This window comes from Canis lupus, chromosome 10 (genome assembly GCF_011100685.1).
Source record: "Canis lupus familiaris isolate Mischka breed German Shepherd chromosome 10, alternate assembly UU_Cfam_GSD_1.0, whole genome shotgun sequence".
NCBI lineage: Eukaryota > Metazoa > Chordata > Mammalia > Carnivora > Canidae > Canis > Canis lupus.
The window spans coordinates 50,650,752-50,771,417 of record NC_049231.1 but is presented as its reverse complement, the minus strand read 5'-3'; the positions used below and the strand labels follow the sequence as shown (position 1 = coordinate 50,771,417).

At 48.4% G+C, this 120,666-nt stretch overlaps 2 protein-coding genes, 1 long non-coding RNA gene, 1 other non-coding gene and 1 pseudogene across 4 annotated transcripts; 3 read left to right on the top strand and 2 right to left on the bottom strand.

Moving 5' to 3' along the window:
• Positions 1-29,303: 29,303 nt before the first annotated feature.
• LOC106559417 lies at positions 29,304-42,580 on the bottom strand. Its single transcript, XR_005365226.1, has 3 exons — positions 41,323-42,580; positions 29,467-29,534; positions 29,304-29,348 (listed from the first exon to the last, which is right to left on the bottom strand). It is a non-coding gene; the product is annotated as an uncharacterized LOC106559417 (long non-coding RNA).
• LOC119873805 lies at positions 33,035-33,218 on the top strand (annotated as a pseudogene).
• LOC100682542 (60S ribosomal protein L39) lies at positions 35,065-35,476 on the top strand. Its single transcript, XM_038549540.1, has one exon. The coding sequence runs from the start codon at positions 35,115-35,117 to the stop codon at positions 35,268-35,270; it is 156 nt and encodes a 51-aa protein (XP_038405468.1). The 5' UTR covers positions 35,065-35,114; the 3' UTR covers positions 35,271-35,476.
• Positions 42,581-44,871: 2,291 nt separating the features above from the next.
• On the top strand, positions 44,872-97,619 carry KCNK12 (potassium two pore domain channel subfamily K member 12). The gene is made up of 2 exons (XM_038551234.1): positions 44,872-45,262; positions 92,299-97,619. The coding sequence occupies exons 1-2, from the start codon at positions 44,872-44,874 to the stop codon at positions 93,204-93,206; spliced, it is 1,299 nt and encodes a 432-aa protein (XP_038407162.1). The 3' UTR covers positions 93,207-97,619.
• On the bottom strand, positions 75,837-75,955 carry LOC119873808. Its single transcript, XR_005366308.1, has one exon. It is a non-coding gene; the product is annotated as a U5 spliceosomal RNA (small nuclear RNA).
• Positions 97,620-120,666: the final 23,047 nt, after the last annotated feature.

The window sequence follows — 120,666 nt, the reverse complement described above, 5'->3', positions numbered from 1 at the left end:
AGGGAGAATAAGCAGAGCTTGGTAATGGATTGGGTGTGGGGTATGAATGAGAAGGAAGTGCCAAAAATGAATCCCAGGTTTCTGAGTTAACAACTGGGTGGAGGCTGGTGCCATTGACTGCGATGGGGAAAGTCGTGGGAAGACAAGACTTAGGTTGGGGGGGTGGGAATCAAGAGCTGACTTGTGCACATATTATGTTGGCGATGTCAGGGAGACATCAAGTAGAGATGTGAGTCGGCAGTGGAACATACAAGTTTACATTTTAGAAAACTGAGCTGGGCTAGGGATGTACATTTGGGAGGCGCCGGCTCAAAGACAATATTTAAAGCCATGACAAGCAATGATTTTGCCTACGGAGGAAGGAGGGAGAGAAAAAGCTCCAAGGGACACTAACGTTAGGTGCCTGGAGAGGAGGATACTAACCTGACTTAGGAATCAGGACGTCGCTTGGGAGTGCAGGAAGCAAGTTTGAGATGTTTCCACATAATAGCTCATCTGGATATTTGAAGACAGGGCAGTGTCCCCGAGTATGCACCTCTAGGCGACACCTTCCACGCCCCCTTGTGTCTTTCCTCATAGGGCATCATTCAGAGTCCTTCACCACCAAGGAACTTGTCCTCTCAAGTTCCTGTAAGGAAGTGTAACTGTCCAGGTGAGACTGACCAGCCCAGGTGAGACTAGCTAAGCAGCGTGATAGATACCAAACAAGCAGTGGCCTGGGGACAGCCGAGGACAGATGGACCACTCACGGTTGTTGCAGAGAGATTTTTCATTGCTTTTCCCATCTGTGGAAAAGGGCTGACAATTTCAGAGAAAGCCCCATAAACAACTGCATGAGCTCAGGCACTCTGTTACCGCCTGACAGCCTCGCTGGCAGAGAACTAGATTGTTTCCCAGGGCAAAAAAAATAAAAATAAAAATAAATAGTGTAAAACTTCTAACAAGATGCGCGCGTCGGAGGCTGCTTGCCTGCTTTATGGGGATAGCTCAAGATGGATTGTTTGGGAAAAGCCAAAACCTATAAATACAGAGCAGAAAAGTTCTCCATCTTTTGCTCATTTACTCCACAAACTTTTTCATTGCTGAGACACCAAGGCCCAGATAAATATGCAAGCTATGCAGTTGTTTCCTTCCAAGCTCTGGCTGGGATGGAAGGCCTGCATTTTCCATCAGTGCTGTTCAGATTCACCGTACAAATTTTCAGCGTTGGTTACTACACGTTGTGCCCAGAAATCTAAAGAGCAGTAAACATGCATGTGAGCACATGTAGGCATGCACATATGCACACATGCCCACATACGCATGCGTAAGTGCACACACACCCGCAGCATGCATCATATCACAACCCCCCGCCCCCCCAAACTCCAAGGTGTGGAGTTTGAAACCTATGTTCAGTATGATTTTGGCAAGAAAGGGTTCTTCATTCTTCACCTTTCCTTTCTCCTTTCACGGCTAGCTAACGGGTATGGATAACATCTTTTGCAGGGACAGACTTGGTCAGAATAACAATGGGGAAGTTCACTCAGCAAGGCCATCAGGGTTATTGAGAACAGGGTTGGCTTGCTTTATAGATGCTCCAGTCTGAAGACAGAGGGAGATCAGAGAGAGAAGGGACCCTCATGTGCTTATCTAAGTGTTTTATTTTATTATTGCTTCTTAAAGTTGTATTCATTTAAGTAATCTCTCCACTTAATGTGGGGCTCAAACTGAGGACCCCAAGATCAGGAGTCGCATGCTCTTCAGGCTAAGCCAGCCAGGAGCTCCATCTGGGTGTTTTAAAGAAAGGCTTGGCCCTTCCTGGGCTCTAGGTAGGGTGTATGTGAGGATAGTCATTCTAGAGCAGTGATTCTCCAAGTGTGATCCCTCCACCCAGCTGCAACAGCACCACCTGGAAACTTGTGAGAAATGCAAATTCTCAGGCCCTACCCCAGACCTCCTGAATCAGCCTCTGGGGGTGGAGCCTGGCCATCTGTGGTTAACACACCCTGCAGGGGATTCTGATTCACTGCTCAGGCTGGAGAAACTCTGCTCTGGAGGAGGACTTTCTTTCCAGAAAGGAACTATACCTTCATACTCTGTTAAGTATTATGTGCATATAATTTTACATTTGGAAAATGTAACACAAACTATAGAATATTTGGGAGGAGAGGCAAGAAGAGAGACAATGGCACATTAGAATCCCAGAGGTAGTTTTATGTTCACCAAAGTGAGACAAGGGCTAATAAAAGTTGTGAAATCCCGATTTAGACAAAAGGAAGACAGTGTCTCTGAGGCAGGCCGTGGGGGCTGGGGCTGGGAGGCCACACAGTCTGAGAGTGAGAGAAGGCCAGGCACTCATCCCTGTCCCCCAAGGCCAGGCCTGGAGCAAGCTTTTCTTAGGTGAAGTTCTGTTTTTACCCAGCAGACCTTGCGGGCAAGTAGTTTGTGCATGTGTACTCATCCATGTGTGTACATAGGGGGCAGGGAAACAGCTGTCACACCCATCCCACCCCTTATCAGCCACCAGCATCTGGCTCTCAGCCCTAGGCGGAGTCTGGTTTGCAATTCACCAGAGACCCCAGAATGCAAAAGGGGTTGATTTCTAGTTTCTAGGGACTCTTGGGGTGACTTTTCTAGTTTCCAGGGACTCTTAGGGTGATGACTGAGCTACTTCCCCACCAGCACTGGCTCCCAATGTCAGTGGCTCCACCCTAGAGATACTGATTCCATTGGCTTCAGGTGAGGCTGAGAAATCTGTATTTTAAACAAGCCCCCTTGGGCGGGTGTTGTTTAAGCATCAACTCTGATTTCCACTCAGGTCCTGATCTGTCTGAGATGGAGTCCGCCCCACATCGGAGTCTGCTTGTCCCTCTCCCTCCCCCTACTTGCACTCTCTCTGTCTCTTTCTCTCTCAAATAAATAAGTAAAAGTCTTAAAAATAAATAAATAAACAAGCCCCTCCCCACCCAGTAATTCTGAAGCAGGAGCTTCGTGGACCGCTCCTAGGGTATTAACAGATGTCTTTATTTGGGGTAATGGTGTTTGGGGGAAGATACGTGTGGCACGAGGAGCCAAGAAGGAAATATATTTGGACATCAGTGTGTCTGACTGGTCTCATTGTCCAGTGTGAACCAGTTATTAGCTGGCAGTGGGGCAGAAGCACGGCCGCATAAGAGGCTGCTGTCACCGCTGGACACAGAGGTATTCATTTGGACAGTAAATGTCAGGCTATTAGTACATCTTTGGGGTGCCTGAGGGTTGCCTAGTCAGCCTGGTTATCTGAGGCATGCTCCCTGTTCCTTCTAGAAAGGAGAGGTCACAAGGCCATAGCCGCCAGTTCTCTGGGTTGAGAAAGAAGCTTGGGACAGTCTGTAGAACACAGGTAGCCTCTGAACGTCCACCTGCGGTGGGACGGGCATGTGTGCGGTGTCGGTTCTATAGTCAGGCCACGTAAAGGTGACTGGATGGGACCTGTCAGCCTCTCCCAAACACCTGCAGGCCTCTCCAAGACGGAAACGTTCTGTATCTGCATGGACTGAGGAGGTCACTACCAGCCACGTGTGGCCATGGGGAACCTGAGATGCGGCTAGTGCAACCAAGGAACTGTGCTTAAACCTTACTTCGTTGTGATTTATTTAAATTTAGCTTTAATGACCTCCCAGAGCCATGACCGCTGCATCGATGGCCAACCCCAGTGGGAACCTCACATTAACAACCACATCACAGTGCTGGGACGGAGGCAGCTCACCCAGGGGCCCTCCTTGGGTGAAATGGCTCCTCTTTCTCGTCCCAGGGGCCGTCTATCTAGAGGCTGTGGAGGTGACATCTCCTGTCTCCTTCCAGCTCCTTCTCTGTTCTGAGGAGGAGGGCAGTCTCTGCTCTAAGATGACGTCTCCCAGTTATTCCCAGCAGCCACTCCTGTTCCAGGGCTATCAGCCTTGCCTGTTCAAGGTCAAGAGGCCTGTCCATCTGAGGCTGGAATACAAGCTCTGCTCCTTAGTTCTAGAAAGCACGTGTGGGGGAAATGCCATCTCATGTCCCTTGCTTGGAACACAGATGATCCTCGTCACTGCTGGTCTCCCCATTTCCCACTTAAAGATAAAAAGGGAGATTGAACATAAAATGAAACAGAGCTATTCTAGACGATGACATTTTTAAAAGGCAAGTGCATCATAGACACTGTAAACATCCAGCTGTGGGGAAAAATATGAACCCTCAGCTAGCCACACAGGGCTGCCCCACATGGTCAAGCAGACTCTGGGAATAAAAATCCCTCACACAGGCAGAAAATGTCCTCAATTACTTTAGGCAGATTCGGCACGTCTCCGCCACAGTTGGCAAAAGACTTTCATGTCCAGCTTCCACCCAGGCTGCCCCCAGCGAGGTGAAAGCCTGCATAGCACCAGGGCTTGGAGCTCCAGAGCTCCTGAGGCTGGGGTATAGAGCAGGGTGTAGACACTGATCTAGGTGTTGATGGGTGAGGGAGACGTTGTGACCTGGGAGGTCACAGAACAAAGAGTGGAGAGAAAGAGGGGTGCTAACTTCAGCACTCAGTACCAGGAAGATCTGGGAGGGTAGGAGCTGACCAAATAGTGATGCCGACCTCTGGCTCCCATGAAAGTGGGTCTCAGCAGGAAGAAAAGGCTGTGGCTCTTGTCAGATGGAGTGGTCCTGGCCCCTGGGGCAGGACATGGTGTCTGGCAATGCCATCTACAACAGCTAACTTTTCAGTTGCTCTGAGACCTGCCCACTCTTTCCAGGGATGGGGTCTGGATATTCTCCGTAGAACATTAGAAAAAACCTCCATTCTCTGGGCAGAAGACCTCCTGGGTGGACGAGGGGTCACAAATGAGAGGGCCTCAGGGAGGAGCATGATGCTGAGAACACAGCGACAAATCATTCCTCCCTCCCAATGTCACCAATCAGCCCCAGTGTCTAGAACAAACAGCAGTCCCATGGGCAGCTCCAGAGGTTGAGTATCTGGTCACTACAGCCTGGGATAGTGACCAAGTGGCTATGGCCTTTGAGGTCCATAGTAGAGCTGCTGCTGCTGCTGCTGCTTCTTTTCTTTTTAAAATATTTTATGTATTTATTTGACAGAGAGAGAGAGAGAGAGAGAAAGAACACACAAGCAGGGGGAGAGGGAGGGGGAGAAGCAGGCTTCCTGCTGAGCAGGGAGCCCTATGTAGGGCTCGAGCCTAATACCCTGGGATCCTGACCTAAGCCAAAGGCAAACACTTAACCTACTGAGCCACCTGGGCACCCCAGGAGTAGAGCTTCTGATGGTTTAAGGATAAAGAGCAGCAGAAGACCTATGAAGAGAGGTCAGTTCATCATGTAGCCTCGCGAAGGTTGATGATGAAGGATGACAAAAATCTCAAGCCCGAGGCTATAGCAAGAGGCAAAGCCTGACATTTGGAATCTCCAGAGCCTGCCTCCTCCTCCCTCCTTCTAGAGAGGCTGGGTGCTGGCAGGTCAGCGTCTCAGGGTGTGACTCATGTCTCCCTGCCTGGGATGCTGGCAGCCACCCCCCGCCCTCGCAGGCCTGCTTGAGACATGACTGCTCATTCCTTTTATTTATTCCCTGTTCCTCAACCACCTCTCCTCACCCCAACCCATGATTAATGTGCTCCCACTACCCCCAGGGCATGCTGGGAGGGCATTACCACCACTGCAATTATCTGGATCATTGAGTCCCCAAAATGTGTCTTTACCCCCCAGCATCAACTTTGTTCTGAAATTATCCATATAACCCCAGCAATTCAGATGCATGGACTACACGGTGAATCCTCAGCCACTGGTTTCCACAGGTTGTGAAGGTCAGCTCTGGGCTGGCCAAGAATTCCTTCGTGTTAGCCATTTCACCATGGGACTCTATTCAGACCCTCAGTGTTGGCATAAAGATTATTTTTAAGCTAAAGACCTCCGAGATTCAACAGATGCAGATAAAAGCCTTCTCCAAGCTTCTGACTAAAAGCAGAAACTTCTGAGAAATGAGGACTGCCATAAATTCCCTCTTTGGTGTCGGTCTATTCCCAGGAGACAGACCAAGAGCAAACATACCATCATTCCCCTCCCCAGGGAATGGCAGAAAGGCCATTTGCATCTGCATAAACAAACATCATCACAGACTTTCTTATCTCCCATCTGTTCTCCTTAAAACCCATTTGTCTTTCCTGAAGAAACTTATTTGCTCTTCCCATGGGAGATTTCCCCTTCTTCCCATTTTCTCTACTAAATGAGGCATAAGCCCCAAATCCCAACCACCCTTTTGAGTTACTCATGACTGAGCATTCCCTCACCTATGCCTGACCTATGTGTAAATGAACATCTATCTTCCTGTTACTATCTATTGTTGGTTTAATTTGCAGTATCTAGTCCCTGAACCTAAGAGAGTAGAGGAAAAGTTTTTGCTTTGACTACATTACCGCCCTCTCATACCTCAGAAACATGTTCATTTCAGAGCTGGTGGGATCTTAGAAATGAATTCATCCAGTGATACACATAAGAAGCACCAGTATCTTTTAAAAATAAAGACATGTCCAGGCCATACCCCAGAGATGTCCACCAGTACAACTAGCACTAGATGTGGATATTTGTTAAAGAGCACCACTGTCCTCCTGGTTGGGAACTTCTGCCTCTGTCTACCCCTGTCACCTGGTGCAGAAGGAGAAAGAATTTGCCCAAGGCTCAAGCTGATTAGTGGCACAGCCAGGACTGGATGTACCTACAGGCCTGTGCCACCTCTCCTATATAAGAAGAGCCTCACTCCCTTGGTCAGGCATTCAAGGCTCCCAGAGTCTATCCTCCACCCTCCAGTCCTTCCACCCTTGTCCCCAAGCTCTTCTTTTAGCCTTTTGTTCATATTACTACTATAGCCTGACATGCTCTCCTCACTCCTCATGTCTCCCTCTTGCAAGTGAGTGTCTCAGTCCAGTGTCCACCCTGGTTCCCAGCCCAATTCACAGCGAGCTAGTCCTCCACCAAACCCTCCCTGCCTGCCTGGCCGCACACCAATGTGGACTTCGGGATTTAATAGCCTGTGAATTTGTCTTTTTGTTTTGGAAGCTCCAGGAGGGCAGAATGTCTTCCCGGTCTCAGGAGGTCTTACCCACAGAGTGTGCTGAGTAAGTGTGAGGATGTCAGCTGACAGGACACCAGCTTTCCTCCTGGGCCCGCACTCAGAGGAAGGACACTGCACCTTCAAACATTTGCTTTTGGAACTTCCCAGCTGGGGCTCCTTTACAGATTAAATGCCAACATTTTCCATTTGTGTAAATGTGTACAATAAGACTGAAAGACCCACCTGCTCTCTTAGCAGGCTGGTAAGACTAAGTAAGTGTTGGGGGCCGGGGGAGAGGGACAGTCCCCACACTCCAGGCTGACCCAAGGGCATGTAAGAGGTAGTAAAAAAAAAAAAAAAAAGGACTGAAAGTCCAACCAGACAGAACAGGAAACATCCAAGTTGTGACTTAAAAACATTCAGGAATCCAATTTGGAGCCCAGCTCCTTCCTTCTGCCAGTTTCATCTGCAAGGACACAGTTGGCTGGAGACAGGTGGGGCTGCCAAATGTGGACACCTGGGAGGGCGGATATTGGCCTGCGGGCCCCTGCTGTCTCCTACACACTCCAAAGGGCACTGTCAGCCCAGCGCGGCTGCCTTGGTGGAAGGCAGGCCTCACCATCTGCCCACCCCGAGAGTGTGCGCATCTTCCTGCTGGTGGCAAAGGGCCTCTTGGACCAGAAGCCAGCCTTGCCAAAGTCTCTGTCCCCAGAAGTGCTCCTCCAGGAGAATAGGTGGGAGATGATTGGGATCTGTGGCTGCTGCCAGCAACTCAGGGGTGGGAAGCAGGCAGCTCCGGGCAGGGACCGATAATCCAAAGCAAAGCAGCCATAACCAGTTCAAGGCAGCCCCCGGTAAGCATGGATGGAGAGTAGCTGCTTGTTCACAATCTCCTCTCTTCCATTCTCCTAAGCTGCCAGAGCTGCCACAGCTTCCCTTCCTTAAAAACTGTCCGTGCCTCCAACGTCAGGCTCCTTTTCTTCTCTCCTGCTTGATCTCCCTGGCATTTGCCTGCCTCTCCCTACATCCTTACATTGTCCCTTCACCCCTTGCACTGAACTTCTTCTAGTCTCTTTCACAATCATTTCTGAGGTTCGGTGCCTTTGCTTACTGTTCCCTCTACAGCAGCACCCTTTCTCTGGGGCCTGGCAAACTCCTCTGCATGCCTCTAGACCCAGCCTAAATGTAACTTCCTTGGTGATGCCTTTCTGACTCCCTTGTGCACTCTATCTTGTCACTGTTACAGTGGCATTGGCTGGGAACTCTTTACTTACATGTCTGTCTTGTCTCCTCTCACCTCTAATAATGAGATCCCTGATGGCAGTGTTTCTGTAAATCCGTTATGCAACATAGTGTCTGCTATGTCCAAGTTGTCAATAAATATCTGTTGAATGAATGAATGTAAATCCTGTTTTCATCCTGCCTCACAACCCTCAGTGGGGGCCTCTTATCTGGAGACTAAATCCTTAGCAATTCACTCCACACACTTGCTGTACATGTTGTGGACTAATGATCCCCATGTTTGGCTTTATGGAGAATCACAGAAATACAAAAGAAAGTTATCTCCACCCAGAGTTCCAAAGAGAAAAACAAGAGCCCATATGAAACAATGAGGAAGACAGTGGGTACCCCTGGGATATTCCAGATGAAGTGTGTGTTATGTCCAGCAGGGAGGCATCCAGGATAGTCTCCTGGAGCACAGGTCACATCTGAGTTAGCCCCAGAGGTGATTTCAGGGTGCCCAGGTGACTTAGTCAGTTAAATGTATGACTCTTGATTTTGGCTCAGCTCATGAGACTGAGTCCCACATTAGGCTCCATGCCCAATGGCAGGAGCCCAGGCTGGGATTCTTTCTCTCCCTCTCCCTTTGCCCCTCCCCTGTTCTCCACCCTCTCCATGAGCATGCGCTCTCAAAAAAAAAAAAAAAAAAAAAAAAGTGAATTTCAATAGTTAGACATGAGAGTGAGAGGCATGAGGGCATGAGGAAAAGGCATTCCTGGTTCCAGAGGCAAAAGTGTTCAGGATATGTTTGAGGGTTGTTCGGCAAAGTGAAGCCCATGTGGAGGGAACAGCAGAAAGTGGGGGTGGACAGGGTTTGTCCAAACATATGGCCAGGTCATGGCTCTCCTTAGCAGGGTAGGCCCCAGAAGGACTCATTCAGAGCTGGGTAGCCACAGAACCTCCGTGGAGGTATGGTGGGGAATAGGTCTTACCAACACTCCAGCTGTCACAGCCCCAGCAGAAGGTGAGAGAAGGGAGCAGGGTGGGCCAGTGGGGAGAACAGAGAATGTTTGAGTTTCCTCACCTCTCTGACATTTCCTAAATCTCACATCTAATCGTAGCTTGGTGTCAGGTGAGTAGGTCAGTCCACCAGCCTCCAGCAAGATAACCTACAGAACCTCTCCATCTCCTCTCTCTTCAGTAGATGGGCACCTGTGGATCTTTCAACCACAGTACAGGCAAATGTTTCTTAGGCACCATCTACCTGAAAGACACCAAGTGAAGGACAGTGGGATATATCCAAGGACAGAGGACACAGATCTCCAGTAATTAACTGCATATAGTATGCAACACCCAAAGAGCCAGGCAGAGTATTAGACAGGATGCAATTGACTTCAGTTTTTTAGGGTGGCCCTATACATTATTGTCTAAACCGGGCAAATGAAAGGAGAAACTGTTAATATGCTAGAATACAGGCATGAACAGGGGCTGCCTAGGCCAGCCAGCATGACGGTCAACCACCCACATCACGCGTACGTTTCCAAAATGTCCACGTCCAGACCTGTCCTTGGTCCTGAGCGCCAGAGCCCTAGTCAATTGCCCACTGGGCATTTCTGTTTGGATATCGGGAGGCTACTAAACCACAATGTGTCAAAACTGAAGGTAACATCTCCCCCTCCCCCCTCCCCCTGGGCACTGGCCTGTCCTCCTTCTGGATGCCCCACTCACCTGTTCTAACCAGACCCTGGGCATCATCCTGGATTTCTCCATATCCAGAGCCATTGCCTCTATCTCTTTCTGTCCCCTCACCTACTCAGGTCTCCCTGCCCTTGAAGGACTGGCCTTCCTGCCATTACAGTGGTTCATTCACTCACCAAAAACAGTGTCAGATGCTGGGGGGTTAGAAATACATAAACAATGTACAGAGATTAAGCAAAGATGGCAAAACCATCCACCTAGGTGAGAGGACTTTGAGTGTTTATTGGGTGTTGACTCCAACTTTTCTCTGGGTCTTAAGTTTTTCAAAATAGAAAACCAAATATATATATATATATATATATATATATATATATATATATATATATGGACACCTGGGTGGCTCAGCTGGATAAGCATCTGACTTCAGCCTGGGTCATGATCTCAGGGTCCTGGAATTGAGCCCCACATTGGACTCCCCACTCAGCAGGTATCCTCCGTGTCCCTCTGTCCCTCCCTCCAATACTACTTTCTCCCCCTCTCTCTTAAATACATAAAATCTTAAAAAAAAAAAAAAAAAAAGAATAGAGGGGCACCTTGGTGGCTCAGTTGGATGACCAACTGACTCTTGATTTCAGCCCAAGTCATGATCTCAGAATAATGAGATCAAGCCTCCTGATGGTTCACTGCTTGCAGAGCCTGCATGAGATTCTCTCTCCCTCTCCCTCCACCTGTGCAAGCTCTCTCTCTTAAAAAAAAAAAAAAAAAAAAAAAGTAGACCATGGGCCTGAATAGACATTAATTTAAACATAAGTTCATTGTGACCTGATTTGAGAGAAACCAGTAACCACTGGAAGTCAAAACCAGGGTTTGCTGTTACAATTCCACATTTATTAGTAAATTTACTTGAATTTAAGCATTTTTGTGTTGAATTTGGGTGAAACATTAGACAGGAAAAAAAAAAAACCCTCAGATAAGTGGATAAAAGAAAACTAAATCACCCCAAATCTCACCACCCAGGGATAACAATTGTAATTATTTCAGAATATGTCTTCCTGGTAATTTTTGTGTTGATATGTTTTAAAATACACAATGGGTTATGCACATTTTTCTTTAAGTACACAATATATTATAAATACCTTTTCATATTGATAATCACATCGGCATTCTAATAGCTGCACTGCTTTCCATGGAATAGGTGCCCCATAATTTATGGCACCCCATGATCCTTCTTCTCCACACACAAACACAAGCCCTAACTCCCCAATCCTGGCACCTTTCATGACTCTAACCCAAAAAAGGGGAATGAAAGTTAATGCAGGCCCTTTGTTTAGAGAGGTGACACGTTGTTATTTGGGCTTCAATGGAAAAAAAATGAATACTGACAGGTTAGAATTAACTGGGAAAAGCACCTCATCTCAAACACCATGACCATTTCTATAGGTAGGGTTCAATCTGCTTGGCAGCTCTGCCCAAGGAGGCCAGCCAAGCTTCAGGCCATGCCTGGGCCACAAGCAAGATTGAGAGGAGCTAAAAATAGGTCCAGAACTAAGCATGGAGACTTTTCTGAATTCATAGGCATAAAGGCTGCCCCAGAAGGACTTGTCACTCCAACATTTTCCATCCGCTGCCCATCACGGTACCTAAAATTCCTAAGGGTTACATTTTTTCTAAAAGGCTCCTGTCAGAAAGTAGGCAGCTGCCCTGGGGGGAGGGCAGAGTGAGTCTCCCTATGGGAGAAAGCCGACAGAATTGGGGCTTTGGAGTCAAACAGACTGGGGCTCTTGTTCTGGCTCTGCCCCTCACTAGCGATGTGACATTGAGTCAAATCCTCAACCTCTCTGAGCAGCTATGTCTTCATCTGTAACAAGGAGATAAAAAGGCCACATCATAGAGCTAATGTGGGGGTGAAATGGCCTGGTGCCAGGAACAGCGTTTAAGAGGTGAACAAAATGAGGTTTATTATTATCACCAAGGACTTGAATTTGTTTCTCAGACCGTTCAGGTGCGGTTTTAGGAGAGCTGAGTTTTCTCTGGGTTGGTGGTGTGAGAGAAGTACAGCAGAGCTCCCAAGCATGATACACAGCAAAGGTGTGAACGTCCAGGATCAAGCAGGGCATTAGGGCAGGCTAGAGATGTGCTGGAATAGTCATTGCCATGCCCTCAGCATTCACACATTTAACATTCAGAGTGTCAAGTATTCTTCAGTTGACTCTGAAGATTCATGACCGGTAATAATTTCTGTTTTGTTGAGACATTCATTTGAATCACATAACTCAGTGAGAACATGTGTTTTGCAGATTTCCCAGGAGTGGGCCCTGACAAGGATTTGCAATAGACGTAGTGAAAGCCTGGCCTAGAATCCAGGTCTACTGACTACCCCCTGACCCCAGGCCTCATCTCTGCCCAACATCCCAATGGGGCTCATCAGTCAGGGCTGCCCTGCTTTGAGTGTGACCGGACTCCATCTAGGGCCTTCTGAGAGTGAAGTGGTGAGTAGGAAGGTAACTGATGAGCCTCCAGGTCATACTGGCACCATCGGCTGGGCATGGGCAGTGTTAATGTGGCTTAAATGGGTACGCCGGAGTGAAGTGGTTCACCTCGGTCTTAGTTTAGGATCCTAGGGCTGCCATAACAAAGTACCACAGCCTGAGTGGCTGCAAACAAGAAAAGTGTATTGTCTCACAGTTGTGGAAGCCAGAAGTCTCAAATTAAGGTGTTAACACAGTCATGCTTTCCCTGAAACTTGTAGGGAAGAATCCTTCCTTGTGTCTTCCAGCTTCTGCTGTTTGCCAGCAATCCTTGGGGTTCCTTGGCTTATAGATGCAATCCAATCTCCGCTTCTATTGTCACACGCTGTCTTCTGACTGTCCTCTTCTTGTAGAGACACTTAGTCATATGAGACAAGGGGCGCGCACTTTAACTAATTACTCCTGCCACAACTCCATTTCCAGGTAAGATCACATTCGGAAGTACTGGGGGTTAGGCCTTCAACATATCATTTTGAGGGGAATACAAGGGGATCCATAAGAACTTCTAAACCCATTTTGAGATGAGCATTCTCTCCTCAGTGCCTGAGCTCAGATCAGAGTGACATCAAACACCCTCTCCAGGGGAAGAACTTCCAGAAGAGCTCCCAGGGACCTACTGTGCCTGAGCATGTACCTGAGCAGGGAAGACAGACTCTGAGAGCTGGATGGAGACAGGCATCTACCCCTTCCTCTCAGTCCACTATCATGACTGAGTCTTTACTGTGCCTTGCAGTGACACTCAGGGTGCTGGGGCCCCGAAGTCCTGGGCTCTGCCTCCTGGGCACATACAGTCTGTATAACACGGGGTGTGAGGTGGCAGAGAACAGAGTGAAGCCCCTCTTCCCCACCATCCCCTCATACTCCTTGCTCAGGTCATTATAGTCCAGGATATGGAGCCAGAGAGATTTCTTGAAGGGGACCAAACCCCAGCTGGATGCCTCATCCCGGGACATCCAGCCATCCCTGCTGGTCTGCCAAGGAAGAGGCAGGCAGGGACTTTCTGATTCAATTGCTCAGGTACAGTCAAAAGGGAAGAGTGATGACAAAGCCCTTTCCACATTTTTAATACATTTTAAAGTCCTTAACAAAACAAACCTCATCAGGGCTGAGATAAATTGGCTCCCAGATGCTAGTACAAACTAGTTGGAAAGTGGGTGGAGTTGGAGAGAGGATGGGTCAGTGACCAGGGTGACCGAGCAACCTGCCCTTCCTCCCCCACTACCAAGTAGCTTCTTAGCATGGTGCTTCCACTGACAGTGTTGGAGTCTGGAGCTCCCAGAGCCCCTGGGCATGCAGGGAGATGGGTTGGGGGGTAGTCCTCCTTTGCCCCAGCACTCGGTCACCCAGTCCAGAAGCAGCACCAGGACAAAGGCCATCAACAATTCCTCCCTGGGACCTCATGAGATGGAGCAGGATAAGCATCGAAGTCTGGCCCCAATTCCTTGCCTGCCCAGGAAGAGGCACCCCCAGAGAGGAATGTCATCTTGGAGGTCAGAGGGCAACCAGCAGCAGGGCCTGTTGGGAATAGCAGTGAAGGGGGCCTTTTCCAAGCCCTCCCATTCATGGTCTGTTCCATAACACTAGACATCTCAAGTGTCTGGTAGGAACGGGCCTCTCCCTCCTGGCAAAGATGCCCTGCCACGGCTTTTCCCCTCAGTCTTCTCCCTAGTTGGGCTAGGTCTTCTCCAACAGCCTGGAGGTGAGTTTTGCTCCTCCATGGGCACTGACCCAGCAGTGGTCAGCCTGGCTGGCTTTGTGTCTCTCTCCTCAGCCCCTGTGGGCCCAAGTGGAGGTGCCTGAGATTGAGTCTCCAGCTCAGAGAGAAGGCATGGCTGCGGATGTGAACAACAGAGTTTAGGGAGAGGATTTACAGACCAACAGGAGGGTTTGGCCTCAGACAGAAACAGGGACGTTTCCTCTATTGGGACAGGAGTGAGGGGCAGGTGGGCACTGGTGCCATTGGTGATGGGTCAGTGAAGAGTTCCCACCAAAGGGTTGTGTTCTTTTTTTTTTTTTTTTTTAAAGATCTTATTTATTTATTCATGTCAGATACAGAGAGAGGCAGAGACAGAGGCAGAGGGAGAAGCAGGCTCCCTGTGGGGTATCTGATGTGGGACTCGATCCCAGGACCCCGGGATCACGACCTGAGCCAAAGCAGAGACTCGACCACTGAGCCACTGAGGCATCCCCGAAGGGTTGTGTTCTCTGCAAAGGTTGTGGCATTTACAAAGGGGCATGTGGCTGTGAGGGAGGAGAGAAGGCGGAGCACTGTGAGGGCAGGCAGGAAAGGGATTCCCTAGGATAGGAAGGGATACATGGATTGCCTGATGGTACTGAGTGCACATTTGATATGTGGGGACCTAAAGAGGTCGCACAGCCCGTATGCATGATGGACCTCTGCAGCACGGGGATGGGGCATGTGTGTGTGGATGGAGCCAGGGCTCAAGGGAGGTGACAGGGAAGTTCAGGGAATTTGCAACAAAGCCATGACGACATGGACCACAGATTCTAAGCCAGGTAAGGGGAGGGTGGAGGATGACGGGGTCAGTATGATGTGATCCTGTGCCCTGGGCCTATTGGCAGATTCCTAGGACAAGGATGGAGGACAGTCTGCCCCATCCCGGCGCAATAAGCAGTTCATCCATCAGAGAGAGAGCTGTCAAGCCCACTGCCGTCAAGCCCACTCTCCTGGGGTGACCAGGGAACTGGTAAAAGCAGGCAACGGTGTGTCATGACTAAATGGAAGGTCCTTACAAGTAATTTGTAGCTAATAATAACAAACTGAAGCTTGGGAATTATTTTCTTCTTATTGAACCTACTGAGGGTTATCTCTTAGAGTCACTTTCTCTCACTTACATCTGGCTAAGCTTTTGAGGATTGCCAGAGACATGAGAGTTATAGTGCTCTAGATAGTGGGCAAAACCCACAGTGTAGCCTTTTATGCAGAGCCCACAGTGAGCGACATCCCAAGGAGCTCTGGGGGCTTTTGCGCATGAGGATGGCAATGTTTTAGGGGTCTTTGTGCACTGTAAACAGGCTCGAGTTTCTACTCTGGCTCTGTGGCTCATGGAGTTGAGGCCATACAAATTCATATTCCGAGGCTGTCATGGGGGCCTCTGGCTGTCTACCTATTCTCTTTTCCTCTTTTGTTTTTTTTTGTTTTTGTTTTTGTTTTTTTTTCTTCTTTTCCTCTTTTGAAGCAGGAGTTACAGCCTGGTACTACTTCCCAGCATCCCTGTGGTTGGGTGTAGCCATGTGACTAGGTTTAGGTAATTAGTGGAGTGGTGGAAGTAATGTGTGCCACTTCCAGGCTGGTGTCCTAAGGCCCACTGGGCCACGTCTATGTTCTTTTTCCTATCTCCACAAATGGGGTCACAGAGGGACCTGCAACCTGTCTTTAATGAAGGGGAAAGCCAAAGGGATGGTATAGAGAGAAAATGGAAGGAACCTGTCCCCTCAGGGACTGAAGGCAGCAAAGCCACCCACCAAACGGGGGTGCTTACTTTGGACTGTGTGGTAGGTGGGCATACTTGGAACAGACTCTGTCCCAGGGGGGTTTGGGGTGTACTCTGGGGAACAGTACCCATAGGTTTCAGGGCAGAAGCCAAATTGTAGTGAAGTCAGACAAGAGATTTCAGCTGATCCAGTGGGGAGCACTGGAGTTAGGACGGTCCTTCAAAGTTGTCCTAGACTGAGATGAGGGGGTGGGACTGTTGTACTCTGTATCTAGCTGTCCTTCTTGGATGCAGGCTGTCCCCACAAAAGGGTGTAACTTGGGTAAGGCAAGATCCCTTGGGCCAAGGGCAATTCCCAGAGAGGGACTCAGCTATGAGCCCTCAACAACCAATTCGCCACCAGCATCGGGGCAAGCCCCTGCCTCATTCCGGAAGGGGGACTCTGGATGGGGCCCCACAACATCTACTGCAGCCTGTCACTTCTGTGTTCTCGAAGTCATTGATTGCTGGGTCTCTTTCCCAGCAATGGTTAAGCTCCGACTTGTGATTTTCGCTCAGGTCACGATCTCATGGGTCTTGAGATTCAGCCCTGCATGGGGCTCCACACTCATCAGGGAGTCTGCTTGAGATTCTCTTTTTTCCTCTTCCTCTGTGTTTCCCCCAACTCAAGTGCGGAGCACGCGCACACATACCCTGTCTCTCAAATGAATCTTTAAAAACAAAACAAACATGCTCACAGCCTGGTATTTCACCTGCTGTCTGGGCCCCTACTCTTCCCCTCTGACACCATCCACTGCCTCCTCTCCTCTGCCCTGAAGAAGGAGAGTGGGGCAGAGCTTTGGGGCCAGGCTGATCTGGCTTGCAATGCCAGCCGTGTTGGCTGCTGGTGGCTACTGGCTGATTGACCTCAGACAATTGCTTGCTGGGCCTCAATGTCCTCGTTCTACATAGTTACTGTGAGACCAACATGAGAAAACTTACCTTGGTATGTAACACTGCCTGGCACTCCACATTCCACAACTGTTAGCTCCTATTTTTCACTATCCTCCAGGGCCCACCTGCTTTGTTCCAATACAAATACAAATACAAATACAAATACAATCTTTCTTTTTTTTTTTTTTAAGATTTTATTTATTTATTCATGAGAGACAGAGAGAGAGAGTGAGAGGCAGAGACATAGGCAGAGGGAGAAGCAGGCTCCATGCAGGGAGCTCGACATGGGCCTCGATCCTAGGACTCCAGGATCACACCCTGGGCCAAAGGCAGCACTAAACCGCTGAGCCAGCCAGGGATCCCCTACCAATTCAAATTTCTGAGCCTAGTTCTAGAACTCATTCATCCAGAAGGGTAAATTACAAGAAACTAAAGTATCCTGACCTTCCCAGGGAAATCTGCATTTTAGCTGCAGCCTAAGGATCAGATAACAGCTAATTTTTTTTTTTTTTTTAAGTTGGGTGATGTGGAGGAGAGATGAGGCTTCCTTCCCAGATCCAGGAAGCACCCTGCACAGGGTGCTGTCTTCTGTATCTGGAGTCCTGGTGACCCTTCACCAGTGACCTTTGACCTTGAGGAACCTCCATTCTTATAAGTGTCCCCCTTTAAAAAAAAAGTTTTTCTTCATTTATTTAAGTAATCTTTACATCCAATGTAGGGCTTGAAGTCATGACCCCAAGACCAAGAGTCACGTACCCCTCCGACTGAGCCAGCCAGGCACCTCAACAAGTACCCTTTTATACAGACTGCTGGATAAACCAGCCAGGCTTCAGGGGGTGACACTCACAGCTGTCAGATGAGCCCTGAGTGCCCCATCTGGATCAGAGCAGAAATCCTCTGTAGACCTGCTGCTTTCATCTGATGTTGAAAACCATCTCCCAAATTCCCAAGACACCTTCTGGCCCAGATCTCAGGGTTCTCCAAGGTCAGCCCGACTCCAAGATGGAAAGCAAGGAATTTCAGGGACACCAAAGAGCCCCCTTACCCATAAGAATCATCCTTGACCTGCTAGCTGAGGGCTGATAATTCTTAATTCTCAGGCCAATGCTTTCCATTCTGCACTGGAAGAGCAGAAATCCGAAAGGGAAGGGCTGAGCAGCTTCCATTTCATCAAAGATTAAGTGATTGACAGCAGGCCTTTCCTGAGTGCCCATGCTGGTAGATGGGAGCCCCAGGCAGCTGAAGAGGGAGGGTGTCCAGGTCAAACCAGCCACAAATTCAAGCTCACTGATTATACTTCATCACTCAGCATGATACTGGCATTTCATCTCAGCTCTTACTTTTTTCTGAGATCTTCATTAGTTCTGTAAGCTAGCGTTCTGCAGTCTGTGTCAAAGCCAGTGACAGAAGGAATTCATTCCTCTCACCATTTCCACAGCCAGTCCACCCTCAACAGCACTGCTCTGAGATGCTGCATGCCTGAGAGGTTCAGGGATACATCGAGAGAGCCAGGCCTTACAATGTCTTTCTCCAGGGCAACCCAGTGAAAGTAGGCATCACTCAATTCTGTTCTGGAATGTCCTGTAGAGATTCTGTGTGGTGTCCCAGACAGGGAACCCTGGGAGCTTGTGCTGAGTCAGTGCCAGTTATGACTTCTATATTTGAACAGAGGGCAGCCCGGGTGGCTCAGCGGTTTAGCACCTGCCTTCAGCCTAGGGTGTGATCCTGGAGACCTGGGATCGAGTCCCATGTCGGGCTCCCTGCATGGAGCCTGCTTCTCCCTCTGCCTGTGTCTCTGCCTCTCTCGCTCTCTCTCTCTCGAATAAATAAAATCTTAAAAAAAAATATATATATATATATATTTGAACAGAGATTCTGGGGACTTGCAGAGCTCTTTCCCATGCATCTCACCTGTCTACCACCTCCCTCCTGTGAGGAGGGGAGGGCAGGCTTAGATGGGGAAGCAAGCTCAGAGAGGCTAAGAGATTTGCCCCAGTTACACAGCTGGCGAGGGGTGAGGTGGGACTTATTTCCAGGGCTTCCATCTCCAAATCTGGTGCATTCCCCATTGCCCATTCTAGCAGCAAAGCTCAGAACAGATCTGCTCACTTTCATGACATCCACCAACGAAGAAGAGAAAGGAGGGAGGTGTGGGCTGAATACGACCCTGGAATCCAGTGGATGAATCTGCTCTATTTCCCCATTGCTGGTCATCCTTCTTTGGTGCTGCCCCCACACATTTGTTGGGATTTTACAATTGCTTTCCCTTATGGTTTGGGATTGTTCATTACTTTTCCAAGGAGACAGAGGCCTGGGATTAGGTAAGTGATCTCTTTCTAGAGAAGGCATTTTGCATTTTAAGACTTTTCTCCATCGAAGGCTCCAAGACAAATCAGGAAAAGAGAGTTTTGATTTAGAAGAAAACCAGAATCTAGCCATGGAGGTCCCAGTCCCAGGCTTGGTACAATAGAGCGGCCGAAGCTCATGGTTCCCAGAGACTCCACTGAATATTTATGTACGGTACTGTGAGCACCACTGCCCTGCTACAGCCCCTCTGAAGGGGGTGTGGGGTGTGGCTTGCCTGTTGGACCAAGATGTCTACCATCATCTGAGGCCAGGGACAGGTATATAATTCACCTCGCCTTCTGATCTGTCAGTACCTTGTTTTATCATCTTGGAACAGACCCTGTAGGTACATCTCTCACAGCTCCGAGACCTACCATTCGTTGTTTCTATGCACCTTTTACCCAAATCCCACATCCCTTTATTTTGAACATACCACACTAGTGACTGTTTTAGAAAGATAGTCCTTAGGTCACTCCTTTCCCCAGCTGCAAGCACCTTCCCCTTGGGTAGCCTATAGCCAATGACATATTGGTGCAGAAGCGTGGCCAAGATGATCATTCCCCGGATGGGCCACAGCAATATCTTTTGTTCCACATGTTCTTTCAGAACTCCCCATTAAGAGGGGAGTTACTGCCCCATTAAGAGGTAGAGTGTAGGGGCGACTGGCTGGCTCAGTCAGTAGAATATGTGACTCTTGGTCTGGGGGTCATGAGTTCAAGCCCCACGTTGGGTGTGGAGTTTACTTAAAAAAAAAAAAAAAGAGGTGGAGTCTATTTCCCATTCTTTATGACTACCTTAAAACAGAATGTGGTAAAAAGGAGGCTCTAGGATTTATGAAGCTAGGCCATGAAGGAATATTGCTTCCAGAAGCTTCTCTCTCTGTCTCCAGACACATGGCCTTGGAACTCAGCCACCATTTGTGAGGAGGCCTGGGCCACATTGAGAAAGGCTGGGTGAGTTTGCCGGTCTCAGTCTTAGCTGCAGTCAAGATGAATGGCCAGACATATGAGTGAGAAAGCATCCAGAGGATTCCCCACCCTGGCTTTCCAGCAGCTCCAGTTGATACTGAATGGAGAAGAGATGAGCTATCCCCTCCAACTCCTGCCCGAATTGAAGAGTCATGAGAAAAAAGGAGTGTCATTGTTTTAAGCCATTATGCTTGGGGATGGTAAAATGTGCAGCAACAGATACCTGATAGAGATTGGGGTGCTACCACAGTCAAGCCTAAATGTGGGGCTTTGAGAGTGGGTGGCAGATGAGGCCAGATGGGCCTTCAGGAACGGGTAATGCAAAGCTAGTGGGCTTCAGAGAGGCTGGATGGCCCTGGGAACTCACAGCAGTGGTCCCCTTCCACATGCTTTTCCAGAAGCAAGCCTGTGCTCATGAAAACATTTATTTCCCCTGCCCTCTGAAACTAGGCAGGCCCCCATTCTGTCTGGTTGAGGAAAGCAAAATTAATACTGTCCTTGTGCTAAGCCATTGTGGGGGAGGGTGGGGCAAATCTACCAGTCACTCCGCACAAATGCTTGTGGAGGCACCTGAGTGACTCAGTCAGTTAAGCACCCCCTTCTTGAATTTGGCTCTGGTCATGATCTCAGGGTCTTTTTTTTTTTTTTTTTTTTTTTTTAATTTTATTTATTTATTTATGATAGTCACACAGAGAGAGAGAGAGAGAGGCAGAGACACAGGCAGAGGGAGAAGCAGGCTCCATGCACCGAGAGCCCGATGTGGGATTCGATCCCGGGTCTCCAGGATCGCGCCCTGGGCCAAAGGCAGGCGCCAAACCGCTGCGCCACCCAGGGATCCCTGATCTCAGGGTCTTGAGGTCAAGTCTTGTGTTGTGCTCCACACTCAGCGGGGAGTCTGCTTGAGATCCTCTCCCTCTGTCCCTCCCCCCATTCATGCTCTACCTTCCTCTCTCACTCTCTCCATTTCTCTCTACAATAAATAAATCTTGGGCAACCCGGGTGACGCAGCGGTTTAGCACCGCCCAGGGTGTGATCAACCCAGGGTGTGATCTTGGAGACCCAGGATCAAGTCCCACGTTGGGCTCCCTGCATGGAGTCTGCTTCTCCCTTTGCCTGTGTCTCTGCCTCTCTCTCTCTCTCTGTGTCTCTTGTGAATAAATAAATAAAATCTTTAAAAAAAATTTTTTTTAAATAAATCTTTTTAAAAAACCATTTAAAACACTGAAGCATTACCATTCTCTTGCGGGGCTGAGGTTACTCATAGACCATAGTTTTAGGTAGGACATGAGATCTGCAGCTACAGACACCTAAGGAGATTTTTCTCATGATAATAGGGATAATTTGAACACAATTACATAGTAGCTCTGCTTAAACTTTGTGATCACCAGTCCACACCCTCCAAACTGAGTGGCTGAGTGGCTGCACAGCCTGTGTCCTGGATTGCACCTCCCCTGCTCATCATGTTTGGTCTGAGTTTGCAAACCATGCCCCCGCCCCCCTCATTCCTTCTTCACTATATTAGAGCTCCTCTATTGACTGCTTAATGTCACTCTGAATTCTTTGCATGTTCTACCAATCTGGTAGGACCACACCTCTTGCATATATTTAAATCCAATTGGATTCTGAGCCTCCCTCCTGTCTTTGTCTGGCTCCCATTGAGGCCATTTCAATGACAGACAGAAGGCACAAAGATGATCCTTGGAGCATCATTTATAACAGCCTAACAATTGGAAACAAATGAAATGCCCAGTAAAAAAACTTGCATCTCAGTTAGGTCACAGATAGGGGAAGGCAGTGAGGGGATGGGAAGCACACGAGGAGCTTATCCAGGCCTGGGGAAGCCTAAAGGATGGCTGGGTCATGGGACACCTCAAGACAAATGCAGCACTTGGGTCTGAGTGGTGGATGGAGCTCCTTAAATCAGTGCTGACCCCACACAGCAAAGTCTGATAGCTGCCGGGAGAGGCAAACAACAGTGGGCGGGGCAAACCTGGGTCTTGCACATCTGCTTGCAGGTGCCCAGAGGCCCACAGGACATAGGCAGAGTACTGATCTCATATCCATGCCCAGAGCTTGAGATGCAGAGACCCAGCAACTAGAGCAGGTCTGCAATCTGGGTCTCCCTCAAATGTGAAGGCTGGATAAACTGGTTCATACTGAGGGTCAGAGGTGGCTCTAGAACGTCTGCATAGGAAGGGCTTGGCGAGAGCAATTTGATTGGAAGGAGGACGCTGGTGGATGTGAGTGGAAGCTGTGTCCTCCTACTGAGTGTAGCATTTTTATTTGTGAATGGAGGTTGTAACTTACTACCCTCTCTGCCATACTTGGCACTACCTCTATTAAGAGACCACCTCACATTGTCCACTAATAAAGACCCTCAAATGGTGGGGTTTAAGTACCACAGGTAGGGACAGAAAATCGGACTTGATGGAGGAGGTCCCCTGAGAGCAGAAAATCACACCCAAATCCCTCTCAACAGAATATGTTCTCTGGCTAACTGAGTAGACAGGTTAGCAAGCATGGTCAGGCATTGCTTTCCAGGTGGAGAAAGCTGAGTGAGAAGACCTCACTGGACAGGCAGTGCTCTCTAGAAGTCCCAAGAGCTGGAATGCCTGGGTGGCTCAGAGGCTGGGTGGCTGCCTTCGGCTTGGGTCATGATCCTGGGATCCGGGATCGAGTCCCACATCGGGCTCCTGTGAGGAGCCTGCTTCTCCCTCTGCCTGTGTCTCTGCCTCTCTCTCTCTCTCTCTCTCTGTGTGTGTGTGTGTGTGTGTGTGTATGTGTGTCTCATGAATAAATAAATAAATCTTAAAAAAAAAAAAAAAGAAGTCCCAAGGGTTGGTCACCTGCTCCTCGAGTTGCTGAGCTGGCAGGAGACAGTGGTCACTGAATTCTACATCTAGCTGCCATATCTATATCACAACCTGCCCCAGACCTGGAATAACCAGTCTTTGCATGTATGGGTGATACTTTTCCCTTGGAAGTTGAGGAATCAAAAGAGCATAGGAGAAGTCAAGCTGCTAGGGAGTACTCCTTCCAGGTGCTTGCACAGGGAAAACCCCTATCCAGGGCTGTATGGCCTCCAGGAGGGTGTGTGCAAATATGAGCCACACAGAGCAGGGATGCGAGAAGGTACTCATGCTCAATGCTGATAGACTGACCTTGAGAATGCTGAGTAGGGACTGTGGCCAGAGCAGTGGAGGCAGCCTTGAGCCCTGCCTGCTGAGCCCTTTGTGCCAGTGGGGGCCAGACATCTTGCCAGCTGTGGGCAATGCAACCAGCACTGGTGTACACTTGTGCTGCCCAACTCCATGTCAGGTGCTGTGTGTTTTTGGGTGGGAGTAGGGTCTGGAAGAAAAGCCATATAGGCCTCTCTGAAATAGAGGAACTACAAGGCTGTTAGCCAGACTCAAAGCACCAGGGCAGGTAGCAGAATATATTTTCTTGGCCATTAGGTATCATAAAATCTAGGTTCCAGGCTCAGTGCTACCATTTAGGGCTTATCCATTTTGATACAGCCATCTGACACATGAGCTCAAACTACAACACAGATGATATCTAACATAGCAGCAATGAAGTGAAAGTGCCCAGTGAAAAGGAGCTAGACAGAGAAGGCCACACGTCATACAATTCTACTTTTATGTAATGTTCAAAAGTGGCAAAATCACAGAGGCAGGAAGAAGGAACTAGGAGGAGGAGGTAATGGGGAGTCACTACTTAATGGACACAGGATTTCCTTTTGGGTAATGAAAATGAATTGGAATTAGTGATGTTGGTTATACAATACTGGGATCACATGTAATGCCATTAAATTGTCCACAATAGCCGAACTATGGAAAGATGCCCATTAACAGATGAATGGATAAAGAATGTGTGGTCTATATATACAATGGAATATTACTCTTTATTACTAATATTATTAATATTATTAATATTACTTTTATTACATAAAAAATGAAATCTTGCCATTTGCAATGATGTGGATGGAACTAGAGGATATTATGCTAAGCGAAATAAGTCAATCAGAGAAAGACAATTATCATAGGATCTCACTCATATGTGGAATTTAAGAGACAAAACAGGATCATAGGGGAAGAGAGGAAAACATAAAATAAGACAAAATCAGAGGAAGACAAACCATAAGAGACTCTTAATCATAGGAAACAATCTGAGGGTCTCTGGAGGGGAGGGGCATGGGGGGAATGAGGTAACTGGGTGATGGACGTTAAAGAGGGTACATGATGTAAAGGGCACTGGGTATTATATAAAACTTAAAATTAAAAAAATTGCTCATGGGCAGCCTGAGTGGCTCAGCAGTTTGGCACCGCCTTCGGCTCAGGGCATGATCCCAGAGTCCCGGGATGGAGTCCCACATCAGGTTCCCTGCACGGAGCCTGCTTCTCCCTCTGCCTGTGTCTCTGCCTCTCTCTCTCTCTCTCTCTCTCTCTCTCTCTCTCTCAATCTCTGTCTGTCTCTCATGAATAAATAAATAAAATCTTAGAAAAAATAAAATAAAAATTAAAAAATTGCTCACTTTGAAATGGTTAAAACCGTAAATATTATGTTGTATATATTTTACCACATGTTTTAAATTTTTTTTACCACAATTTTTTTTCACAATTTTTTTTAAATGGAAGGTCCCTGGGGTGCCTGGGGTACAGTCACTTATGTGTCCAACTCTTTGGCTCAGGTCATGATCTCAGGATGGTAAGATCAAGCCTCACATTGGGCTCCTTGCTCAGTATGGAGTCTGCCTGAGATTCTCTTTCCCTCTCCTTCTGCCCTTCCCATTCCATGCTCTCTCTTTCAAAATGAATAAATAAATCTTTAAATAAAAATGGAAGTGCACATTTGTTTTTCTTGTGTGACCTCAAAGGGAACAATCTCTTGAGCTTCAATCCCCTGTTTATCCTCCAGGAGTGGGAGTGGGAAGGACACATGTATGGGTTCAAATCCTACCCACAACACTCACTTCCTATGGGACTTGGAAAGTTACTTAGGCTCTCTGAGTCTCTGTCAACATCTACAATTAGGGCTATTGGGACTCCAGACTTTTTGATGTTTGAGTTAGAAACAATTTTTACAAGGAAATAAATGTTTATAAGCCAAGCAAAAAAAAAATGTGTATAAGTGTGCATATGAATGCATGTATATGTGGTCTCGGGCATAGATATCAGAGCTCTCACTAAGTGGGAACTTTTATTATTAGTAGTTAATAATAAATTATTTAATTAATTTAATTTTTAAAGATTTATTTGAGAAAGACATCAAGAGGCAGGTGGGTGGGGGGTGCAGAGGGAAAGAATCTCAAACAGACTTTTCACTGAGCATCGAGCCTGAGGCAGAGCCTGAAGTGGACTTTCATGTCATAACCCTGAGATCATGACCTGAGCTGAAATCAAGAGTCAGACACTTAACCAACTGAGCCACCCAGATCCCCTTATATAATAAATTATTTTTAAGTAGAACTAATGAAGGTGAAATCAAGTTGTAAATAAAACCCCTGGTTAAATCTAAGAAATAGAAGGTGGCTGGGTGGGCTATAATTGTTAGTAACATTTTATAGAAAAAATAGGATTTGATCTGATCTTTAAGGGTTGCTGAGATCTGAGCAAGTGAGTGTGGGGAAGGGCAGGATAGGGCACGCGTGAGCAAAGGCTTTGGCGTTGGGAGCATGCTGGGGCCAGTGAGATTTGCCTGGCTGGAATAGAGTGTTGAAGGTACATGGGGAAGGAACAGATGTTGGGTTTCCTTGAATACCAAGCCAAGGAGTTGGAACCTTATCCTGAGAGTACTGAGGAATCACAGATGGTTCTTGAACAGGAGAGGAATTTGATTAATATAGTGATAAATATAAATCTAGCCCACCTCATGCACAAATTATTTGGAATTGAGATCTAGAGGCATCCAGCCTGGCATCTATGTCTTTAAACCAGCATAAGGGGATGCAGCATGGGTGAAGGAAACTGACCAATCCTAGAAACACCCTGTGGAAGGATCCACGCATGTCCTTCTGGGCTCCAGACTTACCCTACCTTACAATATACTTCTTGGCTTTCGGCATCAACAGCACCGATCTGGCTATTTCTCATCTGTGGGTGTTTTCCTGGAAAAACTTAGAGTAGTGTCCAAGAAAATGATTCAGGGACATATGCAGATCTGAGATGATGAGTCCATGTCAGGTAGGATGTGCACAAGCTGAGTATGAGGAAAGAGCTGGCTTTCTGCAAGACAGGTTCAGCCCTACTTCTGTAAATTTCAGTGCCAGGCTTGGGTTGGGCATGAAGCTCCAGGGCACTCAGCCTGATCTTGCAGGTCTGCAGGATGGCAGCCAGAAAAGCTCATTAATCCCCAAGCAGCAGTCACACTATGCTTTCTGGTAGGGAAAATAGGCAGTTGCTGTACTATATGTTCATCACCACCTCCATAGCCCCAGCAAGTAGTCCCAGGTGGGGGTCCTTGCTCAACCGGTTAACCAGAATAGCTATTGTTACAGGTGTGGAGCTCATTTAGTAGGTGACCATTCCATGCTAAGATACGTGACACACATACCCTGTAGAGACCTGGATCCTGAAAGCTACACAACTGCTGAGAGCAATCAAAGATCTAAACAGATAGAGAGATATACTTGCTCATGGCTCATAGGACTCAATGTTGTTAAGATGTCAATTACCCTCAAATTGTTCCATAGAGTCGATGAAATCCCAATCAAAATCCTAGGAGTCTCTTTTGTAGAAATTGACAAGCTGATTCTAAAATTTACATGAACTAATCAAAACAACTTTGAAAAAGAACAAAGCTGGAGGAACATTCCCTGACTTCAAGTTTATTATAAAGTTAGTCAAGACGAGGTGGTATTGGAATAAAGATAGACACATAGATCAATGGCACAGAATAGAGAGTCCAGAAATAGACTCACACATCTATGCACAAATGATTTTCAACAAAGGTACAGAGGCATCATGGAGGAGAAAGAATCATCTTTTCATCAAATGGTGCTGGAATAAATGGAGATCCAAATGCAAAAGAATGAACTTTAATTCATGCCTCTCACTATATGAAAAAATGGCCTCAAAATGAATCATAGACTTAAATGTAAAGCTGACAACTATAAAACTTGTAGAAGAAAATAGAAGGAAAGTTTTGTGGCCTTGGCTTGGCAAGGTTTCCTTGGCTATGACACCAGAAGCATGACACAAAAAAGAAGGAAACTGATGAATTGGACTTCATCAAAATGAAGAATTTCTGCTGTTTTTGGGGCACCTGGCTCACTCGGTAGAGCACACAGATCTTGATCTTGGTGTTGCAAGTTTGAGCCTCATGTTAGGTATAGAGATTACTTAAAAATAAAATCTTAAAAAACAACAACCAAGGAATTCCTGCTGTTGGAAATACACTGTTAAGAGAATGAAAAGATAAGCCACAGATTGGGCGAAAATATTTGCAAATCACATATTGGATAAAAGACTTGTATTCAGTATATAACATGGAACTCTTAAAACTCAAGAAAACTAGCAACGCAATTTTTTAAAAATGGCAAAAGAAAACTATAGAAGAGACCAGATGCCCATCAACAGATGAATGGATAAAGAAGATGTACTTCTTTATGTGTATATACACAATGTGTGTATCAAACTGTGTATATGCACAATGGAACACTACTCAGCTATCAAAAAAAGAAATTTTGCCATCTGCAATGATGTGGATAGAACTAGAAGATATGCTAAGCGAAATAAGTCATTCAGAGAAAGACAATTATCATACGATCTCACTCATATGTGGAATTTAAGAAACAAAACAGGATCATAGGGGAAGAGAGGAAAAAATAAAACAAGACAAAATCAGAGAGGGAGGCAAATCATAAGAGACTCTTAATCATAGGAAACAAACTGAGGGTCGCTGGAGAGGGGTTGGGGGACAGGGTAACTGGGTGATGGACATTATGGAGGACATCTGATGTAATGAGCACTGGGTATTATATAGGACTGATGAATGACCTCTATCTCTGAAACCAATAATATATGTTAATTAATTGAATTTAAATAAAAATTTTAAAAATTGGCAAAAGATTTGAACAGACACTTCATCAAAGAAGATACAGAGGGCAAATAAACACATAAAAAGATGCTCAGTATCACTGATCATTGAGAAATGTAGATTTTTTATTTGAGAAATGTAGATTAAAATCATGATGGGCTATATACACCTATAATGGCTAAAATTAAGAAGGGAGGACCAAACCAATGGTTGGAAAGGATGTGAAACAACTGGAACTCTCATACACTGCTGGTAGAAGTATAAATGGTATAATCACATTAGAAAACTGTTTCTTATAAATTAAACAAACATCTACCATATGATCCAACCATTTCCCTCTTAGATATTTCTCTCAAGAAACCAAAGCATATGTCCATTCAAATACTTGTACACAAATATTCATAAGAGCTTTATTTGTAATAATTCCAAACTAGAAACACTCCAAATATCCATCAACTAGGGAATGGGTAAGCAAATTGTCATATATACACATATAATGGACCACTATCCAGTGATAGAAAGGAATGAACTGTCAATCCAACCAATAATATAGACAAGCCGAAAATAATTATGCCAAGAAGTCACACCAAAAAGAGCACATACTGTTTCATTCTAGAAAATGCAACTAGGGGTACCTGGCTGGCTCAAGTCAGTAGAGAATGTGACTCTTAATCTCAAGGTCATGAGTTTAAGCCCCATGTTGGGTAATGAGTTTACTTAAAATAAAACAAGATAAAATAAAATAAAGTAAAATAAAATAAAAATGCACTAATCTGTAGTTTGATCAGTGGTTGCCTGGGGGTAGATACAGAAAGAGGGGCAGGAGAGGGAATTACAAAGGACCACACAAGGAAAGTTACAGGGATGATGTTCATGGTCTTGTGGTGATATTTTCACAGGTATATGCACATGTAAGAACTCATGAAACTGCACACTCTAGATGTGTGCAATTTGTTGTTTATAAATTATACTTCGGGGATCCCTGGGTGGCGCAGCGGTTTAGCGCCTGCCTTTGGCCCAGGGCGCCATCCTGGAGACCCGGGATCGAATCCCACGTCGGGCTCCCGATGCATGGAGCCTGCTTCTCCCTCTGCCTATGTCTCTGCCTCTCTCTCTGTGACTATCATAAATAAATAAAAATTAAAAAAAAATAAATTATACTTCGATAAATCTTTTTGGGGAAATACAAACCTCCAAATTCTCTGCATTGCATTCAGTGTAAACGACCCAGTCCTTACCCTGGCAAAGTTTCACAGCTGACTGCCCTCCATTCACATTGCTGTTTCCTTAGCCCCCAGAACAGTGCCTGGAACACAGAAAGAAATATAGATAAATATATGTATTTGTCAAATGACTGCCTTTAAGGCCCACAATTAATCTGAGTTGTATGATAATTTTTAAAAATATCTTTATTTATTTATTCATGAGAGAGAGAGAGGGGCAGAGACACAGGCAGAGGGAGGAAGCAGACTTCCCGCAGGGAGCCCTATGGGGGTGGGAGCTTGATCCTGGGATTCCGGGATAGCGCCCTGAGCTGAAGGCAGACGCTCAACCGCTGAGCCATCCAGGAAGGAGTCCCTGATTTGTATGATAATTGTTGTTAAGAATAAGTTGGGAGTCCTTAAACAATCAAACATTGAGTTACCATACGACTCAGCAATTTCACACCTAGATATGTTCCCAAGAGAAATGAAAATATGCATCCATACAAAAAATTGTTCATAACCCAAATGTCCAACAGCTGCTGACTCAATAAATATCCATACCATGGACTATTCTTTGGCCATAAAAAGGAACCATGTATCACAAGATGGGTGAACCTTGAAGACATTACTCTAAGTCACAAAAGAGCACATATTATATGATTCCACTTATATGAAAAGTCCAGATTAGGCAAATCTATAGAGATAGAAAGTAGAGCTGCTTCTTGGGTGTTGATAGGGAGATGGCGGGTGATAGCTAGAGGGTATAGGGTTTCTTTTGAGGGTGATTAAAAATGTTCTGAGATTGAGGTAATGGTTGTATACATCTGTGAATATACTAAAAACCACCGAATCATACATTTAAGTGGGTAAGTTGTATGGTATATAGATTATAGCTCAATAAGGCTGTTTAAAAATAAAGAACACAGGATCAGGGGCAGAAGGCACAGCTCCTGCTCAGAGTTTGAGTGGAGAGTGCTAAGCCTTTCCTTGTGTTACCATCAGCTCACCAGCACACTTAGGACCCTCTGAAGAGGTCCACTGTGCCCAACAGTGAAGAGGCTAAGGGCCCAGAGAGGGTACTGGGTTTGCTCAGGTCACATTGACAGCAGAACTCTTCCTCTTAGGACAAGCAAATGAAAACATGTCACTTGCAGGTCTACAGCCCACGGCTGGGCTCTTTCTGCTGCCTTGAGCTGTACTGAGCTATGTGACATCCCCCAATTGCCTCACAATGATAATACCTTCTATTTATACCAAACACCTCTTCTCCCAGGAGAGCACTGTGTTTTCCCAACACTGAATCATTAAGCCAGCCAGACTGAATTGAATCAAACTCCACAGGAGCCACTCACAACAAGCCTACCCCTTTCTCATTCCTGTCCAGTCCTTCACGCACTGTTCTGATGTTCATAGCCAAACAGGCAAGTCAAGAACATTGGTCTTCTACACACCTGCCCCACTTGAGGGACCTCTCCCTGTATCCTGCTCCAGACCAGTGGTGGGGGTGGGGGTTGTGTCACTCCAGAGCCCTCTATCATGGGAAAAATGTAATGTGGGAGAGACAGGTCTTTAAGTATAACATTGCCCTTTCTATAAACATTTAAATCATCAAAACTCAAACGCGAGAACTGCTAATGAATGATATTTCGGCACTAAATATCACTAAAGAGAAATATATTGAGAGTGGCACTGGAACTTTTTCTAATTCTTAAGCTATACCACATAGGCTGCTGTCTATTTTGCTTAAGTGAAAGCTCAACATAGGCTCCTGGTCACCGTGGTCAGAGGGTTCTCCCCTGGGGAAAGCCTCCTGGCTCACTGGAGAAATGACAAGGAAGGGGCTCATGGCCTCTGTTAGCCCTTTCTCCTTAGTAAAGATCCAACTGGTCCTGGGCAGTCTATAGCCCTGGCCTAAGGAACAGAAAGTAGGGAGAGATCCCGGAAGGAGCCTGCATGAGTCTGACTGGATTGATGGATGGGTGTCCCATATGCATCACCACCACACACAGCCTTACCTTCTCTGTACCTCTATCCTACTCTGCTACCTGGCACAGTCCCTCAGGGCCAGAAGGATCAAGATAATGCTAGGGGTAGAGGTATCCTACATGCATGCCCACTCCTGACACTGCCACCCACAGTCAATTGTTCTTTCAAGAGCAAGTCCTTCCTATAAGCACAGTGTGCCTGCCCTGGGCCACCTTCTATGGGCAAAAGCACATCCTCTACCCCACCTGGGCAGATGCAGAGTGTTGGTTAGGTGAGAGCCCAAGAGTGCCTCTCTGAGTACGGTGGGGACATCTGGCACAAAATCCTCAGGGGCTGCAGTCCTAATTAATAGCTTTTCCCACAGAGCCTGGGGTCTCAGGGTCAGGAACTGCTTAGGGGTCATTTAGTCATCCCCCTATGCCCACCCCCCTCATCTATCTCCTGCATCCTTTGTCAACATCAATAGCACTAAAAGAGCAAGAGTTCTAGTGCCCATCTTCTCTACCATGGCCTTGCCCATCCCCCTCTGCCTTTCATTACCAAGGCCTTTTGGTGTTGCCTGTGGTCAAGGGCCCTTACCCCATCGGTAGCCTTGGTAACATCTGCTTCCTGAGAGGACATCAAGGGGATGGGGCAATGGAGCCCCAGGGATCACATAAAACCCATCTTTAAATAAAGCAATTTACTGGCCCTTTGAAAATCTGTGACATAGAACATTCCCCAAACCACACATGCCTCCCCTCCTACAGAGAGAGAGGGTGTCCAAGCATTGGCTTCTATCATGTCATAATCAGAAGACCAGTTCAAGAGCATTAGATTTTCTATATGGAAACTTACAAATATTTGAGAATCATTATGAACCTGCAATCAGAGGGGTGCCTGCGTAGCTCAGTCACTTAGGCACCTGCCTTTCGCTCAGGTCATGGTCACAGGGTCCTGGAATGGAGCCCCAACTTGGGCTCCCTGCTCAATATAGAGCCTCTTTCTCCCTTTCCTCCCTGCTTGTGCTCCATCTCTCTCTCTCAAATAAATAAATAAAATCTTAAAAAAAAACAAACTGAAATTAGAAAATCATCACTTACATCTGTTGGATTTGTAAGATTTGGGTAATCAAAATACCAATAGCAATAGAAACAATATATCTTACTCTATTATAGCACTTTGAGTGTGTCAAATACACTATATAAGTTGTAAAAATAGAGTGAACATTTGATTAGAATAATAGAGTATTAGAGAAAGGCATTCTCAGATGGATACTTTGTTTGTGAAGGCCAGGTTTCATGACAGATGTTTGCATGTGTATGAAAGACAAACAAGCACCTCAAATGCTACTCAGCTTTCCAAGACTCCTGGGAATGGGCACGTGGGGGCACCCAGCAGTGCTACTATTTTTTTTTTTTTTTTAGTGCTGCTATTGATGCAGATGAACTTGACAGCTGTGAGCTGAGCGCTGAAATAGGGAGTCACTTCCCTATGTAGCCCCTGCAAGTTGCAACATCACTGAGGCCAGTGGTGGGGAGCACATCTCATCATGCATCTGCTGGGCAACTGCTGTTTGTAGAGTAGCTGCAGGAAGATCCTGGTGCTAATAATGAATGCCCTCAGTAGGCACTCAAGCTTTGCACAGTGGCAGTATCATTGCCAATGAGGTTTATCCGAGGTGCAATTATTGCTAATTGAAAACCTCAGTAGGCACTCAGCTCCCACTCACAATGGCCAGTCAAAACCAGCATGCACATACCAAGAGTGGGAACAAGGGCCAGAGTGGGTGATTTGGATTATTGCTGTGCCTCTAGCCAGTTGCAAAATCCTAGACTTTAATGAAGATTCAGAGAAGGAAAGTTTGGGAGCAAGGTGGGCTGGAAGGCACCCAGCCCCAACATGGTCAGTGTGATCATCACCCCCTCTCATTTGACACTTGAGAAACTTGAGGCCCAGAGATAGAAAGGGACTTACTTAAGGTCACATGGTGGGTAGGCAGCAGATAAAGCCCAAATATCCTGGCCCTGGTTTGACTCTCTCTACAGTCCCCTGGGTTGGCATTCCCACATTTTATGATGGATGGACCCAAAGGCCCGGGTTTGGAGAGACAGACCATTCCACAGCCTCGACCCTCCTTGAAATTCAGCCCAAATTAGCCTGCCGTCTCTCAGCAATGCTCTGGAGGAGGCCACCCAGAAAGAAAGTATGAATAGAGAGACTGAGGGATATTGCCCAGAAGTGCCTCTCCCAGCAGCTGAAGAGAGAGGCTATTCTAGGACACGGCTCCTCATAGGTCTGAGGGGAAATAGCTTCCTCATCTGTGATCATTCCTGGGTGTCACTTTGTGTCATCGGAGTACCAGCCCAGGAACAATTCCAGACCAGTGAAGACTACTCTCCTGGGGGTCCTGGGAACAGTAAAGGGCACAACTGTGGCATCTCAGCTCTCCTTGAATCACACAGGACAATAAAAAGGGGATTTGTATTCAGCTCCTGTGGAAAAAGAATCTGGCAACTTCTCAGAAAGGTAGACAAAGAATTAATATATGACTCAACAATTCTGCTCCTAGGAACATACCCAGAAGAATTGAAAAGGTGTTCAAACAAACCCTTGAACAAGCGCATGAATGTTCATAGTGGCACTACTCACAATAGTCAAAAGGTGGAAATGACCCATGTGTGCATCAACAGGTGAAGAGGTAAACAAAATGTGGCATATCCATACAACAGTATACTATTCAGCCTTACAAAGAAATGACACACTAACATATGCTAGTATTAATGAACCCCAAAAGCATTACGCTAAGTAAAAGAAGCCAGTCACGAAAAGTCAGGCATAGTATGAGTCCATTTATATGGAATATCCAAAATAGGTAAATCCATAGAAACAGAAAGTAGATTGGTATTTGCCCCCTTGGCAGGTTTGGCCTCCATTATAGACTTGGTGATGACTGACCAAGGAATATATCCACCAGAAGGCATTCATTTCAGGAGGCTTCCGTCTTCCAGAGCAGGTAATGACCTACCCCTCAGACTCCACCCTTGTCCCCACTCAGGTCCTCTGCCTGGATGAAGGAATACTGCAGGTACTGAGCTCCTCCAGGAGTAAGGAGGTGGGAGTAGGGCAGAGGCAGGGAGAGTGTGGGAACTAGGCCCTTTGCCCCGGCCCAAGTCAGGCAAGCATCCAACTTATATTCAGAATCTGCTGAGTCTCTACAAAGCTCTTTTTAAAGAACGAGTACTGACCCCCATGTCAGGGAAGTAAGGAAGCTACTGCCTACTGACTTGAAAATTTAATTAACCATCTCTGTCTAGCTCCTTGCTTAAGAAACAGGACACTTCTCTCTAGAGGGAAAAGGAGATGATTTGCAATCTTGTTGAAATGTGGAAGGAATCCAGTGTGCTGGAGGAAAGTACAGGAGGCGAATGTAGAATATAGTTTTGGAGAGTGCTTGGTAGGATGGAGAGGCTGGGAGCTAGAAAACAGGGCTGACCTCTCTGGCTGTGTCACTCTGCTCAGCCCACTTAGCTTCACTATGCTCCCCACCGGCTCCTAACCCTTTAACCAACCCACCATGTCCCAAACATATAAAAACAGTCCTTACAGAAAAAAGCAAACTGTACAACAGAAAGCCTTTTACAATCACAAATTAACCAGCCCCGCTCTCTCCTTTCCGCCACCATCCTGGTTGCGTGTGGTTGACTGTGATCGCCATGTCTTCTCACAAGACTTTCAGAATCAAGCGATTCCTGGCCAAGAAACAAAAGCAGAATCGTCCTATTCCCCAGTGGATTCGGATGAAAACTGGTAATAAAATCAGGTACAATTCCAAGAGGAGACACTGGAGAAGAACCAAACTGGGTCTGTGAGGAAGCATCGCACATCATGAAATAGCAAACATAATTGGCACACATATTTAAGCCACATGGAGATCACATGTTCCTATCTTATCAATATGGAAACATCCTTCCTACCTGGCCAATAGACATGTCTTATCAAGAGAATGATTTTCTCTGTTACTATGCCTCTATACCAGTAGGTTGGTTCAGTAATAAATGTGAGACCTTTCAGCTGAGCTGCTGTTGTGTCCTGATTTGTGAAGTACTGAATTGCCCCTCCTGTCAGATCTCACATAGCAGCGTCTGATAGAACTTTCTGCAGTGATAGAAATGGCCCTTGACAACAAAGTATTTAAAGTGTGGCTAGGGGACGCCTGTGTGGCTCTGTCTGCTAAGCGTCTGCCTTTGGCTCAGGTCTTGACGGGGAGTCAGCATGTCTCTCTCTCTGCTCCTCCCCCTGCTCATGTGCTTTCTCTCAAATAAAATCTTTTTTTAAAAAAAACAAACAAACAAACAAACAAAAACAAATTAACCAGCCCCTTGTGGCAACCTGTTAATGCAAATTTGCCTCTGTGAGCTGTGTCATCCATCATGAATGTTTCAGTCAAAACTGCATGTTTGTACTGATTGCCTGCTTCCACTAACCAGACAGCCCCATGGACTCAATTGGTTGGATGGACTCTGGAGTCAGGCTGTCTGGGTTTAAATTCCAGCTCTGCCATTCGCTAGCTGTGTAAAGTTGGGCAAATCAGCTAACCTCTGTGCCTCAATTTTATCATCTATAAAATGGGGCAATAGAAATATTTACCTTATAGGGTTGTTGTGAAGACTAAAAGTATAACCATATCTAAAGCATTTAGAATAATGCTTGCAACAGTATGTGCCAAGAAAATGTTAATTTATAACAAATTACTACTGAAAAAGAGGTGGAGAATGGATTTGAATTGTAACTGGCAGTCTGGTTGAGAAGCCAAACCCAAATATTTACTAATATTTTAATGAAGAAGGAAAGAGTATGAAAAAAGACAAGGGAGAGAGAAGAAGGGGACCTAAAAATTTCAAGAAGACCTGCCAATGTGAAATCCAGCTTACACTTCATTTGGGAGGGCATAATGTCAACATTATCAATATCAATATCAATATCAATATCAACAAATGATATTCTCTCAGATAGATAGATAGATAATAGATAGATGATAGATAGATAGATAGATAGATAATAGATAGATAGATAGATAGATAGATAGATAGATAGATAGATAGATGATAGAGCGAGCCAGTAAACCAAATAGGGAGTCATTAAAATAATAACAGGGGTGCCTGGCTGGCTCAGTTGCTATAACATGTGACTCTGGATCTCAGGGTCATGCATTCAACCCCCATGTTAGGTTTAGAGATTAATTTTTAAAAAGAACAAAAAGGAAAAAGTAATTAACAACAATTATCCTCTTAGGATAATGGGATAGAGTTTGGGTGATTTTTGTTTTCTTTTTTCGCTTTATTAAAATTTTCAAGTATTCTATGTTAGCTACACATTATTTATTCATACAGTCTTTAAAAAGTTATGTCAAGGGGTACCTGGGTGGCTCAGTTGGTTGAGCATCTCCCTTTGGCTCAGATCATGATCCCAGGGTCCTGGGATCGAGTCCCACATTGGGCTCCCTGCTCAATGGGAAGTCCGTTTGTCCCTCTCCCTCTGCTGCTTCCCCTGCTCATGTTCTCTCAATATATATCAAATGGGTGGGTAAAATCTTAAAAAAAAAAAAAAAGTTATGTCAAAACCCATTTGGGACAAATCAATATATGTATGGTCTTACCTACAGAACAAAAAAAATCTGGGTCATATTTTAAAATAAAAGCTGAAATAGACATTTAAAAATTAAGAAGTTATTTGACATTGGAAGAGAGAGCTCACAGAGATGTTTAGACAAGGAACCCACAGATTTCTGGATGGGTATGAGAATTAGGAGGCAAGGCATGGTCCCCAGTAGCCTCTAGACAACTCCTCACTCTAGGATTCTGGGCTTCATTTTCAAGCTCCTTATAACCAGACAGGCATCAGTGGCTTCATTAATCCTTGGGCATCCTGCTGACATAAAGATGACAGTACAGGGGCTCAGTCGGTTAAGCATCCAACTCTTAATTTCAGCTCCGGTCATAATCTTAGGGTCGTTAGATAGAGCACTTCATTGGATTCTGTTCTGAGTGTGAAGCCTGTTTGGGATTCTCTCTCTCCCTCTCCCTCTGCACCTCCCTGCTGGTACTATATCTCTCTAAAATAAATTTTTTAAAAAGATGACTGTACATTCTTCACAATGACAGATATGGAAACTGGAACCCAGGGAGGTCTTAACACTAGAGTCTGTGGCTCTACACTCATCTCTCTTTTCTTCTGCAGACACAGCTTGATCCACACTTCCCTCAGTATGCTGGTGTACATGGGGAAATGGAGAGTTTGTCCATTGGCTTCATTAATCCACCTATATTAGATATCTGACACTCCTCCTGGAAGGAAAACTCTCACCTTTGGGTTTCCCACAGTCAGGTATTGCATGCACTCAAGATATGTTATAAGAATGACAGGCCAGCTGATGAAGTCATGGATTATAAAAGACAGAGGAACTTTCTTCTCTGCTGGCCATATTAAATACAATATGCTCTTTCCTGCTTCCACATGAACACTCAGGCCAACTTTCCTTGCTGGGATGTTGCCTTTCTTCTAGTCCATCTGAACTCTATCCATTCTTCAGGACCAGCCTACGGTCTGCCTGCTACCCAAAGCTTCTTCTGACTGCTGCAATCCTCACCACAGGCTCCCTTCTCTGATCTGTGATCATTACCACACAGTCAGATCCTAACTGTATCTGCTGTGTCATGGTCCTTACTGCTTCACATATGTGTAACTTCACTCCTGAGCCAGGCTTTCAGCTCTTGCAGGGACAGTAGAGCTCAGCGCTTGCCCATGCCTACACACACACACACACACACACACACACATCACATTGTCTTGTACCTGATGAATTCTCAGTAAATAACTATTCACTGATTATTTGGAAATATACCAGGAAGCAGCTGAATAAGCATAGGCAGTCTTAACAAGTTAAGTTAGGAATCTTCATCTACCAACTATATATTGTCTACAAGAGACTCACTTAAGATCCAAAGACACAAACAGATTGAAAATAAATGGGTGGTGGGGCACCTAGGTGGCTCAGTAGATTAAGCATCTGACTCTTGGTTTCAGCTCAAGTCCTGATCTCAGAGTCCTGGGATCAAGCCCCTGGGGCAGACTCTGCTCTCAGGATGGAGTCTGCTTGATGATTTCTTTCTCTCTCCCTCTGGCCCTCCCCCACCACTTGTGCATGCTCTCTGTCTCAAAAAAAAAAATTTTTTTTTAAATGAAAGTAAACAGGTGGAACCGACATTCCATGTAAATAACCAAAAAAGAGAGGGGGAGTGACTACACTCTGACAAAATAAATTTTATCATTTTTTAAAAATATATTTTACTTATTCATTTGACAAAGAAAGAGAGAGAGAGAGATTGAGAGAGAGAGGGAGGGGGGAGTGTACAAGTAGGTGGAACAGCAGGCAGAGGGAAAGGGAGAAGCTGACTCCCCACTGAGCAAAAGGCCCTGGTGGGGCTTGATCCCAGGACCCTGGGATTATGACCTGAGCCAAAGGCAGACATCCAACTGACTGACCTACCCAGGCATCCCTAAAATAGACTTTAAGTTAAAAATTGTTACAATAGACCAAAAGAGGACACTACATATTGATAAAAAAGTGAATCCATCAAGAAGCTATAATAATTATAAACATATATGCACCAAACAACAGAGTCCCAAAAATGAAGGAAACACTGACAGATTTGAAGGGAGAAATGAGTCTTATGATAGTAGTTGAAGACTTAAATACTCATTTATTTATCTATCTATTTATTTATTTGAGAGAGAGAGTATACACAAGTGGGGTGGGGGTGGGGGTGGGGTTAGGGCAAAGGGAGAAAGAGAAGCAGACTCCCTGCTGAGCAGGGAGCCCTGAGATCATGACTGGAGCTGAAGGCAGACTGTTAACTGACTGAGCTACCCAGGCACCCCTAAATACCCACTTATAATAATAGATAGGAAATCTAGACAGAGGATCAGTAAGAAAATAGAGGCTTAGGCAGTCCAGAAGGAACCCCCTCCTCCAAATGCCAATCGGAAAGAAAAGAAGCATGATTGCCCCTGTTATTGCAAGCCCCTCTATACCATTTGCAGCACTGCTTATCTATCACTTTACCATGAGGAGCCACCTTGAGCACCAAAACTACTTTCCTCTCAGGTCACAAGCTGAGGCTCAACCAACTCTGGTCTTCAGATCCCACAGAGTGCCAAGAAGATGTGCCTATGGGACATCTGGTATCAGTTACATCCTCTGCTACCAAAGCATTTAGACACTTGTCTGAGCCTAGCTTCCAGTCCAACTCCTCATCCTCAAAGTAATTTCATTTCCAAGGGCCTTTCTCCCAGCTCCTAGGCTGTGGTTAGACACTACCCCCTACCCTTCCTCAACAAGGCTTTATGACCTCAAGTTCAGGGAATACATCTTTCCTTTCATTCCAGAAGGTCCTGGGTGAAATTGGTTTGGTCCTCCTCTGCCACCAGCTGTGTAAAACAATGTGAGGAAATATTTGCCATATCACATAAAACATAAAAGATTTTCCTTTTTCCTAATTCTGGAAGGATAAGAGGAGGAGGCTTTCTGCAACTGTACAACTCAAGTGACCCTTCACATGATAGAGATGATCACCTTCTCCAGATCCAGAATTTATATAAATACACACACACACACACACACACATCTATCTTGTTATACAACTAATTGCCAATGAGTAATAAATAATAGAGAAGTTCTGAGATCACGAAGATCAAAGAGATTTGGAGGCACCCAGCACATTCTGAATTTGCTACTTGGAATACAGAATTTTTCATGAGAATTTTAGCAACACAGATTAATTTTTAAGAGAAAGTATTTTCTGGAGCAAACTTATTTTATTCAAGTTAATTTCATAATCAATTTTCTCTGTAGCATAGCTAAACTTTTCCCAATTTTTCCTATTTATTTTATGTTTTAAAGATTTTATTTATTTATTTGTGAGAGAGAGAGCAAGAGAGAGCACAAGCAGCGGGGAAGGAAGAGGGAGAGGGAGAAGCAGACTCCCTGCTGAGCAGGGAGCCCCATGTGGGGCTTGATTCCAGGACCCTGAGATTGTAGTCTGAGCTGAAGGCAGATGCTTAACTGATTGAGCCACATTGGCGCCCCTATCTTTTTTATTTTAAAGAAATTATTTTCCTTGGGATAAATTATTTTCTATTCCTTTTTTTTTCAATAAAAAAATTGACCAACTAGTTGTATTTGTATTTTTAGTAGCTTTATTGAGATGTAGTTCACATATCATACAATTCACTCATTTAAAATATACAATTTGAAGCTTTTTAGTATATTCACAGAACTGTCTAATCATTGCCACAATTTTAGAATATTTTTATCACCCTCAAAGAAACTTCCATAACCATTAGCAGTCACTCGTTTCTCCTCAATTCCTCAGCCTCAAGCCACCACTAAGTTATTTCCATCTTTGTGGATTTTCCTATTCTGGACATTTCTTACAAATGAAATCATACACTAGGTAATCTTTTGTGACTGGCTTCTTTCACTTCATGTAATATTTCAAGATTCATTCATGTTGCAACCCATGTCAGTACCTCATTCTTATTTATTGTTGAATATATCATTGTATGGATATATTTCATTGCATTTATCCATTCATAAGTTGATGGACACTTATGAACTTGATGGGATGTTTCCACTTTTTGGCTGTTATTGATAATGCTACTATGAACATTCATGGACAAGCTTTTGTGCGGATATATCTTCCATTAATCTTGGGTATATATGTAGGGGTAGAATTGCCAATTGGGTGCATTTTGCCTTCCCTAATTTTCCTGGTTAATGCTCCTGCCACCATGTTTTCTTTTATAAAAGACAGAGAGGAACAGAAAAAGTGAAGACGACCTGTACCTGGTTAGGTATCTTACCTGAAGTTCTCAAGGACACGGCAAAATCAAATGATCTTAGGATCGAAATGATGTCATCAAAGTGATCGGGTCAGAGCATCCTACAAAGGAAAAGTTTTCTGGAAAGAAGTTCTAACCTGAGTTGAGCTATATATTTGAAGAGCTGGAGAGGAGAAGGACAATGGCACTCCAGCAGGGGCCATAGCACAGGCAAAGGCCTGATGATTAGGGACGATAAGCAGGACATGGGAGAATTTGAGGCTAGAATAATTTTCGGGAATCACATCAGCAAGGGTTTTGAATGGCAGTCCCAAGGGTTTGAAGACTAAATTTTTATAGCCTTGGGGGAGCCACGGAAGACTGCGATCCAGGGACATTAGTCACATGATCAGATCAAATGGCATGATCACAGCAATGAGTGGCAGATGCTGGCAATGGAGCTATAAAGGGAGACATCTGAGATAGCAAGCCTTCATCCCTAGGAGGCTCTTGCAGCAATTCAGGGCCAAGGTAAAGGCTTTGAAGATAGCCAGCTGGAAATCAGTGACTTAAATATTGATTCAGTGAGCAAAAGTGGCATTCGTCATGGGGCTGGGCCCCCAAAGGACTCCGTGCCTCTGTGCAGGGAACTCATCATTTTCCTATTATATAAATTGATTAGATCATTCAGAGTTGAGATTGATGCCAGGGGTTTGCTGCTAATCAAGCTAGAATAACAAGCTGGAGGACAAGGTAGGCCCTCTGCCAACTGGGCAAGGAACTGGTCCAGAGGCACAGAACACTGCAGCAAAGCGCTCTGTCCCTGCCTTGGGAGTCTGGGCAAAGAAAGCCACCGAGAGGCCTGGCAATGCCCTTCAGCTGCATCTGGAGGCTTCCCACGCCAACTCCTGGGGTGACACCTCTCAGGGTTTCTGTCAGGGCTGACCAGTCAAGTAGAATCCAGCTCCAAAGGTCCATGGCTGGGTTGTCCCCCTGGCTGCAGGAACTCAAAGAGATGGGGGTATTGTAGGGAAGAGAGAAGTCGGGGAAACACCGCTGGAGAGCTGAAGAGAGGCAAAGACTTGGAGACAGTGTAACTGAAGTGCATTTTGCAAATAATAGCGATAGTCTACAATGGGAATAATTTGTGTTGTTTAAGGCTCCCATGATGAATGAGATATCCTCTTCCTCGGGCAAAGGTTCCCCTGCCCCTTTCTAAGAAGATCATTACAAAACTTGATATATGCCACCCATAGCCAGAAATCCTAGTTCTGACTATGGTGGTGGAGTCTCTTCTCGTTTGTCCCTTCCTTACACACAGGGGAGTGCAGTTGGCTCTATCTGCAAACTGGAACAGCATTTCTAGAAAGATCCAAGTCTCCAGTGTACCTCATTTAAGAAAATCAATGCCCCAAATCAGATGCCTTTTAACTTTCTCCTGTTTCCCACCCACCCCCAGGCTCCATGTGGGGGCATGGGGTCAAAGGTACCTAGTTTCTAAGCTGGGAAATGCTCAGTGAGTAGTGGAGGCTCTTTTCGGAACGACTTTGAGCACCCTGACCCTTAGGGGACAGATGATGCTGCCACTACTTTAGGTCGACCTTAGCTTGAGTGTTTTCTATTGTGGTTGCCGGACAGGCTGCGAAATGGGGCGGGGAGATAGTTCTGCGTTTTGCCACAGTTCGCCCACCTAGCGTGTCTAAACACAGTCACCATCACTGTTTTTATTTTCTGTTACCTGCGTAGTCTCATCATCATCATCATCATGGGAAGGTGGGAAACAGAAGGGCTGGCTGCCCGAAGAGGATGGTTTTCCGTCCATACCGAGGGCGAGGGCGTTCCTTACAATAGAACTTTGTGACCCAGGCCAACAAGACCGGACTGTGTTTCGAGGAGAAGCTCCCACAGTCGCGCAGAGCACCCGCGGCTTCCCGGCCGGTCGCAGGACCAAGGGGCGACGATTCCCCGCCCCCGCCGCTCTCAAGAGCACACCCTTTCCTCCGCCCCCCACGCCCGCCTCGGGGGAGCCCGCTAGCGAGCTGCCCCTGCACCTCGCTGACCCGCCCTGCGGCAGCCGGGTTCCTATCCAGGCTCCCCCACCCCGGGCTGCAGAAGTCAGGGAGCTGGGGTGGCGAAAGAAGACGTAGCAGCGGCAGGGTGGGTCTGGACGCCGCCTCCTCCTCCGGTGGCACCTCGATCCCCTACTTGCGCTTGACTCCTCCCCTGTCTCTGTTCCGCAGCGTCCTCGCCCTGTCAGCACGCTGCTGGGTGGCTGCACCTGCCGCCGACTCGGGAGGGGGGCCTCGGGGAAGGAGGAAGGGAGGCAGGTTTGGGGAGCGGCGCAGCAGGGTGGCGGCCTCGCCCCGCCTGCAGGCCCGCGCTCCCGCCGCCGCCCGCCGCCGCCGCCCGCCGCCGGCCGCCCGCCCCCAGCTGCCGCACCGATGCGCTGTCCGCGGTGCTGACGCCCGCCGCCCGCCCGGCGGGAGCGGAGGAGACGCCCTCCTCCCCAGGTCGCCCGGAGCCGAGCGGCCCCGCCCCCATTCCTGCCCAGGCGGGATCCTTTCCCCCAAAGGAACCGTCAGAGACCCAGCGCCGCGGAAGGATCCAGGAAGAAGCAGCGGGCAGGAGGGAACTTCAACTTGGGACTGCAGCCCGGGAGCCGGCTGCTGGAGGACTCGCGCCGTGTGGCCCCCAGCCCCCGAGACCGCAGCGCACAGCAAGTTGAGCAAAGTTTGGCGGCGGCTTGGAGATACGGAAGGGACTCCGGAGCCAGCTCGGCGGGGCCGCGCAGGGCTCCCACCGCAGCCCGGACACCTGCTTCGGCGCCCGCAGTTAGTGCCGCCGGAACGGCCGGGAGGCGTCGCAGCAGCCCAGCTCCCCACCCCTTTCTTTCCATCCTTATCTCCCCCCCCAACACCCCGCCCCGGGCGCCGGTGACTCCGCCTCTCCGTGCCGGGCGGCTCTCCGGCTGGAGCTGCAAAGGGAGCGCTTCCCGGGACTCGGCTCGCTTCTGAGGCTCCGAAGCCGACGCCGCCAGCCCAGGCCCGGGGGTGGGAGCCGCCTGCCCGCGCAGCCCGCGCCCGGGAGCCGCCGAGCGGGGCGCCTCATGGGACGCCCCCGGGGGCTCTCTCCGTGCCCTCCTGCGGCGTCCCAGTCTAGGCTCCCCGGCTCCGGAGCCCGCCCCGCCCGCAGCCCGCGGCCTGTCTGGAGAGGAGTATGAGGCCCGGGGCCCCGCGGACGCCGGCCACAGGGCGGCAGGGGCCTCGCTTCAGACCCCTGCGCCCGCGGGGGGCGGGTGAGGAACCGCGGGAGCCGGCGAGGCGTCGGGGCGCGGAGCGGAGCGTCCCAGCCCGGGCGCCCGAAGGGCCGCGGGACCCGCGTGCGGCCTGAGCGCCGAGGAGGCGGAGGCGGCGGCGGAGGCGGCGGAGGAGGCGGCGAGGCGCCCCGCCGTCCGGGCTCCGGGGCAGGCGGCAAGGGGCTCCGCGGCGGCCCCGACCCCCGGCCACCATCCTCACGCTTCTGCTCCCGCGGGGGGGATGTCGCGGCCCGGGCCTCGAGCGCCGCCCCGGCCCTGGGGCTGAGCTCCGGACCATGTCCTCCCGCAGCCCCCGGCCCCCGCCCCGCCGCTGCCGCCGCCGCCTGCCGCGCCCCTCCTGCTGCTGCTGCTGCTGCCGCCGCTCGCACCTCAACGAGGACACGGGCCGCTTCGTGCTGCTGGCGGCGCTCATCGGCCTCTACCTGGTGGCGGGCGCCACCGTCTTCTCGGCGCTCGAGAGCCCGGGCGAGGCGGAGGCGCGGGCGCGCTGGGGCGCCACGCTGCGCAACTTCAGCGCGGCGCACGGCGTGGCGGAGCCCGAGCTGCGCGCCTTCCTCCGGCACTACGAGGCCGCGCTGGCCGCCGGCGTCCGGGCCGACGCGCTGCGCCCGCGCTGGGACTTCCCCGGCGCCTTCTACTTCGTGGGCACCGTGGTGTCGACCATAGGTGAGCGGCGCGCCCCGCGCGCGTCTTTCCTCCCCGCGCCTGGCACCTGCCGCCCTCTCCGCCGCCCCGAGGCCGCGGCCGCGTCCCCGGCTCCCCCTTGCCTCCGAGACCCCGCTGCCGGCTCGCGGCCCGCCCTCCCCTCCCCTCCCCGCCCGCGCGCCCCTCCCGACCCTGCTCTTTCCTAACCGGCTTTCTCGGCGCGGGCGGCGGCCCGAGGGGCGCATCGCTGGCGCTCACCCAGCGGGGACTCGCCAGGCAGGGCTGCCCAATGGGGAGAACCCTCAGCCCCGCGCTGGGCCGACCCGCGGCCGCCCGCGCTCCGGCGCTCGCCGGCTCCGAGACTTAACCTCTGCGCGCCTGTTTTCTCCTCTAAAAGGACTTGTGAGCATAAGCGTCCAGGGCCTGCTGGGTCCTTCCCATTTCTCGCGCCCCCTGAGTCTGTTTGCTCATGCAGAGGATTCGGGAAGCCACCCCCCCTCCCCTCCCCTCCCCAACACACAGGGTTCTTTTTACCTCTTCCTCCTCCTTTCTTACTTTACCAGGCGTTTTCCTTCAGCATCCTCTAGCCCTTGACCCTGGGGAGGGCGACCACTCTCCTCATCTCCTTCCCACCCGCTTCTACACCGCACCCTCCCCTCCCCCCAAGCCCGTTAGACTTGGAAGCCGGGACTTCGCTCTGATTCTCTCCACTCCCTTGGTTTTCTTACCCTTCTTCCTCCACCCCCTTCCCAACTTCTCCAGTTTCTTGACCTCTGTTGTCACCCTGCCATCTTTTCCACCAAGGGAGGGGCTGCTGGGTGGGGTGGCGGAAGGAGAGGTTTCTCTATACATTTTATCAGCCCTTTTCCTTATTTTTGACATAAAACAGTTCACGGTTTCACAACCGTACAAAATATGCAATGTAAATACTCCATTAATAAGCCCCCCACTTCTCCCACTTTGACCCTCTCCCTCTGAGCCTCTCCTGTAGAGATCCTGGAGCCGCTTACTGCTCTGCGCTCCACCCCTTCCGTTTCTTCTTTTGTCACCCACTTTCCCCATCACCCCCCCCCCTTTCCCTGGATCCTGGGTGTCATGTGAAACAGACCTCCTCCCCAGTTACTACAGAGTGCACAATAAATACAGGATTTCCACTTTGGTGAGATTTTGTGTATGTCCCATCTGCTCCTGCTTTGAGTCCCAGGGTGGGAGAAGGCATTTAGCTGTATCACTAGTCACCCCAAGGTACTATCTCCTGGTGGTAGTTTCAGAGGAGGGGGCTGGATTCACTGGGCTGAGAAATGAGGGACTGTACGGACACACCTTCTGTCCCTAGTTCTCTGGGCTAGTTTGGTATGCCAGCTCAGAGATGGGCACAAACTTACTGGCCAGTGTAAGCCATTCCTGATGGCTGCTGGGAGACAGAGAAAGACTTCATCCATGTGCAGGATATGAGCAGCTAGAGATGTCTCTCTGAGTGTATATGTATAGTCTACGAAAGGGCTTCCTTTCCTTCAATGATTTTTCGTGTGTCATGCTTGATCTGATTATTTTAAGTAGAAAAGGCAAATATGGCCCAAGCCCAAAGCACACACAAATTGGATAAAAATACCCTTTAAAAGCTATATCATGTTGTTATGGTGATTGAAGATATAAAATGACCCCCTCAAAAAAAAAAAAAAAACCCTTTTAAGAGCTGCATCAAGTTGCTATAGCAACTAGAGTTTTTTTTTAAGTGCTTTAAAAGTACTAAGGATGCTTAGTCCTAGAGGATGACATCATGCATTCATAGCTCATTACTGATTTGTGCTCTAACTCTTGTAAACAGACCCTTTTGCTTTTTTCCACCTAGAGGCACACCTGTGCACATATTGGGTGGCCGCAGCATTTCTCTCCCAATTACACACTCTGGTTTTAGCTTTCTAATGGAACCCACAGGCCAAAGGGAAAGGTTAGTAGTGTCCTCTTCCTATAGGCAGTGAGTGCACCCAAATGGGGCCCCATGCCAGTGTCCTGTATGCTATTGTCTCTGTGCCTCTCTGATGAGCTCCCATAAATTTCTTCATTCACTGCCCAGCCACAGTTTCTAAAGCTTCTCTCAGTCTTTGCACAAAATCAAGTCTGTTGGCAAATTGTTACAAGCCCCAGCCTTTAATCTATTGGCAGGATTGGCTGTTCTTTAGTCAAGCAGAAAGGAGCTATATTCTCTTTCTTGATTTGTGTTTTCAGATGTAGGCAAGCAGTGTAGGAGGGCTACACTGAAGCATGTGGCTGTGTTACGAATGACCCAGCATACTGTTTCCAAAATCTGCCGCAGGGAGACATGTATCTCTGAGGGGAGCCGCACTCAGGGACCAGGACTAGCCTGTGGACAGCTTGGCATCAAACCAGACCTTTGCAGGGATGCCAAGACAGCCTCGCGGGTAGCAGGATCTCTGTCAGTTATCCACTTGCTCTAGTGGTCTGGGGCAGTGGTTCAAATTGGTCACTCCTATCTGTCAGATAAATTGTGCTGAATCCCAAAGTAACAAGGTTGTCATTTCAGCCTGTTCTTGCAAAATGTACTGAGATTTAAGTAAAGACCTACATATGTCAGTTTCTCTTATGCTTACATAGTTTCTTTCCCTTAAATGCCCTGAGTCTTCAGGAACAATTATTATTAGTATTGGTGCTTTTATGGATTTAGCAGTTCAGGGAGCCAAAGCTCAGTCCAAAACGGGCAGTCAGGATTCTTTGCCTGCCACTTCATCCAATGAAGAGGAAAATTAGCATGCACTCAGTTTTATCTGATCAGTGAATATCATGGTGTATATGGTCCTTGCAGCAGTATGGACATTGCTTTTTTGTGTTGTGCGGACCCTGCTAAATGAATTCATCTAGATTTTAGTATGTAAAAACCTTCCTTTATATATCCTATAAATTTGTTGCATTGTGTATGTCAGGCCCAGTGCTACATTTGAAAAAGTTAAAGCTTATCCTGCAAGACACAGGTTAAAACATATTCCAGCAGATGCATCAACAGGGTTTATGGGCAGCATATCCTGGCTGTTTTCACTAAAGATGAATAGAACAAGAGAGACCGTTAGTCTAATCTCATGTGGTACAGAGTGTTAAGGGACTCATCTCAGGTCACAGTTAATTATACGTTCAGCTGGCTCCAGAATCCATGTTATGCGGTGTTTGGTCTACCAATTTCATGTGCATTGTTGGTGGGCACATCCTTGTTTGAGACTGAAGTATTTAATATTGGGTATGGGTGTATGTGGGTCTGATGGGAGGTCAGGGCTAGGCAAGAGGACTGGTCTGTTGGTCAGGACAACAACTGATTAATTCCAGAGAAAACCTGAAGGATCAAACATATCTTAGAGGTCAGACAGACTAGAAGCATCTGGCAGGTCTAAGCTGAGAAGGCAGGAGCCAACACAAAGAAGGTCAGAGACAGAGGTGCTAGCAAGTAGGAGACATTCTGATGTTTATCAGAATGGTACAAAGACAGAAACCACTTGCTTTCTGCCTTCTTTTGCCCCTGTGTGTGTGTGCAGGGAAGAGGAAGAAAGGGCAGGAATGGGCTTTCAGCTAGAGGATGACACAGAAGAAAAGTTCAGATGTGCCTATGTATATTCAGGGTTAGATAGAACATCATAATAAGATGAAATATTTGTCCAGACATTTGGCTTGAGCAAGACCCTATACTCAGAGCTAGGCAGTTTGCAACTGTATAGACACGTTTGTGTCCACATGGTACAGATCTAGGAAAAATTTGCTAGTGATTGTTCAGCCATAGTTGAGGCTGTATAGAAATTCAACCTGAATAGCTCAAGTAAAATAAAAATAAAAAAAAACACCCTGTGGTCTAAAATATTCATATTGATTGCTCACACTGAACTGAAATCCTGGGTAATTATTATTTCTTTCATTTATGCTATGTGACATATTCCTAAGGGGTTGAAATCAAGTTGGTTTTAATGTGAATGCACTCATTTAATTCAGTCCTCCATTTAGCAAAATCTGAGATGAACATAACTCATCATAGATGCATGTGTGGCCTTTGGCACATCACTGTCTGCATCTTCTGTGATTACATGAACTCCTACAGATAAAGATGGTGGCTTGTGTTCTTTTAGCACTAAATAATATTCTTGGAGGCAGTGCTCTAGTTCAAAGACGAGCAAGCAATCCAAAGGGTATTAATCCATCATTTTACATCCTAAAGGATGTTTTACTGGTTTACTTTGAAAAGATTAAAAGGAAACTCTCCACTGGGGTTTTAATTATGCAACTGCTGTCAGATTTACACATGGGGAAGAACATATTTAAAAGTCTTTCTCAAATGGCAGCTTGATATAAACAGAAATATTTTTGCTTCCTTTTATTAGGTTTTCTGGCAGTGTATTTTAGCTATAAAGTTAAAACCACGCTGCTATAGACGGGATGGTGTAGGTATGAGAGTTGTCACTTTTGGCACTGCATAATTTCGTTTGCTACTTTCAGAATTAGGCACACTTAATTATTCAGCCGTGAGATTAGTAACAAGTCCTAACTTTTTTCCTCTTTTTTATCATGGATTTTTTAAAACAGTTTTTGCTTCAAAGGAAACTAAGACATTATAAGACTGAAATGTCACTATCACATTTACATTTGGTTTTCTTCTGACATGTATGTGATCCAGCTGGAGGTTGCTTTGATCCCAGGAGGGAATGAACATTACTCGGAAGGAGGGGAACACCTCTCTTCTCTTACTTTCCTCACCAACTACTTTTTATTGAAAGATGATGCTTAAAAAAGAAAAGAAAAAAAAAAAAGAAAGATGATGCTATGACAGCTTTGAAGGACATTTAGGGAAGAACTTCAGTGTTAGATTGGAGGCGCTAGATGGGGAGCAGGAAATGTGTTCTCAGCCATGCTATATCCTTAGCACCCAGCCCTGGCCCCAGCACGTGGGAGACATTCAGTCATCTTTTCTTCAGTGAACAAGACAGCAAGTCACTCATGATACGGCTGCGGTTCTCTATCACGCCTTTGGTAGGGAAAGGAAAGAGAACTGATCTTTGCGGAGCCGCTTCCCTTTCGTTAACATTTTACCACCAGTGTTGTTTCCATGTTTCCACATAGCCTTCACATGCTAATTTTAGTGGGTGCATAATATTCCATCTGGTTGATGTTCTATAATTTACTACTTCTATTGCTGGGAAGCTGGGTAGTTCCCTGTTTAGGGCTATTTTGAGTAATGCCACAGTGATCATCTTTATGCAGATGGCCTTTTCTTTCTGCGATATCTCCTTGGGTTGAATTCCCCGTGGTGAAATTGCTGAGTCAGTGGATACTGCTATCTTCGTGGCTTCTGGGCCAGCTCCTTCAGAGTGGGGGACTGTCTGGTCTCCCCCAAGCTGAGCCTAGCAGAGACTGGATAGTTACCCAGCCGATTGTGCTATGGAAACAGGCCACTTTGTTTTTGCCAGGATTGCATTCAGTCCCGGGGGCTGAGCCACCCCTTGAACAAGGCTGTGGTGTCAACACTGTCAGCCTCTACTGCTTTAGTGAGAGCTGCTTCCTTTGGGAGGTTTATGGACAGTGAAGAAGGACAAGAAAGAGGAACAGATGAGAGTAGCTGCCAGGCCATCAAAGACCGAAGGGGTTGGGGTACCTGGACCCTCTTCCCTCCTGTCCCCTCTACTCCTGGGCCAATCCAGCTGAGAGGGAACATCCTTCCCTTAGTCCTGACTAGGCTCCAGCCTGGAAAGGCCTAGAACTGTGCCACATGGAGCAAAGATCTACCCCTAGGGGATTCTAGCTGGACAGTACCATAAAAGTCCTTCAGAACGTCTCTCCCAAGCATTTAGACCATTTTGCCAAAAGATGCCAACAAACATCCTATTATAGTAAACAAACAGCAGCAAAGTTACTCTGATTGGAGGAGATAGGGGCAGGAGCCATGCCCATCAGGCCTACCTTTGGATACCATGCTCTCCCCAGAGGTTTCTCCGAGGAGCCCAGGAGCTCCTCCAAGACCCACCTGAAGATGGCTAATTTAGCCCCGTTGCTCATTTCACATAAGATTCAGAGATGGGGAGAGGTTGCCCAAGGTCATACAGCAAGTCAGAGGAGCATTATGCTATATACACTGAAGAGAAATGGGAAGAATGTAGAGAGAAGAGAGTAGGCCATCAGAGGAACAGCAGTAAGTCAGGTGCCTTGGGTGTCCTCCAGGGAAAAGCTGCTGCTCCATCTGAAGGTGGTCTGTGTAGGGAGACTGCCAACTACAGTGGGACTCTCCTTACGCCTCTGTGGCTGCCTCAGGTTCAGAAAAGCTGGGAGACAGAGCAAAAGGCCACTGTGTTCCTGTGGTCACTCCCAGCCTGGGTCTTCCCCAGTCTTCTGACCCTAGTTCCACTGACTTCCCCAGGAGCCGGGGCGGAAACAGGGGTTGCCATCCCACAAATCAGAATGAGTATGGGGCTGAGCTGGGCATGCCGCGCTGTCTCAACTTCTGGCTTCACTCAGGGGCAGCGAGCAGCAGGACTTCTGTGCAGGGAAGAGTGAGGAGGCAGAGGGTCTCAAGGCTCTGAGGACATAGGACTTTCCATGGAACTGAGCAGAGCCTTTCACAGTATGCAGGGAGGTGCTGGGAGGGTGCCAATAAAGAACCAAAGCTCCTTGGCCCTCAGCCCTGGCCAGCTCTCGGCAACCATCCCTTGCTGCCAGGCTCTACCTCAGGAACTTCTATCCTGAACCTGCCATTCCCAAGCCAGCCTCCAGGTCTGGCTTTTCCTCAAGGGAGTCTAGACCTCCTCCACTAGCCGTCAGTGATGATGGTGGAGGATGCTCTGGACCCTCTCTGTTAACCCCCAGCTCAGGGCTAAGCTCCCAGCTAAGTAGCAGGTCCCCTGTGACTGGTGTGCCCGAGCCCCTGAAGAGCCGAGCTCCGGGGGACCTGTTTTGTCTGCCTCTCCCAGTTCCCAGATGACTTACCCCCATGTAAGCCTGGGATGGAGCTTCCAGAATTTTATGATTTCAGGTTATTCTGTATCTGCATACAACGTCATCGTACTCACAGTAACAAGACTGCAGACCAGGAAGGTAGAGTAGCAAAGAGCAGTGCTTCTCAAACTGCATGTGAGTTTGCATGTGAAGTGCATGTGAATCACTGAGCTCTTGTCAAAATGCAGGTTTCTGCTCAGTTAAGTCTGAGGGAACCTGAGACTCTGCATTCCTAACGAGCTCCCAGGAATACCTGTTATCACCAGTCCCCAGGCTGTACCTGTACTAGCCAGGGTGTAGAGAAACAGTGGCGAATCAAAGGACCGACAGCTGAGACCCACCTCTGTCACTCACTGGCTGTGTGGCGTTGGGCAAGACACATCGCCACCTCGTACCTCAGTTTCTCCATTCCTAAAAGGAAGGAGTACCAGTCCCTGGGGGTCCCTTCCAGCTCTGACATTCTCACGCCTTGGAAGGTGATTTGCTCATAATCTCCCAGTACAATACAGTGCAGACTGAACACGCCAGCTCCACAACTGGCCTGCTTGAGTTCTGTCCCAGTTCTGCCACTTAAAGCCATGGGCTCCTGGTGAGCGGATGTACTGCTCCGCACACCTGAGCTTCCTCTGTAGAGTGAGGATAATGAGAGTTCCTGCCCCATGGGGTATTACTTTAAGGACTGAACGAGCTAGGCCATGCGTGCAATGTCTGGCCAGCCCTCCGGAAGCATCAGCTGCCCAGAACTGGGCTGGCTCCATTGGCGAGCCCTGTGTTGCCTCACTGCACAGGAGGGAAACTGAGGCACTGCTCACCCCCTGCACTCAGTCGCACACACCGTGCTGTGCACAGTCCTCTGGGCCTCAGCCACCCTGCAGTGTGTAATCTGCTGCCCTCTCATTGGCCACTGTCTCTGGGGCGTGTTGCTGTCCTGCACTGTTACATAAGTGGCCTGGGAGGGTGCTTTTTAAAATGCATTTTCTTTGGTTCCTCAACTAGAACGTCTTAATAATTCTTCACGTGTGTGCGCGCCTTAATCTTTTTAAAGAACATATTTAGCAAACAACTGAATGAATGATTGAGTGTGGGTTAGACCAGTGTCCCCAGTGGGGGACACAGCTCCTCTGCTCCCCACTCCCCAAATGGAGCCCTGGCAGGGCAACCCCTGCCCTCCCTCCTGGTCTCCCAGGGGAATTGGGGCCTCTCAGCAGTGCTTGGTCTTAGGGGAAGGTCATGGAGCTGGGACCAGCAGAGCTTCATGTGGGCTGAAGTCAGGCCCTGCCACCTTTCTCTGAGGTGGGCCTGGTGCTGGGACAGCGGGCGGAGGCCATGGGGAGAGGGGGTGGCACTGCAGCAAAGAGCCCTCGGAGCCACAGTGTTGCTCCAGGTTGCCAGGCGCTGATAGCATGATGGGCAGAGAAAGCATCCCCAGTCAGAGACCTTCTAGGGCAGAACAGGAAGGTGGGGGGAAGCTGCAGGGCCTGCCAGCATCTCCCCGCTCCAAACTCTCCCCTGCCAACACCCCAAGGGCCTTGGTTCTGGGGGGCAGGAGGCGTAGCTGAAGCCTCATTATTCTCACTGATAGTCTCCCCCTCATCCACATGTCCTGTTTCCCAGTTTACTGTGCTTTCACCCATATTTACTCAGGAACCTTTCAAAAACCCTAGAACATCAAAGAAGATGCTGTTATCCCATTTCACAGACAAAGAAATAGGCTCAGAAAGGGCAAGAGATTTGCCTGGAGACACATAGCAAGTGAATCATTGGCGGGATAGAGGATTTAGGACTCCTGATGCCTTTCTGCTACCCCTGAGCCCTGCATTACCTATTAGAGAAGGATCACAGCCCACTCTGGGATCTGCTGGGTGGTGAGAGTGGAGGAGGAGAATGTGAGAAGGTATCGGCAAGGGCTCAAGCACAATTTAGGGACTCAGATTTGTCTCTTCTGTGCTCCTTGCAGCCCCAGTGGCTGCACTGAACCAAGGGCTGCTTGCTTTCCATTCTTTACAACCTGCTCCTCTCTGTGAGGGAGGCTGCCAGCAGATGAGAGAAGGCAGACACGAAGTGCTTTGTGCGGAGCTCAGCAGAATTCTGGGAGCCTGTGTGGAACTTTGTACCAAGCTCCTGCCCAGAGAGGGGACCCTCAGCCTTGCACTTGGGCTAGCAGCAGTGGACACAGAGAGGCAGGAACACAAAACCAAATAACCAGAAGGTCCTCACACCAGCCAAGAAAGTCTGGGGACACGGCCAGCTCAGTTCCCAAGGGCCAGTTGCTTTATGAAAGATTCTGCTCAAGGTTATATCCTGGAGGCAAACCTACCCAGATATTAGGGGAGCACATGAAACTGACCCCACTCCCTGCACCCCCCCCCCCTTTCTAGCCACTCTTAACTTCTGGCCATCCCTCCCCCACCCCCTACTCCACACCACCCCACCCCCAAGCTACAGGAACTTTAAGCCTCCAGGCTTAAAGTAGTTTATGCTGTTACTTTCCGCCTGAAATGCTCTTCCCTTTCTTGCCATCTTCTAGCCAGTGAACTTGGTCCTCAAGGCCACTAGAGCAAGACCCTCTTACTGCCCCTAGACTTGTGGCCACTATTTGTCTCTATGCCAGATTCCCTGGAAATAATGCAAGCTATGTCAAAAGCTGCCACAGGACCTAGCATGTCCTAGATGTCAGAAACTACTCTCCCTTCCTCCTCCGAGTTTGGAGCTCTGTCTCAGTAGGGCTTGTCACTGCACAGAATGACTACTATAAAGGGGCACTGTCTGGAGATGGATGAAGATAATTAAAGCAAAGAGATAGTTTCTGTAAATCACGGAGCAGAATGTTTGGCACAAAGTAGGTGATTAATCAACGTATGCTGAATGGATGGAATGAATAAATGAGTGTGAGTAACTGAAAACCTTGGACTGCTGGACATAGTAATAAAAAATATTTTTTTTAATGCAAAAAGCTGGGCTCCAGGAATCTCCCTGCCCCTCCCTCTCCCTATGCCCTGGAGCCAGAGGGGCGGGCTGTGCCCTGGCCCTTCTGCTGGGCCATTGTTTTAACGCTCTCTCAGCAGCTGGCAGGTGTGCAGCAGGCAGCCAGCTCACCATGACGGGGCTTCCCCTGGCTGACGGTGCTGCCTCCGTGGCTCTCTGAGTCTGCTTGGTCCTTTCCTACCCTGCTGGGGCCCTGCACCATCCTTGGTGTGAAACCAGACCAGCCAGGAGTGGTAGCAGAAGTTCAGTCCTGAATAACGGAGCCAGACTTCTGATCCCAGCTCTCCCACCGACTCTGCTTCCCCGTCTGGCCTGGCCTTGGCCACAGCCTCTGGTCCCCAGCCCTCAGGAGGCCCTGCCGAATTCCACCCTTTAGCCCAGCACTGCTGCCTCGCCACCTGCCCAGGGCATATCCCTTGGGAAACACAGGTTGGTGCACCAAATTGGACAGAGGTTTTCCCAGTCACTAAACGCATTGCACAAACTGGGAAAAACCACCCCCACCCACACAATCCAGCACCATCACAATGCCTCCAAAAATACTTGGGGAGGCTTTTATTGGAATTGGGTGTCCCAGCTTTTTGGAAAGTTACAGTTGAGATAAACACAAACCCCGAACCGCACTCCGTTTAACTTCTTCCTAATCCTTTCCAAATGGCCGCGATCTCGTTCCCTGCTGCCAAGTGTTCTGAATTCTGAGCTCCTCACACCGGGGCCTGCCAGAAATGCTGCAGAGACAGCCCGGGCCCAGAGGGAAAGGAACACATAAAACTCTGCCCACGTTGAGCTGGTTGGCATTTCTTAGGAGGGCAGGGTGCATTTTGGAGACCATGCAGGTTTTGATGGCTGGCTTCTATTTTTAAATGGAGAGTGGGGAAGGGAAGGTGAGAGGCAGGTGAACCAGTGGTAGGGGAGCTCTGAAAGCGCTCGGCAGCCGGCAGAGAAGAGGACCCTGCCTCTGGACGCAGAACCACAGGGCTCTACCCTGCCAGCAGCCTGGGGCCTGTGTCTTCCGATCTGTGATCTCTGATCTCTGCCTCCCATTGGCTGGCACAGGGCTTGGCACATGGGAGGGGCTCCAGAAATATCTATGGGATGAATGGCTGTTTCCAAGGTTCTCAAGTTTAACTGGGCACCAGTTTATGAAAAAATAAAATGTGAAGATCAGATGATGATTCGCCTTGTACAAGAAAGCGTCAGTTTGCAGAGGGATTCACCCCAGCGCTTCTGTAAGTAGAACCAGGCACCTCAGTGCATTTAGAGTGAGCTGTACCATGCAACCAGTAAGTGAGAAGCCCAGCAGCCACAGAGAGTCCCCTCTCTTGCCATCACCACCTACACACCAGCCTCAAGCCCCTGAGGCAGCACAGTCCCTAATGGCAAGCGACTGTGGTCAAATTAGTGAGCACTCTGCACAGCCTGGTGGGCATCATAGAAGTAGGTGTGCCAAGAGTTCAAGTGGGTAGGGTGTCTTGTTCCCCATAGGGCAGCACACTGGATTGTATGCCTGCTGTGCAAAAAGTGCCTTACAAAGCTCCCCGGCACGCACCATTCAGCAGGGGGTGGGTATTGTTCGTGGCTCCATTGGCAGAATGAGAAAAGCTGCATCACCAGCAGACAACTTGCTGTGTGACACAGGGGACAGGGAGGGCACCCAGAGCCCTGGTCCAGGGTTTGAATTTCAGCTCTATTATTCTCTAGCTGGGTTGCTGGGACATGTCTCTTGCTTGATCACCCATCACCGAGGAAGCCCTGCTCACTGCCTTTCTCTGCACCCCACTCCCGTCTCCGGAGCATAACCCATCAAGGACCTGAGGCTTATGTCCCTGGACCGTCTCATCTGCAACCATGCTCTTTTCTGTCCCACCTCGGCTCTACCTCTCTCCTTGCTGTGACCCTGCACTACCTTCAAAGTGTTTGGCTCCAAACATCTCTTCTTCTGACCACCACCTCCTGTCCTTCCAGCTCTCGTCCTCTATTGCCCCAGAACAGCCATCCTGGGACCTTGGGACCCGCAGTGTCCTACTCATATTTCCATCATCTTGTTTGGGTTCCTGCTTCTTTCCTAATCCAACTTGGATTTACTCCCTCTGCAGAGACCCTTAACTTTCTTGCTCTTCTCCCTGTGTGCTGTGCCCCTGTCCCCATCAAAGCACCAGCTTTCCACCTATTCCTGTCCTGCACCCAAGCAGCTGAATGTGGCTGGAGAAAACAATGGCACAATGCTGGCCGATCCAATTTTACATTAGTGATCCTGGGTACCAGCTGGACATCCAACTGGAAGGCCCTCCTTCCAATCATGTCAATTCACTGCTATCCCCTTTTCTCCCACCTCCTGCCTCCTGCCTCCCACACCCCTCACTCTGCTCACACTTCATTAAGAAAATAAAAGTAACCTGACAGGTTCTCTCTTATCCTCACATCCCCAAATCCACTCATCACATGGAGCTGCTTTCCCTGTTAGGACGGCAGATGAATGATACACTTTCAAATACCTGGTTCACGTTGGTGGTATAGTGGTGAGCATAGCTGCCTTTCAAATGCCTGGATCACTAGGTCCCATCCCCTCTAACTTGCTAAAAGATTCTGTTCCCGCCATTACCCACTCCCTTGCATTACCAGTGTCCTTAATTAGTATGCAAACATGATATATTTTCTCCCTTCTTAATAGACCCCTCTCTAGGCCCCTGCATTGTCCTTCAGCTACCTCCTCCTTTCTTTGCTCCCCTTTACAGGAAAACTTCTCAAAATGGTAGTCAACATTTCCCTTGCTCTCCTCCCTTCTCTTCTGGATCTACATCAATCAAGATGTCACCCCACCTTTCCAGAATCTATGCTTGCAAGATTCCCAGCAGCCTCCTCCTGCAAATCCAGTGGTGACTTCCCTGTTCTCATCTTACTCAGCATCTCACCAATATGAAACATGGCTGACCACTCCTTCTTGAAGTCCTCTTCTCTCTTGGCTTCTGAGACATCATGGTCTCTTTACCCTCACTGGCTGCCTTCTTTAGTTTCCTTTGCTGGATCCCCTCCTCCATGTTGCCTTTCAGTGTTGGACAGCCCCAAACTCAGTCCCCAGACTGTTCTCTTTGCTCTCTCTTCAGGCAATCTGATTTCACCTGTGGGGGAGGAAAAGTCTTTTTCCTCTACCCTCTTAGATTCAGTTCTGGGGCCCTGCAAATTAAATGACAAAAGCCAGATTCGCAGGACAAAGGGATTATTATGTTTATACATGAAGGCCCTTTAAGGAAAGAATTGAATACCCAAAGAAACAGTTAGCCAGGGGCTTATATGCCATCTTAATGAAGAACTATATGGGGATCCCTGGGTGGCGCAGCGGTTTAGCGCCTGCCTTTGGCCCAGGGCGCAATCCTGGAGACTCAGGATCGAATCCCACATCGGGCTCCTGGTGCATGGAGCCTGCTTCTCCCTCTGCCTGTGTCTCTGCCTCTCTCTCTCTGTCTCTCTCTGTGACTATCATAAAAAAAAAAAAGAACTATAAATTGTGAAGTTATAAGACAAAGAAAAAAGAGTTTAGCCTACTAGGAGTGATAAATTATCTAGGAGTGATGAATTGTAGGTAGGGGAAACTAATGGAACATAAGGGTTATTTTAGTAAGGTTTCTTTTTTTTTTTTTAAGATTATTTATTTATTTATTCATGAGAGACCCACAGAGAGAGAGGGAGGCAGAGACACAGGCAGAGGGAGAAGCAGGCTCCATGCAGGGAGCCTGACATGGGACTCCATCCCAGGTTTTCAGGATCAAGCCCTGGGCTGAAAGCAGCTCTAAACCGCTGAGCCACCGGGGCTGCCCTTAGTAAGGTTTCTTATGCACACTCAATCTCATGCAGTATCAGGGTGATAAGAGTGTCTCTCATGATGAAGAGCTCTTTTCTTTCTGGTACAGTTGAGGGAAGAGAAGACATCTTCACAAAGGAAATTTTATACCCTACATTTAGAGAGATAGGGGAAAGGTAGAGAGCTTTCCTATATCTGCTGTCTCTCCATTGCCTTCAGCCCAAGATAATCCCATGCCAAAGTTGCATATTTTGGGTCTGCATATTCCCATTCCATTGCAGCCCATGTCTATCTGCTGATGATCTCCAGAATAACTCCAATCTTCTACACTAAGCTTCAAGACCATAGGCCCAACTTCCTCCTTGACTTCTCAACGTAGCTGGCTAATTTGGTATCAAAGAGTAAAAAAAACCACTTGATTCCTGCCCCAGCTCAGTCTTCCTTGTCTGAATAAATGTCACCAACATAAGGAGCTGTCCTGATTCCTCTTTCTCCCTAACCTTCCATTTCTAATCCATCATCAACTCCTGTCAGTTCAGTCTGCAAAATACATGCAGATCCCATCCTCTCATCCCCATGCCAATCACTTCCTTCTACCCTAATCACCACCACCATCACCTGTGGCTGGGGCAACTAAAGCAGTCTTCTAACCAACCCTCAGTTTCTTGTCTGCATGTTGACAACCTCTTCTGTACACAGCAGCCACAGAGATCTTTAAAGGTATCATCAGACCAAGTTCTTGTCCAGTTTTCCACTTGAAACCCTTCTGTGATGTCCCATTGCAGGAAATCGTATTCCTTAACCATGCCCTGCAAGGCCCTGTGGGATCTGGCCTTGTCTCCTGTCAGCCTCACCAGTACCACTCTCCCCTTTGCTTCTGTCACTATACCAAACTGGACTTATTAGGCCTCAGGGTACTTGCACTTGCTGTTCCTGCTCCTTAGAACCCTGCTCCTTGAGTCTTAGCATGGCTGACTTCTTAACCACATTCAAGTCTCAATGTCAAAAGCTAAAACATCACCTTTTGAAGAATCTTCCCTGACCACACTGATGACCCTTCTCACTCCTGGCCACCATTCATCACACTTCCATGCTTTTTTTTTTTTACTTCCATGTCTTATTAGAGCATGAAATGCCTTCATAAATCATCTGGCTTATGTGTTTGTTTACTTGTTTGTCTGTTGCCTGACCCCTCGTCACTCCCTGCTCCTCGAGAGCAGGGTTCTTCTCTCTCTCATCCATGGTTATATTCTTATTGCTGAGCACGGCACCTGGCACTTGTTGAACAAATGAACGAACTTCCACAGCTTCAGTTTTAACATCTATAAAATGGAAGTAATAGTAGTGCTTATCTCACCAGTTGTCAGGAGAACTATAGGACATAATGAGTGTAGTGCTTAGTCTGGCCCCAGCATTTCATAGGCACTCTGAGTGAGCTATTGCTTTTATTAAAAAGAATGTGGCTGAGGGCACACCATGAGTGGCAAAACTGGACCCTGAGCTGAGCTCTCTGACCCCAGATCCTTTGCTCACTTCACTGTGTCTGGTGCCACCTCTCAGACTGTAGGACAGGGAGGTCTGGAGGAACAGTGAGTGACATCATGACCAGCCTAGCTTAAGCATATTAAGGAGCAATGACAGGTAAAACTGGTTTTATAGGTTTAGGTCATATCAGTGAACCCTGAAAAGACAGGCAGAAATGTTTAGACTTGGCATGGGGAGCAATAAGGAGCCATTATATGTTCTTGAGCAGGAGTTGCAATGTGATGATGAGTGTTTTAGAGGAGCATTTTGGCTGATTAGTCACTATATAGTATGTCATTAAATCAGGCAATCTAGTTAGTCTAAATTGTCATTCTCTAGACTGCCTGGAAACAACCAGATAATTGTGAAGTACCTCGTTTTGGCTGTTCACCTCAAACATTTAAATCAGCCCACTACCAGCTGTCCCCTGCACTTTATGGGGAGCTTACATGTCTATATGGGTGGTAAATCCTTGAGGAGTAGGTACTTAGTTTGTATATTTAGCTCTGAACTGCAATGTGATTCCAAACTCATTCAAAAGGATTGCCAATGTGTATTGTTTCTTCATGAGCTCTAAGTGGCTCATGATCTATGATGGTTATAATTTTATTTTATAGCTACTGGTGTACACACATTGAACAAAGAGCTAGCAGAATTTGGCACATTAGACTTAGCAGCTATATACAAATCATCCCCACAATAATGTCTCCCTCGCAGGGTTGCAGGGAAGATCCCCACATATAGGCCAAGGGTCCATAAATGTTTGTTTATTTGTTTATATGGCAATCCAGGATCCTGAATATCTGTGTGCAGAGTAAACTGGGTAAAAGGGGCTAGGGACAGAGGACAGGGATCCTGTGGCCTTTGGAAGGAAAAAGATAAGCTGAGAGAAGGGTTTTCAGGAACCAAATGGCAGGATCTAGTGACTGGCACTCAAAGTGACTCAACACCATCTCCACTACTCTTGGGTTTTCTTGTTCTCTGTTCTGCCCCCATTTCTTGACATCAAGGCCACACATCAAGATCCAGGAAAAGAGACTGAATGTGAGCCTGGGGATCTCTACATTACATCCAGAAGGGTGTGTGTGTGTGTGTGTGTGTGTCTGTCTGTCTGTCTAATAATGGGGGGGGGGGGGAAGTAGGTGAGGATGCTCCAGCTGCAGAGAAAGTGGGGAGTGAAGTCAGGCTGAGGCCAGAGGAGAAAGCCCGTCCTCCAAATCTAGGCTCAGCAGGATAGCACTCCCCTCCCTGCTCACAAATTAGAGGGCAGTCTCCTGTGTCTTGCAAGTAAGAAAGGCACTAGGGAAAGGTGGTAAGACTGCAACAGAGGTTAGTATGTAGCAGTGACCTTAATTCATGGCATCTTTGTTCCTATAACCATCTTCACCTCCAAATAAATCTGTTTTATTTCACTCTAAGTGGTTTTTCCATTAAAAAATTCTTCTTTTATAGCTGTTTATGGCTGAAGGGCACCCCAGCTGCAGGGCTAGAGCTGAGTACTCTAATTTTACCCTGACCCTGCCCCACTCCCCAGAGCTGAGAATGGAGGAAGGAGATGACTCAGACCCTGCAGAGAGAGGCCCAACTTTTCCATGTAATATGATTGAAGAAGCTAACATCTGTAAGGCCCTGGCCTTTACCTCTTATAATGTTTCCAGGGTTTCAAACTGCAGAGTGGTGCCACTGTGCTAAAACATGTCATTTAGGGCTCCTTCTAGCCCCTTTGAGGGTCCCAAAGTGTTTCATGCATCAAGGAACCTATAACTGGAGAGTTCCAGAAAAATGTGAGGTAGGGATGCAGTATGTGTGTGTATGCGTAGGAGTGATTGATTTCACCCTCCACATACAGAACTGAACAAGTAGACAAAGTCCCCACTGTAACATTCTAGTTGAAGAAAACAGTCAATAGATAAGTGTCAGATGGTGATAAAGGCTACAAAAAGAAAAAAGCAAGGTACGAGAAAAAGAATGATGGAAACAGGGATGCTGTTTTTGACTAGGTGATCTAAAAGGGTCTCTGATGAGCAAAGACATGGAGTGGAGTAAGAGAGTGAGCCATTTGGCTGCCTGGAGGAAGATTATTCCAGCCATGGTTCTTAAGCACAAGCTTGCATGGTTTGTGGAGCAGCAGTGAGGCTAATGTGGCTGGACTAGTATTTGGAGGAGGATTAAGTGGGAGAGTGTTAGAATGTGAAGTCAGAACAATAACTAAGAACTAGATCATGCAGGGTCTGTTGGGCCATGGCAAGGCCTTTGGATTTTACTGAGTGAAACAGAGAATCGATGGAGAGAGCAGGGAGATAATCTGATTTATATTTTAAGAATCCTCTGACTACTGTTCAAGAAAAAACTTTAGGGGAGCAAGTATAGAAGCATGGGAACCAGTTAGGAGGCTTTTGTAATATTCCAGGTGAGAGATGATGGTGACTTGGACCAGGTTTTAATGGCAAAGCCAGGGAGAAGTGATTAGATCTTTCAGGAGAGCTTTCAGGAAAGATATATTAACTGGGTATAGAAATCTAGGTTTAAGAGTTGTTTTGTTTCCTTCAGCCTTTTTTTTTTTTAAGTTTTTTTTTTAAGATTTTAAATTTATTCATGAGAGACAGAGAGAGAGACAGAGAGAGAGGAAGAGACATATGCAACGGGAGAAGCAGGCTCCATGCAGGGAGCCCTATGTGGGACTCAATCCCAGGACTCTGGGAGCACGCCCCGAGCTGAAGGCAAATGCTCACCACTGAGCCACCCAGGCATCCCTCCTTCAGCCTTTTAAAGATTATTTCCTGGCTTACAAGGTCTCTGACAAGAAGTCTGTGATTTTTATCTTTGTTTATATGTAAGTAATGTGCCTTTTTTCCTTTGGCTGCTTTTAAGATTTTCCCTTCATCCCTGATTCTCAGCAATTTGATTCTGATGTGTTTTGGCATGGTCTTTTTTGTGTTTATCCTACTTGGATCTTATTGAACTTCTTGGATTTGTGTGTTTATAAATTTTGCCAGCTTTGGAAATTTTTTGACCATTATTTTTTCAAATATTCTTTTTGTTACCCCAACTATCTCTTTGTGGACTCCAATTACACATATGTTAGAGCATCTGATACTATCTCACAGAAAACCAAAGCTCTTACCTTTGCTTTTTTTTTCAGACTTTTTTTTTTTTTCTCACTGTGCCTCATTTTGGATAGTTTCTATTGCTATGTCTTCAGGTTCAATCTTTTTTTTTTCCCCCCTGAAGTGGCTAATCTACTGTCAATCCTATCCAGTGTGAAATTTCCATCTCAGATATTTTATTTTTTTATCTCTAGAAGTTCTTAGCTCTTTTAAAAAGTTTTTCCTATTTCCCTTATTATGTTCATCTTTTCTTAAATCCTTGAGTATATTTAACATATTTATAATAGCTATTTAAATGTCTTGTTGGATCCCCAATCTCTAGCATTTCTGGATAGCTTTCTACTGGCTGATTTTTCTTGTTTGTGAATTTCTGCTTCTTTGCATGTCTGATAATATTTTTATTAGAGACATTGTGAATTTTACATTTTTGATGCCTGATTATGCTGTACTCCTTTAAAAAGGATTGGATAGGTGGCTCAGTTGGTTAAGCCTCCGACTCTTGATTTCCAGTCAGGTCATGATCTCAGGATCATGATATTGAGCCCTGTACCAGGCTCTTCACTCAGTAGGGAGTCTCCTGGAGATTCTCTTTCCCTCTGCCTCTTTCCCCTGTTCATGTGTGCTCTCACTTGCTCTCTCAATTTTTTTTTTAAAGGGTTAGACTTTGTTCTGGCAGACAGCTGAGTTACTTACGGATATATCTGATCTTTTCCAGGCTTGTTTTTAAACTTTTTAAAGACAGATCTAAAGGAGACTTTTCTCTGTGGCTAGTTAAGCCACACTATTAAGGTGTAACTCTTCCTGGGTCTCTACTGAATGTCTTGTATATTAATTAAAACCTTTGTACCCTGGCTGGTGGGAACTCAGATGATTCCTGGTTCTGTAAGAGCTCTAGAAATTGTCTGGCTTATACAACTCTGGCAGCTATTCTTTCCTGGAAGTTGTTTTTTTTCTTGGTCTTAAGAAGTTTCACCCTACACCCGTACAGATTGTTATTCAGTCAACGATTCAAGGAAACCTCTATAATTTATCTTGGTAGTTTCTTCCTTTCCCATATATACTACCCTGTGGGCACTGCCTTTGCGATAGCTGCCCTGTCTTCCTTGAACTCAAATCTCTATCTCCTCAATTCAGTAGAGAGCGTTGGGCTCTGTCTGGATCCATTTCCTCTGCTGCTGACAATTGCCTCCAAGCAGAAAGCCAGGGCAATAAAAGGTCTTGCCTTGTTTGTTTCCCTTCTCTCAGGGATCATAATCCTGTATGACCTGTATTGCAATGTTTGAAAAAAATAATTTCATAGATTTTGTCTAGTGTCCTAGTTGTTTATGGTGGGAGTATGTCTGGACCCAGCTACTCCTTCTGGATATGTTGCAAGGGTAGAATGGAAGGATTTGCTAATGGATCAGATACAAGGTGTGAAAGAAAGAAAATAATCAAAAAGGACTCTAAGACTTTTGACCTTGGCAACTGGAAGCTTGGATTTGCCATTTACTGAGATAAGGAAGGCTGTAGTCAAATCAAGAAGGGATGTTGCTGGGATGAAGATGAGAGTCAAGAGCTCAATTTTGAAGATATTAATTTTGAGATGCCTGCTAGACTTCAGGTTGGATGTCAGTTAGGCAGTTGGATATGCATGTCTAGAACTTGAGAGAATTCAGGAATGAGATATCAATTTCTTATAGATCAATGGTTCTTTTAAGATTTTATTTATTTATTCATAGACACACAGAGAGAGAGGCAGAGACACAGGGAAAGGGAGAAGCAGGCTCCATGTAGGGAGCCCAATGTGGGACTTGATCCCGGGTCTCCAGGATCACACCCCAGACTGCAGGCAGCGCCAAACCATTGCGCCACCAGGGCTGCCCTAGATCAATGGTTCTTAACCCTGGCTGCAGTGGTATTAAAAACACTTAGGAAACTTAGGAAAAACGTCAATGTTCAGACTCGGCCTTAAGCCAACTTAATCAGAATCTCTGGGGATTAGATCTAGGAATTGATATTTTTTAAAGTTCTCCAGATGGTTCTAATGTGCAGGCAGGAGTGAGGACCACTCTTACAAGTGTCATCTGACCCCCTGCCAAAGATCAGCTTGGGCAGTAGTTCTCAACCCTGGTGCATGTTAAAAGTACCTAGGAAGCTTTTTAACGTCCTAATGTCCAACTATCACCCTACCCCCACCATCCAACTGTATGATATTTTCTAGGGGTACGGCATAGGAATGAGTATCTTGTTAAATCCTTAGGGAACTCCAGTGTGCAGCCAAGGGAATGATCATGGGACTCAGAAGTGATCTGAAGACTGAGCCTTAGTGGTCCAAAGGCTGAAGGAGTGGCTTAGCTAGGAGAACTGACAGAAGGAGGTCACAGGCTTTCTGTGAATGTCTGAACTGTGGCTGTCCATTCATATTTAAGAATATCTGACTGCATGAGTGGGGCTTGTAGGCTCACATTTCTCTTTAGGTCAGTGGGTGAGCAGCCAGCCATTATCTTTATGGTATTGCCCTCACCCAAGCCTTTTCAGGGTTCTTTGGGAATCCTTCCTCTCCTTCCCCTGTTCAGCCACACCCACCTTCATCTGCTGTCACCTTCCAGGAGTATGTTGAGATTCCTCATCCACTAGAAGGATTTTCCTCCCCATTTTCAGTGTTGTTCCTGCTTTATTCCCTTCTGTCTATCCCTTCACTGTCATTTTTAACAAGGTCTTAGAGGGAGAGGGGATCAATCCAGGTGATTAGGTGATCATCTTAAAAATAGAAGTCTCCAAACCTTTTTAAAGGTGGGATCATTTTAAATATTTTTAATAATAAATATTTACATTTATTTAGAATATTTTCACAGAACCCATATGATAGAAATATTTCTTGTAGAACCCATATGATAGAAGTTACATATACTTACAGTATCCATTAATTAATAGGGAAAATACATATTGACAAAATCCTCTGAATTAATTCAATACCACTTTTAAATGTATTCGTGGTTTTACTTCACATGTATTTGGAAAATAATAGCACAAGCATGTAGGGGAAAGTTATTATGGCTGAGAACAATGCTCAGTGAACAGATTCAGACGCCTTTGCAATAAATGCAGAGTTGTGGGAATCCAAGCCAGATAACTGGGACCCACAGCTCTAGGCTCTGGAAGCCCTTAGAAGTTTCTGACAGGGGAGGGGCTGTTCCTCTGGTCCTGGGGCACCCATGAGCAGGTTTCATTTACAGTTTTTCCCTGTCCATAGCTGTCTCTCTCTGGGAGTTTAATGTGGGTGGGTTCCTCCCCAAGAGAACACGTAGATAATGCCAGCTGGCCTCCTGAGCCAATTATTTACTCAAAGAAAACAAAGGAACAAAATTTAGTCTGGGAATTTTATTCTGCCACCTTTCTCTTCTCCATTCTTCCTCATCTTCTATCTTTAGAAATTCTGTTCTTTGTTCTCAAACAGCACAAATGGTCAACGTTTCCAAGCCCTATGCTAAGTGCTTTACATACTTTATTTCATTTAATCCTCATCACGGTCCTATGGAAACAGGTGCAATCCCTATCCTCACTTTACAGATGAGAAAACTGAAGCAAAGAGAAGTTAAAGGGCTTTCAAAGAGCTATAAAGTGACAAAAGGGAGACTCTGACCCTGGGTCCCTTCCTCTGCAGATAGCCCACCACCCACCCCACCCTGCCTGCAAAGCTGGTGCTGCCAGAATGGTGGAGGACATAAAAGGGACTTAGTAAGTGACTGAACTGGGGATAGACATGGAGCTGAATCCAGGCCTCCCAAAGGGCCCATCCTCTGGTGGCAGCCTGCCTGGTATCTTCCAGACTTCTAGAAACTGGCCACAGCCTCTCCAAGCTTCTTTGCTTCTCCTTGCTCTGCCCTCAGCTCTAGTCAAATGACCTGGCACCCCTCCGTTCTTTTTTTTTTTTTTTTTTTTTTTTTGTAAGACTATTTATTCATGTGAGAGAGAGAGAGAGTCAGAAACACAGGCAGAGGGAGAAGCAGGCTCCATGCAGGGAGCCTGACCTGGGACTCAATCCCGGGTCTCCAGGATCACACCCTGGGCTGAAGGCAGCGCTAAACCACTGAGCCACCCAGGCTGCCCTCCCTCCATTCTTTATTATGAAATTACCACTGCCCTGAAAGCCCTCTCCTATCCTCCCCCTTCACATCTCCAAAACCCACACAGCATTCAAAGGCCTCTTCCTCAGCAGAGCCCACCCTTGTAGTTCAGACTCCACTGACCCTCCTTCTTCGTTTCACTCCTGTCGGTGACTCTCTGACCACACAGGTATGACTTCCCTCCCTGCCAGCCGGTTAGACCTTGCCTTTAAAAAATAATGACATAGTTTTTAACCCATTAAAATCATATATGCTCATTGTTGAACATTTGATAAAGGGAGAAGCACAAAGAAGTGAAAGAAAAGAAATTTCCAAAAAAAAAAAAAAAAAAGAAAAGAAATTTCCAATATTTCTATCACTAAAATAGAACTTCAAGAGAGATTTGCCTTTGAGTCTTTTTCTGGAGAAAAATTTGAGGTCTTACCTTATTGATACATAATATAGAAATAAACTTTTTAAAAGCATGCCTGTTGTTGGATGCATAGTAGTATTCTTTGGAGAGGATGTGCTGTAGCTTGTCAGAAGCATGAATGCCTCCCCCACAAGACCTAGGCCAGGGACTATCCCCCTCCTCCCAGGAGGACCCTGGTGAAGACCATGTGAGTGAGTAATCGGGTTGTCTGGGGGGTGGAAAGAGGGTGTGTTATGTTTGGTGCGTGGTACGTGTTAGCTACAGGGGGGCCATTTAGGAGGCTGGAAAATTAGAATGCTCATGCTGAGCCCACGTCTGCCAACAAAGGGCATTTAAAACAAATCCCATGAAATTATAGCTTTTGCAATCTATGAGTTATTCAGACAGAAAAGTACATGGGACTGATACGTTTTAGTGAAAACCCTGGGAACAATGATGCTGGCTATCTCAAGGACCTGGTAAAGTGTCGTATGAAAGAGAAAGGCTTTCCCAGATGCTGACCCCAGGCTGCAATCCACAATCCCTGTCATTCAGAGCTGGTAAGGCATAAGTCCTACACGCAGAGGCCAGGGCTTCCCTGGGCTACGAGGCCTCGCTGAAGAACACGCTGAAATGATACAAAGAGCTAATGTGACAAGAATCCCTTTGGTCTGGCTTTATCCCCGTGATACCCTGTGTGTGTATTGAGAGGGAGCTGGGGGGACAAGACAGGGAAATAGGAGTACCTAGCATGTCTGTGTGTCTGTCCTCTGGGTAGAGGTCTGTCTTCGCTCTCCTCTGAGACAGTAGAGTCAGACCAAAAGAGAGGTGAAATTGGTGGCTGTGTTTCTAGAATGTTGCTTGGCATTTTGTGCCCACCAAGAGCTGAGGGAAGGCAGGCCCTGGGGACTCAGTGCCACATCTGAGGACCCCTGCTCCTAGAAGCAGTGATGGGCATCCTCTTGGCTCCTTGGTGGAAAGAGCCCCTGATCTCCTCTCATCAGTAATAGAAAGAGCTAGACGAATTGAATCTGAGTAGATGACGCCTCACTGTGTGGCAGAGATGAGAAATAGACTGTAAAGATGGCACACTTCTTTTATAGACCTTCAGAATCATAGTAGCAGAGAGGAGGAGGGAATGACCCATCCCCAAGCCCCAGTCGCTGGCCTGGCTCCCAGAGGGCTCATCCAGGGGCAGTGTCCAGGGCCACGTAACCATGGTGATCCCCGCTCTGCCCTTCCTACCAAAGAGCCAACAGAACACACGCCTGAGGGAATACACCCCATTGTCTTCTGGGACAGGAACACCTAGCTTCTGATGAGTTTCTGCTCTGAAAGCCTAGGACAGCGTTGTCAAAGACCCAAAAAGAGGGTTGGGTCAGCCACTGTGGGATCACAGACCTGAATTCTGACACCCACCTCCACCACTTTCTTGCCACAGTCCATGCCTGTCTGAACCTCAGACTGTGTATCTAAAAACAGGGTACTCCCACCCACCTCAGATGGTTGGGAGGAAAGGTAAATAAACTGTATGTGAAAATGACCTTTTACAGCCGTAAACCCCCAGAGAAACCAAGTGGAAACCAAGAGGAAAGTGACACAGAGTAGTGATGAGAGCTAAACAACGTGGTTGTCATCTGTGTTTGTGGTGGTGGCCGTGGTTGTGACAGGTTCTGTGATCCAGTGCTCTGGCAGGTCCCTTTTTCACAGTCACACTGACACACCTGCTCAAGGAAATTAAAAGTTCCCACCTCAAATAGTCCCTTTAAATGTGCATGTCTGTGTGCAGACTGACCCCCATGTATTAAGCCACCCAGAATTATAAAGGGAAACCCTCTAGCCAGCACTGAAAACCTGTAAGCCCATCTGCATCTTTCCTTGCTTTCTATAGTGGCCTGCGCTGGCTCCCTGCATCCTTGAATTCTCTGCAGGTAGCAGAAGCCTGGGCACCCTCACCTGGCTTGGGTACCCCCATCACACTCCTACCTGGGCTGGGGACTTCCAGGGTCACAATGTGGCAGTGATTTCTCTGGTAAGAAATCTGAGTGACAGCCAGTCCTGCTGGAAATTCTCATTGGCTCCTTGGAGGCCAGGCAAGCTTTAAGATCCCTGAACAATCCCAGAGTGGCTGGGCCCCACTCCCAGGAGACCATCCTCTCAGAGCTGCCAGGAAGGGGAGCAAGAAGAAAGGATGAGCGGCAAAAGCACTTTACAGTTTATGAAGGTATAAGTCTAGACCAATTTTTTAAACCCAAACACCTTCTCACTCTGTTTATTGAGCACCTACTGGACACCCCGTATCATGCTGAATCTGAGTGAGACTAGGATGAAGATTGGTTTGCAAAGGCAGGAATCTTTGGGCTGTGCACATTCTGGAGAGCCTGAGAGAAGCAGTCAGCTTCTCTGCAATCTGCCTGTGTTCCAGGAAGACCAGACTTCGGCCCCTGAGCCCAAGCCTGGTGTGGGGGTGAGGAAAGCTGGCATCACAGAGAGTCTGGAGGGAGGTGGCACCTGACAACCATGGGGCCTGACAGTGTGGGCCCGGCTGGAGGAAGCCAGCAGGCCTGACGGAAGCAGCTGGTTCCTTGGCTGCCCTCATCTCGCCTGGGAGGTTATTGCTCTGGGTATAAACAGTCCCCTGCAGTTAGCAGGATAAATATAAACACAGCCTCCTGATCAGGGCTCAGAAACTAAGCTGTGCATTTGAGCTCCCTGCTGCCACCACTGCTGTAAAAACCCAGGATGAGCAAGGGTGCAGTGATGCAGGGCTTTTGCAGCCTTGCACATGGGCTCCAGCAGCCAGCGTGGGCTGTCACAACAAAACACCACGAACTGGGTGGCTCATCTTCTCATGGCTGTGGAGGCCAACAGTCCATGATCAAGGTGTCCTCAGGGGTGGTTTCTTTTGAGGCCTCTTTCCTTGACATGTAGGCGGTGGCTGTCTTCTTTATGTGTCCTCACGTGGTCCTGCCTCAGTATGTGGGTCCTGATCTCTTCTTATAAGGACCTCAGTCCTGTTTAGGATCTACTTACATGGTCTCATTTTTCCTTAGTTTCCTTTTTAAAGGCTCTATGAACAAAGACAGTCATGTTCTGGGGAACTGGAAGGGTTAGTTAGGCTTCAACATAAGAATTAGGGAAGTGAGAGGTCATCGAGGTCATCCCCCTGCTTTCAGAGTGAAACCTGTCAGAGCCTTCCTTGGTGAAAGAGTTGGTCTGCATTTTAAAGACCACCCACTCTAGAGAAAGAGATTCCGTGTATTTGGTGGGCTTGCTGTGACTTGAAGATTTCTAGAAACTGTTGCTGCTTATTAGATATAACTAAAAGCTAGCTTCTTTTACATAGTGTGAATGAACTTCGCAGTAAAACTAGAAGAAACTAAGCTGTGAGCTCTAATAGGGCAGGGTGGTACCCCAGCACAGTGCTTGCACAGAGCAGGTGCTCAGCAGGTCTTGTGGACAAGAGGAAGATGACAATGAGGGAAGCAGGGAGGGAGGGGTGAAAAGGGCTAAAAAATGATTTAAGATTGATGAGTTGTCCCAGGCCCTGGGATACAGTCCTACAGCCACTTGTCACTGCACTGCCTCCAAGCTTCCCCTCAGTGGGCACACTAGGCACTCAGGAAAGGAAGCAAGTGGACAGGTCTCCCAAGCAAACCAACACTTCAGATCCTAAAGCCAAGGAGAAGCAACTCTGATGGACCTTTTTTAAGATTTATTTATTTGTATTTATTTATATGTATTTCTGGGAGGGCCAGAAAGAGAAGGAGAGAATCCTCAAGCAGACTCCCTGCCGAGTGCATAGCACGATGTGGGACTCAATCCTAGGACCCCAAGATCATGACCTGAGCCAAAATCAAAAGTCAGAAGCCCAACCAACTATGCCACCGAGGTGGCCCTCATGGATCTTTAGTCAGGGATGTGGGCAATGATTTTTTTCTTTCGTTTTGAAGAAACAGACCTGGTCTTCCTAAAGTCAGGCAGTAAAACATTAAATCATTTCTGAAAGCATCTCTATGGGAAGCAAAGATGGTATGGTCCACGGTAGCTGTTTTTTGATGACTTGACTTAGTGGATAGATGGCATCTAGAGACCCCACAGGAGGGGGTTTGCTGCTCAGAACCTCCAGGCTCTTGTCCAAGCCTCTAATGAGGTGAGCCTCTGTCTTCCCACTTCCTAAGATAGACACTAAGCCCCTTGGCACAGTGAACACACCTCATGGCTGGCACACAGTAGGCACATCATAATGTTATAGAAGAGGGAGGCCAGGTGAGTGCACGTGTAAGTGAGGAAGTAGAATGGTCTGAAATGCCTGTGTCCCCCTAACGTTCATATGTTGAGATCTGATCCCTAAGATGGTGCTATTAGGTAGCAGGGCTTCTGAGAGGTGATTAGGTGCTAAGGGTGGCAGCCTCATAATGGAATTAGTGACTTTATTTTTTAAGATTTTATTTATTCATGAGAGACACAGAGAGATGGCAGAGACATAGGCAGAAGGAGAAGCAAGCTCCAAGGGAACCTAATGCAGGACTCAATCCCAGGACCCTGGGATCATGCCCTGAGCTGAAAGCAGATGCTCAACCACTGAGCCACCCAGGTGTCCCAAGGGATTAGTGAATTTATAAAAAAGATCCCAGAGAGATCTCTCACCCCTTCCCTCATAAATGCAGACCAATGGCACCTGTGAGGCAGGAAGAGGGCTCTCACCAGACATCAAATCTGCTGGCACCTTCATCTTAGACATCCCAGTCTCTAGCTCTGTGAGGAATAAATGTCTGTCATTTATGAGCCACCAGTATATAGGATTGTGTTATAGAAGCTCGAACAGACTAAGACAAGGAGTGAATGCCTAAAAGCAACATCTGACACCTGAAATTTTAGGAGCATTTGTTTGTCTTTCTTCCAAGGTAGAGGTCTGCCCAGCTAGGAACTCCTCCCTCACTGCCCTTGCCAGGTGTGTCACCTTGACAGTGAAGACACAGACTGATGTTCACTCTGCTGAGTCCAAGAGCCACCCTGCACAGGACTGCTATCTCCACCTGACAGACAAGACAGACATGGCAGGTAGCTCCGAGTGAGTGCGGACCGAGGTACAATCTGAATCTGATTCCAGGGCCCGGGAATTTAACCGTCCTCTTCAGATACTTGAACAAGCTACTCCACCTCCCCGCCTGGTCTGCTCGGGCTGCCATGACCAATACACCAGAGACTGAGTGGCTTAAACAGTATCTATTTCTCATGGCTCTGGCTAGTCCACTTCCTGGCTAGGAAGTCCACGATCAGGGTGTCAGCAGATTCGGTGTCTGGTGAGCGCCCAGTTCCTGGTTCATAGGTAACACCTGTTCCCTGTATCCCCATATGATGGCAGAGACAAGGGAGCTCGTGTGCAGGCACTGAGCCCATTCATAGGTTAGAGGGCTTCTCCCTCTAACCTATCACCTCTCAAAGGCCTTACCTCCTAATGCCATCACCTCACGGTGATGCATTAACATTAAGACCATCCATTAAGGCAAACATTAAGACCATAATACTCCCGGGGATCCCTGGGTGGCTCAGCAGTTTAGCGCCTGCCTTTGGCCCAAGGGCAATCCTGGAGTCCTGAGATCGAGTCACACGTCAGGCTCCCTGCATGGAGCCTGCTTCTCCCTCTGCCTGTGTCTCTGCTTTTCTGTGTGTCTGTCATGAATAAATAAGTAAAATCTTAAAATAAAAATAAAAACATTAAAAAAAAAAAAAAGACCATAATACTCCCTGAGGTAAAGTAAGTGAAGCACCTGTCTTGGCCCTGAGCCTTGCCAGGTCAGGGTGTCCTAGCCTTCCTCCCCTAAGCTGCTTCAAAGGCAGGCTCCTCCGCTGTGTCCATGTCCTCCCCTACCGGAGCTTTGCCCCTGCAGCCTGGAATTCATGAAGCCCTATCCCCTCATTTCATGCCTACAGCCAGTTTCTCCCAGTTGCCAAATCCCAGGGGACCTGTCAGGTTTCTATCTGGTTAGATCCTTCTAGAAGTCTCTGACCTCTTACTCCCTCATCCATGCTTCTCAAGCCCTTTGTCTGTTCTAGCTTTGGTGACTTTGTCCTCTCCTGCTTTTGTTTCCTCCCTTTGGCCTCCCCTTTCCTAGGCTCCTCCTGGCTACTGTCCTGCTTGGGGCCACCCCCACCTGTTCGGTGTTGCAGCCTCTGAACTGGACTCCTAGATCCCGACTCTTCAGGCTGTGCTCAACACAGCAGCCAGAGAGACTGGCTTTATTATTATTACTGTCATGTAAAAATTGTAATAGCTTGGAGCGCCTGGGTGGCTCAGTCGGTTAAGCATCTGCCTTTGGCTCAGGTCATGATCCTGGGGTTGTAAGATCAAGCCCCACTTGGGGCCCCACACTGTGTGGAGTCTGGGATTCTATCTCTCCCTCTCCCTATGCTCCTCCCCCCACGCTCCCCCACCCTAATTGTGCTCATGCACACATACTCTCAAATAAACAAATTAGGGACACCTGGGTGGCTCAGTGGTTGAGTGCCTGCCCTTGGTTCAGGGCGTGATCCCAGGGTCCGGGATCGAGTCCTGCATCAGGTTCCTTGTGGGGACCCTGCTTCTCCCTCTACCTGTGTCTCTCATGGATAAATAAAGTCTTTAAAAAAATTGATCAAATAAAACATAAAAATTTGCTCTGTACACTGAGCAACCAATGGTTGTTCTTATCTTAATTCCTTCTAAAATAGCATGTGATCTGCTGATAGAGATAAAAGGTAGTTATCAGTTATATTCAGCATTTCTGCTGTCTCTTGAAATCTACTTGAATAGTTATTCTACTTCTTCCGCTTTTTTAAAGAGCAGTAGCTTATCTGTTTATCCCTCATGCTAAAATCAAATGAGAGTGACAGCTTCTCTTCTGTTCTGGGGCATCTGTGTGAGTTAGACTTTGCCCTGAGAGGGTGAATGAGAGATTTGCTGACTAATCCCTCTGTCTAGTATTTTCTTTCTTTCTCCTGCTCTCCTCCTCCTCCTCCACCTCCAGCTCCTGCCGCAGGGCCTTTGCTCTGGCTGCTGACTGGCCTGGAACACTCTTACCCCAGACATCACTTCTTCCAGTGCTTCACCAAATGTTACTTCCTTAGTGAGGCCTGCCCTGGCTCACCCCACTTCATGCTGCAGCATGCGCTCTCCCAGCCCATGGCACCCTCACCCCCTTAGCCAGCTCTAGTTTTTCCTTTTCTTCATGGTATCAACTATTTTCCAATACAATTTACTTGCACATTGTTTGTAGTTTATTATCCATTTCCCAAGCTGAAATATAAGCCCTGTGAGGGAAAGGAACTATTTAAATTACTGATGAATCCCAATGGCCTAGTCTAACACCTGGCACACAGTAGGTCCTCAGATATCTGTTAAGTGCATGAAAGCTCCTTCACGGGCTCCTCTTCTCCCCTTTAAATGCCAGGGTTCCCCAGAGGCCCTCATTCTCATACTGTATATGCTCCCTAAGAAGTCTAATCCATATGACCCCTGAATCCATTTCCCAACCTCCACCTGCTTGGCTAAGACATGTTTACTACTCAGTCAGCGGCACCTCCTCTGGGAAGCCCCCTAGGCCTCTTCTCTTATTTCCTAGCTTCTTGTGATGTCTCTCATACTCCCAGGGTCTCAGGGTCATTCTTTTGAGAACAGGGGCCTTATCTCATTCATTTCTATTTATACTTTTTTTTTTAAAGCCTCACACAAAGTAAGGCCTCAAAAAAAATTAGTCTAAGACTCAGAGTTGTTTCTCTCCATGGAAATCCTTAGTAAAAGGCGAAAGATTTATTCAATCTGAAGAGAAACCAGAGTCTATTTATACATTTTAATTTCATTTATTTATTTAGTAATCTCTGTGCCCAACAGGGGGCTTGAACTCACGACCTCAAGATCAAGAGTTGCATATATTCTACTGACTGAGCCAGCCACATACACCTATTTATAAATTTTTTTAAAGAGATTTATTTATTCATGAGAGACACAGAGAGAGAGAGGCAGAGACACAGACAGAGGTAGAAGCAGGCTCCCCGCAGGGAGCCCAATGCAGGACCAGGACCGATCCTGGATTCCCGGATCACACCCTAAGCCAAAGGCAGACACTCAACCACTGAGCCACCCAGGTGTTCCCACCTATTTATAAATTAAAAAAAAAAAAAAAAAATCATTGTTAGGGGCAGCCGAGGTGGCTCAGCTGTTTAGCGCCACCTTCAGCCCAGGGCGTGATCCTGGAGACCCGGGACTGAGTCCCATGTCGGGCTCCCTGCATGGAGCCTGCTTCTCCCTCTACCTGTGTCTCTGCCTCTCTCTCTCTGTGTGTCTCATGAATAAATAAATAAAATCTTAAAAAAAAGAAAAAAAATCATTGTTAGGGGAAAGGTTATGATTTCAAAAGTAGTAACTAACAATCCCATTTGTACCAGAGGAAATGTGAAATATTTACAAAAGCATTCAGAAGAAAATTAAAATGAAAATCACCCATATTTCTACAATCGAGAGATGCGTTCCACTTGAATCAAATACACGTGCAGGCACACACACATGTGCATATATATATACACATATATATACTTACATGTTTTTTAATAAACTGAAGGACTTAGAAGGAATTTCTTTTAAAAAATGAATGGCATCCGATAAAATGCTGTTATGGAATGCTGAGTGCAGAACCATTCTGAGAAAGACAGGAGCAGGCCCTGTGAGCTGAGAGCAGGCCTGTGCTCACATCTAGGCGGGGGTGTTCAGACACGGAACATAAGCAATTCCACGGGACACCGACTTCAGGCAAGGCTACCTGATGACCACAGCAGAGTAAGATAAAAAGAAGACCACTCACCCACAGTCATGTCTGAACACAGACTACATAAAGAACATCCTCCAAGCCACCAACATGACCAAACACCCCCCCTGGTTGCTATGAATGACTGCTGCTGCTTTACCAACCACAGCTATGGCATTGCTCCAGTATTCCCACCTTATAGGTAGCAGTTATTAAAATGTCCAATCCTAGGGGCGCCTGGGTGGGTCAGTTGGTTAAGCGTCTGCCTTTGGCTCAGGTCATGGTCTCAGGGTCCTTGGATCCAGCCCCACATTGGCTCCGTACTCAGTCTCTTCCTCTGCCCTCCCCCCACTAGTGCTCTCTCTCGAGTGCTCTATCTCAAATAAATAAAATCTTTAAAATGTTCAATCCTAGAATTATCCCTGCTCCCTGGCAGCATCTAATCCAGAGCAAAGCCTTGCTTCCTTGAGCAACCCTCCAAATCACCTAACCCAAGCCCAAATCCTAACTCAGTCCTTTCTGATACTTGCTGGCCGAGACGCCCCACAGCTCCCCATGGTGTACATCTCCCTTGTGGCAGTGAGTCGGTAAACTCAATTTTGTGTGTCTCCTGGTATGCTCCTGGTAGCCTCTGGCTGCAGAGCCCGGACGATACAGTCCGTCACAGTGTGCTGTCCCCTGCCCCGGCCCAGCACATAGCAGATTTCCAAAAACATGTTAGATAAGTTCAAACTCAGATGGAAACCATGTTTGTGGGACAGTCCTTGCTGGTGACCACTAGATAAGTTGTCATTTTCTGTGAATGGGGGTGGGGGGCTAAAGGCAAGCTGATGAGGAATGTGGGATTTGGGGTTGGGCAGACCTGAGCTGGAATCCCAGTCATGCCACTGTCTGTGACCCTCGACAAGGTCTTTAACACCACCGAGCCCCAGCCTCCGTCTCCTGTCACTCAGGATCAGATGCACACTCATGCCACAGACCCGGGGTAGGCATTTTGGCCACGGTTCCCCATCATGGCATAGTTGTTTGCATGTTTCAGGGCACGATCACAGTGCATTCTCTGAGCCGGAGGCTGTGAGCTAGAGGCTGAGTCGGGCCTCGAGAGGGGGAATGGAAAGAGCCATGGGTGTGGGGTTTAGGACCTGTGTGCTGGTGTTCTTTTGTTCCATTACTTGACTTCTCTGACCTTGGTTTTCTCACCTGAATAAGGGCCAGAAGCACCTGCTCCAGGAGTTGCTCTGGGGGTACATCTGGGAAAGCACCAGCAGAATGCAGGGCACAGAGTAGGCCTCCATACCCAGTTCCTCAATCCCTCACCTCCCGTGAGCCCACGGGCAACCACCCTTCCCTATAAGTGGCTGAAAGCAGAATGTGCGGTAGGAGCAGCCCTGCCCCATGTGGAGGAGGAGGTGCTCCTGACCCCTTAGCCTCAGTCCAGGCACCTCAAGTCCCATCCCTTCCGACATAGCCAGACCCTAACAGACCCCCGTGCCAAGGTGCTGGGGCAGCCCCTCTAGCTTGTTTGCTGGTCCAGAGAGCAGAGGGCATGTCAGGGGGCGCCAGGGCAGACACAGGTTCTGTGGGGACCCTCAAGTGCACTTCCCCCACTGCAGCTCCCAACAGTTGTCTGCATGATGTCTTTATCACTCCTCTGGAGCAGTTCACAGGCCTCCTCCTGTAAGGAGAGAGGGACAACTCCTCACACAGACCAGGGCCTTGAAGAGTTGCCCCGTGCACGGAGAGCCTGTCCCCAAGGGCTCAGAAGGTTCAGCTTCCCAGGCACTTGGCTCCCTTCCTGTGTCTCCCCTCACAGACACCCCCCTTCCAATGTGGCTTGCTGCTCCACAGGCAGGCATGAGGAACGGGAGGCACAGCTCCAGGGGCAGGAAAGCGGAATTGACTGAGAGGAGGTTGAACTGTCCGTGGGACAGCAAGACCCTGCTTTACGGGAACCCCCATGGGCTTCAAAACCTCTGCTCCACGGGCTCCTGGGTGGCTCAGTGGTTGAGCGTTTGCCTTCGGCTCAGGGCGTGATCCCAGGGTCCTGGGATCGAGTCCTGCATCAGGTGCCCCACAGGGAGCCTGCTTCTCTCTCTGCCTATGTCTCTGCCTCTCTCTGTGTCTCTCATGAATAAAGAAAGAAATATCTTTTAAAAAAATAATAAAACCTCTGCTCCTGTTATGATAGAGGATTTGAGGCGACATGAGATTCAGTTGACATTGTAGTGACACTTCCAAGCAGGCGAGCTCACAAGCTCCTCCCCGAATGGCAGCCTCACCACAGCCCAGAGGTCCAAGAGCAAGGAGCGGGGCCAGGGCGGGCCTCAGGCTTTTCTCACGTTGCTGCGCCAACTCCAGCTCCTGCTGGCTAGTCCCATGTCCCATCCGGGACTCCCCTCACCTTGGATTCAGCTTCCCCCACAATCCTGGGCCGAGGCTAGGGCTCTGCTCTTTTGGGACAGTGGGGGGCAGGAGGGGCAGTGATCTCATCCTTGAAAAGGATTAGTCATCAGAGAGGCAGGGACAGATCTGGGGGGCAGGACGGAGGATGGGCTCCATGTAAATGACTCATCTTCCCGCCAGCTCCACAGGGCCCGGGTTTGACAGCTGCTCCCCGGGAGAGGTTGTTAAGCAGGAGCTACCCGGAGGCAGGAGTAGTTAACTGGCTTTTAATAACTCATTTTGCTGAATGATTTCTGGTGAGGAGAGAAAACCTTAATCCCACAGAAGTGGCACAGAGTAGGAGGAGGTTCCAACCAGCCCCGCTGGCCAGGAAAGCCGTGCCAGGGTTCAAAACCAGTTCTTGGGGTCACCTGCCCATTGCTCACAGTTTACCGAAACTTTTCTCATGTGAAACATCGCTAGCCTGCAGCCTGGGGGGTTCAGTCTTTTCTTTAGCTCTCTGCTCTCTCAGCCACCCCCACCTTCTCTCCTCAAACAAAGGCCATCCCAAAGGCCCCCCTACAACAAGCCAAAAGCAAACAGGAGAAGGAGGGGCCCGCGTTTTCCAGGTGCTTTGTCCTGAGTCACCAAGCATCCAGGGCGCACCCCACCCCATGCTCAGCTGCGGGGAGAAGGGAGCCAAGGGCTGCTGTCCTCGGAGCCGGCAATCTAGACAAATCCAAAGCGCCCACCGATACAGCGGCCCACGGTCCCAGCTCCGCCACAGCAGCCCCGCTTTCCAGTGTCCCGCCCGCTGCCACTCCGCACCCCGGGATGGGGGGAGGCGGTGCCGGCCTCCAGCTGGGCCCCCACCCGGCTCAGGGGCCAGGGCCTGCAGCAGGTCCTGAGCAGATGCCGCCACTCACCTGCAGCTGCCCGCAAACCGAGGCCCAGTGAGGTGAAAGCAGTCAGGAGAGTCGGTCTCGCGGGTGTAGACGGGCAGCCCTTCCTGGCTGCCCCCTGGCTTGCACCTTTCACCTGATGCCCCCGAGCAGCGACGGAGCCCTGCTGTCTGCCAGTTAACCTGCTGCTTTGGGGGCACTCCGTGGTCCCAGGCAGGCGGGCCGCAGGCCACTGTGAGCCGGAGAAGTAACACGTCCACGCGCCCCATCGGCAAGGGAGGCAAGAGCCTGACGCCGGCCTCTGCTCCCAGTCTGCTCTCAGCTCTCCAAGAAAGGTGGCCTTGGCCCTTCCCATGCCTGCCTTGGGAAAGAACAGGAATGGGGACTCGCCAGTTTTGTCCTCTGCAGCCTGTAAGTTTGTCCCTGTTGCTGGGGGTCAGGCTGAGATGCTGGAGAAGCTTCTAGCGGTGCCCCTGAGAGGTGTTTCTAGAGGCCTCACTCCATGATGCTCCCGTAAATTCAGCCTGAGAACGAGGTGGAGGGCAAGTTCTCCCTCATGGCCCTCTTCCCGCCTCCACAGGGTCGCGCTCACTCTCGAGTGCATGCTTTTCTCAAAGCCAGGCCTCTACGTCCTCCCTCTCGAACCCCCACCCACCCTTCTGGACAAATAGGCCTCCTGGTGTCTCACCCAGACCGGCCACCCCGAGGACCTCAGTGTGGGCTCTGACCCCGGTGGGCGCCAGGTGGGTGCACCTGTGCACTGGGGGCAGCTTTAAGTCTCCCAGGTGCTTCTCTTGCACAACAGGGAGCGAAGAGCTGCTGCGGCTCCGACCTTCTCTTCCTTCCAAACCCCGTGCACTTGACTCTATCACATCGCAAGCTCCTTCCTCTGCTTTCAGACCCTGGCTCTGCCTCTTGTGTGATCTGGGCAAGTTATTTAACTTCAGGGTCCTTATCTGTTCAGTGTGACCGTATTTGCTAATCTTGCAAATGGGGATGATGTTAACCTTCCACTGTGGCTCATCCCATCTGAGATTTAAAATGCACCATCGATTATAAATGCACCACTATTGTGTACCATGAAGAATTTAAAATGTTGCCGAATAAACTATGTCAGGTCATTATCCTAAGAAGCACCCTGATTTCAGGGATGTTAAAATGCAAGGGAAAAAAAAAAAAAAAAAAGCTGTGACTTAGAATGAATAAAACCCAGTGCCTCACGGGGTCATGGTGAGGATGAAATGCATGGATATACACGAAGTCTTGGTCCAGGACCTGGAAGTAGTGATGGCCTCAGTACATGTCAACTATTATTAGGCTCAACCACCTTTTTATTCCTCACTGAATGCTTTAGTGACTTTTCCTGTCCATTCTTTCAGCCTGGAGCTCTCCTAGTAAGTTCAGGGCTTACCCAGGCCTGTTGGCTGTCTCCCCTTATTCCCCCGCAACCAACCCAGGGTAGTGACTTAGAGCAGCATGAGTCAGTGTCTTGACTCTAACCACAGAGCAGCCTAATGGCAGTTCAACCCTCCACCCTACATCCCACCTCAAATATTCCACTGCTCCCTGCTGGGAGAGGGAGGGCCATGGGAAGGCCTGAACTGCTAGCCTGGCCTTGGGCAAGGCCCAGACTCCAGTGAGCTTCAGGCTCCTTGATTATTAAAGTGAGGCTGTTAAAATGAGATTGAACGTGTTGGGAAAGGCTTCCCAGAGAACTGTGCCAAGCAAACAAGTGGAGCCATGGGTAGGGTCACCAGATTGAGCAAATAAAAATACAGGACACCCAATTATATTTGGATTTCAGATAAATAATTAATCCTTTTTTTAAGATTTGATTTTGACATAATCTCTACACCCAGCATGGGGCTTGAACTCACAACCTTGAGATCAAGAGTTGCACACTGTAGCAACTGAGCCAGCCAGGTGCCCCTAATATATAACCCTTAAAGAACATTTTTTATTTTATTATTATTTTTTAGTAACCTCTGCCCAACGTGGGGCTCAAACTCACAACCCTGAAATCAAGAGTCACATGCTCTTCTGATTGAGCCAGCCAAGTGCTCAATAATGAATCATTGGGACATGCTTATACTAAAAAATGATTTGATATTTAACTAGGAGTTCTGTATTTTATCTGGCAACCCTAATGTGGCTTTGCCCATCCCTGCCTGTTGACTCCACACCTCTGCTTTCCACTATCTCAGATAGTTAACTCTTACCCTTGAGAGGTTCTTGAAATTTTTACTTTCAATCATTCAGTCAACAAATAACTATCATTGCCTACTTCACATAAGATTCCCTTGTTCACTGTAGAGCATGGAAAGATTAATAATAAGTCTTTATTAAGGGCTTACTAATGTGCTAGGCATTAAATACTTTGCATATATTAACTCAATACAAGAAATGATCGAGGTAGTTATGTTACCTGCATTTTACCGATAAGGGCTTTGAGGCACAGAGAGTTTAATGAATTTGTTCAAAGACACATAGCCAGGGGGTGGTGGAGCTAGGGTTCAAACCTGAGCAGCAGAGTTCCAAATAGCCAGTATAATGTGACCTCAGCTGCAAGGGATTCCCATCTCACTGTGGAGACAGGCCCCCGAAGGTAATTAGTCTCATAAGTCATTTATGCTTGCTACTAAAAATAAAATTCAGTGACCATCTGCAGCGGCATCACCTGAAGCCAGGTTACAAATGCAGAATTGGGAGCCCTGCCCCAGAATCCAACAAGATCCCCAGATGGGTCCTAGGCAATCTAGTTTGAGAATCACTGCTCCAAACAAGCAGGGGGAGAGTCTATTTATTCACTCGACAAGCTTAGCTCAAGCACGTTCTGCACACCAGAGGCTATTCTAGGCACTGCATTGTCACGGTGACTATTGGAAAATGTGGGTACTCATAAGCGTTTTTTAAAATATCTCATCCTTAAGTCTTCGTGAGGATAGACTGCAGCATTTCCCAAAGTTTATTCTTTGAAACACTCAGGTCACCTGAGGCAGTTAAATACAATCTGAGGTCAGATTAGTATGGGGAACACTGGTTAGTGTTAGCACAGCCCCCTCGGATTCATAAATCACACAATAAGTGCTCTGAAAAGTCCTGCCATAAATAAACTTGTTTCACGTTCATCCATCATTTTTTTTTTTAATTTTGAGAATTCTACTCACCTCCACCTTCTCCCCACCACCAGTAAGTCTATTTTATCATCACGAGAAGCACACGTTGGTATTGCAGTTTACAAAGAAGGTTCACGTTGGGAGGCTGACATTTTATAGATGAAGAAATTGGGGCTCAGAGAAGTTAGTGGTAGTGACTTGCTTCACTCTTGGCCCATAGAGGCCACAACGGAGGTCCAACCTTTGAGTTCAAGTCTGGTGATATTTCCTGGACGCTGAGCTGTTTACCCTGGTGCTCCAACACCAGTTGGAGTGTGTTGGGGTGTATGTCATGGAAGGTGTAAGCAGGAGAAGGGGTTTATGAGCCCAAGAATTGAAAGTCCAGAGGTAGGTCGGGGAGCATGGCCAGTTTGATGTCACAGCTCACTGGGGTCATGAAGCTTCATTCTTTCAGGCTAACTCCACTCGCCTCCTGCAGCATCAGCTTCATCTAAGGCTGGCTCCACCTCATGGCCACAGAAGGCTGCCAACTACTCTTGGGGCTACTTCTGCTCCCTCCACATTCAGGGCAGCTCTAAATGACAATCTTTTAACCCAAAAACCATCAGAGAAACTCTTTCATCTGATTTGCCTGAATGGGATCACATGCCCATTCCTGCACCAATCTCTGTAGCCATAAAAATGCCCTGCACTGATTGATTTAGGTCTATCCATCCTTGAGCCAATCCCAGTAAGGGAACTGGTAATTTCCATTGGCCTAGCCTGCACCTGGATGCAGGTCAGTTCTTCAAGTGGCCTGGCTGCCTCACATAGGAGTGGGGGGTAGGAGATGTTGTTAAGGAAATAGCTACACCATCATCCACAAGTGTTTTGGGCCACTTGAAATTAAATCAATAATATACACTTTAAATATCTTACAATTTTGTATATTAATTATACCTCAGTAAGGCCAAATTTTTAAGAGAAATTTAAATCAAAATATTTGAAATTAGTGGTGCCTGGGTGGCTCAGTGGTTGAGCATCTATCTGCCTTTGGCTCGGGTTATGATCCTAGGGTCCTGGGATCGAGTCCCACATCGGGCTCCCTGCAGGAAGCATGCTTCTCCCTCTGCCTATGTCTCTGCCTCTCTCTGTGTGTCTCTCATGAATAAATGAATAAAATCTTTAAAAAATTTTGAAATTGGGCAGATTCCAAACAGTAGGATATCCAAGGGCTACCTTAGAACATTGTTTCTTTTTTTTTCTTTTTTTAAGATTTTCTTTATTTATTCATGAGAGACAAAGAGGGAGAGGTAGAAACATAGGGCAGAGGGAGAAGCAGGCTCCCTGTGGGGAGCCTTGATGTGGGACTTGCTCCCAGGAATCTGGGATCACACCCTGATCCAAAAGGAGCCACTCAAGCACTGAGCCTTCCTGGTGTCCTTATAACATTGTTTCTTAAAGAACAGGCTTCAGCCTGTCTGCATCAGAATCATCAGGGAAGGGCAGCCCGGGTGGCTCAGCAGTTTAGCACTGCCTTCAGCCCAGGGCATGATCCTGGAGACCTGGGATCGATTCCCACGTCAGGCTCCATGGAGGGAGCCTCTCCCTGTGTCTCTGCCCCTCTGTCTCTCTCTGTGTCTCTCATGAATAAATAACTCTTTTTTAAAAAATCATCAGGGAACATTTGTTTAAATGCAGATTCCTGGGTCCTCTTCTTGACCCACTAAATAAACCTCTGGAGCGGGACCTGCCTTAGAATCGGCATTTTATTAGCACCACACTAACCAACTGAGTTAACTGGTCTCTGCTTTGGAATCTGCATTTTAATCATACAACCTAGTTTCTTGGATCAGCCCTGATTTACACCTGCTGTCCTGGGGTAGTTATTACTAGTGACCCTTTTACTCTCAAAAGTATACTGGATTGGACTATAAATTATATCTCCCCTTCCCCAAGGTGACACTGTAGAGCCAGAAGAATAATGTCCCCCAGGTGAAGAGCAAAGACTTGCCATGCCATCCAACCGGCACTGTGGAAAGGGCTTCAGGGTCAGCTCAGCCGCTTACAAACTGTAACTCATCCGACTACCTTCACCACCCTTAGCCCATGTCACAGGGTGGTTGGGGGAACCGGACGAGAGAACATGTGTCCAGTGTCTAGCACAGAGGCTGCCCAGCGCCCAATACAGATCAGCCTCCTTGAGCTGAACTCCAGAGGCCCTGTCACCAGGGCCCCATTTGCGAGGGCGGTACCAGACAGGCTGTGGGAATGAGCTTCACAGCTTTTGTCAAAGTGGCATAATAAAGCCCCCAAGTGTCTGCTTTTTGCAAACTGGGATGGCAGATCAATTGTGGCATAAACAAAACAGCAGGCTTGGTGCGAACCTGGGGACAGATTACGCCTCTGCAGGGTGTGATTGGGGGAAGGAAGAGACTCTCGGGGTGGCTGGGTTTGCCTTTTCTCTGGCTGAAGCTTTAAGGCCCCTCTCCGCAGCCGGCCTGGCTCCCCACAGATTGCAGGAGCGTGGGGGACTGCTCATCCCCTCTGGGAAGCACCTGGCTAGATAGCAGTGCCAGGCACAGACAGCCCGCCCCTCGGCCCTCAGCAAGAAGCCTGACCCTAAGGCTTGGGGGGCCCCCCAGAGCTCTGAGCCTTTGGGGGTGCGTGGGGAAGGAGGATAAACTGTCACCTCTGCCCTATTTCCTGAGCTGAGCAGACGGGTCCTCTGTAGGAAAGCAAGAGGTGTGGTGAGCACAGAGCCAGACCACAGGACTAGGGCTGGTGAGAGGGACACTGCACAGGGTGCCCCCTGTGCTGTCAGAAACGCTCCTGACCTGCATGTCCCCTTCATTCTGGGAGGATAGTACCACAGCCAGTCAAGCATTTGGCACCACTTTGGGCCCGTGCTCATGGCCATAAGGAGACCCCAGAACAAGTCCTGGCCCAGCCTATTTGTGCGGGCATCAGGGAAAAGCTGTGCCCTGGCCCAGGGGTGAGCCTGCGGCAGCAGAGAAATAAAAATCAGTACAAAACCTCTAAGAATACAGCCCAGATACTATGAGGGCAGCTGGTTTTCCACCTGTCTGGCTTCCACCGTATCCCCGAGCCCAGCACAAAGCCTGCCAAGCTGTGTTTGCTGAAGGAGTGGGCGGATGTTGGTCTTCCAGCAGTGTATCTAGTGGTGTGCCTTGCAGAGGCCCTGGGAGAAGGCCACACTCCTTTGGGAAAGGAGAATAGTTGGTGGGGAAACATGTCTCATTCTCAGTCCCATCGTCAAGAGAAGAGATATATCCTCAACAAGAGACCCAGCTCTAGGGATACCCGGGGGGCTCACTCGGTTAAGGGTCTGCCTTCAGCTCAGGCAGGTCATGATCTTGGAGTCCTAGGAGAGAGCCCCACATTGGGCTCCCTGCTCAGCGGGGAGTCTGCTTCTCCCTCTCCCTCTGTCCCTCCCCCCCACTCATGTTTTCTCTCTCTCAAATTAATAATCTTTTAAAAAACTAAAAATTTTAAATTTTTAAAAAGATTTTATCTATTTATTCATGACAGACAGACAGAGAGAGAGAGAGAGAGAGAGAGGCAGAGACATAGGCAGAGGGAGAAGCAGGCTCCATGCAGGGAGTCCGACGTGGGACTCGATCCCGGGACTCCAGGATCAGACCCAGGGCTGAAGGCGGCACTAAACCGCTGAGCCACCCAGGCTGCCTTAAAAATTTTTTTCAAAAAGAAATCTAGCTCCAGAGGGGACCTAGGAAGCTAGACATAGGGGAGTTTGAAGGAATCTGGGGCTGCTCCTGATGGAGAGCACAGCCTTTGACTCAGGGCAGTTAGGTCAGGTAGGGGAGTCCTGTGAGGACCCCAAGGGGCAAATGAGTCCCCTGCCTGTGGGCAACCAGCCAGTCTGTTAGCCAAAAGTGGAGGTCCCCCCAGCATTGCATTCCACCTACTGTCCCTAACCAAGCCCCGGATCGAGTCTGGTTATACAGCCGTCTTATCTTCACTGTGCCACAAGAGGGGTGAAGAGTCCACCTTGATGGGAACCATAGAGGAGGAGCAGTGGCCCTTCTCCCCAGCAATGGTCAGCGGAAAGAGAGCCACGGGGGGAAAGAAGACTCTTGGGGGGCATGACAGAGGGTCAGCCTCCCCACGTGAAAGTGCTCTCTTGACTGCCAGATTGAAATTAGGTTTTCTAGGAGGAATGGAGGCCCCGCAGTGCCCTCAGAAGGCAGCGTGGGGTGGGGGGAAGGATGTGGACGGTGGACACTGGCACACCTGGGCTTCAGACTCACCTTACCCTTCCATGCTGTGGGGTCTTGGCACCACTCAACCCCTTGGTCCACGGCTTCCTGTCTGTTGAGTGGGGTGTGCCTCGCTCTGTGGGGCTGACACTGGAGGGGCAGGGGTGGCGCCGGCCTTCCCCCCAGCAAGGGAATCCAGGTAGAATCAGTTTATTCAATGGGCTGACCCAGGGAAATGGCCTCGTCTTCATCTGCTGTCTTAAAGGACTTCCCTTTGGATCCCTTCGCGTCTTGGGCACATGCTAGAGTTTTCCAATTAGTTGTTATTTTAAATACCAGCAGTTTTATTTTTTTTTAATTTTTATTTATTTATGATAGTCACAGAGAGAGAGAGAGAGAGAGGCAGAGACTCAGGCAGAGGGAGAAGCAGGCTCCATGCACTGGGAGCCCGATGTGGGACTCGATCCCGGGTCTCCAGGATCGCGCCCTGGGCCAAAGGCAGGCGCCAAACCGCTGCGCCACCCAGGGATCCCAATACCAGCAGTTTTAAAATTGAAACTCATCCTCAGATATCCAGTCTGATCTAAACTCAATCTTCAAGTTCACTTCTTTTTTTTTTTTTTTTTAAGATTTTATTTATTCATGAGAGATGTACAGAGAGAGAGAGGCAGAGAGACACAGGCAGAGGGAGAAGCAGGCTCCCTGCAGGGAGCCCAATGTGGGACCCGATCCCGGGTCTCCAGGATCACGCCCTGCGCCCAAGGCAGATGCTCCACCGCTGAGCCACCCAGGCGCCCCTTCAAGTTCACTTCTAATCAAAGCTCAGCCTCTCCCTTCTTGCAGTGCAGAAGGTGCAATCTGTGTTTGCTCTTGGTCTGACATCACTGGTGCCACTATAATCCTTTCTTAGCCATTGATAGTGGCTCTGCAATGGGCACTGTTGGGACAGCCATGCCCTTTCACGGGGCCCATTTATGGGTTTTTGGAGACCAGACACAGGGACCACTGCCCTACACTGTTCCATCAGTGGATGTGCCCTCTCCATTCAACCTCCTGTGAGTACCTCGAATGCTTCCCAGCACCCCACCACTTAGCCTCTTATTGCTGGGGCCCCTCCATCCAGCAGCAACCCTCTTGGGGAGAGTCCCTTCAGATCTGGCTGCCTTCTGCACATCCACTCGACCCTGTCACTCTCACTCCTTGATGCAACTAGCGTTAGAAGTGCAGGCTGCTCCCCTCTTCCCTGCCCCTGTCTGTGTGGGCTCCTCCAGCCAGCCTTCCATCCAAAGAAACTCTCCAGCAATCTTAGACTCTAGGAAATACCTCTGGCTCTCTCAAAACTCTCACCATAGTCCATCCAGTGGAGTGGCCCTGGCTGGGCCTGCCTGTGTCTGCAGCTCTGCTAGCCTCTGGAAGTGAGCTCGCCAGCTCTCCTCCTCTGTCTGCAGCCTGGGGTGCTCTTAACTGCACCCCAACATGTGGCCTGGGGGTGGGTACAGGGTGACACAGCTCTGCTACTTCGTGACCATCTCCCATTATCCCTGGATAATTTCTAGCCTTTCCATATAGCCTGGAGATGGGGGGCGGTATGAGGTGCTAGTCACCAGACCCATTTTCATCTTCTAGTAATCCAGCATAGAGGCATCTAGAACTTCCCTTTCAAATATGGGATAACATACCACACATCACTCTTAGATTTGAAACTCCAGCTAAAAACCCTAAAGATTGGGAAAATCTCATTTGATGTTCTCTCAGGCAAGTGTTAATTTTCCAGACTCAGGACTTCCTGTTTCTTCCAGGATCTAGCAAAAGAATCCCTTACTAGAGGTGCTGTTTTTCCTCAGTGTGTAGAAGCAATGTGGTGTAGAATAGTCTAAAGATCAGGCTAGAAGCCAGGACATATGTATGGTATCTGTCCCCAACAAGCTAGAGGTCATGTTCCCTCTGCCTCTGCTCCCTCACTTATATAGTGAGAGGTAGATCAGAATTAAGGTCCCTTACACTTAAGAGTCTAGTCTTTTTTTTTTTTTTTTATCATGATAATACAAAAAGAAGCAAACTCAAAAACACACAGATAATTATACAACACCCATGTAACCACTACCAGATTAACAAAACATTTCCAGGCCCCCACAAGTCCCTGTATCCCCTCCCATTTATTACCCCTGTCACCCCCACAGGAAATTCCAATTGTGACTTTTATTGAAATTACTTCCCTTAAATAAGAACTTAAAAAGATGGAGGAGGGAGCACCTGGTTGGTTGTTAGGAGAGTATCAGACTCTTGATCTTGGGGTCATGAGTTCAAATCCTGAGTTGGTTGGGTATAGAGATTACTCAGATAAAAACTTTAAAAAAAATACTTCCTTGATTTTCCTTATAATTTGACCAACCAACAATGCATCCCTAAAAAATTTTTGCTTGGTTTTGAATTTTGGAAATGGACTAATACAGAAGGTGTTCTGTGTTCAGCTTCTGTAACATTTTTTGTTTTAAGATTTTATTTGAGAGAGCGCGTGAGAAAGAACACGAGCCTGGGGTAAGGAGAGGAAGAAGCAGGATTCCCACTGAGAAGGGAGCCTGATCCGGGGCTTAATCCCAGGATTCTAGGATCATGACCTGAACTAAAGGCAGACACTTAAATGACTGAGCCACCCAGGCACCCTAACATTCTTTTTGTGAGATTCATTCATATTATTACAAGTAGTTGTAGTTTGTGCTTTCTCATTGCTGTCTAGTATTTCCTTGTATGAACAGACTGTGACTTAGTTATGTTGCTGGATATTTGGGTCATCGATCTAGGACTTTATATAAATGTGCACACAGACACACAAATACAAACACTTTCACTCCACATATAACCATATAGACTCAGAGCTAATTTCTTTGTGAACCCAAGAATGTGGGTTTGGCTTTATTTTTTTTGTAATTTTTTTTTTTTTTTTAGATTTTATTTATTTGAGAGAATGTTATGGGGGAAGGGGCAACGGGAGAGGGGTAGAGGGAAAGGGAGAAACAGACTCCTCACTGAGCAGGGAACCCCACAGGACTTGATCATGACCTGAGCCAAAGGCAGACACTTAATCAACTGAGCCACCCAGGTGCCCCTTGGGTTTGGCTTTAAAGTGTGGAAAAATCCCTCTATTAAATTGGCTACACTGCTCCTGTGGTTTTAGTTTAGTTTTGTTTTTTGGGTTTTTGTTGTTTTGTTTTTTTACTCTCCTGTGGCCAAAATCTGTATCTAGGGATATAATTCATCTTCTTCAACATGGGTATCATCATAAGCTTTTCTCCTAACTTAAATCATTAGGCATAAGATGAGACTGTGGTCAGGCAATTGAGATTTCCTCCATGGAATCTAGAGAATGATTAGTATATAGGCTTAAGGAATTACCAAAAAAAAAAAATTTTTTCCCCTGACTTTTTGAAGGAAAGAGTAAGCCACGTGAGACAAAACTCTCCTCCACCAGTTCCCAGGGCTGGCTTCACCCCACTAGTAGCACACAGGCAGCCTTCCTGACGTGGGGCATAAATTTAACAGTGATACCCCTGAACTTCTGCTGTGTAGGTGCTGAAAGGTGCCAGGGTGCTGTTCCGATTTGTGATCTACTTCCAGCTTGGACTCCCAAGTAGCAGTGAATCTTTGTGCCAAGAGATTAAACCCCTTCTATAACCAGAGTGAGGCAAACGTGGGTCCCACAAAGAGACCAGAGCTGGCAGTAGGCTGAGAGCTCAGGCGGGAAGGCCTAGCAAACTGGTGGGAAGCCAAGCTTTCTGCAGAAATCCATTGATAAAGAATCTCCCTTCAAGACTCTGCTTTGACCAAGTGGGTAAGTTAAGGCTTAATTATGAATTCAAACCACTAGGTAGCTGCCCCGGCACAGGGCAGGCCTCCCAGGACAAAAGTGAACCCCAACACAGGACAATATAGGACCCGCTGGGGCAAGAAGGGCAACAACCTTTCCTTTGGCCGCAAGTCTGAACAAGGGTGGTGACGGTCCTTGGGGGAGAAGGAACTGACGCTCCACAGCAGAGCCAGCTCACTCTCTGGAGGTTGCCTGCTCATTCTCAAACAATCTTTTTGTCAGATTCATAACCCCCCTTCCAGAGACCCTCACACATATCTGCCCAGACTGAACACACTCTACCTGGTCCCTAGGAATCTCAGTTAAAATGAAGCCTTTAGGGGATCCCTGGGTGGCTCAGCAGTTTAGTGCCTGCCTTCGGCACAGGGGGTGATCCTGGAGGTCCAGGATCCAGTCCCACGTCGGGCTCCCTGCATGGAGCCTGCTTCTCCCTCTGCCTGTGTCTCTGCCTCTCTCTCTTGCTCTGTGTCAATCCTGAATAAATAAAATCTTAAAAAAAAAAATGAAGCCTTTATGGAATTCTGTCCTAAGTGGGCCCACGTTTGCCATCGGTTACCTTAAAAAAAAAAAAAAAAGAAAGAAAAAGGAATGGGAAAGCAGGTGACATCTCTGTAGCTTAGCAGCTATCTCACCGGTCTGCACCCAGGTAGTGGTTTCATTTCATGGGTCCTTCCTAGTGACCATCCTGTCCCGCCCATTTCCATGTACGGATCTCCTCCATCAGTTTAGGCCTTGCCCCCCTACCCCATCAGGAAATGCCCAGGTCCTGCTTCCCCTCCTCTGGGCGATGCCCCTCGGGGCGGAGGCGCGTGGGCACCCGCGTTGGGCCTGCGCCCTGCCCGGGGCCCCCGCCAGGCCCTCGCGGACCCTCGCTGACCCTCGCCCTGTCTCCGCAGGTTTCGGCATGACCACCCCCGCCACGGTGGGCGGCAAGGCCTTCCTCATCGCCTACGGGCTGTTCGGCTGCGCCGGGACCATCCTGTTCTTCAACCTCTTCCTGGAGCGCATCATCTCGCTGCTGGCCTTCATCATGCGCGCCTGCCGCGAGCGCCAGCTGCGCCGCAGCGGCCTGCTGCCCGCCAGCCTCCGGCGCGGCTCGGGCTCGGCGCTGGCGGAGGCCGACGGCCTGGCGGGCTGGAAGCCCTCGGTGTACCACGTGCTGCTCATCCTCGGCCTGTTCGCCGTGCTGCTGTCGTGCTGCGCCTCGGCCATGTACACCAGCGTGGAGGGCTGGGACTACGTGGACTCCCTCTACTTCTGCTTCGTCACCTTCAGCACCATCGGCTTCGGGGACCTGGTGAGCAGCCAGCACGCCGCCTACCGGAACCAGGGGCTCTACCGCCTGGGCAACTTCCTCTTCATCCTGCTCGGCGTGTGCTGCATCTACTCGCTCTTCAACGTCATCTCCATCCTCATCAAGCAGGTGCTCAACTGGATGCTGCGCAAGCTGAGCTGCCGCTGCTGCGCGCGCTGCTGCCCGGCGCCCGGCGCGCCCCTGGCCCGGCGCAACGCCATCACCCCGGGCTCCCGGCTGCGCCGCCGCCTGGCCGCGCTCGGCGCCGACCCCGCGGCCCGCGACAGCGACGCCGAGGGCCGCCGCCTGTCGGGCGAGCTCATCTCCATGCGCGACCTCACGGCCTCCAACAAGGTGTCGCTGGCGCTGCTGCAGAAGCAGCTGTCCGAGACGGCCAACGGCTACCCGCGCGGCGTGTGCGTCCACACGCGCCAGAACGGCTTCTCGGGCGGCGTGGGCGCGCTGGGCATCATGAACAACCGGCTGGCCGAGACCAGCGCCTCCAGGTAGACCGCCGGGCCGCGCCCCGGACCCCGGGCGGGCTGGCGGGCCCCCGCCGCCGCCCGCTTTCCTCCTCGCAGACGCTGGCGCTTTCTTAATCTTTACCCAATAAAATCAAACCAAAAAAAAAAAAATTTTTTTTTAAAAAAAGAAATACTATTTGGCCAGGCCTGATGTTATCCAGGGCAGGTTTCGGGGGAGCCTGTCGTCCTCGTGGGTCCCCTCTTGAAGAACCGTGTGCTCCCCCCGCCCCCGCCCCCGCCCCCAGCAGATTCCCCTCCAGGGAGCGAGGGAGCGGCGCCCTGGACCCTCACCCGGTGCGCCCACGGCCGCGAGGAGGGGGCGCCCCTGGGTCTTGCGGATGGCACCAAACCCCGTCCCCATGCACACAAGCAGCCGGCAACCCCAAAGCATATGGTGCAACTTCTCATGGCTCTGAATTACCTCCGCAGCATTTAGAATCCTGGCCCAGCCTAGCAGCTTCCTTCTGGTCGTCAGAAGTGATGTAGTCACAGTTTTGACAGGTGGGGGTGGGGAGAGCCATATGTTGCCTACCGATGTGTATAAATAGGACAGCCGCTACACACGGAGAACGGTGTAGTATTATGCAATGAGACGCAACCTAGCACCGACTCGCGGACTGTGGCGTTTCCCCGAGGTTTGGAAATTGGGATGGTAAGGGGCGCAGCTGGCCTTTCTCAGCCTGGAGTTCGTGCATTCGGCTCGGCACACAGGGCAGCTACTTTAATGCCGGAAACCCAGGGTGGCCGGCAGGGAGGGGAGCAGTCAGGCTGCAGGAGCCCTGTTTTGCTTCAGCCCAGCTGATCTCTGAGGCTGGGGGCTCATCTCAGAATCCCCCCCCTCAACCCTCCTTTCTTTCACCAGCGTTGTCCTTGGGAATGCTTTTCATTACTAATCAGGAATGTCTGAGTCCTCTCAGGCGCTATCTTGCTTCGTTGCTGTGGATTTTGTGTCTTGACTCCCGTTGAGCAGCATCTTTTTCCCCTCTCAGAGAGCCTAAGGGTGCAGACAGAGTGCAGCCTCCAGAACCCCCTTCTGAGTCAGGGCTCTGCAGCACCAGGGACCCAAAGCAGGCATCCTGCAAATGTCAGAGAATTTGGCTCCAGAGCCCATAATGTTTTGAGGACAGATCCCATTCTAAACCCTGTTTGGCCCCCACTGACAATCAAGTGAATTTGTTTTCTCCACGCACAGTCTGTATCGGAGGTGGAGGAAGGCGGGAGGGAGGGAGCTGATGGAACCGGTGGATGGAAGCCGTTTTAGAATCAGTTCTGTGCTGGATGATCCTCAAGCTGAGGGACTGGTTCTCCACCCATTGCTGCATGGGGGTCACTAACCAGATGCTGCCTTCATTGAAAGGATAGGGTTCCTGTCTTGGACTGTAAAGAACCGATACTCTTTCGGCCCATTTTCCTCATCTAAGAAGATGATCCCAAGGACAGAGACGCCAGAACCTAGTCAGACACGGTGTGACCCATCAATATCTACAGCTTCTGACAGGAAGTCTTAGAAGAGCACCAGGACGCCTCACACTGTATGCCTGAGAGGCATGAAAAGCCGTGAAATCTCCCTCCCTGGCAGTGAAGGAAGCATATGTGCCTGGAACACACATGTGCACACACACACACATGCACACACACATAACACACACGTGCACACAGCATCAGGAGTCATGCTTGAATGTCAATCTCCCCTATGCCCCCTCCAGTTGGTGACAAGAAGGGGAAAATATGTTGGGATCTGAACGACTCTCTTAGCTACTTTGGGTAATTTCTAATTGGGATTGGGATCTAAACACAGGTCCTAATCTTCGGGTGAGGTCACTGAGGCAGGGCGGCCAGGAGAGAGGTCAGCCTTGCTGAATCCCGAAGGGCAGGCTTCCAGAGAACCACACCTCAGGATTCACTGTGACTGTCACTCAGGCCAGCTAGCGACACCCCTGCCCTGCCCGAGCCATGGCTGCAGTCACACTGCAGTAACAGCACACTCAGAGAGGCACACATGCTCTAGGCCAAGGCCCTCTCATAGGACCTAGAAGTAGTGTCATGCCAAACCCTCTAAAAGAAGGGAAGATGAAAAGGCATCCAATTAGAGGTGTCACCCAGGCAACGAGCAATAACTTGGGGGTGAGAGATCCCCATGACAGAGGCATGTAGACCATGAGGACTTGATAAAAGGCAAAACAAGCAGCCAACCCAGAGGAAGTGAGCTCCCAGCACAGGAAGCTTAAGACCTAGTTAAATAGGTTCTTTGAGCTGGACAGGCCAAAGAGGTGTCCAAGTGATCCCACTGACCAACACACAGGACCGCACAGACAGGAGGGAGCAGGACCTGCCTACAGAGAAGAAAAACTCACAACCTTCCTTGGCAGTCTTCTCTGTCAGCAGTGCTTCCTAGAGTCTATCCTAAATTGCTCATGCTGCAGCCTTAGCTGTTTTCACTTCTATGCTTTGCCTTTGGAAGGAGACAATTGTGAGCAGCTTGAGCAAGCTTCTGAAGGAGCCATAAGCCTGGCTTATGAGGACAGGGAGGGGACCCTTCCCTCTCATCAACCTTCCAGAGAAACACCAGCCCTCCAACATACAATGTTGTATGCTCAGGATCCAGAGGAGTGCTTGTATTTTTGCCCTTGTCCTCCTAACCCTCCCCACCCCCCAAATTCAGTACATCACTGTCCTTCACCTCAGGCAAAAAAAGGCTCAGTGCCCCAAATGCCAGGGGCTGTTTCTCAGGGGGGAAAAGCTGGGCTTCCAAAGTTAGGGGGATAGCTGGAACCTAGACCCCTGCCTAAAGGCTTATTTGGCATCCTGCTGAGCATTGAAAACTAGAACTGGGGTCCGTAGTCATTTCGGGAATAATGATGTTGATAAAGGACCCCTTTCTTTGGTGCAGGTTCTACTGAACCTCAGGCTAAGAAAAGGTTCCATTCTCCTAGATGCTGTGCCTCCCCCACCATGTGGGGATCTCCAGTCTGACCCACAGCTGGTAGCTCCCTATTATCTGCAACTACCCCCAGCTCCTGGGGTTACTGTCTCACCTTAGGCCCATATTCACCCCTCTCCGGCTGGGTCTGTGGGGCTCTAAGCAGCCCTTGCCACTCGCTGTGGCCACACAGAGGTCTTAGTGAGCAGCTGAGACTTCTCCAAGATGAGCAGACAGGTAAAGAAGCCATCCTTATGTCCTTGCTTGCTAATGAGGCCAGGTGGTCAGGCTCCTCTGTCCTCTGATTGAAAGCCAGAGCCCCCCAAGGCCTGGAGGAAGAGTCAGAAGGCTCAGACTGCATCAGGCCCTCAGCCAGAAAGTCCTGGGCATTTGCCCAGGAGCATCACACATCATAGCATCATATGTACTTTCACCGGCACGCGTGAGCGCATACACACACACACACACACACACACACACACTAGCCTTACAAAGAGCTACTAGCCCCCTTTCCCCAAGGAAAAATCCCAGTCTGGGTCACTTTGAGAAGAAAGCTTTCCCATTTTTAACTCCCTGGAGATTTACTAAGGCCTGGAAAATTCTTCTCCGCCTTGGGGGAGTTTCACGTACACTTTGCATGAATTTGAATTTGTGTTTTACATAGAAGCCAGCGTCCAAACCCAAGCCAAACCGTGGAAGATAGCTGCTAAATTTACGCAGGCTCCTCCATCCCTCAGACAGGCCTCCTAGCAGACGCCCTCCCGTGTGCTTGGTGGTGAGGGTGGCTGCGCCCTCCCAGCCACAGGAGAGGCTTCTGGGGAATCGAGGCAGATGGGAGCCCACAGGGGTGGCGACCACGGGAGCTGTGGGCCAGGCGGTTCCGTCTTACTGTAACTTTTTACATTCTTAACAAACGAAAAGCACAATTCCACATGCACACTGTCTGGAAAGCACAGCCAGGCAGACTGCTTAGGGCCCTTCTGAGTCCAGAAGAGGCGCCGGGGCTTCTCGATGTCGCTGGGCTGTTGTACGGCGAGCTCATCGCGGCGGCGCTGGAAGCTGCACACTGCGGGCTGGGGTAGGGGAAGGGCTGCTGAAACCATCCCCGAGCCAGGACAGACTCGGGGGGCCTGGACCCGTGCCCCCCCCAATCCCCGCCCCGCACCCAGCAGCTCTGGCACCTTCAGGCACCTCATTAAGCGCTGAGAAGCGATGAGATTTCTGTACTAACCTGGCCCGAGACCCCCCCTCCTCTTTCCTTCAGCCTCTTCCTCCTCTCCCCCCTCCCAAGGGAAGCTCCCCTTCGCTTCACAAATCATTTTCTATGCTACTGTGTTCTCTCAGGAGGGGGGTTAGAGCATGCGGGGCAAGCCTGCAGGGTTTCTTAAACAATACATTTATTTTTCTGAGCAGAACTCCAAGAGAGGAGTCGAAGGGTGTTTAAATTAACGATGAATAAAATGCAGCCTGCCACCCCTTTGAGCTGTTTGCTGTCTGTTTGTCAGGGCCTCCTGCCTCCCCGCCCTCCTGATCACACCTCCTCTCAGGAGGCCCCAGGAGACCTCAGCTTCTTGGATTGGGCCCCAGCAGCAGCTCCCTGGGGAAGTTACTCAGCAAAACAACTGAACATCCTTCTGAGCTGGGGAGGCACCAACGGACCTCGCAGGCAGCTTGGCGGAAGAGATTGGGCCAGGGCCTGTTTCTAAGAGCCAGGCCTGGAGGGAGGATGGGCACCAACCCTGGGGGTGCACAAGTTTCTCCAAAGGCAACCCGAGAAGATCCTGATGCCCAGGCCCCCCCACCCCACCCCACCTCTGAGATTCTGATTTCAGCCGCCCCAGGAAGAGCTCAGGCAGGCACTGGAATTTTGTTGAAGCTGCCCAGGTACCTCTCATGGGCAGCCAGTGTCTTGAACTCACACTCTAAACACAGAGCACTCTGGTCATGGTGTGGAAAGCACACTCACTTAGAAGCTAGGAAGTCCAGGGGCACCTGGGTGGCTCAGTGGTTGAGCGTCTGCCTTTGGCTCAGGTTGTGATGCCGACGTCCTGGGTTCCTGGGATTGAGTCCCACATCAGGCTCCTGGAGGGAGCCTGCTTCTGTCTCTTCCTCTCTCTGTGTCTCTCATGAAGAAATAAATAAAATCTTAAAAAAAAAAAAAAAAAAAGAAAGAAAAAAGAAGCTAGGAAGTAGTCTACAATCTAGTTCTGCATCTGGCAGTCACTTTGCTGGATCAGATCCTCAGTTTCCCCACCTCTAAAATGGGATAATGATATCATGTACCCCCCACCCTCCATCCCCATACCACCCTGGAGTCTTATGAAAAGTAAATGAAAGCCTAAGAACTGAATACTGTAAGCTGTCCACAACTTCAAAAGTGTCACCCTGAGAGGGACCAGGTAGTCCCTATTGCTTCTGCAGTGCCAGCTGGGGAAGAAGGTTCCATCTAGATGATCGCTTCTGCCCACGGTGCCATTGCAAACCTTTTTGGCACCACCTTAATCCTCATCATAATAGTGCAAACTTGGGACACCTGGGTGGCTCAGCGATAGAGTGTCTGCCTTTGGCTCAGGGCATGATCCCGGTCCTAGGATTGGGCTCCCTGCGAGGAACCTGCTTCTCCCTCTGCCTGTGTCTCTACCTCTCTCTGTGTATCTCTCATGAGTCAATAAATAAATAAATAAACAAACAAACAAATAAATAAATAATTTTTTTTAAAAAAAGTAGTAGTAGTGCAAACTCCACAGCCCATCCCCAGGTTACCCCTTTCCCTCGGGGTGCCCTCCCTGGAGCTGAGAAGTAATTTCCAGGTCACTCAAGTATGGCCCTGCCCACCTCAGTCTACAAAATCACCCTCTCTCCCTCCCCCAAGCCCAGAGGTTTCAGAGGACTGTAGGACGTGCAGTATACTATTTTCCATTCTGTTTTGTTGTGTTTTAATGCTGGTCGAAGCTGTTAAATAGATTTCCTGATGAATCACATCCAGCAGTTTGAAAAACACTGGCCTACAGCGTTCTGGAATGAAGCCTTCCTATTACCCTGCTTCCAGCTAAGATCCATTAGCTAGCTGTGGAGTCGGAGGGGGAGCTTCTGGGGCCCAGCCGCCCTCCTGTCCCTCTGGGCCCCAGGCCCCCCCTGCATAATCAGCCCAGGTGGGCCATTTACCTGCACCAAGTGGTCCTTACCTTCTCAAGGCCTGGGATTCCTCTGACGTTTCAGAGCGGCAGCCCGCCAGGCCCGGGGGCTGCCAACCGTCTGCTTCTGTGGCCAGTCGCCGTTCTGTTTTCCTGAGGAGAAGCCACGGAGAGGGACCTTACATTGACCAAGCCAGGCCCTTGGACGAGGGTTTGCCTGTTTGTCTCCCTGTCCCCTACCTACCCTAGGGATCTGATACCTTCCCCCATGTCGTCCTGGGTCAGAGGCGTAAGCAACTGTCTAGTTTAGGGCCAGCCACGCCCCCTCTTGTTAGGGGCTAGAGAGACCAGGGTGAGAAAGGCAGCACAGCCCCCACCGTCCCTGACCTCCAGGCCCCTGAGGCCGGGCCGCGCAGTACGGCAGGTGCCGCGGGTCCCCGGGGCAGCCCGGGCTCTGGGGGGCTTCCAGGAGGAGGCGGCCAGCCCGCCAGCCCGCAGTCGGGAAGGCCCTCAGAGGCAGGCCGTCCAAGCTGGGTGTGCCGCGGGGGGCGGCAAGTGAGACGACCAGAGAGCAGAAGTACGCCGGGAGCTACCTTCGCTGTAGGACTGGAGTCTGGGCAAAGCAAATTACATCCCCGGCCTCTTGCTTCTCCACTGGGGGGAAATGTTCACAGAAGGGAGGCTGGCGGAATGACTAAAGAGAGGCTTACCCAGAGACCTTAGCGCTCCCTCCTGCCTTCTGCCTGTGGGAGAGCAAGACCCTCGGCGGGTAAAAGAAACGGTAAGAACAGGGACAAGATGGGACGCCTGGGTGGCTCAGGGGTTGAGCATCTGCCTTCGGCTCGGGCGGTGATCCTGGGGTCCTGGGATCGAGTCCCGCGTGGGGCTCCTCCCTCTGCCTGTGTCTCTGTGTCTCTCATGAATAAACAAACAAAATCTGAAAAAAAAAAAAAAAAAAGAACAGGGACACACATAAATGGCAACAGCTTCATGCATGTGGCAAAAGCCTATTATTCTGCCGTCGGTCTGTACTGAAAAGCGCACCTGCTGGCAAGAGCAGTGCCGGTGGCGGGACAGCCAGGCCTGCTCCAGTTCTCTCATCCCCCGCAGCCCCCGGATCATGCTTCCCTGAGACCCGGTCACCGACCAGCTCCCTGCTGCCCCTCACGTGACTGGTTTCTTGACTTATTTTTCCTCCCTCGTTTCCACATACTTTATGTTCTGAGATGATAGTAAAACCGGGAGCCAACCTGGACTCGAGGCTTCGCCTTGGCACCTGCACCTCTTGGTGGGGCCTTGGTAGCCCCTTCGGGCCTCTCTTTGTTCCAAGACACTGGCCTCTGAGTAGTCATTTCGTCTCTCAGGGGAACGCGCCCCGCGCATCTGCCGTGTGGCGGCCTCTCTCGCTGCTGCCAGGGGGCCTCCTCCTCTCCCCGGGACCCCCTTTTCCATGTCAGCAAAGTGAGGGCTGGCCTTGGGGCTCTGTCACTCTGAGGCTCAGGAGAAAGGATGGAGGGGGGTGAGGAATGAAAGAGTCCACGGGGATTCCTCCAGGAACCCCACTTAGCAAACATCTCTGTAGCCTCCCTTCTGTGAACATTTCCCCCCAGTGGAGTAGCAAGTGCCTAACCCAACATGGACAACGTGGGCCAGTTCTTGCTCCGTGGACTACGCTGAGCGGGACCAGCCATCTGGATGCAGGATGGAAGGAAGTGTGCCCGCTGAAGGCTGGCCAGCTTCCTCTGAAAGCTGCAGCTTCCACACACATTCCCAACCCTGTGAGAGCCTCTGTGAGCTCCAGGTCTTTGTTTCCATGTCTCTGCTCCCCCGGGACACAGGAAGGATCATTCTCTAGAGTTGTGCTGTCCAGTGCAGTATTCACCAGCCACATTTTAAATTTAATTGTTTTAAATTTAAATGAATTTAAAGTTAAATTAAAATTAAATTATCAATTCAGCTCTTCGGTTGCAGGAACCACATTTCAAGTGTTCAATACCCAAGTGTGGCCAATGGCTGCCATATTAGACAGCACAGATGAAACCCATTGTTGTCATGACAGCAAGGCCTATTACATAGGGCTGTTCTAGAGAGCTCTGGGGTCAGGAAGCTTGAACTCCAGGGCCATCCTGGGGCTGGGAATGGTATTTATCAAAATCTCAGCAGCCAATGAACAGGGGAGTTTATAGGTCTCTTCTATCCACCCTCCATGCTCAGATCCTCCCCCCTTAGATTGCTCAAGATTGGATTCTTAAAGCCCATCTCTTCCTAATCAGGTCACAGTCCTGCTGGGTTTCACTCAGTAGGCACAAACTATGATAGTCGGTCATAGTGATTGGTGTGGTACCCCCTGCAGGTGAGGGTTTAAGGGTGTTGAAAAGGCCTATCAGAGTACACGATGGAGCCTTTGCCTTTCCTGCCCAGGACACTCTCCTGTCATCTTCTGGGAACAATATCCCTCTTCATCCCATCTCCCCGTGGTCTAGTGGACCTGTCAATCTCAGGGTGCCTCCTGTGTTAGGAATGTGTTCAGCTGCAATTAACAGAAAATCCAAGAGAGCTTAAAGAAGCAGGAGAAAGGGATTATTTGATTCAAATAAGCAGAAGTCTGGTGGCAGGTGCTGCAGTAAGGCAGGAAGGCCAGCTCCTCTTCTCTTCCCGCTCGCCATTTTTAACATGTTGTCTTTGGTCCTCAAGCTGGTCAACTCAGGTGCCAAGGCAGCCATACCTCCAAGTCTCACATCTATGCTACCAGCAGCAAACAGTAGGGAGGGAGATTGCCTGGTAAGTGGCTTTCCCAGGCCTCCCTGAGGACATTCTGCTGACATCTCATGGACCAGAAGAGTGTCACACGGTCACCATCACCTGCAACAATCCTCTCTACGAGAGGATGTAAGGGATGAGGCCACCTATGTACAGTACCTGGCACCCTCCCTGTAGGCTGGATCACCCATGGTTCCACATCCTCAGACATGGCCATTGGTCTAAGGGAAGGCCAGGGGAGCACCTCCTTTGCCTTACAAGGATGGTAGTTGATTGAGTGGCCTTCTCTTTTCTTAGATTACAAGCTAGGTCTGGTGCACCAGTCAGGGCAAAGTTAATGCAATAGAATCCAGTTCAGCTGGCTTAAGAAGAAAAGATTTATTATAGGTGATAAACTCTGACCTGGCCACCTAGGTCCCTGACACTGACAGCCTGACTGTGTGACATCCCTAACTCAGGCACGTTTCAGGGCACTGGTGCCAAAGTCCCCTAGCGGGGTCTTATGTGCTTAGGAGAGACACCTGGACACCATAATCCTGAGACGGGCACCACAAGCACCCAGCAGGCCCCTTCCAGTACCCCGTGCGTATACAACTGACAGATCCAGTCAGCATCACTAGGAGACTTTGCTTTTCTGCTATGGGACAGAGAGAATTTGCAGTCTTTTGATTTTAAAAGACATTGCCCATTTCTCCTCCCTAAACCTCATCTGAACAGCCTTCCCAGACCCTGCCCTGGATCAGGTTTCCTGGTTGGCCATAAAATGTTTTCACTCTATTTTTGGTCTAATGGGCTTTACTTTGCTGGGCTATCAAATGGCCTGTACATCACTGGGAAAGCCTCTAGGGAAGGCTCTCAGGACTGACTCTCGGGAGAAACACACCCAGAGAGCCAGGTTACTAAGAGGGCTGCTACCTTTCCCACAGTCAGGAAGCAACCATTTGCATAAAGGCGCCATGGTAAAGAAGTCACTCCAGAAAAATGAGTCGCACCCACTTGCCAGCAGCAAACAGCAGAGGCACAGCTCTAGATCCAATCTGCCTTTCAAATCTCATGCAAGTGCATCTAACATGCAGAATCTGAATCTCATCCAGATTGGTAGCTGCAAGAGTCCGGGGAATGTAGTTTTCAGCCTCTAGTCTCTGCAGTACAGGACAGCTCTCTAGAAGGAGGGTGGAATGGATGCTGAGTGCCCGGCTACCACATCCTGCCCACAAAGGCTGTTGGGCAGTTCTTGTCCTCCATCCTCTGCCTCGGGGAGCGTCAGCCTGCAGGAAGACAGAAGGAAACCACTACGGAAAGGGAAGCAGAGCCAGGCCTGCCTTAGCCCAGCTGTGCTCCCTGAGGCTGCCGCCTACATTTCTTCCTCCAAATGTGAGAGGATCCTCAACTTCTTCCCCACCAGTGCAAGCCAGTAATTTCCCTCTTCATCTATGGACTGCGTGAGATCACCCTGCAACTGAAAAAATGTGAACCAACATTGTCCTTTACCCAGGATAACTCCTTTCCTTCCCTGCTCTTGGAGAGCCAGAGTGTCTTTTATAGCAACAGCAACTTTCACGGGAAAGTTCAGCCTTGGAATGCCGACGTCTGTGGGAGAGTACAATGACATATTCTCACTAAAGTGTAAATGACTGTCAGTGGAGCCTCTTCCAAGACCAGGGGCTGATGGAGCAGAAGGAGGTGGAAGCCTTGGCCCCCAGCAGATGGAGATGAGAACCCTACTAATCAGATAAAGACCACAGAAAAGGCCAGTCTAGGGCATCATTGATCCACCTTCCTGACCCCGAGCTTCAGAGGACTGAAGCTAAATGTAAGCCCTAACAGTCCTTCCTTTAAAAGACAAATTTCCGGGGTACCTGGGTGGCTCAGTTGGTTAAGCATCCAACTCTTGATTTGGGCTCAGATCATGATTTGAAGGTGGTGAGATCGAGCCCTGTGTTGAGCCATGATTTGAAGGTGGTGAGATTGAACCCTCCATGCCCAGCATGGAGCCTGCTTAAGACTCTCTCTCTCACCCTCTCCCTTTGCCTCTCCCCTTTCTTGTGCTCTCTCTCTTAAAAAAAAAAAAAAAAAAAAAAGAGCGAGAAATTTCCAGCCACCGCTCCTTACATTTCTAACAAGTGCTATCTCTAGCAATGACTTCATATTTATGTGACAGGGTCTTTGCCAGCCCAGCTTCTGATACTATTAACCAAACACCCCAAGATTCACAAAAGTATTTCAATCTGTCTCCTTCTTTCATGTTCCAACTTCCCTGGATTCTCTTCTGTGTAGCCAGATCTTGGGGCAAGAGGACTGGAGGGAGGTTTCTACTGGCTAGAGAGCTTCTCTGTTCTAGAAACTGGGAACATTTGTCCCTCCACAGCCCACTTATCCTCACCTCACCCTCACAGGTAAGGGATTTCCCTTTCCACTGGTTAAAAATCAAAATAATACAAGTGGGAGAAATTGTTATTACGGCAATTTTATTCATCCTAAACAAGTTAATAGGAATAACGCAGAAGCACTGGGCATGGAATCAAGCTTTCTGGCTGGGAGACATCTTAGGGCACAGCCTTTCCCTGGGGGTTACAGCCCCTCACCCTCTTTCCTTGATGGCATCAAAGCCCCCCTCCGCCGACAGCCTCAGCGCAGTGAGCACTGCTGTCGTCTGCGGGGCCTGCGGGGCCTACAGGGCCTACGGGGCCTGCGTGCACTCCAGGCTGGGCTCATACCAGCTGCTCCACTACCAGCGTGACTCAGGAGCTTCACTCCTGCAGCAGAAACTCCAGACAGGGGTGCCTCGGGGGCTCGGCTGGTTATGTGTCTGCCTGGCTCAGGTCATGATCCTGGGGTCTTGGGATCGAGCCCCACATCAGGCTCCCTGCTCAGCGGGGAGTCTGCTTCTCCCTCTTCCTCTGTCTCTTCCCTCCCTGGCTGTGTTCTCTCTCTCTTGGTCTTTCTCAAATAAATAAAATAAAACAAATTTTTAAAAAGAGAGAGAGAGAGAAACTCCGGACCAATCTGCGATCAGATCCCAGGGCCCCCTTCAAGGCAGTGGTAACACAAGCCATCTGGTCGCAGAAAGAGCAAGCCGAGCATCTCTGGCCTCTCGTTCCCCGCTCCAGCTCCCCCACCGCACACCAGGGGAGCTGGTGACACAAGGAAGAGAGCTGCAAGAACTCCCACCACCCTCCACCCCAAACTCCAGAGCCTACACTGGCCACCCTGAGCCACGGTTCAGCCTGCCCTCCCGTGTTACAGATGAGGAGCCTGGCTGGAGAAGGGAAGTGCCCTGCCCTCCCGATTGTATGTGGGAAAAGCCTACAACAGAAGCAGATCTGCCTCTGCGATGAGATTTCAGGGTACCTCTTCCTCTTTTCACCAGCAGCACCCCTTAGAGAAAAATAACTGACACCCCCCAGCAGCTTCTGGATGCCCGGCATCAGGAAGACCACCTGCTGGAGGGCCTGTGAAACAGACGCGGGGCTCAGGTCCTGGCACCTTCTATCGGGGGTCCTCAAGACCACCCTCAGGTCCAGTGAAGGACTCACAGAACTCAGACAAGCCATGATACCCACAGAGGAAGGGCATAGATTAAAATCAGCAACGGAGAAAAGCACAGAGAGCGGAATCATGAAGAAACCAGCTGCAAGCACCGGTGGTCCTCTCCTGGCGGGAGAGTAAAGATGTGTGACATGTGCAAAGTCTCACCAGCAAGGGAAGCTCCCCTGAGCTGTGATGTCTAGGATTTTTACTGGGGGTGGGGGTGGGGGTGGGGGTGAGGATGGGGAGGTGCAGTCAGTCACATAGGCACGGAGCACCCGCATGACTGAGCTTAGCTACTCACGCGCCAGCCCCTCCAGAGATCCAACTGATACAGCATCAGCCAGGGCCCAGGTGAACAGACAGGTGTTCACCATGCATCACATTAGCATAAACTACCTGGCAGACTACCAGCGCTCGGTTGTACAAGGACACTTCTATAGGGACACCTGGGTGGCTCAGCGGTTGAGCACCTGCCTTTGGCTCAGGGTGTGATCCCAGGGCCCAGGATCCAGTCCCACCGTCAGGCTCCCTACAGGGAGCCTGCTTCTCCCTCTGCTTATGTCTCTGCCTCTCTGTGTGATTCTCCCGAATAAATGAATAAAATCTTTATTTTATTTTTTTAACACTTTATTTATTTATTCATGAGAGATACACAGAGAGAGAGGCAGAGACACAGACAGGAGGAGAAGCAGGCTCCATGCAGGGAGCCCGACGTGGGACTTGATCCTGGGTCTCCAGGATCACACCCTGGGCTGCAGGCAGTGCTAAACCCCTATTCCACCAGGGCTGCCCTAAAATCTTTAAAAAAAAAAAAAAAAAGAAAAAAAGGATACTTCTCTAAGGCAAGATCTTCCAAGAGCTCAGAGGTTATTTCCCCGGAGCAGGTCAAGGGCCACTCCCTCGGTATGTGCTGGGTGCGAGCACCCCAGGCCCGCGGAACTGACCCTCTACCACACACACCTGCAGTTGGGCACAGCTCTTCACTGACAGCAGCCTCTGCCTCCGTGGGTCATGCCACAGAGGCCAGGGGCCAAAGTGGGAGAAACAGTGGAAGCCACAGCCACCCTTGGCACCACAACCCTCCCAGCAGAACCAGCCCTGCCCCTAGCCCCAAAGGCGGCCCCCTCCTTGAACAGGGACCTGAGGGGCTGATGTGTCCTCCTGATGGCTATTAGATTGTCCCACTCTGGCCATCTGTGGCGACTTATTGCCCTGTGGGAGCCTCACTGTGCCTTGTCCCTTCTACTTCTCGATGCCTTGCAGTGCGTGAGAGGACAACACACTTCTCTCCCACGGCCACTGTTGACATCCTTCACTTTTTCACTTTCGCACACATCTTGTTTTCTTTCTTTTTTTTTTTTTTTTTTAAGATTTTATTTATTTATTCATGAGAGACAGAGAGAGAGAGAGGCAGAGACACAGGCAGAGGGAGAAGCAGGCTCCATGCAGAGAGCCCAACGAGGGACTCGATCCCGGGTCTCCAGGATCATGCCTTGGGTGGAAGGCGGTGCTAAACCATTGAGCCACCCCAGCTGCCCCACATCTTGTTTTCTACTCTTTGCAGGGTTAGGTGTTCTCTCCCAACCAATGTTACGGTTTCTAAGAGCATCTCCAAAAGGGGCCTGGTTCTTTTTCTTATAGCCCTCTTGCTCAAGGAGCCAGGGATAACGTCGGGTCAAAGGGCACTCTTAGGACACTACCCTGAGTCCTACCCCAAAGGGCCTCTCCCCACAGAATTGCAACATCTAGCACAAGTGCCTTAGTCTTTGAAACCTTGTGGGAACTTTCTTCTCTACCCTGTCGACTCCCTGGTGGATAGGAGGGGGCAATCTCTCCATCCGTTTCGGGGATGTGCTCCAGGAACCTAGCACCCCTCCAAAGGCCACAAGGATTCCTGAGGGTTCCCATACAAACATACACCCAGAAAGCCAGGGCCTGTCAGAGCTGCCAGGTAAGCAAATGAGTCCCCCACAGAGATGCAAATAAAACAAGGTTATACTAATCCCAAAAGATGACATAGGTGAAAAAATAATGTCTACTATTGGCCATATGAATAGAAATGAGAATTAGTATTCATTGACTGATAAACTTTTTCCTCCATCATATGACTTGAAGAGTAAATAACCAGGGGCACCGGGTGACTCAGTGGTTGAGCGTCTGCCTTTGGCTCAGGTTGGGATCCCAGGGTCTTGCGATCCCAGGGCCCCACAGGGAGCCTGCTTCTCCCTCTGCCTATGTCTTTGCCTCTCTCTCTGTGCCTCTCAGGAATAAATGAATAAAATCTTAAAAAAAAAAAAAAAAAAAAAAAGAAGCAGCAGCTCAGGAGCCCCATCTCAAAGAAGACATGGGGGCAGCTTGCTCATTGGGGTGGGCCTACTGACAGGAGCCCTTCCCCTCACCGCACAAGACAGAGTATCTGGGAGGGGCAGGCCTATCAGGTCTGCTAGGGATAGACTCTGGAACCAGGATGCTCCCACAGGGCAGACAGCCATCATGTGGGGGAGTCACACAAAGGATTCAATCTCCAGAACCAAATCCCCAGTCTGGGCTCTCAAAATCCTGCTGCCTGCTGGCTCCTAGCCCTGTCTGCTTTGATGGTGACATCAGCTGAAGGCAAGGCCTGACAAATGCTTTTCCCAGACAGCCCCCAGCTTCCAGAATGAGGCTTCCTCTCTCTCCTCCTCAGAGGCCTGCTACTCAAGGTCACACTTGCTCTCAGCTTTTACACTCTGCGGTAGGCACTGAGAAGAGAGAAGGGTACAGTCTGCTGTCGGGGGGTGGGGGGTGGCGGGGTGAGGTGGGAGGGAGGGCCACCTGTCTGGGCATACAGCATTCTTTTTTATTTATTTATTTTTTTTTTTTTATTTTTTTTTTAAAGATTTTATTTATTTATTCATGATAGTCACAGAGAGAGAGAGAGAGAGGCAGAGACTCAGGCAGAGGGAGAAGCAGGCTCCATGCACTGGGAGCCCGATGTGGGATTCGATCCCGGGTCTCCAGGATCGCGCCCTGGGCCAAAGGCAGGCGCCAAACCGCTGCGCCACCCAGGGATCCCCAGCATTCTTTTTTAAAAAAATATTTTTATTTATTTATTCATTTGAGAAAGAGAGTGAGTGTGCATGAGCAGGAGGGAGGAGAGAATCTATCTTCAGCAGAATCCACACAGAGCACAGAGTCTGGCACGGCGCTGGATCCTACAACTATGAGATCAGGACCTGAGCCTAAACCAAGAGTTGGTTGCTTAACCAACCTCATGGGTGACCCTCCAGGACACAGCATTCTAGGCCAGGTGTGCTGAGCGCATGGGCATACCTGCCCTGACTCCTCTGGAACCAAAGAGGGGAAGCAGTCTTCCTGAGCTGACACTCCTGTTGCCCAGGTGTTGGGGAAGCCACCTTCTCCCTTACTCCCACAGCAGACCCTCAATCATGCCCAAAGCTGCTCCACACCAATCTACATCCATATACTTTTGGGGTCAGTGTACTGGATAAACAACATCATAAAAGTCAACTTTTGGTGCTCAATTGATATGTGACTTCTAGAGTATGGTGGGTTTTTCATTCAGACTGGTTTAGCTGAGGTTCCCATTAAGCAAATCCCATACCCTCTGAGCATTAAACGGCTTGAAGTGAGAAAACAAACCCACCTGGCTGCGTTGGTGTAACAATTATTGAAACTGTTATAAAGTGCCAAAAACAGTGTCTTGCAAGGACAGATGTTCAATGGGTATCAGTTCCCCTTCTCCCCTCCTCTCTTAAATCCACAAGTTCTATACTTCTTCTGCCAACCTGCCTATCAGGGGCCATCTATCCAACCAGCTGTCCATCCATCCATCCATCCATCCATCCATCACGTATTTATATTACATTATTTATGGAGCACCTTCCATGTACAAACCACTGCAAGTTGTCCACAGAAATAGATATAGGGACATACCCTCTGGAAGAAGAAATTAAACATTAAGACCAGACCCAAATAACTTGGCAGAAAGTAGAGTGTCCTAAGGGAGGTACAGAGAAAGTGCTGGGAGGTGAAACATTCCCAGGCCTCTCTCCAAGCTCCAACAGAAAGCAATTGCCAGGATTACATATGATTTACTAAAGCATTTCTTTCTTTAATGGAGACCACCCGGATGGTTTTCTTTTTTTCCCTTTTATACAAGGAAGAAGCCTCAAATTCTAATTATCCTAACCTGAGCAATGGCTTTGTCTCACTTTTCATTTTACTCTTTTCAGCTCTTAGTGGCTCCACTGAGGACAATGTACAGATCCCAGATTCCTTCCAAGATTTTAATTGGACCCTCCATGAGGGCTTGTGAAAGCAGCAAAATGAGCTAAATGAGAAGATGATGGATGCATTGAAGGCAGCTGCTTGGGGCCAGACGGTCCTGCACAGCAGCGCTCAGGTGAGTCGGGGAAGGGAGGCTGGGAGCGGGGGGCAGCAGCCGACCTCCACCCCTCACACACCTCTCCCACCAGGTGGGTCGGGCCCATACTTCAGCCAGCCCCGGGGGAGGGGGGGGGATGGGGGGTGGGGGGGGTTCGTGTCTCGCTACAAAAGTGCCTGGTAAACAGCCGGGAGAGGCATCTCTCCAACACGAAAGAGGAAAATCTGACAAATTTTGTTGGCACCGTGAGAAAGGGCCCATCAACACGAGAAATGAAATGTTTGGAAATCTCCACAGACCACGGCTCACCCCGCAGGTGGAATTTGGCTGCAAGATTCCTGCGAAGACTCGGGGAGACAGTGCAGCCGCTGCCCCCCGGCGAGTTTGGGCAAGGCGCCCAGGGGGTCTAAGCTCCCCGTCCGGGGTGCACGGTGGAGGGGGGGGCGCTCTCGGTGAGCACGGCGTGGGGTGGGAGGCACGAGGGGCAGCCGGTCCTTCCATCGCTCAGCTCCACGACCTGGGCAGGGGACTCCCTTTCCAGCCCCCATCTCCATGTCTGCAGAGCTGGCGGGGTTGTGCGTGGATTAAATGAAAGGATGTGTGCAGAGTGCATGGGGCACACCGGGCGCTCGCTGGCTTCAGTTTCCTTCCCCTGGACCTGAGCTGTCCACGCCGTTTCCCTCCGCCCGGGTCAGGGTCTCCCTGGGACCCCAAGCTAAGACCTCGACTAATGCCTTCGGCTGATTTCCAGTTGGAAAGCTACGCGGGCTCTGTAGCTCTTGGCTTCTAGAAAGTGATTGTCCAGGGGATCCCGGGGTGGCTCAGGGGTTAAGCACCTGCCTTCGGCCCAGGATGTGATCCTGGAGTCCCGGGATCGAGTCCCACGTCTGGCTCCCTGCATGGAGCCTGCTTCTCTCTCTGCCTGTGTCTCTGCCATTCTCTGTCTCTGTGTGTCTCTCATGAATAAAAAAAATCTTAAAAAAAAAAAAAATAGAAAGTGTCCAAAACCCTTCCTCGTGTCACTACACCACCAGCCGCCAGTGCGTGCTCCCGTTCAGCATTCCTTTACAAAGACTTTAGAATCATTTTTCCAGCTCCGGCCTTTGTCAGTGCAGGGATTTTAGCTCTTTGTGTTTCAGCAGAAAAACATCTTTTTCTTCCTGGAGGCTGTGGCTGCTCATACAGGGCTTTTGTGGGAATGAGAAGGAGGTGGCCCTCTGAGCAGACAAAGCCTGGGCCAGGCCACACAGTGGAGCCGGGGCTGGCACACAGCCCACTCGGCCACCAGCTGGCCACCCTCATGCAAAGTCCAGAGCATGGCACAGCCCTACTCCTGTTCCTTCCATTTCCCTCTCCTCCCCCTCCTCCTCCAGCCACCACCACCACCTTAGTAGCAGCTGTTATTGAGGGCTTCAGAGCAGCACATGCTGCTCAGCTCTTCCCCTGCTGTACCTCTTCGAATCTTGGCCTCCTGGAAGGAAGTGCACAGACATGCTGTTCTCAGCCCAGTACCCCTTCTTCATTCCTTTGGGTCATGGTGCTCCCAGTTTCCTCTAGGGAACCTGTCCTCCCCCAGGCAGGGGGAAGCGGTGAAATAGGACAGCAGGAGCCAGCCCAAGCAGAGCTGAGAGCAGGAAGTAGCTGGGCCTGGGCACAATGGGAAGATCGAATTGCTTGTGGTAAGGGGCACAGGGCTCAGACAGTCTAAGTGGGGAGAGTGCTCGGTCCTTCGGCTGCCTGGACTGGTAGGGAGCATTTGGAGCCAGAACAGCAGAGATCTGGAATCTCTAGGAAAGGGACCAGAGGGGGTAAAAGCTACATGTGGAGTGGAAGCTACTCAGCTTGGAGACTTTTCTTAGTTGGCCATTGGGCTGCCAGGGCCCAGGCAGGATATACAAGAGACTGTCTTAAAGCTAGTAAGAAGCAGAGCCCCCAGAGCCCCCAGGAGGTGGTGTTGGAATTGATCTTTGAGCTGTCACCTGGGACCTCTCCGGTGTGACCACAGAATCTGGGCAGGAGTCACCATGGGACTAACCGCAGGGGTGTGTGTTGTGGGGAGAGGGGTGCTGTGCTGCTTCCATAAGTTCACCAGGTGCTCTCAGCCATGTAGATGGAATTGGTCACTAACCCGAGGGACTCAGAAAAAGGACGGCCTTAATACCATGAGGCCAGCTGAGGACAAATAGGAGAGTACTTCATGTAAGAAGGGACCAAGAGACAGGCATGGAGTGATCTCAAGCAGTCCGAATGATAATGTCATTAAGAGAGCCACAAAAAGGGGCATTTGGGTGGCTCAGTGTTTGAGTGTCTGCCTTCTGCTCAGGGTGTGATCTCGGGGTCTGGGATCGAGTCCCACATCGGGCTCTCCGAAGGGACCCTGTTTCTCCCTCTGCCTATGTCTCTGCCTCTGTGGGTCTCTCATGAATAAATGACTAAATCTTAAAAAAAAAAAAAAAAAAAAAGCACACAACAAATATGATAAAAGTCAGAAGGAAGCAGAAATGGCCTCAAACCAAAACCAAAAAACCCCTATGAGGTGACCCTGGGCCTCTGTCAGCAAGATTCTGGGAAGGCAGGAATTTGGCCAATGACTGTGTCAGTCCCAAACTGGCCATTCCTCCCCTGGAGTTTATTCTCCAGTGAGGTGTCCTTGAAGCACGATTCTTCCCCAAGGGGAGTACGGTATTTACAGCGCTGCCCTTTAGAAATATGACACAACTCCTAGAAAAAAGAAACTGTTCTTTCTTCCAGCTCATTTATTTTCTGTCTCCTCAGTTCTCAACACTAAGGGAAAAAAAAGAAAAAAACTGGTGGGAAGTGGGGGAGAGAAAAGGATCATCTTAATAAGTATTATGGTCTTCTGGAAGTCTATAAGCAAGACACAAGAACAGTAATTACCATTTAGACCTGGTGCTCAAATAATCAGTTCAGGTTTATCTCTAGTGAAGTTAATCAATCCCAAGAGGAGAGGAAAGGAACAGTTTCTGAATACATAAAATTTATTATCCGTTGCCGTTCTCTTAATGACAGAGAATGTCATTAGAGAATGTGTGTGATGAAGCTTTGCTTTGGAGTCAGTGTGTGATTGGGCTGAGTGGTCGGAGGAGGTGCCTGAGGGTCAGGAGGCTCACCACCCAGCTCTGAGACCTGGGGCCACCTCTGCATGCTGGCTTCAACACTCAGTCTGGCCTGTGGAGGGGCATTTTATTCCAGCCATGCGCATGTCCAAGTGCTCCACAACCCTTCATGACCGCCCAGAGGGGGAGGTATATACGCGGGGGCGCAGAGTCCCTGCTCCAAGGTGCCAATAAGCCAGGCCCCCCGGAGCTTACACAGGTGTGTCCCTGAGGACCTACTCCAGGCCTACTGTGCTCAGAACTGTGGGCACGACAGACAAGGTCCTGAGTTTGTAGCTTAGTCGGATTCAGTGGAAACAGGATTACAGAACACAGTGGAGTCTGATGAAGTTATTACACAGGGAAGAGAACAGAAACCAAAAGATGCTTTGAGAGGAAACAAATATTAAAGAAAAGGGAGAGGAGGCTTCGAGATGGTGGGCAGAAGAGGACCAACAGGCAGAGGGATCATCATCTCACAGCATTTACTAAAGTGCCAAATTAAAAACCCCTTGCTGTGGACAGCCAGGTCGCTCAGTGGTTTAGTGCTGCCTTCAGCCCAGGGCGTGATCCTGGGGACCCGGAATCGAGTCCCACATCAGGTTCCCAGTATGGAGCCTGCTTCTCCCTCTGCCTGTGTCTCTGCCTCTCTCTCATAAATAAATAAATAAAATCTTAATAAAATAAAAACCCCTTGCCATTCCTAAAATGAATTTCACTCATGCCCCAAGGAGGTAGGGAGAGCAGCTGAAGACAGCATTTCCCAGCCCCGTCAGTGTGGGCATGCGACTCAATTCTAGCTAGGAAGATGCAAGTGGAAGTAACGTGTATAGGGGATCCCGGGGGGGCTCAGTGGTGTAGCGCCGCCTTCCACCCAGGGCATGGTCCTGGAGACTCGGGATCGAGTCCCACCATCGGGTTCCCTGCATGGAGCCTGCTTCTCTCTCTCTCTGTGCCTCTCATGAATAAATAAACTATCTTAAAAAAAAAAAAAAAAAAGGAAGTAACGGGTACAACTTGTTTCCTTAAAGCTAGGAAGAACATCCTTGCTGCTCGAAACGCGGGTGCAGTAGCTGGGGTCCCAGTGGTCCTCGTGGACCAGGAGGGGACCTTGAGAAGAGACGCCACACACAGTGGAAAAACAAGCTCAAAGAATCCAGGGTCCCTGATGTTCAGGGAACCATGTTACTGAGACTTCCTACCTCCAGATTTCTTTTACATGATAGAAAATATAGTTTTCAAAAATGAAATCATATTATCGTGATATTCGTAAGAGAAAAACAGGGTCCTCCTCTCACCGCTGCCCTGCTCACTGTCCAGAGGTAGCTGCTTTCAGCTCTTAGAATCCTCTGGCATTTGTCTCCCTGCTTTTTATAACATGCTTATGCCATTTTCCTTATTTTGCAATTTTAGACATTATCTTACAGAAAGACTGGCAGATTTCCTCTCTTATGCCCTTCCTTATCCCAATATGTGGTTGTTGTTTTTTTTTTTGGTTTTTTTTACTATTTTTCTTGCATTACTTGTTGGTGTTTAAATTATTATGACTAACTTAATACAACAGAGTGGAATTCAGTGAAATGGAAATGGACAAATGATAAAAGAAAATCAATGAAACCAAAAGCTGGTTCTTTTAAAAGTTAAATTGATACAAGAGGCACGGAGTACTGTGTAGATTTGCTGAATCACTCTATTGTACACCTGAAACTAACAGAACACTGTTTGCTAGCTATACTGGAATTAAAAAACAAATTATTATGACTAAATGAAGAAGACTGACAGTTGAAGTGGGCAGTATACTATCATGATACTTTTTTTTTAGTGAAATTTTGATACTCCTGGAGTTAATAATCCCACTCACCTTTCTTCCTGCTTTTTCTTTGTAGCTATTATTAATTGAACCCCAAACTCCTCCATTATGCAAAAACCCAGCAGGTTTACCCTCCTAGGGACTCCTGCCCTCCACCTGGTTGCTGCTGGATTTGCTTCAAGCTATTTTTCTTTTTCTTTTTCTTTTTTTTTTTTAAGATTCATTTATTTATTCATGAGAGACAGAGAGAGAGAGGCAGAGACACAGGCAGAGGGAGAAGCAGACTCCATGCAGGGAGCCCGACGCGGGACTCGATCCTGGATCTCTCGTGAGCTGATCCTGGATCCCGTGAGCCGAAGGCAGATGGTCAACTGCTGAGCCACCCAGTTGTCCCAAAGCTACTATTTTTCAATCTTGACTTAAATCAGAGCAAATTCCGCCCGTCACAGCCTGCTTTATCTCCTCACCCCACTCTCCCCCAAACCTGGACTTAAGCTTATGGAGGTTGGGAGTGCTGCTTTGATTCAATCACCTAGCCTTTCCTCTCTCAGGCAACTAGAGGTCCTCTTCCATTCCGTCTGCTTGGAATTCACCGGGTTGTTTTTCTCCATGTCCAGTTCTAGCAAAGGAGCCACCAAGTTTCAGGGAAAAGCATTAACAGTGAGTATTTCTAAACCTTGACATACTTGGATGCTAAGATCACAGCTAATAATAGGAAATAAAGCAGCCAAGTGTGTCGTTCCTGATGAGAGAATTACCAGCTGGATCAGAAACATGGTACTTGGAGAGGGAGAGACGAGGATGGGACCGCTTCGGGGTACCAACTGGGTGCCAGCATAGACTTAGCCGCAACAGGGGCTCGAGTCCTTTTTTTTAGCAGGTGTCCAACATTCATTTCATATAATCAGGAAATGTTAGACTACCCCAACGGACACAAACCGGTGGCCTTTGGACAAAATCAGACCTACATAGTCTCAGTCAGCAGTGTTTCTAAACTTTTGAATGCTTTAAAAAAATTATTTATTCATGGGAAACACAGAGTGAGAGGCAGGCTCCTGAAGGGAACCCAATGTGGGACTCGATCCCAGGACCCGGGGATAATGCCCTGAGCTGAAGGCAGATGTTCAGGTGCCCCTTGAATGCTTTTTAGGTTGGCATTCCCTTTCACCCCACTTCCCTTCATACCCCACCCCCAAAAGTGTGGCGGAGAACTCTAATAACCCAGTCTCTTTAAGGTACAGAAGATGGAGGGAAAAATATTCGAGGGGGGATGGTTCAAGTCACGCAGCTAGGTGGCGGCCAAGCAAGGACTAAGCAACTCCAACAGCCTTCCGGAGACGCCACATTGCCGCTCTCTCTAACTCAGCCGCGTGTCCTGGCCTGTGCAGGCTGAGTCATCAGTTTACTCACTAGGAACAGATTTAGAGCGCAGTGATTGAGAGAAGCGCCAGGGCTATTCCCCACAGGCCGGGTAAAACATTCCTGGCTCACCAGAGAACATCCATAACCTCCAAGTCAAGCGATCAGAACATCTGAGCGCACCCGCTTCGGTGTCCTGCTATACACACTGCTGACTTTCCATTTCATTCCCCCATCTTGCAGGCTTCTGGCCAACCATCTCTTTTCGTTTAAACATAATCCTTTGTCCAGAGTACAATGCAATCACTTGGTATCAGCTATTTGGTGATTTTTAAACATCTGAAAGAACTCTTGTAGCTTCTTACTCAGTGTCCTTTGGTTAACAAGCCCTAGACAGCGGCCCCGTAGCAGCCGTAAACCAGGCAGGCAGCAGGGCCCTCGTGGATGGACACCTCTTGCTGTGCCTGCAGCTCCCGAGAGAAGCCTTCCACAGGAGTGCCAGCTTCCTCAACAGAATTAGAAACACCTAACATCTGCACCACACCTCCCTCTATTTTCCTTAACTCCTGTTCCTTTGCCTACACCACTCATTTTGACACTAAATAATATTTAGAAAGATTAAATTTATCACAAGTGTGCCTTTCAGATTCCTAACGATATTTTAAGGCTCTAAATGGAAAGGGGAAAAAAGTACAGATTTTGGAGACACACTCCTGGGGTGCAAATCCGAGCTCTGCCATTTATTGGCTGTGTGACCCAGGCAAGTCCCTGAGCCTCTGGGTCTAAGTGTCTTCATCTGTGGAGCACAGACAGAGGTGCCCACCTCTAAGAGCTTTTGGAGGAACCAGCACAGGCCCTTGTCCTTTCAGTTACTCATCGAGTATTTAATGTTGCCAAATTGTTCATCCATGTTGTAAAGTCATTTTCATGATGGACTTGGCTGAGTCACACAATGCTTAACAATAAAATATCACATTAAAATTGATACTAAATTGGAAGTCTTGATCATTATGTGAGGAAAAGATGGATAAAATACATCTTGCTAGATGGACAAGGCAATTTAAAACTTCAGATCAGTGGCTGTAAATAGTTCCACTGTCCTAGATTTAACTACGTTTAATTTGGTTTTAAGCTATTTCCATTCAAGATTATTTGTAGAATTAAACTGACTGCTAGTTATAAGATTCTAGGAAATAAACACAATAGTAATAGTGTGATGATACAGGTTTATGACAGAATTTTCCTTTCCTTCTGAATTTAACCATTTAAGGGAGTTTGTAATTTCTCTTTACCTTTTTGAGATGAACCAAAGGCAACAGCAATGTGGTTCTCTATTCACCAAACTCTAGAAATAAGATCAGGATGGTCCAGTGAAGGCTGCCCAACATCCCATATTGTTCATGCCACCGCTGAAATTTCCCACAGAGCTGGATGAAGGATGTGTGTGGGCACTTCTGTTGGACAAACCACAAGCCAAAGCAAAAATATGCTAACATACATTGAATTTGGACCATGTTCTGAATGTTGTCTGACACCATGAAACACTGCTTCCAGGGAGGTGGGGAAGCTGCTGTGTCAAAGGCAAGGCGAGGGCTCTGCATTTCCCTCTGCAGAGTGAGGGAGGCATCGCTACCAGCACGGAGACGTGTTCTACAAGGGACTACTTTCTCTGTGACACTCAAGCACTGCAGCACAAGATTCACAGACATCTGAAGGCCAAATGGATACATTCCGAAGCAGGATTAAGAGAAAGCGGCAGCTCTGTCAAGGGAAGTGGAATGAAGAGAACATCACGCAGAAAACTATTATTTTAATTTGGGCTCCACTTCCAGTGTTAGCCTGAAACTGCAGGTATCACTCTGGGCGTTTGCATCACCGACCCCAGCCACACCCAAACCCCCTAACTCATACACGCTGCTGCGCCCAGGAAGGCAGGGTCAGATTTCCTTACAAAATCCTTTACTCATTTGTTCTTCTTCATAAGCTGATTAACAGTGTTTAATTTATCTCAGACCAGGAACTGGTTTTTCTCCTGTTCAGCACACCATTTTGATCAACAGAATGTAACTAACAAGCTTAAAGAGCCACTCAATACTGAATCAGCAGCTTATACCATATGCTGTGGGTAAAAACATACTTCCCAAAAAAGCTAAATGCAGAAAGACCAAGGATAGAAGATGCATTTAATACTTAAGAAGTCTAACAGGATGTGCTTAGTATGTGGAACATTGAGATTTTGAGGGGAAAAAGTTATTCTTTAAATATATCTATCCTAAAACATTTTTCTTCTGTTCTGTTACAATTTTTATCCTCAAAACAGTATTTTAAGGAAAGAAATCAAATTAATTACAAAAACAATTGCATCTTGGATGGATTCTTAGTGCTAACTTTTAAAAATGCAAAAATCATGTATTTTCTCAGAAACGTGGTTATGTGGCCAACAGATTTCATGGTAACAGTATGGTTAAGTTCTAAATCTTGGAAAATATATATTCGACTTTACTTGGTAATATCCAAGTTCATGTCTGAGTGAAGAAAAACCAAACCACACTCAAATTTAAAATTTTAAATGCGACGGTCTTTTGCTTTACATCTACCATTCCAAATGGAAGGAGACTGGAATTAAAGGCCTTGTTGCTTCATTAGCATATTCATATAACAAGCACAGCTTAGGTCTGAAATATCTTAAAGGGCTCTATTACGTGTTTTTCAATTTCAAAAACATCTTACAACTAAACACTAAATCTCTTTTAGAGAAATGAAAGCAGCCTGATTTATCAGAGCTTGATAGACTGCGTATGTTTTCTTAGCATCAACACCCCCTCCCCCCATCTCTTGTAGGGCTAACAACTAAAACCATGGGCTGATTTCCGTTTTATGCATGCTTTTGTGTAGCAATCTAAAAACACTCTCACGGCTAACTAGGGGATGAAACATTTCACTGGAATGATAAAATTGCTTTTGAAATTATATGAAAGTCTTCCACTTGGAAGTGACTGATTTTGTCACCAATAAAAATTTCCACATTTAAATTTTTCCTCTGTAAATTTACCTTCTTCCTAAGCTTTTGGTATCCAGAAAAGACAAACTGATATAACTCATCCTAAACTGTCGATGATGAAAAAGAGCATGGTAAAGTAAAATGAGCATTTTAATATTTTATTTGACAGAGAAGGCCAGCGGGCACAAGCAGGGGAAGTGACAGGGAGAGGGAGAAGCAGGGTGGCTGGCTCAATCCCATGACCCTGGGATCATGACCTGAGCCGATGGCAGATGCTTAACTGACTGGGCCACCCAAGTGCCCCTAAAATGAGCATTTTAAAGGGCCCATTAGTCTTACATTTTTATTTGTTCTTGTAACAAACATAATGGCAGTTGGAAAATAACTATAAAGCACCTGCACAACCACACCTGGTAGAAGACAGCAGGCTCTAGCATCCTGGAAGCCTGCTAGGGGCCGCCTCCCCATCAGCACCCCCCCATCAGGAATCGAGAGACCCTCATGCTCTCCACTTACATATTCAGTGTTCTTTAGTCTCAGCCCTTGTTAATACACCACCAAGCAGTATTTTACCTATTCTTCAACTTCAAATGAGCAGGAAAAAACTATCATGCCTTATCTCTCATTTCTTTTGCATATTGTTGTTAAGATTCCATCCATGATTATTTTGCAAAGCTGGAATTCATTTCCACAGCTGGGTTGTTTCCAGCTAGGGTCTATCACAAACATTCTTATCTACTCATCGTAGTACAACACGTACAAGCATTTCTAGAGTATGCACCTAGGAGGACTGCTGAGTCCTATGCATATTTTCAGCCATAGTAGAAAATTATTCCCACCCAGCAGTGTTGTCAGGCATCCTCACCAAGAGTTGGCACTGTCAACACTTTAAATGACTGTCAATCTGGTGGGGAGGGAGGGGTAACACAGTAGAGTTTTCATTTTCATTTTTCTCAATGGTGACTGATGACCTTTACATGTGTATGAACCATTTAGATTTCTCTTGGATAAAGTCCCTGAACTCTTTTTAAGCCAAGTTTTATGGAGATATAATTCAGACACCATACGATGCACTTATTTAAAGTGTACAATTCAATGCCTTTTGGTATACTCAGACATGTGCGACCATCACCAATTTTAGAACACCTTCAATTTCAGGGCACCTGGGTGGCTCAGCGGTTGAGCAGATATCTGCCTTCGGCTCAGGGCGTGATCCCCAAGTCCTGGGATCGAGTCCCACATCAGGCTCCCTGTGGGACTTCCCTGTGCTTCTCCCTATGCCTGTTCTTTGCCTGTGTATCACTCATGAATAAATAAAATCTTCAAAAAAAAATAAAAACCCCAAACCACTTTCATTTCAAAACCAAACTTTAGCCATCATATCACCTCCCTAGCTACCCATTTTCTGGCCACCAGCCCTGTGCTACT

Coding starts and splice junctions, on each gene's coding strand:
- LOC100682542 (XM_038549540.1), top strand. CDS start 35,115: ATGTCTTCTCACAAGACTTTCAGAATCAAGCGATTCCTGGCCAAGAAA.
- KCNK12 (XM_038551234.1), top strand. CDS start 44,872: ATGTCCTCCCGCAGCCCCCGGCCCCCGCCCCGCCGCTGCCGCCGCCGC. Junction 45,263..92,298: donor CACCGTGGTGTCGACCATAG/GTGAGCGGCGCG, acceptor CTGTCTCCGCAG/GTTTCGGCATGACCACCCCC.